This window comes from Panthera onca, chromosome B1, assembly GCF_046562875.1.
Source record: "Panthera onca isolate mPanOnc1 chromosome B1, mPanOnc1 haplotype 2, whole genome shotgun sequence".
Lineage (NCBI taxonomy): Eukaryota > Metazoa > Chordata > Mammalia > Carnivora > Felidae > Panthera > Panthera onca.
The window spans coordinates 133,160,685-133,304,863 of record NC_138342.1 but is presented as its reverse complement, the minus strand read 5'-3'; the positions used below and the strand labels follow the sequence as shown (position 1 = coordinate 133,304,863).

The 144,179-nt window shown below is 37.7% G+C and overlaps 3 protein-coding genes across 3 annotated transcripts; 2 read left to right on the top strand and 1 right to left on the bottom strand.

Moving 5' to 3' along the window:
* Positions 1-47,065: 47,065 nt before the first annotated feature.
* Positions 47,066-65,745, top strand: CTSO (cathepsin O). Its single transcript, XM_078445659.2, has 8 exons — positions 47,066-47,327; positions 49,908-50,016; positions 50,609-50,748; positions 52,962-53,129; positions 54,609-54,730; positions 60,659-60,822; positions 61,639-61,731; positions 63,872-65,745. The coding sequence occupies exons 1-8, from the start codon at positions 47,202-47,204 to the stop codon at positions 63,904-63,906; spliced, it is 957 nt and encodes a 318-aa protein (XP_078301785.1). The 5' UTR covers positions 47,066-47,201; the 3' UTR covers positions 63,907-65,745.
* A 2,878-nt stretch (positions 65,746-68,623) lies between these two features.
* On the bottom strand, positions 68,624-87,537 carry TDO2 (tryptophan 2,3-dioxygenase). Its single transcript, XM_060653912.2, has 12 exons — positions 87,408-87,537; positions 87,084-87,189; positions 85,177-85,267; positions 82,881-82,951; positions 80,955-81,082; positions 79,498-79,684; positions 78,134-78,241; positions 75,087-75,198; positions 73,521-73,578; positions 71,949-72,028; positions 70,765-70,855; positions 68,624-68,794 (listed from the first exon to the last, which is right to left on the bottom strand). The coding sequence occupies exons 1-12, from the start codon at positions 87,440-87,442 to the stop codon at positions 68,641-68,643; spliced, it is 1,221 nt and encodes a 406-aa protein (XP_060509895.1). The 5' UTR covers positions 87,443-87,537; the 3' UTR covers positions 68,624-68,640.
* A 25,198-nt stretch (positions 87,538-112,735) lies between these two features.
* On the top strand, positions 112,736-142,147 carry ASIC5 (acid sensing ion channel subunit family member 5). The gene is given in 13 exon segments (XM_060655803.3): positions 112,736-112,775; positions 115,494-115,559; positions 115,562-115,651; positions 115,654-115,792; positions 121,367-121,541; positions 121,544-121,609; positions 123,053-123,178; positions 125,996-126,145; positions 127,082-127,229; positions 129,725-129,781; positions 132,222-132,390; positions 139,208-139,299; positions 141,911-142,147. Coding segments are annotated over 13 exon segments (1,506 nt in total). The 3' UTR covers positions 142,099-142,147.
* The last annotated feature ends 2,032 nt before the right edge of the window (positions 142,148-144,179 follow it).

Below are 144,179 nucleotides of genomic sequence, written 5' to 3'. Positions count from 1 at the left end.
ATATCCGGCTAAAAATACCGGCAGTATACAGAATTCAAAAGCAGGGTTCTCTTAAAATACATTAAAACAGTGACTTTGTCGGTAGAATATTGTACCAAAGACTTGGCCTCTAGGGTCATCTGAGCTATGTGTGATTCCAGCTTAGCAATTTCACAGATGAATGTCTTTGAATGTGGCCTGAACCTCACTGAACCTCAGTGGACTCATCTGTAAATTGGAGATAATAATATTACCTATTTTAAAGGGTTATTGTGAAGCATGAGATGATGTATGTAAAGCATTTAGCTCATATTAGTTATAGATGCTATTTTAATTGACCATAAATATTGTTAGACTGTATGCCAATAAAATGTGGTTAATACCTTCACCAATTAATTGTGATTACTACTATGTAAAGGGCGCCCAAACCAACGATGGTACTTCCTTGAAAACTTAACAAATGTCCCTTATGCTGTTTGTACAATTAAATTCTCAAAACAAAACACAAATATGACGGTTGACATCAGAGTTTTCCTGAGATGATCAAATACCATCCATGACAACAGAATTGGTGAGGACTATTTTTAAAATGCTTTAACCTGACCTTTTTGGGGGGAAGGGTATATATTTATTTAGGATGTGAGATTATTTATTGGTTGAACATAGTTTAACAGACTAGCAAACTTTTCATTGGAACTAGTTATTTTCATTCTAAAAAATGTGGCAAATACTCATATCCTTTCTCTCCTTCTGCCAAAATCAAACTCATTCTTCAAGGCATAAAAATGCTTTTATTTTTTTTTTTTTCAAAAAAATATTTATGCCAAAGCCCACGCCAAATTATAGTGTTCTTTTTTCTCTGCTACAACAGTGAGTCTCTTGTATCCTTATTTGGCCATTCTTTCATTCTACTCCTACTATAACTGTCTTAATTGTGTAGACGACAGGCTGTGGTCTGAAATAACTTCTGAGTGGATCTCAAACCCATTAGAGATAACAAGGACAGACATGACTTGGGTGGTATCTACTCTTCTAGTCTTCCCCTAAGCTCTTGTCTCCACTGCTCATACCCAGTTCATCACCACCCCCCTGGACTAGAATCTGTCTAGAAGGCTCTATTCCTGGCTCTTTATATATCTGTTCTCATCCTTTGGTTTCAGCTCAGAGGGTGACCCTCAACAGAGGCTTTCTCTGACCACACTTTCAAAGTGTCCACACCACCATCATCTCTCACCTGGACCAGGGCAAGAGCCTTGCCACTGGTATCCCAGTTGCCATTCTTGTCTTGCATCCTCACTATGAAATCAGTCAGAGCGATCATTTGAAAAATAAGTCAAGGAAAGATGGTGGCAGCTTCATAGTTTTTGAAGTTCCATAATTCTCCCACAGAAACAGAAGAGAAAAAAAAAAGGAGGAAGAGAAAATGAATCAAAGGATGAACAAATGGGGCTCCCTGGGTGGCTCAGTCAGTTAAGCTTCTGGCTCTTGCTTTCATCTCAGGTCTTGATCTCACGATTCTCGAAATTCCACCCTGGCCGGGTTCGGAGCTGGCAGCGTGAGGCCTGCTTGGGATTCTCTCTCTCCCTTTCTCTCTGCTCCTCCCCTAGCTTGTGCAGGCATGTGCGCTCTCTCTCTTAAAATAAATAAACAGTTTTTTTAAATGTCTTGGGCCACCTGGATGGCTCCATCGGTTAAGCATCCGACCTCAGCTCAGGTCATAATACTGCGGCTCATGAGTTGGAGGCCCACGTGGGGCTCTGTGCTGACAACTCAGAGCCTGGAGCCTGCTTCGGATTCTGTGCCTCCCTCTCTCTCTGCCCCTCCCCAACTCACTCTTTGTCTCTCTTTCTCTCAAAAATAAATAAAAACATTTAAAAAGCTAAAAAAAAAAATCTCTTTACGAGACATTTAAAAAAAAGCAGTAAGTAATTAGTTTGAAAACAAAGCAAAGAAATAAAATAAATACATATCTCTAAAACTCTGGTTCTTTGACCAAATAGCAAAGAGGAGCAAAATGCGTACAATCAAAAATGAAGAGAAAAATAACTATAGAATTATAGAAACGTATAAAATTATAAGATATTACCTCTTATTAGATTAAATACGTGAAAAGTAAACAATCTTCAGGGCAGAAATGATCTTTCCCAACATTTCTGTAATGCATTTTTCATTAGGTAGAGAAATGACGTAAAAACCTCGGGAGTTTACAATACATTTTTCATCTTCTGAAAAGGAGAAAATTATTTTCTGTGGGAACCTCAGGCATAAAGGGCCCCAAATGCTTTAAGCTCCTTTTGTCACTGCCACACAATAGCTAGCGTGCTCGTATCTTGCAGCGGAAATGCATCCACAAAAGGGAGCACAGATACAGGGAAGGCTGTGCGGGATATAGGGAGAAGATGCTCCCAGATCTCATAATCACAGCATTTTACCAGCAAAAAAGAGCAAAGCAGATTGTTCCTTAGTAATTAAGAAATAGCAACTCAGTATTAAAGAATTGACATTGAGTAAGAGTGTATTATCGCATATCATATTCTGTGATATAGTTACAAAAGTCCTGAAAGAAAGGATAATCTGGTTGAAGTGAAACAAGAGGCATACAGAAGATGGATCCCTTCGAAACAAGGGTTAAGGGTCACTATGGCCCCCTAGAGGAGAGGCTGACGTCAAACTCTCTCTATATCTTAATTAGTTTACTGTATAGGACTATGTATTGGGAAATATGCATAATTTCCATGCCAGAGAGTATATAAGTTAGGTCATTATTAACAAATGCCATGAATCAGCTCTTATAGATGGTTTCTTAAGGAACATCATGTCCCTCTGTGTATGCCATGAGTGATTTTTCTAGATTGAATACTTATCTAAGCCATGAGTCTGAGCCTCCCAGACCTTTATGTGGAACATAACTGACCAAGAACTTCACCTACTGCCCTCTGAAATGTATCACCTTACTTGTTTGCACCTGTGCCCTGCTTCCCACAGCCAGGTCCCTGCCGATGGCTGAGCACAGCGGGGATACCAGGCAAGTCTGTTCCTGAGAGAAATACCTTCTTTGATGCCAACTGCCTTGCTAACTCTTTCTCATACTGCACAGAAACACAGAAAACTTCCACTCAACTTTCCTTCCCTCTCTCCTTCCCCAGGGGTTAGTTTTTCATGGTGGGCTGACCACTCTTTCAACTTTATCTAGTGCTGGATAAATATTAATATTTTTATCTCTCAATTGAATTTAATCCATATTTATAAGTATCTTTATTGACAATAGATTACGAATTTTCTGCACACAATCTAGAGAAAGAATAACTTGAAGGAACACCTCACGCCTTGTGTATGGTATCTTGTTGTTTCCGGAAGAGGAAGTATACAAATAAATGTTGAATGAATGACCCCCTGCATTTGAAGAGCAAACATTTAAGTACACAATTTATAACATCTATATAACATTTTTAAATTGGAAATTGGTTAAAACAGTATGTTAACTTTTGGCAAAACGTATGCATCTGAAGTGGACGTGGGCATGACCTGAGTTATAAATAGGAAGACTTTCTTGTGTCATAAAATATACATAACAGAAAATTTATCATATTAACCAATTTTAAATGTACAATGTGGTGGAACACATCTACACTGTTATGCAACCATCATCACTCCTCATCTCCAGAAGTTTTTCATGATCCCGGCTTAAAACTCTGTACGCATTAAACAATAACTCCCTATACTCCCCTCCCCTCAACACCTGGTAAGCACGATTCTATTTCTGATCTCTATAAATTTAACTAGTCCAGGTACCTATGTAAGTGTAAGCATACAATATTTGTCCTTTTGTGTCTGGTTATTTCACTTAGTATGCTTTTCAGTTTCACCCATGCTATAGTGTGTACCAGAACTTCATTCCTTGTTAAGACTGAATAATATTCCCTTGTATGTTTATACACATTTTGTTTTTCTATTCATCCATCGAAGGAAGGTTTGGGTTATCTCCAATTTTGACCATTATGAATAATGTTGCTATGAACATGGGTATACAAATATCTGCTCCAGTCTCTGTTTTCCATTATTCTGAGTAGGTACCTAGAAGTGGGATTATTGGATCATATGATAATTTTATGTTTAATTTTTGAGGAAATATCATACTTTTTTTTTCAATAACTGTACCATTTTACACTCTCACCAGCAATGCACAGGGTTACAATTTCTCCGTATCCACATCAACACTTTTTTTCTTTATTTTGTTTTAATGTTTTTATTAAGTGAACTCAACCCCCAACATGGGGCTCGAACTCATGACCCCTGAGATCAAGGGTCTCATGCTCTACTGACTGAGCGATCCAGGCACCCCTGTCTGTTTGATTATTTTTTTTTATTATTATTATTTTTTATTTTTTAATATATGAAATTTACTGTCAAATTGGTTTCCATACAACACCCAGTGCTCATCCCAAAAGGTGCCCTCCTCAATACCCATCACCCACCCTGCCCTCCCTCCCACCCCCCATCAACCCTCAGTTTGTTCTCAGTTTTTAACAGTCTCTAATGCTTTGGCTCTCTCCCACTCTAACCTTTTTTTTTTTTTTTTTCCCTTCCCCTCCCCCATGGGTTTCTGTTATGTTTCTCAGGATCCACATAAGAGTGAAACCATATGGTATCTGTCTTTCTCTGTATGGCTTATTTCACTTAGCATCACACTCTCCAGTTCCATCCATGTTGCTACAAAAGGCCATATTTCATTTTTTCTCATTGCCACGTAGTATTCCATTGTGTATATAAACCACAATTTCTTTATCCATTCATCAGTTGATGGACATTTAGGCTCTTTCCATAATTTGGCTATTGTTGAGAGTGCCGCTATAAACATTGGGGTACAGGTGCCCCTATGCATCAGTACTCCTGTATCCCTTGGATAAATTCCTAGCAGTGCTATTGCTGGGTCATAGGGTAGGTCTATTTTTAATTTTCTGAGGAACCTCCACACTGCTTTCCAGAGCGGCTGCACCAATTTGCATTCCCACCAACAGTGCAAGAGGGTTCCTGTTTCTCCACATCCTCTCCAGCATCTATAGTCTCCTGATTTCTTCATTTTGGCCACTCTGACTGGCGTGAGGTGGTATCTGAGTGTGATTTTGATTTGTATTTCCCTGATAAGGAGCGACGTTGAACATCTTTTCATGTGCCTGTTGGCCATCCAGATGTCTTCTTTAGAGAAGTGTCTATTCATGTTTTCTGCCCATTTCTTCACTGGGTTATTTGTTTTTCGGGTGTGGAGTTTGATGAGCTCTTTATAGATTTTGGATACTAGCCCTTTGTCCGATGTGTCATTTGCAAATATCTTTTCCCATTCCGTTGGTTGCCTTTTAGTTTTGTTGGTTGTTTCCTTTGCTGTGCAGAAGCTTTTTATCTTCATAAGGTCCCAGTAATTCACTTTTGCTTTTAATTCGCTTGCCTTTGGGGATGTGCCGAGTAAGAGATTGCTACGGCTGAGGTCAGAGAGGTCTTTTCCTGCTTTCTCCTCTAAGGTTTTGATGGTTTCCTGTCTCACATGCAGGTCCTTTATCCATTTTGAGTTTATTTTTGTGAATGGTGTGAGAAAGTGGTCTAGTTTCAACCTTCTGCATGTTGCTGTCCAGTTCTCCCAGCACCATTTGTTAAAGAGACTGTCTTTTTTCCATTGGATGTTCTTTCCTGCTTTGTCAAAGATGAGTTGGCCATACGTTTGTGGGTCTAGTTCTGGGGTTTCTATTCTATTCCATTGGTCTATGTGTCTGTTTTTATGCCAATACCATGCTGACTTGATGATGACAGCTTTGTAGTAGAGGCTAAAGTCTGGGATTGTGATGCCTCCTGCTTTGGTCTTCTTCTTCAAAATTACTTTGGCTATTCGGGGCCTTTTGTGGTTCCATAGGAATTTTAGGATTGCTTGTTCTAGTTTCGAGAAGAATGCTCGTGCAATTTTGATTGGGATTGCATTGAATGTGTAGATAGCTTTGGGTAGTATTGACATTTTGACAATATTTATTCTTCCAATCCATGAGCACGGAAAGTCTTTCCATTTCTTTATATCTTCTTCAATTACCTGCATAAGCTTTCTATAGTTTTCAGCATACAGATCTTTTACATCTTTGGTTAGATTTATTCCTAGGTATTTTATGCTTCTTGGTGCAATTGTGAATGGGATCAGTTTCTTCATTTGTCTTTCTGTTGCTTCATTGTTAGTGTATAAGAATGCAACTGATTTCTGCACATTGATTTTGTATCCTGCAACTTTGCTGAATTCATGTATCAGTTCTAGCAGACTTTTGGTGGAGTCTATCGGATTTTCCATGTATAATATCATGTCATCTGCAAAAAGCGAAAGCTTGACTTCATCTTTGCCAATTTTGATGCCTTTGATTTCCTTTTGTTGTCTGATTGCTGATGCTAGAACTTCCAGCACTATATTAAACAGCAGCGGTGACAGTGGGCATCCCTGTCGTGTTCCTGATCTCAGGGAAAAAGCTCTCAGTTTTTCCCCGTTGAGGATGATGTTAGCTGTGGGCTTTTCATAAATGGCCTTTATGATCTTTAAGTATGTTCCTTCTATCCCGACTTTCTCAAGGGTTTTTATTAAGAAAGGGTGCTGGATTTTGTCAAAGGCCTTTTCTGCATCGATTGACAGGATCATATGGTTCTTCTCTTTTTTTTTGTTAATGTGATGTATCACGTTGATCGATTTGCGAATGTTGAACCAGCCCTGCATCCCAGGAATGAATCCCACTTGATCATGGTGAATAATTCTTTTTATATGCTGTTGAATTCGATTTGCTAGTATCTTATTAAGAATTTTTGCATCCATATTCATCAGGGATATTGGCCTGTAGTTCTCTTTTTTTACTGGGTCTCTGTCTGGTTTAGGAATCAAAGTAATACTGGCTTCATAGAATGAGTCTGGAAGTTTTCCTTCCCTTTCTATTTCTTGGAATAGCTTGAGAAGGATAGGTATTATCTCTGCTTTAAATGTCTGGTAGAACTTCCCTGGGAAGCCATCTGGTCCTGGACTCTTATTTGTTGGGAGATTTTTGATAACCGATTCAATTTCTTCGCTGGTTATGGGTCTGTTCAAGCTTTCTATTTCCTCCTGATTGAGTTTTGGAAGAGTGTGGGTGTTTAGAAATTTGTCCATTTCTTCCAGGTTGTCCAATTTGCTGGCATATAATTTTTCATAGTATTCCCTGATAATTGTTTGTATCTCTGAGGGATTGGTTGTAATCATTCCATTTTCATTCATGATTTTATCTATTTGGGTCATCTCCCTTTTCTTTTTGAGAAGCCTGGCTAGAGGTTTGTCAATTTTGTTTATTTTTTCAAAAAACCAACTCTTGGTTTCGTTGATCTGCTCTACAGTTTTTTTAGATTCTATATTGTTTATTTCTGCTCTGATCTTTATTATTTCTCTTCTTCTGCTGGGTTTAGGCTGCCTTTGCTGTTCTGCTTCTATTTCCTTTAGGTGTGCTGTTAGATTTTGTATTTGGGATTTTTCTTGTTTCTTGAGATAGGCCTGGATTGCAATGTATTTTCCTCTCAGGACTGCCTTCGCTGCATCCCAGAGCGTTTGTATTGTTGTATTTTCATTTTCGTTTGTTTCCATATATGTTTTAATTTCTTCTCTAATTGCCTGGTTGACCCACTCTGTTTGATTATTTTTAATAGCTATTCTGATGGATGCAAAGTGGTAACTCATTGTGGTTTCATTTGCATTTCCCTAATGACTAGTGTTGCTGTTCATCTTTTAATGTGTTTATTGCCTATTTGTTTATCCTCTTTGGAGAAACATCCGTTCAATCATTTTGCCCATTTTTTCACTGGGTTGTGTTGTTGTTGTCTATTTGTAGGAGGGTGTTATGTATTCTGGATATTAACCTTGTCAGACATATGATTTACAAATATATTCTCCCATTCTGTGGGTTGCCTTTTCACTCTGTTAATTATACCTTTTCACGCACAAAAGCTTTCGATTTTAATGAAGTTCAATTTATCTTGTTTTTCTCTTTTTTTGCCTGTGCTTCTGGTGTCATATGTAAGAAATCATTACCAAATCCAATGGCATAAAGATTTTCCCCTATCTTTTCTACTAAGAGTTTTATACTTTAGCTCTTATGCTTTGGTCTTTGATCCATTTTGAGTTCATTTTTGTGTGTGGCATAAGGGTCCAACTTCATTTTTTTGCATTTAGATCTCCAGTTTTTCCAGTAGTGTGTGTTGAAAAGACTCATTTCCCCACTGAATGGTCTTGAATCATTTGAGCATATATGCAAAGATTTATTTCTGAGCTTTCTCTTCAGTTCTATTAGTCTATCTCTATGCCAGTATTATACTGTTTTAATTACTATAATTTTGTTCTAAGTTTTGAAATCAGGAAATGCATGACTTCCAAATTTGTTCTACTTTATCAAGATTATTTTGGTTATTCAAAGTCCTGGGAGATTCTATATGAATTTTAAGATGGATTTTTCTATTTTAGATCAATGTAGGTAGTATTATCAATTTAAAACCATGAAGACTTCTAATTCATATATATGGACTGTCTTTCCACTTACATATGTTTTCTCTAGTTTCTCTCAGCAATGTTTTGGAGTTTTCAGTGATTAAGTCTTAAGCTTCTTTGATTAAGTTTTTCCTAAGTATTTTATTCTTTCTGATGGTATTGTAAATAGAATTGGTTTTCATAGCATTCTTTTTGAATTATTTATTGTTAGTGTACAGAAATGCAACTGATTTTTGTGTGTTGACTTTGTATCCTGCAACTTTGCTGAGTTCATTTATTAGCTCTAATATTTTCTGTGTGTGTGTGTGATGTTTAGGGTTTTCTAAGACCATGTCACCTGCGAAGAGAGATCATTTTATTTCTTCTTCTTCAATTTGGATGTTTTTTATCCCTTTACCTTGCCTATTTGCCCTGGGTAGGATGCCCAGTTCTATGTTGAATAGAAGTGGGGAGAGTGAGCATCTTTGTCTTGTCCCTGATCTTCAAGGAAAAGCTTTCCCCCCATCTCTCACCATTGAACATGATATTGGTTGTGGGTTTTTCATATGTGGACTTTATTATGCTGGTGTAGTTTTCTTATATTCCTAGTTCGTTGAATGTTCTTATCATGCATTTTGTCAAATGCTCTTTCTGCATCAATTGAGATGGTCATGTGTTTTTCCTCCGTGTTAGTAATGTGGCTTATTACACTGATTGATTTTCACCTGCTGAACGATCTCTAAATTCCAGAAAAATGTTTCTGAGTCATGGTAAATAATCTTTTTCATACGCTGCTTAATTTGTTTTCTGGCATTTTGTTGAAGATTTTTACATCAATATTCATAAGGGATATTGGCCCGCACTTTTCTTTTCTTACAGTGTCTTTTGCTGGCAATGATAATGCTGGCAACACAGAATTGGGTCAGGAAGTTCTCTCTCTCTCTTTCAGTTTTGTGGAGGAATTTGAAAAGAAATAGAATTAATTCTTCTTTAAATGTTTGATAGAATTCCCCACGAAGCCATCTGGTCCAGTAAGACTTCGCAGTCCAAACGAAAACCTGGCAAGCCACTGATACTGTAACCCAACTATGCCGCAAGGGGAAGTAGTGATTTCTTGGTCGGCTTGGATCAAACAAAACATAGATAATTTGCTTACTTTGATGTGATGCTATACGGCAAAGCCTCCACTGTACATAATAAAGTTACGATCAGTTGGTGAATTAAAAAATATTGCCTGGTGAACCAATTCAGTGGCTTATTCTCACCATTAGCTTTGGAAGCCTAATTATGAGCACGCTTAAACTCACTGCACTTATAATGTTTCCCAACCTTTAGGAGTTGACTGAAGTGAAATGGGAGATAAAGCCATCTTTTCTCTAATAAAAGTAAAGTGCATTTTTCCCCACGTGGATCTCTATTTCTAAGCAATGGAATAGAATGATGTGATGCAATTAACTTTCTTTTCTATACAGATCGTGGCCTCAAAGCATTAGTTTCCCTACTTTTCCAGCTTTTAGGTAGCACAGATGAAACGATATTAGTTTATGGTTCTTAATATCTGGTTCAGTACCAGAGAACCTATATTTCCTTAGTGGTTTGGTCATACTTATTTTTATCGGCTATTCTGGGTCTCTATGTGGTCTCATAGAATAGCAAAATGATGTCCTACAGTAAATCCATAAATCTTTTAAGTTCCAGGGACTTAAGGAAAATATAAATTCCAGTATAAATAAAATGAATTTTCTAAATACATAAAAAGTAAGCATTACAAACATGAATGAAAATTAATTTGCTGAAGATGGGCTAATAAAGTTTTGTAAATGTCTATTTTCAATCATATCAATAACATTATTCTAGAAACACTCAAAGCTAATGTCTCTATTGCTTACTAAAGCAACAAAATTAAATATATTTCACTCAATTCTTACAAAATTTAAAGAGTACTGAAATTAAGTGTTAAAGACTCCTTAAAACTAAATAAATAACCAACACATTTGGTCAGCAGCATAGGCAATTAGTACTTAGGATTAGGGAACAGAAGTGACTTAACCAATTTGTTGTGTGTTTTGTATTTGCATTTATAAACTGACAGTTGTCTACCTCTTTCCATGGTGTAGGTAGTCACACTTGTGACAGGTTCATGTGTCCCCATGAGTCTGTTCCACATTTTTCAGCCTGGTTCGTATTCCTGGCCATGGCTACATAAGTGCCACTTGAGCTTCTCGGTCATTGAAGCAAGAACGAAAGCATGGACCCATTTCTGCAAAAAGTCCCTAGAAACACACTCCCAGATGAGATCCTCGGAACTTGAGGCATCCTAGTGTTTCACACAAGTTGTGAAAACCTGTTTCAAATATTTTCACAACCAAGACGTATTTCATGGTTATTTTGTAATTACAAATTTTGTAATAATCACTTGACAAACTGCAAAGTCCGGGTGAACAGTCCCCACAAAACTGTCCCTATGTCATACACCAGCTGTGAGGCTGAGGGTCCCCAGGACCACTCTCATTTCAGAGCACCAGGCTATAAATTTGGGGGGGGGGGAGTCCTCACAACTACCTTCAGGACTGATAATCTGTCAGAACTCACAGAATTCAGGAAAGTTATATATACTTATTATGTACATGCTTACTTTTATATATACTTACTATTACGATTTTATTAGAGCCAAAGGACGCAAACCAGAATCAGCCAAAATAAGAGACAAAGAGTGGAATCTGGGAAGATTCCAAATGTGAAGCTTTCTTGTCCTCAGAGACATGCACAGAGTATTGTCAACCCCGGAAGCTCACCAGAGCTCACTGTTCAGTTTTTATTAGGGTTTCATTATGTAATCATGGCTGATTAGATCATTGACCATGTGGTTGAATTCAATCTCCAGCTCCTGTCTCCCAGAAAGTTGAACTGATGTCACTTGACCCAAAGCCCCAACCCTCTGATCATATGGTTAGTCCATCTTGAATGGCATGCTCCCATCCTGAATCATCTTATTAGCATAAACTATCAGGTGTGGTTTTAGAGGTCTCACGGTAAATCACAAAAACATGCCAACCACTCAGGAAGTTCCAAGACTTTAGAGGCTACTTCTCAGTAACTGGGGACTAAGGGCCCACTTATCTTTGCACTGAAGGCAAACTTTTTAGCACACATTTCCCAATTTATAAAATGAGTTTCTTTTTTTAAATTTCTTTAATGTGTATTTATTTCTGAGGCGGGGGAGGGGCAGAGATAGACACACACACAGAATTCGAAGCAGGCTCCAGGCTCTGAGCTGTCGGCACAGAGTCCAATACGGGGCTTGAACTCACAGACTGCAAGATCATGCCCCAAGCCAAAGTCAGACGCTTAACCGACTGAGCCGCACACGCGGTCTTATAACATGAGTTTAATAATAGTACCTATTTTGGCGGTTTTTTAAAGGATTAGATGAAAATTCCATGCCACTTACTTGTTTCTTGTTTTATTTTTTTAAATGTTTTATTTATTTTTGAGACAGAGAGAGACAGAGCATGAGCAGGGGAGGGGCAGAGAGACAGGGAGACATAGAATCTGAAGCAGGCTCCCGGGCTCCGAGAAATCAGCACAGAGCCTGACGCGGGGCTCGAACCCACGGACCATGAGATCATGACCTGAGCCGAAGTTGGACGCCCAACTGACTGACCACCCAGGCGCCCCCCATGCCACTTACTTGTATAGTTCCTGATAGACTCTTGAAAATGTTTTGTGTTGTGGTTTTTTTTTTTTTTTTTTACTATTGTAATTATGTTTTCTTTTCCTGCCAGTTTTAATTCATTTATTTCTTTGACAACTGCATGTAAGAGCTTTCACAGTTCTGTTCTCAGAATAAAGTGTGGGTAGTGCACAGATTTGCAAAGGGAGCTGTAGAAGCAATCTAGAAGTCGCTTTGAAGACTTGGCAAAGTCTAGCGTTAGCTGTTTTTCCCAAAGACAAATTAAGTGTGAAAATAAAATATGAAATAGTAATTTATAGTACTGAGTGAATTTGTTATTAGCACATCACCATCCCAAATAAAACTTAGAAAAACATGGGGTAATATTTCAAAAAACGATTGCTAGTTTCTCACAGAGAAAAACTGAAATTATTTTCTTTCATTTCTTCAAGCTATGAAAGAAAAATAGATTTTTTCATTTGTTAATTTCATGTCTTACGCTGCACTAAAACACAAAAATTAAGACTAGTATGTCCAGCTATGTTTGATCCCAAAGGCCATTTAGACTATGTGTCTGAGAAAAACAGCTACTTATCTAACGTGTCAACTTATCAAATGGGCAATGCTTTTGGGCAAATAAATGAAGAGTAAAAGAAATATATGAAGGCTATTAATTTCACAGATGAAACTAGTCTAACAAGTTCTCATTAACCTCTATACTGAAATGCTCTGTGAAATCAATTTGTATCCTGCCAGAACTGCATGTTTAATATTCTTTTTATAATTTTAATTTGTTCTCTATCTTCTCTCCACGGACCTTGATATTAAAATTAGAAACTATACATCATCATTATAAGCCTAATCTTTAACTCTATCTGACTGTTGTTTACCTTTGCTAAAGTATAGAGTGACGTAGAGTAGATGAATAGAAAATGTATTTTTTAAATTTCCGTTGGTTTTATATATAACTGGTATATCTGACAATGTTCCCAGTGATTTTAAATGATGACTGTTACATTAATTGTGTCACATAATAAAAAAAATAAGTTAAAATGCTTTTTATTTGTCTTATGACTGCACGTTACTAATGAATGCAAGAAAACCATTAATTTTAGATGCAATCATGTCAACATCAATCCACATAGTAGCCAGAGTCTGACTCAGAAATAATGTGGACACGGGTCTTCATTATGTATTCATAAATGTATGTTCTATTAACTGACAGTTTTCCATCTAGGGGTTAGTCCAATTTTTGTCCTTGGGTTGACACAATGTATACGATGAAACTGAAAAGAAGCCTATTGTTCTTTTTAGTATTTCCAAGACTGGCCTTACAATTTCATTTTAGCAAGTTCTCTGGGTGTGACGAGTGTAATGAGTTATGTGTGGGAGTGAAAATCCACCGTGATCCGTAGATTGGTCAATTTCTCTTGTATCTCTGCCAAGTGTGGTTTCATGTATTTTAAGACTCAGAGACCGTAGAAGTTTTAATTTCTATACTAAACTCTATTAGACTTCAAATAATACAAGGAGCTTGAGCAATTTAACTCTGATTTAGTTATCATGTATTTTAACTTTGCTTTCATTTCTTTTTGACTCTACAAGTCACTGTTTTAAGTACTCAATATTTATTTAAATATGTCCTCCTATTTACTACTTTGCTTGCTCATTATTGCTTCTTGCACATTAGACCTCTCAACTAGGATTAATTTGGGGATAGAAAGAAGCTGGAATATACTTTTTCCTTAAAGACTATTTGCAGCAAATGTCCTAGTTTTTGTTGATGTGCATACGTCATTGTTAGTTTGCTCTTATGTCTAAAGATTGTTGGTATACAATTCTGTATTGTGTTCATCGTTATTATTGTGTCAGAGTTTTGAAGTATTATTCCACTGTCTTCTGGTTTCTGTTGAAAATTAGCTGACAGTCCAACTGATATTCCCTTGATCGTAATCAGTCAATTCCTTTTAAGAATTCTGTGTCTTTGGCGATCTGCACTTTAACTAGAATATATCTTTGTGCATGTAGCTATTAGGATAGGCTGGGCCACAGGTCCTCAACCTACTCAATCTAGTGACATTTGGGGCTGGATAATTCCTGGCTGTGGAAGGCATCTTTTATCTTGTAGGGTGCTTAGTAGAAATCCCTGGCCTCCACCCAATAGATGCCCGTAGCAACATCACCATCTCCCTCCCCAAATTGTGCATATCAAAAATGTAGCCAGATATTGGCAAATATCCCCAGAGGAACAAAATTGTTCCCCAAAGAGAAATGCTCAGCTAGTTGAAATTGCATAAAAACAAAACAAAACAAAACAAAAGAAACAAAAAACTTGGAAATATATCAGTAGATTATAGCAACAAATGTTTATATCTCAGTGAGGGTCCAGGTCCATTGTGGGTTGACTATGGCTTTTCTCCATGTCTTCCTTTGTCTGGGATCCAAGCTGAGACAAGCCTTTATTAGGGCATTTTCAATAATCATGGCAGAAGAGAAGGAATACGTGACAAAACATGCAATCTCTTAAGGCTTCAACTTTATTACTTTTTTATATGAAATTTATTGTCAAATTGGTTTCCATACAACACCCAGTGCTCATCCCAACAGGTGCCCTCCTCAATGCCCATCACCCACTTCCCCTCCCCCTACCCCCATCAAACCCTCAGATTGTTCTCAGTATTTAAGAGTCTCTTATGGTTTGCCTCCTTCCCTTTCTGTAATGTTTTTTTTCCCCCTTCTCCTCCCCCATGGTCTTCTGTTGAGTTTCTCAGGATCCACATAAGAGTGAAAACATATGCTATTTGTCTTTCTCTGCCTGACTTATTTCACTTAGCATAACACTCTCCAGTTCCATCCACGTTGCTACAAATGGCCAGATTTCATTCTTTCTCATTGCCAAGTAGTATTCCATTGTATATATAAACCACATCTTCTTTATCCATTTTTCAGTTCGTGGACATTTAGGCTCTTTCCATAATTTGGCTATTGTTGAAAGTGCTGCTATAAACATTTGGGGTACAAGTGCCCCTATGCAACAGCACTCCTGTATCCCTTGGGTAAATTCCTAGCAGTGCTATTGCTGGGTCATAGGGTAGATCTATTTTTTGATTTTTTGAGGAACCTCCACACTGTTTTCCAGAGCAGCTGCACCAGTTTGCATTCCCACCAGCAGTGCACGAGGGTTCCCATTTCTCCACATCCTCTCCAGCATCTAAAGTCTCCTTATTTGTTCATTTTAGCCCTTCTGACCGGCGTGAGGTGATATCTCAGTGTGGTTTTGATTTGTATTTCCCTGTTGAGGAGCGACGTTGAGCATCATTTCGTGTGCCTGTTGGCCATCTGGATGTCTTCTTTAGGGAAGTGTCTATTCATGTCTTCTGTCCATTTCTTCACTGGATTGTTTGTTTTTCGGGTGTGGAGTTTGGTGAGTTCTTTATAGATTTTGGATACTAGCCCTTTATCCAATATGTCATTTGCAAATGTCTTTTCCCATTCCGTCGGTTGCCTTTTAGTTTTGTTGATTGTTTCCTTTGCAGTGCAGAAACTTTTTATCTTGATGAGGTCCCAACAGTTCATTTTTGCTTTTAATTCCCTTGCTTAAGGCTTCAACTTCAAAGAGACTTAATGTCACTTCTATTTCCATTTCATTAACTACAGCAGGTTATATTGCCAAACTCAATAGAAATTGGATAGAGAAATGGTTTTCCTCCCTAGCAAGGAGCAGAAAACATTTGGGAATAATAATACAGTCTCATACAATGTAGATAAACTTTTATTATTTGATTTCTTGGATCTGCAGATTATAATCTTCTTTCACCTCTAACATACTCTCAGTGTATCTTCAAATGTTTTCTCTTTCTACCATTCTTCTCTGATTCTGGAACTCTACTTAATGGGATGTTAGACTTTCTGAAATCTCTTCGTAACAAACTCTTTTTTCTTTATATATGTTTACTCTTCGTACTGCATTGCAAATAATACCATTAAATGCATCTTATAGTTCATTCGTCTCTTTTCCAGCTGAGTTTAGGGTTCTACTCTCTTACTGACTACTCTTAAATTTTTAATGCGTGTATTTGACTTAATAAAGATGCACATTAATCAATATTTCTGTTTTCTTCCTAAATAACAAAGAATTTAGAATGCTTTAATCTATCCTCCATTGTAAGTTTTGCTTGGTATAAGAGTTCCCTTTTGTATTTAAAGCCTGAAATTTGTTTTTATAGTCATTAAACTGTTATTATATTTTATATATTACCAACTTTTTTTTAATTATAGCTGTTTTCTGGGTCTAGTTTCTTTCTTAACAAATTCCATTCTTTAATGGTTCTTTCAGCAATGTTCTATGAGTAGCAAGTCACCCTCGTATCAAAAATCTTTATTTTATCCTCACTATTAAAGGATACTTTAGGTTGATAGCTATTTTCTCTCAGAGTATCATGATCATAATTTTTTCCTGCACTCAAGTTTGGCTAATGTGATGTTTGCTGTCAAATCATAACCCCTGTGATTTATTGTCTATAATTTGTGATTTATCACTGCTCATTTTAATATTTTTATCTTCATCTTTGTGTTCTTCAGTTTTTGCATAATATATCTCAGTGTCTTCTTATTGATCAGGACTGAAGTTGTTTCTACAATCCGAAGGATTATTTACCAGACTGAAAAAAATCATCTATTTTGCTTCTTTCTTTTCATTTGTCTCTTCTTTAGAACTCCCTTTAGATAAATATTCCCTTTGTCTTAGTCTACCTTTGACAGCTCAACTTCTTTGTATTTTCAATCGGTTTTGGTTTTCTGGTTTTGTTTTTTCCATACTCAACCAACTAGAAGGGAAGATAGATTCTTAAGGAGCACACAGGGCATTTTAAAAGAAGCTATAAACAGGTGCCTGCTTAAATATGTAGAAACTAGGAGAAGTTTTCTGTATCATATAAACTATGAAAAAATCTTTTCAATGATGAAGGGCAAAAACAAAAATTTTTTTCAAATAAAAATGTAAAAGCAAACATTCCCAAATATTACCTGCAAATCACTTTGAGACTGCAGCAGATGAATGTTCTTCTGTTAAAACAAACAAACCAAAAATGTATGGAGTGCCTGGGTGGCTCAGTTGGTTAAGCGTCTGACTTCGGCTCAGGTCATGACTTCATGGTTTGTGGGTTCAAGCCCCGCGTCAGGCTCTGTGCTGTCGGTTCAGAGTCTGGAGCTGCTTCAGATTCTGTGTCTCCCTCTCTCTCTGCCCCTCGCCTGCTTGAGCTCTGTCACTCTCTTGACAAATAAATAAAAACATTTAAAAATTTTTAAAAAACAACCAAAAAAAATGTATTCCGTGTGTTTCTTCTTTAGTTAGTTAAGAAACATTCTTACACTGTAATGGTGAAGCAAAACACAGAGGTTTATAAAAGAAATGACCTAAGACTATAACTAAGCTTGGTGATTTTCCACCTAGTTTTATGACTTCTTACAGTTCTCTCATTATGCGCCCACAATGAAGAAGGAAGCTATAACAAAAACGGTTTTGGAAAGTCCATTTGGTTCATCCCTGTGATAATTCCTGCAACAATCACCATCCTTCCAAACTTGGAGGCACCGGCCAAAATTATCTGCATCCTCCTCTGGTCCTTTCCTTTATAGCTTCGCTGCTCCACTCCTTCTTCCTTTTGACCAAAACTTCTCCTTAGATCAGTCCCAGCTATCCTGCAGGAGGATTGCTTTCCCACCAACCAATAGAAAAATATGAACAAGTGTAAACCTTTGACCTTTAGTTCCGAAAACTAGCAAAAACAAGAACATTGTTCTCTGAGCCAAAAGAACTGAAATCATTAGTGGCTAACGCTATGTGCAAGAGATGGAGACATGATCGAAGGGGGAGGGGGGCACACGTGGAAAATTCAGTTCAGCTCAGCAACGACAAAGGTCAAGGTATTGTATGTGGATAAAAAACGCTGAGAACTGTAAAAGGTGTTCACTTCATGTGAAACGGTCTCCAAGCAAAACTGTCTGAATGCTCACTATAATAAATATGTTACCGAGCTTTTCACATATCTACAACTCATTCATCTTATCCTTCATGTTACCAAAAACTACAGCAAACATTTGTGGCAAGCTGTGGAGGTCAAGATTGCAAATTGTTCCTATGCTAAACACACCTAACTGGGTTTAGAGCAGAAATACCCCTAAGGAAAAAAAAGAGAGAAGGCTATGCTTCTATATAATGGACCATGTAATTAATGTTTCTAGACTCCAGAGAGAAGTAGCCTGAAATAAATTTTTCACCTTCCTATAATATCAAAAACGACCTTTCCAGCTATAAACGATCATTTTTCTCTTCTTTGGTTTGACAGGGGAAAAGCTGACCTTGAAAGCACATAAAGGATGCATTTATTCAGATTTAGATATCAGGATACTCTACTAACATTTAGGTGTTGTATTTTTTTTTCCTAGACTCGGGAAATAGACATGCCCTTGCCTCACAACAAAGAAAGGATCTAAGTAAGCATCATTTAAAATGATGTTGCATGAAAATACTGTCATTCATTACTTAGCCAGGTGAAAGCTGCAAATTCTGCTTCTCACTAAAGTTGCCATAGAAATTATATCTTCATTCTACCTCTGTGTGTCGAGGAGTGCCCTGAGAGCTGGTTTCAGTGGGAGATAAGAATAACCCCAACTCATATGCTCTGAGTACAGATGACACAAAAACAGTCCTCAAGCCTGAGACTTCATCATCCCCATACCTCCCTGATTCAAGGAGAAGCCTGTGGCCCTTCCTCTGTCTCCCCTGCCCACTCGGACAGTCTTGTTGAGAAAGATGGTGGAGTAACCTTTCCTCCTATGGTCTCCCTAATAAATTGGAAAAGGTGTGGGAATGGGAAGAAACAGAAATCACATTCCACAGTCTTAGTCATCATAAACAGGATTGTGTAGGCAGAAGAAAAATAGGATTTCAGCAAATAGTCCTTTACTGGGCAAACACTATCCCAAGATAACCCCTTTCTAAACTGCTCAATTACATAAATCCAGGAATTTAAGAGAAACGAAAACATTAACATTGATTACAGCATCCCTAGAATATGTAACAAATTGTATACTGAAGTCCCCCTGAAGAATGCTATCTCTCTCATTGATACAGACAAGCCTGTAAAATAGCTTTGGCATTTTAATGCTTGTGCATTCTAAAGTTCCAGATGACAGCTGCATAGCCAACATTTGAAAGTGATCAGAAAGCTCATGCTACACAATGGTCACAGCTGGACCCATCGATCAAACTGTTTTGCTCAAATGAGACTCAGTGGTTGTTAGATAATTAAACAGTGCATGTTCTGGACTTCAGAATTTTAGCCATGGGAGCTAGATCTGGAAGAAAGTAAAACTGGAAAGATTTCTCTGTTGCTTTAGCCTAAGCTGAAGATTTTTAAACTCCCGCATGATTCTAGGACATCTGCCAGTGTCTGCATCCAGAACTGTGCCCTAGAGTTGTTATCAGCTATACTGGTCATGAAAGTGGAGAGAGAGCATTTCAATGATTTGGATTGAATTAAAATATTAATAGTCACTTTTGTGAAAACAGAAGGTCGGTATGAGTAAGAATTTCTTCTTTCTTCCTGAGCAAGGTGCACGCTAAAGTAGAGTAGAAAAAGAAGCCCATGGTTCCAGGGATCTCAAGTCCACTACTTCTACACTTAGGGACAATTTGTCCGATAAGATGATTTTCACTGAGAGATAAAGAAGCCCCGATTATAATGGTTCAAATGATGACATTATGTTGTAAAATTTGATATAAAAGCACTTCAATGCTAAGGTAGATCCAAGCTCAGTACAATCAGGGCTTCAGTTCTGTTCCCATGAAGCCACCTTGGCTCTGCATTCCTGCTCCCTTATTTTGTTTCTGGCTAACCCTTAACACTACCTGTGTGCCAGACTTGGTTTAAGTGCCTTAGACATGTTTTTATTCATGTGCTCCTCACAACAGTCCTATGAGGTAGATCTTTTATCATGCAATTTTTTTTTTCAAATGAGAGGATTTTAGATTCATATTAACTCATACATCCTCAAAACGTCCCATGAAATAAGCATTGCCATTACCCATTTTACAGAGAAGGGAAACGAAGCCAACCGACTAGCACAAGTCTACACGGCTAGCCAGTGGCAAATTTGGAAATTGAAGGCAGCATTCAGACTCCAAAGTCCCTATTCTTAACCATTTGGCCATCTATCCTTGTTATCTCAAGATAACAAGGATATCCTTGATATCTCAAGAACAGAAGCTGCAGGAATTCTCTTCACGCATGATTATGTCTAAGGGCAGAGAAAGAGTTTGTTTTACTTTTAAGACCCCCCCCCCCACTTTGCCAGAGCCCCCCACCTCCCGGCAGTCTTTCACTCAGATATCTCTCCAGAATTGTCACTCTATCATCATCAATCATCATCCAATTGCTATCTATCATCAGCAACTGGAACCAGATCCCCATGATGGGCTCACACTGTCATGGGCTCAGTCCCCATGAGTGGCCCCATGGGGGTGGCGTGCAACCAGGCTCACCTGAAAGAAGCCTCCTGGAGAAGGAAAACCAGAACATGAGTGCTCAGCCTCAAGGACACAGGGGACAATGGATGTGGACTCAACAACCTTTCTGCTGCAGTGCCCACCTTAAGGTTAGGTACCAGGAATGTTGAAATATGGGTTGAGTATATCAAAACCCACCGTCCTTAGTCTTAGCCCTGTCTTTGGAATTTCAACTCATAAAGTCATTATGCCAGAGATACACCAGAAAAGAAAAATGCCTGGAGAAAATTCATCCCCCTTGAATACCTCTTACACCAGAAATTTATCCTTGCCTCTGACAAATGGCTGTTGAAAACTTTCTTTGTGCTGTTTTTCTGGCGCTAGAAACACAGTGGTAATCAAACAGATATATTCAGCTTTGTGAATTTTGCATTGTAGTAGAGGAAAGACATGTAGTATGTCAATAAACATTGTAGTTGCAAGGTTAGAAACTAGAGAGTAATCAGAGTGAGGCGGGAGATATTTTAGATAGGACGGTCAAGCAAAGCTTCTCAGAGAAAGGTGACATTTGGATAGTTTTAAATAACGATAAGGAAAGAAATGAAGAGTCTTGACAGTATTTAGCATCCGGGTTCTTTTTTTTTTTTTTTTTTAATGTCTACTTATTTTTGAGGGAGAGAGAGACAGAGCTTGAACAGAGGAGGGACAGAGAGAGAGAGCGAGTGCGAGAGAGAGAGAGAGATAGAGAGAGACAGAGACAGAGACAGAGAATCTGAAGCAGGCTCCAGGCTCTAAGATGTCAGCACAGAGCCCTATGCAGGGCTCAAACTCATGAGCCATGAGATCATGACCTGAGCCAAAGACAGATGCTTAACCAATGAGCCACCCAGGCACCCAAGGTTCTTTAAAAAAAAAAAAAAAAATTCCAATGTATATTTATTTATTTTGAGAGAGAGAGAGACAGCAGAGGAAGGGCAGAGAGAGAGAGAGAGGGAGGGAGAGAGAATCCCAAGCAGGCTCCATGCCGTCAGCAGAGCCCAACACAGGGTTCAATCTCACCGACCATGGGATCATGACCTGAGCCAATATCAAGAGTCGGACGCTTAACCAGCTGAGCCACCCAAGCTCCCCTAGCATCAGGGTTCCGAGGTCTGCCTATTTCACTTCAAATCTTAGCACTGCCACGCCCATGCACATTCCCCACAGTTTTGTGCTTCCAGTTCCTCAACTGTGAAACTGGAATAAGCCATAGGTTTGTTGGGAGGCTTAAATTAGTTAATACATTTCACAGTGCCCATGCTAGAGAGTGCCTGGGGCATTGTGAGTGCTCAGCAAATGTTAGCTGTTGTTATCATCTCAGAAATATTAGCCCAGGTACAAGTAACAGCAGGTTACCCTCAGTAGGAGTGATGCTAATGGGGAGTAGAAAACAAGGTGGAGAGAGTAGGGATGGGGAGCTAAGTGAACATGGGAGATCATGGTAGGAAATGAGGTCTTACAGGGAGCCAGGGACCAGACTGCTCCCATCAGTAACTCCTAACTCTGGATCCACATGGAGATTACCTTTGGATGAAGTAAATCAGAATCTCCAAGAATGAAGCTCAGGTATTAGATGCTGAAGGTCAGCCAGAGAGGGAAATGAACTGATGTGAGTTTTGTATGTTAAAGAAAGAAACTTGAATTTTATTCTAAGAGAAAAGCTAAGTTATTGGAATGTTTGTCGTGCCCTGCCCACTTCCTCCCTCAGTCTTATTTCTGCATATCGGATTCTCAACGGTCTTTTAAGGATGTCACATTCTCTTAGATTAGAAGACTTCTATGACAAGCTCTCCTTCCTCTTGGGCCCTCCAGCGCTTTTCTTTACCTCCTGATAACATAGAATTTCACAGATTATGTTGTGTTCTGTATGTCTTTTATTCCCTACTAGAAGGCAAATTCTTCAGCAGCACAAACCATGTCTCCTAAAACAATTTCTTATACCTTCAGATACAAAGAAGTTTTTTTTAAAGAATGAACTTAAGGGCTTTGCTTAGAAACAACTGCTTAGACTAAAAGCTGAGGTTATAACAAAGCCCCCATTGCTTTAACAAATCAGCTCATTTAACAAGCATCCAAATGTTAGGCACTAAAAAACAGAGATCAAATATGGTTTCATCAGGTTATAGCTATATGTTGAAATTGGGAACACATAGAATGTCATGATGCAATTAGGGACAGAAGGGCAAAGTCAGAATGCAAACTACAAGTTCTAAGTGTAATGTCTTCCAGCAAGTTAAGTGAAGTAACACACACATAAAGCACATAAAGTTTTAGGTTTCATATTATCATGGTACCCAAGAGCGATGAATTCTATTTTGGAGCAATTTCAAAGTATCAAGAAAAATCGTAGAAAAGATCCCTCAATTTAGACTGATTTAAAACAGGACTGTCTGAAGGCCTAAGTGTGCATTATACGTCACAGATAAAATCCTACCTACTTTTATGCACACAATTTATACGTATTTGTTAAATATCACTTGATTTTCAAGTGATGGACACCTGGTTTATCATGAGATTACAAATAGATGACTACTGAAGAGAAAAGTAGACAAAGATACTTTCCGGTGCTCCTAAAGTATTTTGCAATGCAATAAAGAAGAAGAAATTAGGTTGTCTGTCTAACAAATAGAAGTGAACTCCATATGGAGCAAAGGCAGGCACTTTACATGGGAACTTACCTTGAACAGCAGTCTACAAACAAAATAAAAGTTAAAAATGGCCTTGTCAGTTCAGGGCTGGAAGAGCATTTAAATGTCTGGCCAACTCTAGTTCACATTGTGATATATAGTTCTCTTGGGTACCGACTGTCAAACTGAGTTAGTGTCAATGAAAGAAAATGGGAGATGGACTCTCAGATGTTCTCATTCAGCTAAAAAGAAAAATACAGTTCAAAGAGCTTTTACCCACTGAGCTTTTCAAATAACCACTCAGTAGGATGGACATCGTGCTTAGAAAAGAGGACTCATAGGAATACAAAGAGAACTTGATATCTATCATCATTTTTATAAAGTGAATCCAGGTGATTGCTTCTCCAAAGAGCGAATAGATAACCTCAAAAGAGTAAATAGGTGCTAAAGATAATGTAATCACCCAATTCACATGGCCACTCAACTGGTGAGGTGAATTTATTATAGATACTCTTAGGCAGCATTCATCTAACTCACTCTGCATCAACCAATTGATGCTTTCCATTCCCTCTTAATCCATACTGGCCAATGTTGGCTACAGCCTGTGACCTTCTCAACTTCACCTTCTACAGACATCAGGTCAGGAGTTGATAGCAGGCCCTTAGAGTTGATAGCAGGGTCATTCAAGATAATCTAGGTGGGATGTCTGTAATTTTTTTCCTCTGGATACACAGCAAGACCTAGACACATTGTGTGTGGTGAAATGCGCATGTAAAACTTAGACTAAAATGTTCTTAAGTTTAACATTTACACAAACTATGCTTTGCATATATTGTTCATTGATAACACGAAGTCACCTTGCATTTACTCAGTGTAAACACTGATACAGCATCTGGCAGTTAAATGTTTTCAGCTATCCCATTTTGGATGGTCCTCTGACCAACAGCATAATTTCAGAACATCTCCACCTTTGTCAATAAAGCAGGGTTGGTTTGTGAGATCTCCTCTTTTCCTGTATAAAAATAAAGTAGAAAACAAAAAAGTGCAGATGCTTGTCATAAGTAGAGTCTCAAAAACTTAACAAGGATGGATGGGATTATGTTGGCCATCTGCCTCAATGAGCCCACTCATCCGATCCTTACATTAGCCAACCATGAGTACAATTGTGAAAGCAGAACTCAAAATATAGGACATACACAACACTGGAAATACATCTTCAAAGTTCTACCTTGAAACTTCTAGATGTAATCAGAGGTTTTATTTACTTTTTTTCTTTTTCTTGTCTCTTGTGGAGACATTTGCATTAATTAAACCTCTCAATTTATGATATATTATTAGTAGTCTGTATAGTATTTTCTTTTCTTTTATTAATTTTTCCTCCGTCAACTCAGAGAGCCCTCTGTGTGTTGATGAGAGACTAACGCTTTCCCCATTGCCATGAGACTGACTGTTTATTAGCTGGAATGAATACCAGGTTATTTAAATCACTACAGAGATGCGATTGGAAAAAATAAGCTCCAACTGGATATCGATATGAAGACTAAGAGCATATGAGGTCTTAAGGTATGAAATTAGTGAATGCCTATAATGTAATACCTACAACGTCTCTGAATGGTTCCAAGGAGGCAGATACTAAAATATTAAATATTAATATAAACAGCAATGAATAAATATAAATACTACAAAAAAATAAATAATAAACAATAAAAATTAAAAAGAGGCACTTGGTGTCGTTCAGTCCCAGCTTTAATGATAAAACTAACAATTTTAAGTAGACTTGGGCCAAACATGAATGTGCTAGTCAGATTTAATCAAATACGGAGCACAGGGACAAATTAGGCAATTATCTAATGAAGGGAAGCCAAAGGAACAGATGAGTATCAGAAACATTCATCTGTGATTTTAGGATCTTGGAATTCTTAAGATGGGAAAATCTGAGTGAATCACTCAGTCAATGCTTGCCTCCAGAGTTGTTCTAGTAAAATCTCCAGCATCGAAAAATTTTTAAAGGGCCCTCTTCTCTGCCCAACCCTTCATCTTGCCTGTTCCTTCCCCACCATTCACTGTTCAAAATGGAAATTGCAACATGACCTCGGAAATCTGAAGAGGAGCAAACAACAACCAAAAACCCTCATCATTCAAAGTGAAAATGTGTCAAGAGAGAAGGGTTGAGTCAAATCCAGATGGCGATGTGCCATGAAATGCTAACAGAGCTCTTCATTTTCGGCAGAGAGCAAGAGCAGGCAGTGTTTATAATGACGTGTTAACATCTGTCTGTGAATATCATCTCCATGGCACCGAAGTACACAACCCAAACAAAGGAAACTCACAATAAAAGCAAGACTCTACACATTTTTAATAGAGAATTCGTATTCGAGTTGACAAAGAATCATCATACACATTTGACAAAGCCAGTTAAAGTCTACCATACCTCAAAGAATGACTTTTATACTAGATTAGACATGAACAAGAAAGGAGACGCTAAGGAACTTTTAATATGGAGTATGCCTAACAGTCCACCTCAGTTGGTGGCAGTGGAGAACAGCAGAATAAATACCGGCATTAACATCATATTTACCTAAATTTAATCCTAGATCCGCCATTCATTAGCTGTATGTCCCTGGGTGAGTTACTTAACATCTCTCAGCTTTGGTTTCACTATGTAAAGGAGGAAATGGTCCAGTAATTCCTTGTAAGAATAAGCAACATTAATAGATACGGACTCTTTGCAAACTACCTACCTGTTAATGTGTGCTCAATAAATGTTCGTTCTCTTTCTGCTTCTCTTATAAAATAGTCTCCATTAATTTGGTCCAAATTCATAATTGCTCATTCATTGTAAAAGCAGTTTATTTAGCCTATAAACATAAAATAGCTTTATTTTTTTCTAGTCACTAGTTTTGATCATGTCCTTTTGATCTCCTTCCCCAACCTTGGATGGCATCTCAGGCAGATCTTGTAACTTTTTGAGTATTTTTCTTCATCAGAATTTAAGCCATTCAAGTTGAAATTCCAGTCTTACATCTAATTCAATGCTTTCCCAATTGCCATCTCTGGCTATGCTGGAGAAATGGTCTAAGGAAAGAGAAATGATCAAAGATTTTACTATCCCATGCCCTTGTAAACTTGAAGTCCTGGATCATCGTGACCAGTAGAATGGATTGGGGGAACAGGGCAGATGTCACGTTAACAGGGATCAGCTGCAGTCCTTCCATGGCAGATTGTTGTTGCTTCTCTAGCTGATGCTGATTCGTTATTCTGTGAGGCAGACATCCCAGTGTTGGCTCACTGCTTGAGCACATGTGTGAGGTCTTTGGAAGGTTCTCCAGAGCCCCCTTGTCCACAGTTTCCTGAAATGAGAAACTGGTCTGAGTTCAGTCTCTGGTCTCCAGTTCCTCCTCCAGCTCCAGCCCCTAATAGTCCACCCTGAACCCACTCCTACTATGGAATAAACATATTAGAAAGAGCTCAGCTCAACCCCTTCTGGAAATTTCCACTGGACCCATGAAAAACACACGTATCAAAATGGTGGGCTCAGCCTGCTCCATTTCTTTTCCCTCTCTCTGGCCTACCCTTTCTCTCCCAGATCACCTTTTCCCTTGCCCAGGTGGGCATCAGGTAGAGAGACAGATGTGCTGCCTAAGCAGGCATCCAAATGCAGATCAGAATGCCAACTTTCCCTTGTTTTCCACTTTTGCAGGGAATCCCTCTATCTTTTATACCTTCCTCATTAACTCTCTCCGCTATCAGCAAACATGAGAATTGGGACTGGTGTGCTTCTTCCTTAGCTGGGAACAGAGGGGCTCAGTGCTCATCACTAACACTACACTTCCTAGAATGCTAATGTCTTTTTCCTCCCTTCCTCAGGCATTACCTCACAGTCTTGGAAGGCCAGGGGTTCTCACTTTCATGGGACCGATTCTGCAGATTTCTGGTTGCAATGTTAGTAGTTCTCTTTAAAATGTAGGGAATATGCTCTTGTTGGTTTTCAGCCACAGATACAGGCCACCAATTTGAGGGTAAAAAGTTAATAATGTTGGATTGCAATGTCATCTCAAATAAAAAGAATGACAAAGAAAAGTCTGAGAAATAATGGAGTTGAATACATGGCCAGAAACACAAATATTTGGTATATATACATTTTTTTTCTGTCTATAGTATTGTCACAAACTCACTCCAACTTAACTTTATAACTGGTCTAGTCTTCTTCACACACTCCCCCACAAGATAGTAGGTAAAATTCAGCCTATCGGTTCTGTTCTCCAGCTCTCCTTCACGTTCCTCTCTAAGATCGTGTTTGATGTGTGAGTGCAAGGACACTTGGGGGCCTGGGGGAAGCATGGGGAATGGATTCTGAGATATATACAGTATCCCCAAGGTCCATGCCAATCTTTTTTTTCTACAGTGGCAGCCCCATCTTTCTTGGGGTGCCCCTAACACCTGGTTTTATCTCTGGGTGTTCTAATTACCATCTGTGGCTGAATCAGCAGCTAACTGGAGAGCTGTCAGTGCCTAGCTCAGCTGTGGCCAGTTACCTCTCTCTGTGGGCTCAGCTTTTACTTTGTGCAGAACTAGATTCCCTACGTCCTCAACCAGCTCCCCCAGCCCTTACGGCTTTCAAGGCAGGCTCATGTCACCTTGTGGTGGTGCCGTGACAGACCCATTGACCTTGGACTCAGTATCTATCACATGTGGGAACCAGGTAGGATTGGAAATGCCTGTGAGAACTTTCATATCTGGCCATTTCTTTCCATCTTTTTAATGAGGATACTGGCTCCTCTGTCCTCTGTGGAGTGATTTTTTTAAAACTATTGTGCGTTTTTCTCATTGAATCTGTGTAATTGTTAAGTTTCTCTTGGAAATTTTCAATATCCATTGGAGTAAGAGACTGAACTACCAAATACTTAGTTCACTGAGATTTTACAGGGTGGTCATCACTTCCGATGTAGTTTACAGAAGAAAAAAGCCATCATTATTTACTTGGTAATTTCTAGTAAGCATTTTGTTACATTATTCATTGCTTCACCTTAATATAAAAAAAAAAATCTTACTGCAGTAGTGTAATATGATTGTATTTCCCTCATTAAAGATAGAGAAATAATGAAAAAAATTTATCATAACTACAAAATTATAAATGGTAATTGTGTGACCATTTCTTGTGAGGGATCTATAAGTAATAGGTAAATATTATAGAAATCTGATACAGAAAATAAAAATGGCATTTAAGCATAATCCCAATTACTACCAAAAAATAAACATTTCTCCATAATTTACAGAAGTTTTCTTCTTTTGGGGAAAGATACATTAACATCCTTTAAATTTTTCAAATGCGTAGTCTGTAATCTGATAGCCAAAAAAACTATAGTTAACATCTAGAAAATGACATACTTGAACTGAAGGTTATTTTTTTCTTCAAGAGATTCCAAAATATATCATAAAAACTATTTTTTAAAAAAAATTAGTGCCAACTTTCTCCCACCTCTTTAACTGATACTGCCTTCTAAACCCCATAGTTTACAACTCTGAAAAGCCTCAAACCAGTATTTCAAAGTTACAGCTGTCGTAACTTTAATGGAGTAACATTAAAAAATATTGATGTCCCAAACTATCTTTGAAAATATGCTTAATTTAAATGGCTTCTTTTTAAAGTTAATAAAAATTTCCAGGTTTGGTTAGTTTTGCTGCTTTAAAAAAAAATAATAAAACCATGAATTACTGATGTGTGAATGATAGTATGTTAAACCAATCACTGAAAATGTTTCAGAAACTGGATTTTTTGAATTTTCAAAACATTAAAATGAAATCATCTTTAATTTGGATCATGATTTTTTTTTTTAAATTCCTGTACTAGCGAGAGCTTTCCTTCAATGTGTGATGCATAACTACTTGTTTTAACTAGCAATGTTCACTTCTTCCAAAAGGATGATTATCAGCTGGACCAAAGGTGAGATTCATTCTGACAAAGGGATTTTGGCCAGGTCGGTTGTCACCAAGTGAAGTGGAGAACAGAGGCAGATTAGCAACAACTCCTGAGTTCTCACTTTCCACAGAACTTTCTAGTATGTCCTATGGGTCACCTTAAAGAAAGCAACAGTTTCTAGCTTCACAGTGTTTAAATTTAGACTGGAAAATATAAAAAGGAGGAAAGGAAGGAAGGAAGGAAGGAAGGAAGGAAGGATCTATACACATAAATAAATATGCTAATTTATAGACAAACAAATACAACAGACATAGCTTGTGTTTGTAGCACAGACACACACGTTCAGAGATGAGAATACTGCTGTGATTCTTTACTTATTTGCAAGGGACACAGTTTAAGAAAGAAAAGTAGGGTGCAAGATGATGTAAGGCCATTCTGTTACAATACAGAAGAAATAACCATACGCTTTCCACATTGGAGGAATCATCACTTCCATACATTACTGGGTACATGGGATACACGGTTCAGTCAAACTGGTAATACTGTGTTCCACCGAACAGCTCACTGGGAAACTCCAGTTCAAAAACTCATAATGCATAGATACCAAGGTCCTGATGCAAGTTTGCCGTTTTCCTTCCCTAAAATAGAATCTTAACCCAGGATTCCTTTCTGGCATGAAGAAAGAGGTACAACGACTCAGAGGCCAGAGTTGTCCTATTGAAACTGAGTTGCTTTTAGATATCACAATAGATAAACTATTGGAGTCATCCTAAAGAGATCTAGCAGTCTATTTAAAATAGTGATTCTATTGTTTTTGTCAATTATACTGGATATGACTTTTCAATGTCTATAAGCATTTTCAATTAATTATTTTATCTTCTCTCCCACAAATTCGTTATTTTGGTTAGCTATATTTAATCAGTGGATGAATTCGGCTTTTGCTGTAAGCATGCTGTATAACAAACATCTACCAAATTTCCGTGGTTTAAACAATCATTTTTTCCACATCCACCTGTCGGTGGGTGATCCGCAATTTGGCTGATCTCAGCGAGTCTTGCTTCGTCTTCCCTGAGCTCTGCTGGATCACAGGCTTCGGATCGATTTGAGTCTTCCTTTCAAAATCCAGACTGAAGAAGAAATAGTTCTCTGAGATATGTTCCTGTTACGGCAAAGGACAGCTGTTCCAAGAGTATTGGCGGATTCTTGCCAATGATTATCTCTGCCCAATATTTCATTAGCGAAGCTGAAGCAGGTGTCCCTTGGCCAAGCCTGAAGTCAGTGGGGTAAGGAAATATACTCCACCCACAGGTGAGTGATGGCACAGCAGGGGAGAGAGGAAGAAGTATGGACCCACACAACCCACCCCTGTAATGTAAGGAAAGAGGTAAGTAAGGAAACCTGGTATCTAGTGTTAACTTGCAAACACCACTCCAAGAAAATCACAATTGCCAAAGAAGTCAGGGTGCCGTGATTTAAACTGCTTAGTAATGATGACTCAAGTGCATCCCCAGCCTCGAAGCAGTGCAAATACTTATTCAGTCATCTCTTTCAGGCACTGATGTGGAAGCTTCCCTGGCTGAGTTTTATAGCACCCTCTCTTCCCCTTTGTTTGAGTTAATATTTCGGCCATGATTTCCCAAGCAACAGCTTTTCTTCTGGGTTTAGCTCTGGCCTCTGCCTCAGATATTCACTCTTATCGAATCCTTCATTTTTACTCCCTCAGTCTGGGTCAGGTGTTCCCACCACCCAACCTCTCACCAGAAGCATTTGGCACTTAGAACCTGGCAACCGGGACTCCTGACAGGGTCTCTGCCTTGCAACTATCCGACTTCATGTTGAGAATGTTTATGCTCAAAATATGAAAGTTATAAATCGGTGGAAAGACAGTAAGACGTTAGACTACTTAATCAATACCGCTTAAAGAAAAATTGTGATTACATTTTAGACATCCATGCATTCGTATTTACATATTCATGTATTCATACTTATATATTCAGTTTTATTTAACACAAAGTTCAGATATAAGCTGTGGGGCTTCCTAAGTACCAAAGAAGCCGGGAAATGTGGTAGAATAAAACAGTTTTTGCTTTTATCCTTGCCTCTGTCATTAAGACGTATAGTTCCCTTTTACATGATGTATCGCCCTGTTTTTGAGCTTAGTAACCTCATTCAAATAATGACAGCATGAGTCTTAAAACTTTCATATGGGGCTCTGGGTGGCTCAGTCGGTTAAGCGTCCAACTTCAGCTCAGGTCACGATCTCGCGGTCCATGAGTTCGAGCCCCGCGTGGGGCTCTGGGCTGATGGCTCAGAGCCTGGAGCCTGCTTCCGATTCTGTGTCTCCCTCTCTCTCTGCCCCTCCCCCGTTCATGCTCTGTCTCTCTCTGTCTCAAAAATAAATAAACGTTAAAAAAAAATTAAAAAAAAAAACTTTCATATAATCTGACTCAACTTGTACTAAATGTTTGCGACAAGGCATAATATTATCTTTGTCAATTAAAGACACGTGCATCTTTTATCCAAAACTAATCCCAGTGTCGCACACATACAGTCCCTCCAATTTCAAAGTTTAGAGATTCCATATAAACTCAACAAGTACCTTTAAATGATGCAACTTCCTTTTTTTTTTTTTTTTAATGTTTATTGATTTTGAGAGAGATAGAGAGCGCAAGTTGGGGAGGGGCAGAGAGAAGGGGGAGATGGAAGAGCCAAAGCGGGCTCTGTGCTGACAGGAAACAGCCGGAGCGGCGGGACTCAAACTCATGAACCGTAAGATCATGACCTGATCTGAAGTCAGACACTTAACCAACTGAGCCACCCAGGTGCCCCATACAACTTGTGATTTAGAGAGCACTTAACATTTGAAGTTTTACTTTACCATTTATTGAATTATATTTTCCAAAGAGCGTCTGATATAAAAGTCTTATTCTCATGAACTACATTTTCATACTGTGTTTTTTTTTTTTCACTGACGTAGAGTCGGTTATTCCAGAGAATATTTATGGATCATCTAGCATATATTGAGCATTGTACACTCTACCAAAATATGAGAATCAACAGTATAGACAGGCTTCTGTCATCAAGGAGATTTTAGACACGACCTGCCAGGAAGACAGAAAAAAAGAGGAAAACAACTTAAAAAATATATATATATATATATATATTTGGATGTTTCAATGTTTTATGAAGCAAATAAGCAGAGAAATGAAACAGAAAATGACTCCCAGGATGCGTGCCACTTGAATTGTGGGGCTGAAATCTAAAGGAACAAAGAAATAAGCAATGTGAATCTCCAGTCATGTGGACATCTGGGAGGAGAGATGTCTGGGCTTGGAGGAAAATAAGAGAAAGCCTCTCGTGTGCAAACAGAGCCTGTGGTGTCCAAGAGACAGGGGAAAGAAAAAGCAGGACGCTGGTGTCCAGTGAGCAAGGGAGAACATGGCCCCTGGTGGGCTCCGTATGGTGGGCAGGGTCATGTCACTGAGGAAGCTTTGACATAGATGGTAGTAGTTTCCAAGGAATAGCATATGCAAGCCAACAAAGAGAAACACTTTGCTTCTGAAGAAACAGCAAAGACTTGGTGTTTGGGGACCTTATTGATAGTAATCGCTCTCATTCACTATGCAAACTTGACCGAAGGATCGAACCACTCATATGGATCTCATTTTTCTTATCTGTAAAATAGGGGAATCTATAATGTCAAGGTGCCACTATAGACATTCATAAATTAAATCAAACAAAAATCTAATGATCTAACATTGACTGTCAACTAACACTGTTATATTAAGCCTCTTTACTTTATGTTAATCATACTTGGAATCTGTTTGTCCTTCAGCCTGAAACCCTAATATGCATAGTTTTGTGGATGGGCGAGGTAGTATCCTAGCAACCAAAAAATAAGCACTTTCTTTGTGCTAAGCTAATTACTTTAATTTCGCTCACACACAAATGGAAGGGAAAATGCTAGAGCTCTGATAGAAACAAAAGTTCTTTCAGAAGATAACCAATAGAATTTATGTATTCATTCAGTCAGCACATGTTTGTTAAATCGCCCACGAAATGCCAAGCACCTTGAGGATCATTGAGAACTTGAAGTCAGTGCCCCATGTAAAGTAGGGATTTCATATTAATTAGACTATTTATTAAATTAATTATTTTTTCAAATTAGTAAATTAATGTGCAATGATACTCTTACTTTCATTGAAAGTAGATCGAAGACACCCAAATACATTTGCTTATTTATTTATAAAAAGATTTATTATAAGGAATTTACTCATGTGATTAAGGAGATTAGCAAGTCCCAAGATCTGCAGGGTGAGTCAGCAAGCTGGAAACCGGGATAGTACATAGTCCAAAGTCTGAAGGCCCAAGAAGTAGAAAAGCTTGATGGTGAAGTTCCTGTTTGAAGGCTGGCAGGCTCAAGACCCAGGAAGGGCTGATGTTTCAGTTCCAGTCTAAAGCCTAGCTTGAAGGCAATCACGAAGGAGGAATTCTCCATTACTCCAGAGGATTAGCTATTTTATTATATTCCTTTTTGTTCACCTTCAACTGATTGGATGAGGCCCACCCACATTGTGGAATAGAGCCTACTTTACGCAGTCTACTGATTTAAATGTCAATCTCATCCGAAAACACCCTCACGGAAAGACCCAGAGCAATGTTTGATCCAATATCTTAGAATTCTGTGTCCCAGTCAAGTTGACACATAAATTAATCACCACAGTGTCCAATTCTTGAGGTTGATGGAAAAATGAATATGAGTGATAACGATGCGGTAGAAAAGGAAAGAATTGCAAAATTTAAGATATTAGGAAGGTGGAGGGAAAGAGGAAGAGTGTGGTGTACGCAAGCATATTCTATTCACTAGGATTATCCAATGCTTCTTCGTGAAGTTTGGAAAAGCAGTAGGTATGATGACTGAGGATGCAAAGTTAAAGCACCCTTCCCCCACTAAGTACCCCCACCATGGTACTGCTACCGCTGAGTTTTTTTGTTGTTGTTGTTTTGTTTTTGTTTTTGTTTTTATTTCTGGCTGTAAATGTGTAGTATTTGCATGACTATGTGGCTGGGGGTTGGGGTACAGAGAAAAAATAGGTTAAAAAAAATGGGGAAACTGACAAGGCAAAACTGGTATGCCCTCCTCCTTTGCCAGCTCCTGCTTCTTAGAGACAGTGCTGCAGTTTCAAGGTAACTCACAAACACACGGTTGTGAGCAAAATATTAATGACAACCTTGAGAAGTCATACAGTTCAATCCTCTGCCTTCAAGTTCACACTTAAGTCTCCCAGAAAGAGAATTCTATCTTTTTATTTTTCCCTCTCACCAAAACGGAACATTCCTGTGGTCAATTCATTATCAGAACTATTTGATTTCCTTTAAAATATCATCACCCAAGATATTAGGACATAATAAGGAGTCTCTTAGAGTAGTAAGTACACTGATAACGCAGTTATTGTTGCTACTAATAATGCCGTAGACCAGTTCCCTGCTCCACTGTCAATAGACAGCGATTGTGTGACAGGAAATTGACTAACTGGCCTCTTTGGAGCTCAATTCCTTCAATGGTAAAATGAAAGTTTGGGTTAGAGAATCATTAGAGTCTTCTAGTTTTCATTTTGGATCTATGATTTCTAAAGCTCCATTTTTTTCCCCCCTTCTGTACGGGCTACATCCTGTCTTAAAAGGTACCATGCTGCCCTCATGTGGTCAGAAGTGAAATAATACACAGTCACTGAAACGTTTTGTTTTGTTTTGTTCTGTTCTAATCAATGGCAAGGGAAATCCGATACTTGAAGTTAAAATTCATAAATGGTCAGTAACAATCACCTATCCACTAAAAGTGGGTCCACCTATCCATAGGTGGATTGAATCAATCACCTATCCACTAAAAGTGTTAAGGTTTTACCCATTTACAGTGGTGCAACGTTTTCATGTAGATAGGGGGAAAATAACACAAATACTAACATTAGTTAACATTGATGACCACTATCTCAATTTTAGGCGCTATACATATTTTACAGGTCTTATTCCATTTGATTCTTCAAAGGCTCTTTTTTTAATGTGTTGTTTTCCAGATGCGGGAAGTAAAACATAATTGGATCAAGTATCAGGACAACACAATAAATAAATAGGAAGACCAGTATCAATCTAAGTTGTCTGATGCTATAGCCAAGACTTTTTCACTCCTATATTCTCATCCAACCATTTTATTTTTATGAGAGTTCATTTTTAACATTCCTTTGTTTCAGGAGACATTCCTAAGGAATTGGACAAAAAGTCCTTGAAAATGTGATGAGATAATGTATATGAAAACCAATGCCTGATAGGAAAATCAGAGCTCCAAGAATATGAACTTGGTTTCAGGTTTATAGCTGTATTGACTGACTTCATAAGGCAGATCAGCAGTGGCTGTGTTTCACGTTGCAGAAAAGAAAAAGGAACCACTTTTGGTTTTAAAAGCAGATGGTGTTAACTCAAAGGATTGGCATAAGTCCTTAGCAGTGTGATAGTAGGACCCAGGGTACCTGGCTCACCCCTGGCTCTGCAGGCTACCTGTGGTTCTTCTTCTCATTAAACATGGTCTTATCTGCAAATTAAAGGGACTAGGCTCTAGGATTTGCATATGCTCTGCTGGCTTCTAAATTCCATTGTCCTAGTGATTCTAAAAAGTCTTAGGTCACCTTCATCCATAGCCTACTTTGTTTAACAATGTCACAATCACTTCTCAGCTTTCTGGGCTAGGTTTCCGGAAGCCCAGTAGGAAAAGTGTGTGTTTGGTTTGGCTTTATTTAACTTATTCAGCTACTTCTCAAGCACTTCCTTGAGACTTGAGGTTAGTGGTCTTATCTGGGCTTCTAATGACTTCTAGTGCATGCCATCAGCTCCTTTCAATGCATCACCCAGAGATGCTAGTGATTCGGTTTCATGTGACATTCTCTCTCCCCCAAATTCCATGCAGAAATCATGCTCTACTATCATGTTACCTCTATTTTCTAGAACCCTATTTCTTTAAATAGCTCTAAATAAAGACATAGAAAAATCCTCCAAATTTGCTGAGTCAAGGAGAACATCTAAGAGGAGATTACGGCTGTCTTCATAAAACTTAAACAAGTTACAACCATTAAGAATTACCTTATTTCTCTGATAATAATAGCTCGATCTTATACTATATGACTACGGATATAGTGTTGACATCAGTAAAGAAGATCAGTAAGATGCAGAAAAGACAAGAAAAGGCTACAATCTTCATAGATGAAATTATTTTTGTTTAAGTCCTTAACAATGAAGAGAATCAAGTCTACAAATCTACAATTCAGTTCTAAATTTCCAAAAGGACGATATTACAGCCAAATAATTACAGCTACTGTGAATCAACTTCTCTGACCCAAGTGCTCTCTATCTACTACCTCTCATCCTCATAACAAGACCAGAACTAGAAATTATTTTCCATGTATATATAACATAATCAAGCCTCAAGAAGGATAAATAATTTCTTAAGGTCACACAGGCAATACACAAACAAATATAAGAACCTATGTTTGTCCAAATCCAAGACTGTGTTTTATCCACTATATTATGTTACACCCACCTTGGCATTACCTAGGGCCTTCTTCACCCAAGGATTACCCTGAATACTTTGTGATGTGCAAATACGGCATTAAAAATGGTGATGATCAGGAACGAGGCAAAGATGTTCCTTCTCAGCACTGCTTTTCAACATCATACTTGAAGTCCTAGCTAATACAATAAGACAAGAAAAAGAAATAAAACTATACAGATTGGGAGGGAAAAATAAACTTTGTTCAGAGATGACAGATTTGTCAATGTAGAAAATCTAAAGAATCAACCAAAAAAAACCCTGAAACTAATAAGTGATCACAGCAAGGTTGCAAAATATAATGTTAATGTACTAAAGTCAATCTCTTTCCTATATACCAGCAATGACCAAGTGGAATTTGAAATTAAAAACACAATATCATTTATATTAGCACATCCCAAAAATAAAACACTTGGTAATAAATCTAACAATATATATATATAATCTATATGAGGAAAGCTACCAAACTCTGATGAAAGATATCAAAGAACTAAATAAAAGAAAAGATATTCCATGTTCATGGATGGGAAGACTTAACATTGTCAAGATGTTAGTTCTTTATAATTTAATCTGTGAATTCAGTACAATCCCAATCAAAATCCCAGCAAATAATTTTGCAGATATCAACTGTTTCTAAAGTTTATAAGGAGAGGCAAAAAACTCAGAAGAGTCACTTTGATGTTAAAGCAGAATAGCAAAGTAAGAAGACTGACACTAACCACCTTGAAGGCTTCAATAAAAGCTACAGTAATCAATATAGTGTAATATTGGTGAAATAGCTCAACAGAATGGAACAGAAACCCCAGAAATAGACCCACATAAATATAATCCACTGATATTTGACAAAGAAGCAAAGATAATACCATCGGTCTGTGCAACCAATGGTGTTAGAACAATTAAACATCCACACACAGGAAAGTGAATCTAGACATTGATATCCATTTCGCGAAAATTAACTCAAGATACATCATAGTCCTAAACATGAGAAACAAAACTTTAAAACTCCTAGAAGGTAACATTGGAGAAAACCTAGATGACCTTGAGTATGGTGATGACTTTTAAGATACAATGCTGGGGCACCTTGGGGCTCAGTAGGTTAAGTGTCCAACTTTGGCTCAGGCCATGATGTGCACTCAGTCCATGAGTGCAAGCCCCGTGTCTTGCTCTGTGCTTACAGCTCGGAGCCTGGAGCCTGCTTCGGATTCTGTGTGTCCCTCTCTCTCTGCCCCTCCCCCACATAAGCTCTGTCTCTCTCGCTCTCAAAAATTAATAAACATGAAAAAATTTAAAAAAGATAAATAAATACAATGCCAAAGGCACAATCCATTAAAGAAATAAATCATAAAGTAGATTTTATTAAAATTAAAAAGGTCTGCTCTCTGAAAGACAATACCAGGAGAATGAGAAGATAAGACACAAACTAGAAGAAAATATTTGCAAAGGACACATCTGACAAAGGACTGTTATTCCACGTATGCAAACAAACTCTTAAAACACAGCAATAAGAAAATGGGCAACCCCATTAAAAAATGGGCCAAACACCTTACCAGGCACTTCACCAAAGAAAGTGGTATACAGTTATATACAGATGGCAAGTAAGCATGTAAGAAAATGTTCAATATCACATGTCATTAATGAATTGTAGATTAAAACAACAATGAATTACCATTACACATGTATTCAAACGGCTAAAATCCAAAGCACTGACATCATCAAATGTGGTGTGCTGTGACATGATGTCCAAGGATGTGGAGCGAGATGAACTTTCTTTCACTAATGATAGTAATGCAAAATGGTGCAGCCATTTTGAAAGACAGTTTGACAATTTCTTCTAAGACTAAATATACTCTCTCTCTCTCTCTCTCTCTCTCTCTCTATATATATATATATATATAGCAATTGTACTCCTTAATATGTACCCAAGTGGACTTGAAAGCTCACATTCACACAAAACTTACGCACAGATGTTTATAGAAGCTTTATAAATTGACAAAACTTGGGGGCAACCAAAATGTCCTTCAGCAGGTAAGTGAATAAACAAATTGTGGTATGTCCAAACAATGAAATGTTATTTAGCCTAAAAAAAAATGAGTTATTAAACCTTGAAAAGATATGGAAGGGACTTAAATGTGTATCACTAAGAGAAATTTAACCAATTTGGAAAGGCTACATATACTATAAGATTCCAAATATATGACATTCTGGAAAAGGCAGAACTATGGAGACAGTAAAAAGATTGTTAGTTGCAAGGGTCAGGAGATGGAGGGATGAATAGGAGCAAAGAAGATTTTTAGGGCAGTAGAATTATCTTGTGTGATTCAATCATGGCAGGTATGTGTCATTACACATTTGTCAAAACCCACAGAATATTCAACAGCAAGAGTGAACTCCAGTGGGGAATAAGGATATGTCAATGTAGGTCATTGATTGGAATAAATGTACCGCAATGATAGGGGGTGCTGATAGTGGGGGATGTTGCTTCTGTGTGGGGACGGGAAGTATATGGGAACTCTCTGTACTTTTTGCTCAATTTTGTCCCAAACCTAAAACTGCTCTAAAAAACATAGTTTATTAATTTATTTAAAAAATAGCGGTCACTGGGGCGCCTGGGTGGCTCAGTTGGTTAGGGCGACTGACTTCGGCTCAGGTCATGATCTCACAGATCGTGAGTTCGAACCCCGCGTCGGGCTCTGTGCTGACAGCTCAGAGCCTGGAGCCTGCTTCAGATTCTGTGCCTCCCTCTCTATTTACCCCGCCCCTGTTCACACTCTGTGTCTCTGTGTCTCTTAATAATAAATAAACGTTGAAAAAAAATTTTTTTTAATAAATAAATAAATAAAAATAAAAAATAGCGGTCAATTAAAAATGATTGAAGCCATACAATCCTTTGAAGCAACAAAACTAAATCATTCTGCAACTAACAGTGTCTGGAGTTTGGATACAAGTAGCTGTCTTTTTCATATGTGGCCTGAATGACAGAGTTTTCTATAATTATTTACCATAAGGCTAGATTTACAGTCAGGATGAGTCACCCTCATTTACACAATTTTCACCTAAAGACTGGTTTTCTTTATGCTTGTCTCCTTCCTGTGAGTCTTTGTTTTTCCTTACATCTCATCTTTGGATTTTTGCATAGGCAATAGAAGCCAAAAGGTATGTATTTCTCATAGGATCCATCTTGCTTAAGGGAAATTGAGAGCTAATAAACAGAATGTACATTAGTATTAGTGACGTCCTCAGAATAAAGGATACCAGAATTACTTTCTTAGCTCATGATAATGACAAATTTCCGCTACTTAACATTATTACATGAGAACGAAAGGGAGTTTTAGGCTCCTGCAAAATATTATCATGCAAAATGTATTTTTTTTACTTGTGAATTCCAGATTTTTCCGAAATACTTAACGGCTATGGAACAGTCAGCCTATGCAGAGGGAGGTGACCCTATTTTGCTGTGGGTGGTGAATCACGGTTCTAAGATAACCCATTAGCTCTGTCTCCACCCATTAGCTCTGTCTCCACAGTGCCTGTATCGCAGCAGAGGCAAGCATTCCTCTGTTCACATTTATTCAAATGTCAGCAGAATAGAAATGAATTGAGGTTTCTATAGAAACTGCTTGTGGTTTCAGGTGTTTCTCGGGGCATTTTGTTCTATTAACTGTTTGGAGAAAGAAGGTATGCATTATGGCTTCTCATTAATGGCGTTCCCACATTCTCCTTTGTTTTACCACATTTTTGGCAGCCCCTGTGGCAGCCTTTCCCCTCCAGCTGAGAAACTAGAATGAGCTACTTCTAAAGCCTGACAAATCCTGCCCGTTAGCGGTGGCTGTTCAGACAGCATTTCTTCTTTTTTGGCCAGAGAGGAAATGTGAAAGTCTCGTATCTGGAAATTTATGCAACACATTTTCTTACTCAGGAGTTACATAGATGACTGTATGAACCCAATCAACAGCTACAACAATAAAAGAGGCAGGTGTGTGTACGTGAGATTTCGTGGCATGAGTAAAATTTTCGCTGTAAAATCCAAGACTGAAGACAAGCAAATATTTCAATCCAATACTGGCTAATTAGCTGCCTGGAGGAATGATATCCCTTTCCATAGCATAGGGAGAAAAGTTAAAAAGAAAAAAAAAAAAAACAACCATTCAATTCAGAAGCAGTCCAATAACTCAACTGCATTATGGGATGTCATGTTTTTTTATAATTTATATTAGAACATAAGAAAGTGCTCAGAGGGCACTACAAAAGGTATAATTAATAAAGAAAAGCCAACACAAAATAAAAAGAAGAAGAAGAAACAACCATAAAATACGCCTTGGAGTAACTCGGAGCAGCCTGGTGTAGCCAAAATCCACTGCAGGAGCTCTGAAATCTGACAGCTCAATTTACATCTTACTGTGGCCACTCACCACTTAGGATCTTGACTACATTGTTTAATTGCTCTACAAGTCAGTTTCCTCATTTGTGAAGTGAGGATATGAATTCCTACCTTGCACGGCTAATGTAAGTATTAGAGGTAAGGACAAACTTCCTTATCAGTGTATTCATTACCCGAAACCCTGCAGCTATGAGGTCTGCAGGGATGCAAAATTCCTCATATCGCGAAAACATCCACTAAAGAGCTAATCTGTTACAAAACTAATATCCATTCAAATATGTTCCCCAAAGTAATACTAGTATCTTTCTCAGCTTATGTTTCAAATTATTTGATAATCTTTAGCTGATCGTTTGAAGTTATAATATTTCACGCGATTATAGTGATAACAAATTAATAATGCGTATCTGATAAGGTGCAGGATGTCGGGAAGTACATAAATATGATGATGAACAGGAGAGGCTGCATAGCATAGACTAGTGCCTGATGACAGACTCAATTGCTAGATGCAGTTACTAGATGCATAACCTTGAGCAAGTACCTTAACCTTTCTGTGCCTCGGTTTCCCCATCTATAAAATAGAAATGATAATACTATCTACTGCAGATATACGTCATGAGGAACAAATAAAGGTAAAGTGCTTAGCACATGCTTGGTAAATCATAATAAACCCCTAAGTGTTTATTCAGTCAAAATAAAAGCCAACAAAATAACTCCCAAACAAAGCCATGTAAAAATGAAGTGGAATGATTAAAAACTGGAGAAAACCCAGAAGGTTCTTGACAGGTTAGAAGCAACAATAAATCATGGTTTGAACAGCATAGAAGTTGAGAAGCATTTGTAAAAATGGATAGACTCCCAGATTGTTTTCACAGACAAAGATGACCATGTTTGACACTGGGCTGCTAAAATGAAAGATGAGGTCATGGTAGCTGGTCTTCAAGAGAGCACCAACTGAGGAGGGAGCATAAGGCAAGCTGACAGGCCACATACCCACCCAACTCTCCCCACCCCCAGGTGGGATATGTGTGATATTCTTCGGGCACTGCTGGCTGCCCAAGAACAAAGGAAAGGGGAAAAACAAAAGGTTAACTGATAGAGATCCTAGTCCTGCAGGACCTAAGTCTCCATCACCCCTCCATAGTGATGTGGGAAACAAAGGCAGAAGGAAATGGCAGAGAGAACTAACTTTCCTTATAATCTGCAGCCCATTGACAAATACTTGAGGCTGGCAGAGTAAAACATTTCTCCAGAACTCCATACTGTCTTAATGCTCATGGTTTCCTGGAAGGAAAACAACCTTAACTGGACAACAGCTAGGCCTCCAGTCTCCTTGAGTCTTCTTTAGCATGTGAAAATCTCACTGGAAACTTCCCCTGGACTTTACCTCCTCCCAACTCCATTGTATAAAACCAGTCTCTCATGTTCCTGGGGCAGCTCTTCCTGCCCAAGGGTCCTGTCCCCGTGCTTTGATAAAATCACCCTTTTGCACCAAAGATGTCTTCAAGAATTCTTTCTTGGTCGTTGGCTCTGGACCCCATGGACCCCACTATCACCACAAAAACCTCATCACCGATGAGCCCCACCTCCCGGTATCCACACCCGGTGTAACCCCCCACTCCCACAATGCAGCAGGCTTTGTCTGTGTAACCAGGAACAGAGGGAAGGCATGCCCCTCCCAAGATTGTTATAGAACACCCTGCTGCTTCCATCGTAGTCATTCCCTTGCCAGTTCTCTAGCTCTCTAACCACTCAGCTGGAGGAAGACAGTCGTCATGCTACAAGCAGCCCTCTGAAGAGCCCAGGTGGTAAGGATCTGAGGACTTTGCCCAAAAGCCTGAGAAGAACTAAGAACTCCTGCCAACAGCCATGCGAGCTTGCAATCAAATCCTCCTTCAGACGACTACGGCCGTTCTGACTGCTTGTCCATATCCTTCTGAGCCAGAAGATGTATCCAAGTTGTTTCCAGATTCCAGCCCCACAGATACCATGGGGGATAATAAATATTCGTGTTAGGTTTGGGGGCTCTTGTTATGCAGCAATAGAGAACTAAACACAGGTCAAGGAAGCTCCGCATGCCATTTTGCAAATTCAATAAAAAGGTTGACACCTCTCCTACAGATGCAATTTATAGTGTTTAGAACAAACATTAGCAGATACTTGGGACCTTCACTTTTAAGATAAAAGATAAGCCCCCCCCCCACTTTTTTTTTTTTTTATTATGTGATAGGTCATTTTGATTCCCCTTTTAACTAGCCTACAATCACCTGTACAGTCTTCTGTAGATATCTTCCAAATCTCTGAATGTCTCAGTTCACCGTTTTCTATCTTTGGTCAACGTCTCCTCCTCAGTGAGGCCGGTCCCAAACATCTTACTTAAAATTACAACCCCACTTTGTCCCATTCCTGACTTTCCTTATCCCACATTATTTTTCCTTAATTCTTCTACTAATGTTACTGTGTATCTCTCCCCACCGGGCACCAGCTCTACGGGGCAGAGATTTTTGTCTTTTTAGTCATGTACGGTTCTGACGTATCCTCATTTCCTAGAACAACGCCTGGCACTTAAAAGGTGCTCAATAAATGTGGGTGTGAGCTTTGGAAGCTAATTTCATTCAAACAGCTCTTTTATTGTACCGACTGGCCTGTGTTAAGAATCACTGCTATACTTAAATTTTCTGACTCAGTAGGTTTAACAACCTATGTTATGTTTATTAACATAAACAGTAGCAATGATCTAAAAGCAAACCTCCATTTAAAAATAAAAATTGTTAGCTTGAGTGACTCACAAGAAAGGACAGAAGAACCAGTGGCTGAGATGGGCATTGATCTGTGGACTTACTACCTAAATTAAATCCTTAGCATTACACATTCTAAGGGAAATACGTGTCATCATATGTGCCTATAAAATGATTTCATGTCTTTCCTCTTCACACTCAAAACAGATGTACATTATTTTTTATTACCAATTTTGCAGCAAAGAATAGTATTATTCACTTTACCTAGACAAAAACTAAATACATAAATCAGATGGTGGTTCTAAAAAGTCTAAGAGGGCTATGACATCAATTCTGAAGACTTCTGGAAGCCTTGCCTAGAAAAGAGTCTCATATAAAGGCCCATCAGAGCTGCTTTTATGGATGTGTGGCCTGTGCAGTCACACAGGACCTCATACTTAGAAGGGCCCATTACTCGGCTTAGTGCTCTGCTGATGCTGTCTTGGAATGCTTAATAATTTATGAATAAGGGCCTTTCATTTTCGTTTTTCCCTGGACACTGCAAATTGCATATGGCTGGTCCTGAGGCCCAGAGAAGAGAGTATTACTCAGTTATCACTCACTGCCCACGGATGTAAACAGAGGTGGAGTGACAAGAAGAGCATAAAGTTCCGAGCGAGACATGCCCAACCTCCGCACCGCACCCCCCCCCCCCCCCCCCCCCGTGAGAACTGGAGAAATAGCAGTAGCGGTTTAGTGCTTGCTAGTGCGGCCTGTGCCATCAGCACCACCAGCAGCGGCAGGCCCTAGGAGCTTGTTAGAAAAGCACTCCAAGGGGTGCCTGGGTGGCGCAGTCGGTTAAGTGTCTGACTTCAGCCAGGTCACGATCTCACGGTCCGTGAGTTCGAGCCCCGCGTCAGGCTCTGGGCTGATGGCTCGGAGCCTGGAGCCTGTTTCTGATTCTGTGTCTCCCTCTCTCTCTGCCCCTCCCCCGTTCATGCTCTGTCTCTCTGTCCCAAAAATAAATTAAAAAACGTTGAAAAAAAAAGAAAAAAAAAAAAAAGAAAAGCACTCCAAACCTACTGGCCCAGAATTTATATTTCTTGTGCACTTTAAACTTGAGAAACAGAGCTGGGCTGTTCCAAGAGTAATCCAGGACACCTGCCGACAACGGACCTTTGAAAGGGATCCTTTGGGGCGCCTGGGTGGCTCAGTGGGTTAAGGGGCTGACTCTTGGTTTGGGCTCAGGTCTCACAGGCTTATGAGACTGGGCACGACACTGGCAGTGTGGAGCTTGCTTGGCATTCTCCCGCTCTCCTTCTCTTTCTCTCCCTCTCTCTCTGCCCCTCCACCACTTGGCTCTCTCTCTCATAATAAGTAAATAAACTAAAAGAAAGAAAAAGAGAAAGAAAGAAAGAAAAAGAAAGAAAGAAAGAAAGAAAGAGAGAGAGAAGGAGAGAAAGAAAGAGGAAGAGGAAGGAAGGAAGGAAGGAAGGAAGGAAGGAAGGGTCCTTCAAGGGGATCCTGCAAGGGTCCTTCCACCAGAAAAATCCTTTTCGCCTTCTACCAAAAAATTCCTTTCCTGAGATGCTGCCAGATTGGGATGCTAACTGATTTGTACATTACTTGTGTTCCTTCTGAAGTCCATTCTCCAGGATTGGGTTAATATGAAATGATGTTGATGAGGGAGCATGGGGCAGGCTGAGGGCAAAATACAAACTAGCATACTAACACCCTCCCCCCCCCCCCCACCTCGCCCCCAACATGGGATATGTGTGATACTCTTCAGGCACTCCTGGCTGGCCAAGGACAAAGAAGAGGATAGCAAACAAATGGCTGATAGAGATCACAGTCATACAGGACAGGAGTCTCCATCAGTTTACAATGGTCTTGGTAAATTAAAAGATAAAGGCACTCTTATCAATACCTTAATCTCCAAAAACCTATAGACTCCATTTCCTGGAGCCCCAAACATCACCCCTCAATAATGATATGGGGAACAAAGGCAAGAAGGAAAAGGCAGGTAAAATTAAATTTCCTCATAACCTGCAGCCCATTGACAAACACTTGAGGCAAATACAGAGTGTGGATGACATTTCTCTAGGAACCCCCCACCGTCCTAGTGGTAATGCCTTACTGGAGGGAAAACAACCTTAGCTTGACAATAGCAAGGCCTCAGGTATCTTAGGAGTCCTCTTCAGCATATCAAAGTCCCTCTGGAGGTATCCCTTTTGACTTTATCTCCCCAACTTCATTGTGTAAAACCAGTCACTTTTCACAACCCCAGCCCAGCTCTTTCTGCCCTCGGGTCCTGTCCCGTGCTTTAATATAATCACCTTTTTGCACCATACACATCTTCAAGAATTCTTTCTTGGCTGTGGGCTCTGGACCACCACACGATCACCCCAAAACCTCAATGTGGCTTGAAAAAAATAAGAAGAAAGCATGAAGAATGGGCTTTTGGGAACTAAGCTGAGAAGGTGGAAAACAATTACAATAATAGAAGTGGGGGTGGGGGGAAGCTACCTTACCATAGAATAAATAGTTAAGACCAAACAATTAAAATACGCAAGGCATCTTACAAAATGTTTTAGGGGGATTACTATATTTAAATTTCACCACAAACTGCAGAAAGGCTACTACCTCTACCTTTCTTTGCAAATGGAGAAACAGGCTTGAGAGTTTTGAAATGGCCACAATCTCCAGATAAAGAAATTGTGCATTTTCACAACTGTAAATTTTTGTTAACGTATTCACAAACATCTGCTACACGAATGAGTGCCTTTGTGTAGATTCGCTAACATTTTAGAATTAGGTCCTGAACGTTAGAGACCGTCGTAGAAGGAATCACAGGAATCAAACCAAGTTAACTTCAAATACTGCCTGAATCAGTCTGAGATAAAAGGAAGAAAAATAAAGAACTTCACTCCGGAAGCGAAGGTGACACAGCCGTCCACATTGTCGCATACGGCACATGGACACTCAGGCTTTGCTGTCACAGCTGGGAGACGACACCAGAAAGCACGTGGCCAAGTGCCTAACGCTTCCGCAAAAAAACGCAGCGAGCACCGCAACGGTTTCCGGCTATCCGGATTCCCACCTACAGAGCAATGGGGACGAAAGCGGCGTCGGCGTCTCCAGCCCCCGGCGCCCCGCTCCGCCGCTCCCGCCCTGCAAACCCGGGAGGGGGAGGAGCCGAGGAATCGAAAGAGAAAGCAGGCGGCGGGAGCTGGCGGCCGCCGGCCTCCGGGAGCGGGGCGCGGGGATGGAGCTGCGGGCGCTCTGGCTGCTTTGCTGCTGCTTCTGCTGCTGCGGCCGCGCTGCGGACCCCCGCGCCACCTTCACGGCGACGGAGCCGCGGAGCCGCGAGCGACAGGCAGCCGCCTTCCGGGTACCGAGCGCGCGCCGCCCTGTGTCTGTTTCCCGGTCGCCCCTTCAGGTCCCGGGTCGGGGCTGGGGCAGGGGACCAGTGAGAGCCGCCACTCCTGGTGGTCACCCGGCCCGCAGCTCAGTGATGGGTTTGGGGTTTCTGACAAGTTCGCAAGTCAACCTCTCCCTCCGTTCCCCATGTGCCAGCTCCCCCTTGCCTGGGCTGACCAAAAGATTTGAGTTTCCGGGGAAGATTCGTCGCGGTAGATTTATATGATACGCCCAAAGTAATCAATGGATGTGTTCAAAGTATTCTCGATTGGAAGAAGCACCCCTTTTAGCAGTCCCCTGGGCTGCTCTCACTGCCTTCCAGAGCCGTTCCTTTACAGTGAAAAGAACCAGATAAAGGCGGAAGAAACCCGTCAGTTTTCCTTCCGCAGGGGGGCGCTGGTGACCTCCTGTAACACAATGTTCTAAACAAAGAACGTGCATTTAGAGAGGTCACAGAATCCTTCCCATTTATGATTTGCGTGAACCGGGCCTCCTTCAATTGGTGTAGCGACCTTAAAAATTCTTCTTCACTTGGTGGAAATAGATTTTGGAAAGGAGGAAGCATTTAATTTCCTTTTCACATTATTTCCAGAAGTCTTCATAATAATGCTTAGATTTTTACCCCAGCATTAAAACTCTAGAATGGACCAAATTAGCTGAATATAAATAGGTTTTTGCTGAGATCAAGAGATACCGATTTAGAACTTGCCTCAGTGTGTTCTCTATATCTTACACCATTTAACAATTTTTTTAATCATGAAAGATGTCATTTCATTGTAAAAGAAAATTGATTTGTTCTAAATAAAAGTAAGTACGAATTTAGTAATACTGCTTTTTGGAATTATATTTGTTTTTTGTTTTTGTTTTTGTTTTTGTTTTGTTTTGTTTTTCCTGATATACTGTTGGGATTTCTCCTGGAATTCTATAGCTGTACTCTTTTCTGCTCCTCCTCTCTCCCCTAGAAAATTCCATTGTTTAGGAAGTCCTAACCTTGCCCGATTCTGTCCATTCTTGTGTTTTGCCCAAACGAAGATGTGTTTTATTGCTCTTGAGTTACATTCTAGCTTTTAAAACCAGAAGCACACATTGTTTGAGAACAAACTTCCTGTCCTATATTCTACCCCTGTCCTGAACTTGGTTGTGTACTGTGGTGACCCACACCCTTTAGGGAGAATGTAGTTCATCTCATCTATACTGATAATGGCATTCCTTGGCTGAATAAATAAACGCACTGCCTTACTCCTCAAGAAAATCATTTTGGAGGATTGTAGGCACAAGGAGGCCAGAGTAATAAATATATTTTTTAACTTATATAATTTATAAGGATATGTATTTACTTATATAGTTATTCATGTTGGTCCTGTCAAGAGGCCATACGCAGGAGACAATTGTCTACAAAATGCAACTCTTCTCAGGGGCACCTGGGAGGTTCAGTCCATTGGGCGTCCTACTCTCCATTTCAGCTCAGGTCATGATCTCAAGATCCTGATGCATGGGGCTCCATGCTGGGCATTAATTATTTCATTAATAATCCTTCCAGGACAGCTCAGCAACGAAAAAATAAGATTACGATTAGTTTCAGTAATAATTTGCTTAAAAATAAACAGCCTAAAGCTATTAAGAGCATGAATGCAAAATGTCTTTTGTGTATTTATTCAACAACAAATAGTAATTAAACATCTATTGTGTGCCAGCCAAGTGCTCAGTGCAGGAAATGCGGTGATGAGTAAGACAGGCAATTCTTGCCCTCATTTTGCTTATAGATTTAAGACACAGGCACACAATAAACACATAAATCCGTAAACAAATACATAAGAGCTAGAGTTGGAAACTTATCAAATGGTAGTCCCCTGAAGTTTTATTGCTCCTGCATGGTTGGTTAGCGTTAGGAAATGGAAGCATTTTCTCATAGGTTAAGATAAGTTACAACATTCAGAGCCCAGGAATCTGTAAATAATGGCTACATTTTCCCTCCAGATCGACAAGCCAATGTATCTTCCTGGGACATTTCCAGGATTGCCTCTTTTTCGTAAAGACTTGTTACCCTCAATGAGATAGAGATCTCTATACAGCTCAAAAAGAATCAGATTTATTTATTATTTACTTATCTCTTTTGCCATGCTTTGTTACTTAGTGCTGGGAAATACAAAGATAAAGACACACTTTCCAAATTCAAAATTTTTTAATCTAATGAGTTTTAGTTGGTGATAATTTTCACTAGCATCTAGTGTTTATTTGCAATTCATTTTATTTTTTCCAGTGTGTTAAACAAACATATTTAGTGCTTTTAACATGCTTAGGGAAGAGGAATTATAAATGGATAAGAGATACCTTTCCCGGCCTCAAAAATGTACCTGAAATCAGACGGTAGTTTTCATACAAATGTCTATAAATCTGATCTGGGACTCTTAGGCAGTCTTTCATTGTGATCTTTAGGAAAGAAATCAAGCTTTGACTTTTAATACCTGAAAAATATGCCCAATTTAGTTACACATAAATTGCTCTGCAAAGTTAACATAGGTCATATAAATTAACTTTTCTCTTCTTTTAGGAAAGTCTTCATAGACATCGATACTTGAATTCTGTATTCCCTGGTGAAAACTCCAGTGCCGTCTATGGAATAAATCAATTTTCTCATTTGTTTCCTGAAGAGTTTAAAGGTATGGTGTGATTGTGCCATTGGTTGTTTGGTTTCTGGATTTTTATTTGTTCCCGTAATTTTTGATGAATTGTGTAATTGTGAATCTGGTAACATGAGTCATAGTTAACATTTATTACATACTGAACGTCAAGCATGTGCCAGGTGCTGACAGAAAAATTAATTCATGGTCCTTTTCTTGTAATTATTGCTTAAGATCTAAGTGTTATAATTGTAGACGTTTCCATGTGGCTGTAAGGGCCAATGTTCCATCCTTTGTGCAGTTTTTTAGTGCTATTTCTATTCAAGACATCCACAGTTCCATGGGTTAGGATAAAACCAGTGATGTCAAGAAGACTCATTTTTATTATTGACCAAGTTCTAAAAGACAAGTCATTTTATGTGGCAACTCCTAGTACTATTGTAGGAATTCCTATCTTGGTAGCTTTCAGTGAGTGCATTTCGTGTTATGAGAAAGCATAAAGGAACATCTCAAATGGCAGGTTCTACCAGAAAGCTACTGTTTCTGTTTGAAAAGTTCCTGCAAAAAGAATCCCAGGGGGCCTCCCTATAATATAATGTTGGCTGCCTTTTCCTTCCATGTTTCAATTCAGCTATTTACTTAAGAAGCAAACCTTCCAGATTGCCCAGATACCGAGCAGAAGTCCAAACATCCATACCCAATGTGTCTTTACCATTAAGATTCGACTGGCGGGACAAGCGTGTTGTAACACCAGTGAGAAACCAGCAGACCGTGAGTTTCAGGAGTTGTTGTTGTTGTTGTTGCTGCTGCTGCTTTTCTCTTTTTAAATACTTTTAGTGTGGGAAGTCACCTTTGAGGTCCAGTTCAGTCAAACTTGTGATAGAAGCCATCATTTCTCTGGGTAAAATCACAGAGATGATCTCCAATCATCCAGAAATGACAACTAAGGGAGAATCTCTGGTGAAATGAGAGACAGATGCCAAAGCCTGACTGTTATTTTGAAGATAAGCCTGTCCCTCTGAAACCCCACCATTGGCATAGGCAATGTCAGCTCACCAGGGAAAGTCGATCCCCTAACCACAGGGATACAGTCTCAGTTTATCTGCAGTGGAAACCTCACCAGGTCTTTTAGCTTCCTGGTGTGTAGTGTCTTAGACAGAGGAGTCACTATCTAGTTAGGATGATCCTTTTTTATTTCTCAGGTTATACATCCGTTGATATAAACTCTAACACCAGATCATTTATTTGCTTTATTATTGAATCCAGAGTGAAGTATTAATTAGTCAGAAACTGAATCCTTCCAGGAAGTGTCTGTATTGTATTAAAGGAATACAATTGAATTAATCTTTTTTTTTTTAAACTTAAACAGATGAGGGGAGTGCTTTCTTTCTTTTTTTTTTAATGTTTACTTATTTTTGAGAGAGAAGAATGGGGGAGGTGCAGAGAGGAAGGCACAGTATTCAAAGCAGGCTCCAGGCTCTGAGCTGTCAGCACAGAGCCCGATGTGGGGCTTGAACCCACAAAGTGTGGGATCATAACCTGGGACAAAGTTGGCCGCCCACCCGACTGAGCCACCTAGGCACCCCAGAATTAGTAATATTTAATCAAAGTAATGTACTATACGGGTGTCTGAGTGGCTCCGTCGATTAAGCATCCAGCTCAGGTCATGATCTCATGGTTTGTGGGTCTGAGCCCTACGTCGGGCTCTGTGTTGACAGCTCAGAGTCTGGAGCCTGCTTTGGATTCTGTGTCTCCCATTCTCTCTGACCCTCCCCACTCGTGCTTTGTCTCTCTCCCTCTCTCTCTCTCCCTTTCTCCCTCTCTCTCTCCCTCTCTCTCAAAAATAAACATTAAAATATTTTTTTCTAATTTAAAAAAAAAACAAAGAAATATACTGGAGAGATATTTTTGAACAGAAACTGTCCCCCTGGGGCAGCTATGGAAAGGTAAACTAAAGCTAGCTATTGGTATGGTGCCCTGCAATCTGTATTTGCTTTTCTCAAGGTGTGGAAACCCACAAGTAGAGTTTGTTACTGCATATTTTCCTATGCCATAGGCGCTGGAGATATAGATATAGTAAGACACCTAAAGCAATAAAGTTGCTCGACAAAGATGACCAATTGTTCTTCTTCCTTCCTTTGCCCAACCGGGCAGCCCATGTCCTATGATTAAGTCAGCAGTGCCCAATTGCAAATCTTACTCTTACCTGTGCCTTTTCTATGGGTCCTTCTTCCTTGTGCATGATCCTTGATTTCATTTCCTCCATCTTTTCCCTTTTTTTCAGGACCAACACTTTTATTCTTTTGTTCCAGTTTGTTCAATAAGATCCAGTTAATAGATCCAGAATTCAGGAAGAGTGTCAGGCAATATTTGAGTAAGGAATGACCAGTATGGGTTTTTATCATTATGACATTTTACGGGCATACGTGATATGCCCATGCTGGCTCCTTGACAGCCTAAAAAAGTAAATCATTCAGTTCCCGTGTCCATCAAGTCATGAGTACAAGGTATATGACATATATCCTCACCCCATGTCACCTCATGGAGATGGTGGATGTCATAGCAGCAGAGTGTCCGGGGAGAAACAAGAAGGAAGTTGGTACACTTCCTAAAAACAGAAGTCCCGTTCAGTGCACTGGTTAGTCTTTTAAAAGACCATCAGTTCGTCTAAGTGTTTTCTCAGTCTCTAAAATTTGCTTTTTTCTTGCATTGTCTACTGTGCAATGGCAATACTACCAATTTATCTTTTCTTATGATTACATTTTGATGCTTGAAAGAGAATTTTGGTTTTCCTTTCTTTTGGCAGTTGGAAAATCTACAGGATGGGCAGTATTTTGCAGCCCCCCCCCCCCCCCCCCCCCCCCCCCGCCGCAGGGTCTGCTCATGTTAATTGACTTGATAACTTGTGATATGTAGAGATGTTGGCAAACTTGGTTTGGACATCATTTGAGGATAAACACTATGCTATCTCTCTTTTTAAACAGTGTGGAGGTTGCTGGGCCTTCAGTGTGGTGGGTGCCGTGGAATCTGCCTATGCGATAAAAGGGAAGCCTTTGGAAGACCTAAGTGTTCAGCAGGTCATTGATTGTTCATATAATAATTACGGCTGCAATGGAGGGTCTACTCTCAATGCTTTGAACTGGCTGAATAAGGTGATTTCTCGGCCTTTCGAACTCTTCGTTTCCGCTTTTGTTTACTTAACATGCATTTATTTATTTATTTTTTATTTATTTATTTATTTTTTATTTATTTTTGGGACAGAGAGAGACAGAGCATGAACGGGGGAGGGGCAGAGAGAGAGGGAGACACAGAATCGGAAACAGGCTCCAGGCTCCGAGCCATCAGCCCAGAGCCTGACGCGGGGCTCCAACTCACGGACCGCGAGATCGTGACCTGGCTGAAGTCGGACGCTTAACCGACTGCGCCACCCAGGCGCCCCCTTAACATGCATTTAGAATTGAAACAGTTTACTCTCATATACCAAAGAATGTTTTTAAGTTCAGAAATTTAAACGACCAAAGCTTGAATTAATCGGAAGATTTCAAAACGAATTGCTTTCAGGCAAGTCGGCTGTTGAGAAATCAAAGCGTGAAAAATCTTACCTGAGATCTGTTTTCAGAAAAACATGTATGTTTATTTCTTAGCACTTCTTAATAGGTCAGTGCTCTTTTACATAGATACATTCGCATCTTGTCCCAGAAGGATGAGAACATGCGATTATTGATTTCCATAGAATTTTTGAATACTGAGATTATAAGGGATGTTAGAAATCAGCAAATGTAGTAACTCTTTACGTGGATGAAGAAATGAGCCCTGAGAGGTGAGATCACGTTGCCAAATTAGCAGCTGAGCCAGGACTGTGTCTTAAGTCTTCTGTTCCCACTGAAGGGCTTTGTCCCATATACCACAGTGTCTCTCGGTGTTCTTAGGACACTCTCTGACATTGTCCTATATCCAGTATGAACTGCATGAAGCCAGACGATGAGGCTGTTGCTATGTTTTGTAAAAGCGGTCAAGCTGGAAATTCCCAAATTTGAATATCCTTTCCTTGTTCATTTTCTGTATTTTGAGTCACTGCATACCAGAAGCTGCTCGGTACACATCAGGGGCAAGCAAGAATGGTGTGGTCCCTGGCTTCTGTAACGCAGAATCGGGAAAGTAAGATTGCGTCTCGACAACTAAAAAATAAATGACATGTGCCAGTCGAATGGCACAAAGATGTGGATAGAAAGAATGCTTGACCTGACCATTGCCTGTGCATTAAACACTGTGCTGAGTGAGTCTCAGAGACTTGCTGACAGAACGTATGGCTTTGGAAGGAAAATGGCTCACCTTATTTTAACCTCAGGAGAAAAAGATAAGACTTTATTATCCAGTGGAAGAAGGTTCTAAGGAAGGAAGATATAGGGAGACAATAGTAAGAGAGAAAGATAATTGAGTTTAATTACTTAGTATGTCCCTACCAAACACCTAAAGATTTAATCTAAGGTCTTAATAACGTAAGGAATATCCGCGTGATGAGGGTGTGGCCAAGTTGAATCTTATTTTGACATATCGCAGTAAGTTCTATTTGATTTCTAAAACAACTGCATTTTAAATTAAGAACATTCTGGATGTTTATTTTCTCTTAGACGCATGTAAAACTGGTGAGAGATTCAGAGTACCCATTCAAAGCGCAAAATGGCCTGTGCCGTTACTTTTCTGATTCACATTTTGGATTTTCAATCAAAGGTTATTCTGCATATGACTTCAGGTAATTGTCTTATCCTATTGTGTCTTTCCCTCTATTTCTTAATTTCTGATCCATTGGCTATTCAGAATTAATAACTTGATTGAAGGCATAAATGCCTACTTATTTTAAGAGCTGCTTTTTACTAGAGAGACCAACGGAGTGCTATGGTTGTTACAACAACCAATGGATGTTGTTTCTTATGCATGATCAGCTTATTTTTCCATTTGTCATTAGAATAGAATTAACACATTTAAATCCAGCTTAAGGTGTAATTTATTCTGACCACCTTCCTCTTAACAAATTGAGTTGTCATAATTGCCATTAGTATATTTCAACCTTACTGTTGAATCAATCCAAAATTGCTTTGTGTTACTCTCCAGCTAATATCGAGCAATCTACATAACCAAGAAGCATTTTTTGAACGCCCTTGGATTTTTTAAAGCATTAACTTTAAGAAAAGCATAAACTGAAACTTAGAAGCAAGTAAGAGTATATTACTGGAGGTAGATTATGCGGCACACACTATAGGCACGAGGGAAGCACAGGGGTGGATAAAGATAGGCCGAGGAAGGGCCTTGGAAGTGTTGGAAGTTGAAGGGCAAGATGACTTTGGGTAGGTTCAGGGGGAAACAGTCGTTAAAAAGGGCTTTAAAAATGCATGAAAACCTGAAAGCCAGCTAGAAAACCATTGTGACCATTCGATACAGTGCAAGATAGGTGCTCAGGGATAATAGGACAAAGGAAGACACAAACAACTCCTTTTTGCATTTAAAAAAATGTAGAGGAAACTTCACACAGTCTTTTGAAACAGAGAAAGCAGAAAGTAAATTATATTCAGCTGAGGTGACAGACTACCCTAAAACATACTGATACTGAATATAAAAGAGTCTCTTGATCCAGATGGTGCCAACCCATGAGATCTGAAGGAAATCAAGGGTGAAATTAGATCATTGAAGAAAATGGAACCCCTCTGAATAAGCACGAGTGTACCAGAGGGCTGGCACATTGCCAGCACAGCTCCTGTCCACAGCAAGGACTCTCGGGGTGACCGTAGGAACCAAACACCAGAGAACTGCGATCCCACAGACGGAGGCTCCTCAGAATCAATCACTAAATGTGCAGAGTCATTGAGTGCATCATTCCACATCTTTTTGAAGGAAATGCACTTTCAGAAATGAGAAAGTGTGCTTCTATCAGCTACCAGTTCCTTGGGAGTAAAAGGAAGGCGTGTGCACGAGAAAGAACTCGATTTTCAAAATGTCACTTAAGAATTTCAGGGAATGCCCCATCATGAGTAGCAAAGTGAAAAAAAAAAAAAAAATTAGGAAGAAACCAGAGAAGAATAGGCATTAGCTTGAATTAGAGAGTGAGAGAGAGAATGTAAGTCACTGGCATTGGACCTGAAGTATGATCCATGTAATTCTTTGGCTAAGAAGAACAGAGGTCCCACTAAAAAAAAAAATCTCTATGTTTACACTGAATATAAACATTCTGATAATACAGCGCTAAGCTAATTGTGTTAGACTCCCCCAAGAAGATCTCTCTTTGATTTACTCATTCCTTCTCAAATACTTACTGAACTTTGTTTCAGGTTCTGGGGGCTCAGCAGTGAACAAAAACAGACAAAAAAACTGATTATATTTTAGTGATAGAGACAGGCAATAAGGAAAACAAAAATATGTACAGCATGTTAGGTGTAATCATTTCTAAAAAGAACTAAGTAAAATGGTGGGAGGAAGAGGAAACATCAGGTTGAAGGAAGGGGAGTATACAGGCCAGGACGGAGCTTTTTGAAAAGATGTCATTTGAGCAAAGACCTGGAGAAGCATGGGAATATAGCCATGTAGACATCTAGGTAAATACTGTTCCCAGCAGGAGCTGTAAGGGCGAAGGCCCTGAGACAGAAACATGTTTGGCATATTTAAAGAACAATGATGCCCACTGGGACTGTAATGGAGAGAAGATGGACAAGACTACTAGGAGATAAGGTAATCAAGAAAGAAAGAAAGAAAGAAAGAAAGAAAGAAAGGGAAAGAGAGAGAAAGAAAGAAAGAAAGAAGGAGGGAGGGAGGAAGAAAGAAAGAAAGAAGAGAAAGAAAGAAAGAAAGAAAGAAAGAAAGAAAGAAAAAGAAAGAGAAAGAAAAGGTTACCTGGTCATAATCTCGGAGCAGTGTTAGAAGAATGGTCTTAGATATGAGACATAATAGGTTAATACCCCTCATAGAAAGTAAAGCCCCCCAGAGAATATTGAGGGATTTTATGTAAAGAATGAGAGAGGAGAGAGTCAAGGAGGAGAACAGGCTTTTTGGCCTGAACAGCTGAAAGGATGGAATTAACTGTCACTGGAGATATGAAAGTCTAAGACAGGAGCGGATTCAGCAAGCAACATCATGTCCCAGCAGTAATCCCGAGAAACTCTGGAAGGGAAATGGAGAAATGAGACAGAACAGGGGAGGGAGGGTTTTCGTATTAAGCAAAATAGAACTGAGGGTACAGGTCCTACCGGGGAGCTATTGGGGCCAAGGTAAACTATGCATTTCAATGTTATCCCATCCAAATTGATGATCTGCATTCCATGTCAGTTGAGGGTGCTGCCAGGGTAGAGGTGGGGGGTGAGCTGGATTTCCTGGCTCTTTAAGAGAAGAGCCTCAGGCAAAAAACTACAGCGGACCCCATGTTTGAAGCCTGGCTGATTGTGCCCCTGTTACCGCCTCCAACACCAGCACCACCACCGCGGTGGCAAGGGCCAAAGGACTTGGGAAGATTTTCCACAGCAACGCTGTAACCAGGCACTCGACTAGGCCCCTAACACTTAAATACCGTCACTTCCATTGAGGTTTCTGAGACTCAGGGAGGGTCACAGAGCTCGTGAACTAACTATAGGGCCACATTAGAATTCATATTTGTCGAGCTCTGAAACTCATACTTTTTCCCTCCCTCTATTTCTCAGGTCATGAGCTCTTTAATTTTTCAGTAGTTTCAGACAGTGTGAGCCCACACACAGCTATCGGCCAAAAACTCCAAAAAATCTCATGCAGAGCCTGAAAAGATCTAAAACTAAGCCAACCAGCAACCAACCAAACAAGCAAAACCTCACTGAATCCTAAGAACATAGTCTAGTCGCAAAGGAAAATTACCATTTATATCCAGGCTTCTTCATGCATTTTTGTTTATCAGGCCCCAGGAAAGACCTTTCAGAACTCAAAATAAATATGAGAGTGACTATGTCAAGAAAAAGAGAAGGAACCCCGTATTAACAATGGACTGAAAAACTAGGGCACAGTATTAACACACTGAATTCTAGGAATGAGAAAATGGAAATCTACATACTCATGTAGAGTCTAGAACAGAAAAGACCTACCTTAGTCACTAAATCTTGACGACAGTAAACTTGAGAATTCTTTTAAAGATTGTAGGATTTGTATCTTACTGATCCATAAAGTGAATAGTAAGCATATGGGAAAAGATTTGATAACGTGTCCATTATCAGCAGCGTATATTTTGATAGTACACTTGACCCTCAAACAACACAGGCTTGAACTGCATGTTCCACTAATACGTGGGTTTTTTTCCAGTAAATACAATATGGTACTGTACTTTCTTTTCCTTATGATTTTACGAAAACTTTTTTCCCTAACTTTATTGCAGGAATACAGTAATTGAGTACATAAAATGTACAAAAAATGGGTTAATCCACTGCTTATGTTATCAGCAAGTCTTCCAGTCAAGAGTAGACTATTAAGGTTTTGGGGAGTCAAAAGCTATATGTGGACTTTCAACTATGTGGAGGTTCGGCACCCCTATCCCTGGGTTCACGGTCAATTGTAATTCTATATTGGGCTAATAATGGAAAAAAGATGCTGTTTGGAGTATATTTTGACTTGATAAAAGCCAATGTCTTTCTGAAACACAGATGGTAACAATGCTAGTCGGTTCTGGGGCTAAATGGAACTTTTGCCTGCTGGTCTTGACTGGCATGTCTTCCTATTTCATATTTTCCAACATCTTTGATATCTTTTCTTTAGTGCTGCCTCCAAGCAGAGACTATTACTCAATTGGTTTTTGATCATACAATGTTAATTACCCTTTGCATTCTAAAAACTATTTATTCTTCTTGATGTTTCTCTTTCCATCATGCTGTCCTTGAAACTGGATCTTTGATGTCATATATTTACGGTATAGCTTTTGTTTTCTTCAAAAGGTAGAGACAGCTGTATCCCTGTTTTACAGAGATAATCCTATTTGTCATATTTGGATAGCAAAATAGTCAAAATTTTTACTATAAAATATTCAGAAATTTGAGTACAATAGAATACACATTATACACTACAATCTGTGCTGAGCAAAATCGGTTTATTAGATAACCTAGAAATAAGAAAAGGAAGCAAGACTTATTTTAAATGTAGAGTATAATTTATGTGTAGGCACGCTAGAAAATTTATACCTACAATGTTATCCTTATACTGATTTGCGACATAGATGACTTCAGTCACCTGCTGGAGTCACTGGACTCCAGTGTGACTGAAATGACTCCCGTCTGTAGCTGGAATTTGAACCTAGCTATGTGGAACTTCACGGACTATACCCTACCTGTCCCAAGGTAATATTAATGAATACAAGTTATTATTACGGTAGCAAAAATTAGGATTGACTGCTTATAGATCTCCAAGAAAAAGATCTTCGTGTTAACAGGTAATATGGATAAATGTTTAGAATGAATGTGTAGTTTCTGTCTCAATAAATGCTCTTATGCACTCAATTTTTTCCCCACCTGTGGACAAAATATCCCCTTGATAGAAACTGATCTCCGGCTGCATATGACGATGGATTATTTACTCTTTCAAGCTACAAATCCAACCATAGCTTGCTGTAGCAATACACTCCCAAATGCTATCGAAATGGCTTGAAATACGAGTGACTTGGTTTCAGTGTCCACACACAAAGCTGACCTTTAAAAGTGTAAATAATGGTTTAATCACACACTTCCAAGATTGATGACGGCTGAGTGTTGTGTAACATTAGGCTTTATCAGTACACGTCCATGTGTGAGAGCAATAACTATGTCTTTTGCAGTCTTTGCAATCTAGTCCTAGTTCTCCTGACACCTTGGCATCTCTTCTGTTGCATAATGACAGTCGCCACTTTGAGATAATCCTCCCCTATGATTTCTGCATTTGGCATTCCGTTAACAGAAGTTGGTCAGTTTCTTGATTGTCACATGGTGTGGCAGAGATACGTCTCCGTGCATTCAGTCTTCTCACTTTCCTTGTTAGAAGAATCCCCTTAGAACTAGATGCTCTAGCTAGCTACAAAACTCCACTTCCCATCTTCCCTGAAGCTAAACTTGGTTAACCCGTAACTGAGTACTAGCCAATACATATACATATAGGCATATGCACAATGTGCACGTTACTTTTTGGAAGTCTTCTTGACAGGAATGTAGCACTTCTTTCTCCTTTTTGCTGTTTAAAAGATATGTTAAATGGCTAGAGCTCCAGCAGCCACCTTGGACCACGAATTGACCTTGGCAATGGGAACCTCACATGGCAGAACGAGAATCTAGAAAGATGCTGACTTCCAATATCTTGGAGCCTCGTAGCAGTCCTGGGCTGTCGATCTCCCAGACTTCTTCTAGTTTCCGTTCTTTACATCTTCTGTAATTGCAACCAAATCTACTCCTGACCATGTACAGATTAAATAGATTATAAAATATCTTTACCTCAAAAACTAACCTCCTTAGGGCGCCTGGGTGGCTCAGTCGGTTAAGTGTCCGACTCTTGATTTTGGCTCAGGTCATGATCTCACGGTTTGTGGATTCAAACCCCGCATGGGGCTCTGGGCTGATGGTATGGAGCCTGCTTGAGATTCTCAGTCTCCCTCTCTTTCTGCTCCTCCCCTGCTTGTGTTCTCTCTCTCACCTCCTTGACTGTATATTTCCTCTTTTGGTAGTGACCAAGAAGATGAAATGGCAAAAGCACTTGTCACCTTTGGCCCATTGGTCGTGGTAGTAGATGCAGTGAGCTGGCAAGACTATTTAGGAGGCATAATACAGCACCATTGCTCTAGTGGAGAAGCAAATCATGCAGTTCTCATAACCGGGTTTGATAAAATAGGTAAGAGCTGAACAGACTTGATTGGTTACTTTCCAGCCTGAACTCTGATTAACAAATGATCGCCATTATTTTTAAAATGCTGAAATTTCGGGGCGCCTGGATGGCTCAGTTGGTTAAGCATCCGACTTCAGCTCAAGTCATGATCTCATGGTTTGTGGGTTTGAGCCCCACATCGGGCTCTGTGCTTACAGCTCGGAGCCTGGAACCTGCTTTGGATTCTGTGTCTCCCTCTCTCTCTGCCCACCCCTATCTCTCTCTCTCTCTCAAAAATAAATAAAAACATTTAAAAATCAATCAGTCATTCAGTCAATCAAGCTGAAATTTGGTCGTTCTATTTCTAAGTCCTCCTAAGACCTTTACAGCTTTTCAGTAGACTTCCAGGTACAAATGCCTTGTCATGCCCCCCCCCCCGATCAATTAATACCTTGTTAAAACGATGATAATTCTTGATTTAAATAATGTGCATTCTCCACCTGGAATGTTTACAATACTTGTTGGGAAAAAAGACCTGCTTATTATTTTATCATACATATCTAACAGTTCTTCTCCCCCCCCGCCCCCCTTTTCCTAATTCCCTGGAATTGCGTGTATGTTTTCATTTCATGCTATCCAAATTCAAACATGTATTTTTCCATTATTAGAGTGTGACACTAACTACAGCTCCGATTTACTTGGCTAGTATATATTAGCATAACATTACATTTTTAATCTTTTGCTCAGAGCTACTATACTTATCCAGAACTAGCCTTTAAATAAACATGCATTCACAAAAAAATCCGAGTTTTTCAGAACTTGTTGCCATTTTATATCTTGTAGGAAATCCTCCATATTGGATTGTGCGGAACTCATGGGGAAGTTCATGGGGAGTAGATGGCTATGCCCATGTTAAAATGGGAGGCAATATTTGTGGTGAGTCATGAATTGATGTTTAAAACTTCAGGCTAAATGCACAGGAAGATACTTTGACTATATTAAAATTATATATCTGTCCAGTCTATACTATACTTTTGCAGTAATAATTTTCATTCTTTAGCCAACTGTTACAAATAAAATAGTATTGGGGCACCTGGGTGGCTCAGTCAGTTAAGCATCTGACTCAATTTCAGCTCAGGTCATGATCTCGTGGTCATGAGATCGAGCCCCATGTGGGGCTCCTTGCTGGGCCTGGAGCTTGTTTAAGATTCTCTCTCTCTCTCTCTCTCTCTCTCTCCCTCCCTCCCTCCCTCCCTCTGCCCCTCCTTATGCCGCTCCCCTGTTCATGCGTATGCACACCCATGTGCTTGCTCTCTCTCAAAAATAAATTAATCAATTAACCTAATTAAATAGTGTTCTTAAAAGAGACACTATTGCATATGTTCATATTTTGAAAAGGAGGAGAGACTTCCCTGAAAACAAATATAATGAGCAAAATATGATAAAATGGTGTAATAATTTACTGAAGTTAACTTCAAACACCATATAAATAATCAACTTGAGTCCAAAATTCTCCAAAAACATCACCTAGTTCTAATTTATTTTATATAACTGTATGAATTTTTCTCAACTTGTGCATTATCATATTCGCTCAAGGATTATCAAGAATCACTTTTTCTTTGTATCAAAATGTATGAAAATATGAGCATTAGGATGGTCTCTGATTTAATATGTCCCTTGTCACACCTATAGATTCAAGCAAAACAAGAACTGGGATTGAGAGGCTAAAGCAAATACCAAATATACTTATCTTACTGAATAACATTTTTTTTTTTTTGGTAATTAACTACAAGCAAAATTAAAACAGCTAGTTTAGTATTTTATGCTGTATTCTAAAAACCTATATTTAAACCTGTATTCTAAGGTTTTTGATCTAGAAAATCAGCATAGTTATGAATTAAGTTTGAGCCAAACTATATTACATATGAAAGTGATCATTTAATTTCTCATTACAATGATTCCTAGCATGCATACAGGTTTTTAAAAGTTGTAGAACCCTCCAGATAGACTGAGAAAAGAGAGTACAGAAAAGTTTGACAGTTTATATTTTGATTCAATCTAGTGACTACTGACCAATAGTTGCATAAAGTGGGATCCATGAGAGTTAATCAATGATTTGTTCTATCACCCCAATAAAATATTTATCTTCAGTTATTTATGAAGGAGAGTGATCCTCACAGAAATCTTCCAGCCAGAGCACTAGCAACCCAATCAGGCCTCCACTTTTTAGCATCATCGGGGGCTTTCACATTTTTGGAACTTGCAGGTAAATTACTGCTGCCATTCATTGAACTTCTGCTGCTAAACATAAATGATCTCTGTCAAAGTGGTGGTGCTTGCATCTAGGCTGCTTCAGAGCTCTGGCAGGAGAGTTGCAAGAACATGATTCAACATTGGTTCATAATTGCCTCATTATGACTCTGTATCCCTCCCCCCACACACACCTCTTCTTCATCCCCAATATACTGAGGGTGAGTTGAAATAATTTCTCCTGTCTACCTGTTTTCCAATTTGATTTTCCAAAGCTTGCCTGGTTAGTAATTATGCAGGGATCCAAATCCTTCCTGAAAATGAGTATTTCTGAAAGTTCCATACCTGGTGATGATCACATTTCTCTTATGAATGATGTTATAACACAGACAGCATCCCACGGCCCCAAGAGATTTTAAATACATAGCTAATTACACTGAAATCCAGTCTTCAAATGGACTGTTTATTGCTTTCGCCATGATATTGAGATGTATGGTCTTGTGTGCCAAGAAAGCACAGCACATTGGTGATTTATTTAAATTTTTTGCAAGTTCCAAGTTTGAATTTTCAAATTGTATTTAAAACAGTCCTATAAATAATTGTATTGCCTCTAAGCAATATATATGAGTGCAATAAAGATTTCAGATATATTCATCTATTCAGGTAATAAGTCTTTTGGGGTTTTTTTGTAGTTTCTTGAAACAAAAATATTAGTCATGCCTTCTAATATCTTCTTTTGAAGTTGCCATATTTATCCTAACAGCTATAATCATTCCATTATTTTTTGGAGGAAATAGACTAGCACTGATGATTTCTTTTTTTCTAGGTATTGCAGATTCTGTTTCTGCTGTATTTGTGTGATTTGTTGGGCAGATCAAGGGACAACTACGAAAATGAAGGTTCATAATGGAATGGAGCATAGAGTTCATTCTCAGTGTTATTTGCCTGTAGGCCATCAGCTCAGTGGCCTGGAAGTAATCTGTGGAAGAGTTGCCTAGTTTAGGATGAAGGTCAAGTTAAGAATTTCTTCAATTTGAAGACACTTACCTGGTTTGATTATTGTTTTTGTTTGCTTGTTTTAATGATATACTTCTAGTAAGATTAAAGAACGGATAGGAATTGCTTTTCCTTTGTAGAATATAATCACTAGCCTTAGCTTACACTTATATAGAAGAAAGCCAGCCTAAAACGGGGTGTGCTTCTCACAATTCACAGCCCACCGAGATGGAATTTCTTAAGGATTTTGAAATGCCAATTGCTTTACCTCCACAAAAGAGGCATACCCCTTGAACTGTAGAAAGGTCATGTAGAAAGAAGCAAAAGGAGAAAGGCACTTTTTCAGAGAAATAGATTGAAATTGAAGGACCGATATGGCAGCTATATGGTAGGAAAAACTCAAGTAGCATTGTCTGAGAGACTATTGTTAGGAAACTTTGTCAATAGGATTCCAATGGGTCTTTTTTCTTAGTTTGTTCTCCCTGTGTTGAGGAGCAATGCATTTTCCCACTCTCTTTCTCTTACTCTTTACTGTGCCACTCCTAAATTTTCCTAGTGTCTTGACTTCCCTGACTAAAGAAGCCTCCTATTTTTACTATTTTATACCCATTTATTTGGCTCCATTTGTTTCTAAGCCTTTATCAAACCAGGATCTCACCTTTCGGTTCCTCCCACCATTCCTAGGCACCACCCCTTTCAAAACCTAATCCCATCAGTCTGAGGTATCAGCCAAACTGAATTTCCCAGGCTCTCTGGTTTCCCATTCTTCTGCGTATTTTTTCCAGATTCCCATTAGAACCACATTTTTGTGCATCTCTGCCTTCTTCCTGGTTCCTGGTTCTTGATGCTGGTGTTCTCTCTTACAAAAGTCATTATGTGTGGGTGTGTGGGAGTGTAAGAGCCTCAGGGCATAAGAGCTGATCTACTCATTGAACAGAAGCACAATACATAGTATTAAATGGATTAATATAAGAAAATCATATCCAATATTGCATATGCAAACTTTTCTTTTCTGAAATTTACGGTTGCTTTCTAAGGTGGAATATCTTAACAAAAACAGAATTTTAGACGTAACAGCAACCTCTAAAAAAATTGAGGGGGTGCCTGGGTGGCTCAGTCGGTTAAGCATCCGATTGATTTCAGCTAAGATCGCGATCTTGCCGTTCGTGAGTTTGAGCCCCACATCTGGGCCTGTGCTGACTATGAGGAGCCTGCTTGGGGTCCTTCCTCTCTTCCCCTCTGTCTCTGTGCCTGCCCTGCTCACACGTGCTCTCTCTCTCTCTCTCTCTCTCTCTCAAAATAAATAAGCATTAAAAAAAAATGAGGACGCCTCATTTTCCTCTTACTTTTGATCTTTATTTATCCATCCCCTTTCTTAGAAAAAGAAAAAAGCAAAACAAAACACTGTATTTCTTTGTTTTACACCAAACCAAAGCAATCTCAAAATAATATGTGTTGACCCAGGTATAGAAACGTTCCAGGAGGAAAAATATTGATATTCTGATTAACATTTTCATTAGCCAAGTAGGTCAGAAAGGAACCATGTCCTGGTTTGTCTAGCTTGTATTTATTTACTGACTTCTGTATAAGTGCTTTTCTGATCATCTTTTTCAAATACTAAATGATTTTTAATTATAAAATGAATAATACCTCTCAGCTGTTCTGGATTTTGATGGCATTTATAATAAAACAACCTATATTTGACTTTGGGTGAAAAAGACTCTTTTGATAAGCGTAAGGCCTACATTTTGTGAACACAGTGTTGATGTGCTTTACATTCACATGTTTTCTCGGCTCCAAACCTGTATATTCAATTTTTTGGTTTTCTCCATAGATACCTTAACCTCAATGTGTCCAAAATTATTCCCCTTTCCCTCCTTCAAAGTACAAACAAAACAAAACACAACGAAATGAAACAAAAATATGTCTGCACCTCCTAGAGTCTCTATTTGGTTAACATCATCAACATTATGTAATCACCCAAACACAGTGAGGGAAATTTTAGATATTTAATCAGGTCAGCTACACCTTAGTAACCCATCACTTAACCACCTACCTCCTCTCCATTTCTACCATCCTTTCCTAGATGCATGTTCTTTAGAAATGTCTTATCTCCACTAGTCAGTAGTCTACTTACCAGACCCCATGTCCCTTAATACACGGGTTCTCAAAGTATAGTCCCCAGACCAGAAGCCACTTGAGGACTTACGAAACACTTTGTTTTAATTAGTGCTCCAGGTGATTCTGACAGATGTTATTATCATCGATTTACCGTATGTTCCCTGGATTTGCATTTCTGTGAGACATTATTATCATGTTATTCCCCTGCTTTAAACAGTTGGGGAGCTCTGTAATGCCTAAAAGATAACATGCCAACTCTTGGGGCACCTGGGTGGCTCAGTCAGTTAAGCATCCGACTTTGGCTCAGGTCATGATCTTGAGGTCCGTGAGTTCGAGCCCTGCGTCAGGTTCTGTGCTGACAGCTCAGAGCCTGGAGCCTGTTTCGGATTCTGTGTCTCCCTCTCTCTCTGACCCTCCCCCGTTCATGTTCTGTCTCTCTCTGTCTCAAAATAAACGTTAAAAAAAAAAAAAAAAAAGATAACATGCCAACTCTTTTAAATACTTTTCACAAAGAAGCCTTTCTTTTCTACCTTCTTCACCTCAGTCTCTGCTGTTCTACATGGGCCTGTGCCATGCTCCAGCCCTAACTAGCTACTTGAAGTTCACCCAGTGAGACTAAAAGAAAAGCAATGAAATTTTCACATAATAATTGGGAGTCACAATGAAAATCATCAATATGTTCCTGGGTGTGATTTCACAAAGGGAAATACTAAAGATCTCAAAGTGAATACCAAATTATGCAACTTTATACAAACTCTGCATCCCCTTTAAAAATTTTAATTTGAAGTGGATCCTTATTAACACTAGAAACAAGTTTGAATGGGAGCCCAGGTAGAAACTGGCATTATAAATTGTTTTGACTTTACATTAAGAATTACTAATATATCCTTTGGAAAAAAAAAAAAAAAAAAAACTCTTACAACTCTATAGTTTAATCCCACCAAGAAGTAAAAATAAAAAGAGCTAAGTCAAATCATTTAGTCTGTTAAAAGAATAAACCTTTACAAATAGCATTCATTCTAAGATTCCAAGGCATCTTGGTGACAGAGCGTCTGTTAATGTATTTTTTTTTCATTACTGCATGAGAAAAGCAAAAGTTGAGGTAAGTATTTCTATCCCTATCATATGGATAGTCAACTGGGGCTTAAACTGGAATTTGTGCCAGAGCAGATAGCTAATAAATGGCAGTGCCGGAATTTGCTCCCAAGCTCCCAAGCCATTGCTTTCAGCCACCATTTTACTTGTCTCTATAATTTTCAGCTTAGCCACAATCAGGTACTATGTACATGTGCACATGTACACACACATACATACACACATACACGCACACACACAAACATGCTAGGGCCTTGTAAGTAAAAGCAATTCTATGTAATTGTCCAGAGACAAACTAGACGTGATCCTTATAAGAAAAAAACTTGTAACTGAGACCAAAGTATAGTTCAATTTCATCAAGAATTTGCGGCTTGCTTATAGATAACCACCCTAGGTCAAGGCTGATAGGCATTTAAATTCCTTTGATAATATTTTGCACTCCCTTCATAAAAGAAATTTAAGTATTGCCAATATCCAGGCCAATATAGAAAAAGAATAAAGCTCCTGTCTGATCTAAACTCTTGGTCTAATACTTACTAGAAATGAACTGAATCACTGTTTAGTCTATTTTCTCCTCCCTTCTTCTGGAAAGTTCAGGGAACTATCACTCATGTCCACTTCAATCCTGTGTTGACTATACCTCCCAGACCACGAGCACTGGAACTGGGGAAAGCACCTTTGCCTTTCTGGTCTAGAGGTGCTGGAAGCAGGAACCTTGCCCGAGGAAGGAGCTGGCCTACAACAGGGAAGAATAAAGCCAACACCTACAGAAAAGAAGAGATGAGACACACAGGATCCTCAGAAGTTCCAGGAATATGGTACTCCAGGAACTGGATGCATCCCCAGGCTCCTCTCAATCCTTTGAGCTAGTGGAGTAATTGCCAAGTCCCCTCTGGGCAAGCTTCAGTTTTCTGTCATTGGTCATCGAGAGTCCTAATAAATACGAGCAATGTTTCCAAAACAATATATGGCAAAATATCTCTTAAACTTTTTGATTGTACAACTCTTTGTGTAGAATGACACATTTTATTGCACAAAGTATTTGAAATTGCTGAAGTTTCAAGCTTATTAAAGTACGAAATGAGATAATGATTATTATGTTAAATGGTTTACCTTAAGGTGTAATTATTAGGGGACATTGAGGTTTTAATAGGAAAACCTTCTACGTACAATGTTACAATTCAGCTGAATTAATTTCTTAATTCATTATTACAAAAATGAGTTAATAAAATTATTTACAGAATTGAATCAGAGCACCACAATGCTTACCTATATATATATACATATATTACATTAGGAGTCTTGATGTATCATGACAACTCATAGAAAATTTTAAAAAACACAGACTGAGAAATCGATGTCTTCATAGATTTGGAGATGAGTTTAATCTGATTCATCACTGCTGAAGTAAGAGCTGTCACAATATTCAGCCGTGTAAAGGAATTTATGAATAATTGGGTTCATCTTCGGTATCCAGTGTCGGGGAACCAGATATGTTGAAAGATTAAATAAATCTACAAATACCTTGTACCTGTCACTGGAAAAACACAAATATACAGATGTAGATTCATTGACATGAAATATTTAAAGTTTTTCAACAAAAAAATTTCATGATTTTTGCCATAATTAGTATTTAATATTATGTTTATATATTATAAATTACATTTTATGTATTATATATAACATATACATATATATAATTAAGGAGTATAATCATTAAGATGGCCTTATGTTCATTCCATATCCAAAGTTCATGCCATAAAACAGTATTACATGTTTCGTTGATCCTGACCAAGTTGATTCAGATTAAAACCTAGTCTTATGATTGTCATGCTACCTTCATAAAGATAAGGGTGTGTTCTTGTGTCTGACTTTTAAAGGAGGGTATGCAAAATTTTAAAAAATGAAAACATACAAAATTCTTAGTTGTTCATCAGAAAATATTTTCCACCTGCCAAATAGCTGTCAAGTAACTGACATGAATGGATTAATAAATTGAAGTACCATCTTAGATTCATAATAAATGTCTATAAATGTGGTTTTAACATTTATAATAGCTCTTGTGTGTGTCAAACGTTTTAACTGTTGCAGCTTTTTTTTTTTTAATACTGACATTTTTTTTTAATTTTTTTTTTTAATTTTTGTTTTTTTTAACGTTTATTTATTTTTGAGACAGAGAGAGACAGAGCATGAACGGGGGAGGGGCAGAGAGAGAGGGAGACACAGAATCGGAAGCAGGCTCCAGGCTCTGAGCCATCAGCCCAGACCCCGACCCGGGGCTTGAACTCACAGAGCGCGAGATCGTGACCTTAGCTAAAGTCGGACACTCAACCGACTGAGCCACTCAGGCGCCCCTAACTGTTGCAGTTTTATAGCAGAAGAGCATTTGCCTTTGAGGTCAAATTAGAGTTCAAGTTCTGCTCTGTCACTTGCAACTCGTGTGATCTTGGACAAGTTGTCTAAACCTCAGCGTCTTGGTCCCTAACTCTGTAAAATAAAAACTACAATCCCTTCCTCTGACTGGGCTTTTGTAAAGACATAATGAGATCATGACACGCTAGAAATGCTAGTTGTGTTAATTATTCCCACCACCCACTGATGTGGGGGTTCATGTCCTACAGGCAATCATGTTCTGTTTCATGCTTAGAGAATGTATCCCCAGGGAAAGAGAAGGTATTGTAAGGACTGTGAAAATTCAAACCTATGAATCTTATAAATCTTTTAGTCTAGAGTTTATTCCTAGGGAAAGTGAAAATTTATAAAAATGATGAAAAATTGAACATGCATGTTTTATAACTTGTCAATCTGAAATTGGGATAGGGATGAATAGGGATGAAAGCCATGTACAATATAAAGAATTTTGGGGACTAAATGTGAATATCTATTTATTCTGGAGCTGATTCTCCTTTCCCAAAGAGCTTTGCAAGTTTCCCTGTTTTCATATATGTCTATCTCTATATCCATCTATAATATTGTGAACATTAAGTGAGTTAAGAACACAGATGTCCTAGAAATCTCTCTAGCATGTTTTAAGTGCTAAATAAATATTGACCCTTTTCTTGTAAATACTCTCTGGGCACTCTCTGGAGTAGATGGAAATAGTTTTTAGAAAATAGTCATACCAGGGAACAAACTATTTTTTCACTGTGTCATTCACCTGGGCACGAGGACATTAGTGGAATGAATGATAAGTGTTTGAGTCTAGTCCAAACTTGGGCCAGAATGAGTTGAAAACATTCCTATGTGGATGAACTCCCTCATATCTTCACAGGTCATGCAGCCACTGGTACCTTGCCCCATCTCATCTCAGGATGAACTTCCAGGACTAAGGATTTTTACAATGACCTCTCTAATAGGAATACCTTAATCTAGCCAGCATGAATGTGTTGTCAGCGGTTCAGATGGGAGCAAGTATAAATCACATTTCCTAGGTAATGCACATGTATGCGAAGAAACAAAAAATCAGTGACTTCCACCAAGAAAAGCAGGTGAATTTCCCCATCTTACCTGACTGTTGAGCGCAGATACTGATAACCAGAGGACCCACCAGTGCCAGCTTTGCTGCCCAGCATTCTGTGCACCATGCACACGTGGTTATCTAGGCAAACACACAAATTAACTCCATGGATATTTTTCTGCCTTTAGTTCCACAATGGTCTAAAAACAAGGGGCTGGTAATGATTACTGCTTCTGAGAAAAGGTTCACACCTTATCATCACTTAGCCATATGGAAGGTTTACGTGTGAGAGCCAGATGAAACCTGTAGGTTGCCTGGCACCCCACTTGGTTCAGGTTACATGCATATGACTCCATCCATCATTATGTTTAGCCTGCGAACACAATAGGGAAGCTTAGGGCCGCATTATGACTTTCAGGAGCTCTTGCCACTTTTGTCTTCACGCATGGGTCCCTTCTTCCATGAAACACACACACGCACACACACACATACACACACATATATATGTGTGTGTGTGTATATATATATATATGTATATATATGTATACATATATATGTATATGTGTGTATATATGTATATATGTGTATATATATGTATATATGTGTATGTATACATATATGTATATGTATACATATATGTATATGTATACATATATGTATATATGTATGTGTACATATATATGTATATATGTATATGCATATATGTATATATATGTGCATAAATACGTACATATGTACATATATACGTATATATACACACATGCACATATGCCTATATATATGAACATATACATATGTATATATGTGCATGTGTATAAAATTATATTTTAAAATTGTGTTGGCTTAAAGCTGAATAAGTTGTGGTTATATATTAAGACACTTCTTTTAACCTATAGTTAACTTTTTCTTCTGATTATTAAATAATACATTTTCATGGGCCCCTAAAGGTACTCTGGGCCCTAGGTGTTGTGCCTGCTCTGTGTACCAGGTAAATGGCCCTGGAAGAGAGTAATTGGGCTGATTTGAAAAAGAAAGAAAGAAAGAAAGAAAGAAAGAAAGAAAGAACGAACTCGGGCTGATTAAAAAAACAAACAAACAAACCTCATTCCCACACAAAGGAGGAAAGAAAAGATAGTGGGAACAGGAGCAGACAGAGAAAAGGAGTAAAGAAACAGGATGGGGAAAAGGATTATCGAGGCTGGGTGATAGTGTTGGGAGGTGTGGGCAGACTTACATCTCCATTTGGTCATGAGTGCGTCTATGTCCATGAGAGAAGTCAGCAACTGAAAAGGGACCTGGAATCTAGGCTCTTCCCTAAAGGAGAAATAATAAGTCTATTGAAGCAAATCCAGGGTGTTCAGAGGGGCAGGAGTTTTCTAATCTGTTGGCCCCAGAAACAAATGTGAACTTTGCCTCTTAAGAGCTGTAGCAGCTCTGGATTACTGTCTCAGTCTTAGTTTCTTCATCTCAAAAATGAAGATACTACTGCTCATCTTACAGCATTTGTGTAAAGAGTCTAGAATATTCCATATAATGTACATGAAGTAACCAGTCAGAGTCACAGCTAACATTGATTCTTATTAAACGGTAAATATACACTATCTCAGATTCACCAGCTAATACCACTCAAAAACTTCTTCTGGGCAAAGATATCAAAACACAAAAACAAAAACTGCCCTTTATTTCCTCTAATATATATGTTTTGTCCTTTCTTCTAATCATTCAACAAATCTCAGTACATTTTCTGCTTCCAAGGCGTGAACTTGAATGGCACAGATTTAGTAGGAATTTAGGAAAAGAGTCAAAAGATTTTATTGATATTTCTGAAGAAATGAATTTAAGAAGATTAAAAAAATCAAATAAATACAAGTAAGAGGCCCAGTAAACAGAGATTTTACTTTTGTTGCTGTTTTTAATGTTTGCTAGTGTGTTCTCCATTGTTCTGACACATTTAAGTTATGACACATGAAGATGAGGCCTTTATACACATGTTATGGGAGTAGGTGGACATTTAAGGGAAACCTCAAACACTTCAGACAGTGAAGACAATTTTACTTGAAATTGCAGGATAAAGAGAACAATTTATAAAGGTGTTTTCACTTTACCCACTTGTTTTTTTAATTTCATAAGATAGGAATAACTCCACAACCTTGTGTAATGATGGGACACATTTTATGACCGAGTTTCTGAGGTAGATTACACTTTGGCTTTTTAGGACACTTAACGTCATATGATGTATTGTGGAATTTAATTACAAAGATGTTTAATTAACTAGTGTGTGTATATATGTATATTTCTGCCCACTATAGGGATAAAATTATACTCATACTATCTAAAAGAAAAAACTAGTGAAGTTTCACAATTATTTTCTAAGTTTTACCCCAAACTAAATGACTTTTTAAAACTATGATTGCAATTTATAAGCTCTATGCTTTAATGTTTATTTATTTTTGAGAGAGGGAAAGAGACAGAGTGTGAGTGGGAGAGGGACAGAGAGAGGGAGACACAGAATCTGAAGCAGGCTTAAGACTTGAACTTACGAACCACAAGATCATGACCTGAGCCGAAGTCAGATGCTTAACCAACTGAGCCACCCAGGCACCTAAGCTTTATACTTTTTTTTTTTATGCTCTAAATATTTATTAACAACATTTACAATAAAAAACATACAGAACATGTGAAGAAAATAGAAATAAATGGCATAGCTACATATTGAATTGACTGCTGAAAAAATAAGCTTTATACTTTTTGTGTTATCTGTATCCACTCCTCAATTTCTGCTTCTACTCTTCTAATTTGCTTTTACCTGTAAAAATATATCATCAAGGCCCCCTGAAGTGCTCTGTATGACAGTCTTCTTTCACCTGTAAGATACATAGCAAGTTTTAATTTAATGAGAAATTTAGGTCAGTCATATTAATTTTGGTCATCACCTTAAATAATTAAGTTTTAAATGTAAAGTTTTATTTAAATTTTTTATTCCTTAGATTTTAAAAAGCAAACATATATATATACATACTTTAAATACATATGTTATACATATTATACATATATACACTTTAAATATATATGTAATATATATGCACTTTAAATTTTCAAAACCTTTAAATATCATATTAGGAAAACTTGATACAGAAAACACTTAACTTCCATGATAAAATAAATCTATTTTTCAAGTCAAATCGTAAAATGACTTACTTTTAAAAAAGTTAAATAAGATTCATTCTGAGGTTCATTTGAAAGTAATTTTCTGATTCACTTAAAATCACTTAGATTACTTAAAATCACTCAGCTTCAAGGAGTACAACCATTATATAAAATCTCATAGGGGTGCCTGGGTGGCTCAGTTGGTTAAGCATCTGACTTCAGCTCAGTCATGATCTCGCTGCTGGTGAGTTTCAGTCCCACATCTGGCTCTGCGCTGACAGCTCAGAGCCTGAAGCCTGCTTCGGATTCTGTGCCTCCCTCTCTCTCTCTCTGCCCCTCCCTCGTTCCCACTCTGTCTTTCTCTCTCTCTCTCTCTCTGTCAAAAGTAAAGTAAAACATAAAACAAAATCTTATATGTGTGCTCTAATAAAAGGCTTTGCTCTATCGGCAGAAAAACAAAATTTTGCTATTCTTTACAGAGGTTTTATAGAAAACTGGGCCTAACAACATTGAAGTTTGCAGAATTTCATACTAATTTCATATACTCGTATGCCTTATACTAATGTTATAAAAATTAATATTTACTTCTATTCTGCCTATATATATATATATATATATATATATATATATATATAAAACACTTCACTTATATAAGTTTATAACTTGTAAGGCTTATAAGTACTTTATAATAAAAGGTCCAAATACAAATGAACACAAAAATTCTAAACATATAAAAGAGTTATATAATGAAAGTATTGATTATACTGGTCAATTGGTTTCAGAAAATAATAGCCCAATGTTAATTATGCCAGAGGGGCTAAATATGTGCTTTCCCTGGTCTGCTTGGGAAACTTCTTTCCTCTGGCAAGCCACCCCAGCCCTCACAATAGTTATTCTTTTGGTCTCCTGCTGCTACTGTACTGTTTACAATTACACCGATTGTCTTCATTTCCATCCCTATTAGGCTGTGAACTAATTGCAAACTCATATGCAATTTCTCTTGGTATCCAGCGTCGGCTGATGCATATTACGAAAGCTTCTGACTAAAGTCTTTAAGATGAACTGAGCATGTGAACTTATTCATAAGGTTGTAACAGATAAAATGAACCCAGTTCTTGTTTCTGTAAGTGGAATAAAAATTTTCATTTTATTTCCCCCACATGAGGTTTGATATTTTGAGCTCACAGTCATACATTCCGGGAAAAGGATCCTTAGAATAAAATACCTTTACTGAGGAGATGTTCATGACGTTTCTCATCAAATAAGGAGAGTAACACCTCTTTTTGTTTCTGAAATTCAGCCATTTGTTCCTCCTTTTCCTCCGATTCTTCCTTAGCCTTTAGGAGAAATATTGCATTAATATTCCCAAGAGAGATCATAGATTCTTATTTTGGAAAATATCTTTTGTGAGAAATAGACTCACCAGGAGCAGAAAGGGTATACTTGGAAAACTTATCCTAACATCTAATATCACAACAAATTATGACATGGGTCTTCTTGACACTCACTGGTTCTATCCTTTTATTTAAGTTTACGTGATTTGTTAACCTCATGAGAGATTTTCATCAATATCATGAGAAATGGACTCAGATTGGGCAAAACCGGAAGTAACTACGAGTAGTCGGTAATGATCTAATTTTAGACAACAGTTTTTTATCACAGGAAAGGAAATAAAGGAAAAGTTAAGAATTTCCAGTCAGAAAAACTATTAGCTCTATTAATATTCTATACTCAGTATTTTATAAATATAATTTCTTAGATACTTTTCACCCTCAGATATTTGTTCATTTGATATCTATTGATTCATTTCAGGAAATTCTTACTCTTCTGCCTCCAACAAATGCTTTACTTACAACTCAATTAACTGAGCGGACACAAAAATTAGTTAACTCAATTATTTTCCATTTGTCTGAATGATGGCTCATGTGGTAAGAACTTGTAGGCACATGATTGTCAGTTAATTATTCATTTATTTAGTAAATGTCATGCTAAGGTGATAGAGATAAGGTGAGAAAAAATTGAGTTCCTTGGGCGCTTGGGTGGCTCAGTTGGTTAAGTGTCTGACTCTTGGTTTTAGTTCAGGTCGTGATATTACAATAGTGCATTTGAGCCCTGCATTGGGCTCTGTGCTGACAGTGAGGAGTCTGCTTGGGATTGTCTTTCTCTCCCTCTCTCTCTTTGCCCCTCACCTTCTCTCTCTTCTCTCTCTCTCTCTCTCTCTCAAAATAAATAAATACACTTAAAAAATTGAGTTCCCTGATCTCATGCGCATATTATCTGATGGGAATAAGACACACAAATAGTCACCTGGGCATTACATTGCAAACATTGATAGTAGCATACAGGAGAAGCATAAGGCCATGATTAATTATAGTAATGAGGAGGTCAGGGGAGATCTTTCTGAAGGAGTTTTCCTTGAGCCACAACCTGCAGAATGGGAAGGAGTCACCTGCGGACGAATATTCCAAGCCCAGAGAAAAACATATAAAAAGACTGTGAAATGGTGGTAAATTCAAAGAACTAAATTCAACTTAAGGAAATTCAGTATGGTTGGACAACATGAGATCAGAAAACACCTTGAAGACTATGTTAAAGACGTTTATCTTCATTTTAAAAACAATAGGGAGACATAGGTTTCATGCAAAAGCAAAATGTGATCAGTTCTGCCCTTTGAAAAGATTGTTTCAACTGCAGTATGGAGAATAGATTGGGATGGAGTCATACTGGGGAGAAGTGTAGAATAGTTGAGAGAATATTGTAAGACCAGGTGAAAAGTAATAGCAGTTTGCACTTGATTGGTGGTGGTACATTCAATGGAGATATCTGAGAGCTATTTAGAAGGTAAAATTGGTAGGATGTGGTGATAACTTGAAGAAGTGATTGAGCAAGAGGGAGGTACCAAAGATCAATTGTACATTTCAGACTGGACAAACAAGATGGTTTATAAGAGAACAACTTCTTCAACTTGTAGAAGACTAAGTTGACATGAGAGAGGAAGGAAGAGAAAATTGTTTTTAAGTTTGGTTTTATCATTATGTTTTTGAGAGGACTAGGAGGAAATTATAAAGTAAGGTGTCAAATATGTAATTTGAAATGAAAGGAGATATCAATGCTGGAGATAAATGTTTGGGAGTTATTGGCATAGTAGTAACTATTGAAACAGGGGGTATAAATGAGTTCATCTAGGGAAAGAGTAGAGGGAATACAGGGGTCTAAGCCAATGCATTGTGAAATCCCACCACCCACAGGTCTGAGAAAGAAAAATGAGCCAATAAAGGAAACAAATCAAGACAATAGGGCCATAGAATTAAAGGAAGACTGAATGTTATGTACCAAATCCAAGGGGGAAAAAATATTCAAGTAAGAATAAGTAGTCATTATTATTGAATGCCACTAGGAGATCAAGTAAAGTAAAAATGGCCATTGAATTTACATACCTAGAGGCCATCTGTGAATGATGGGACAAGAAGATAGACTGGTCTGGGTTGAGGATTAGACGAAAGAAAAAGAAATAATTATGCTAACTACTGTTCTAAATACCTTACCAATATTAATCTAATAAATGCTCATAATAACTCTACAAAGTAGATACTCTTATTTTCTGTTTTACTAGGTAGATACTCTTATTTTCTGTTTTACCATTAGTGAAAGTGATGCAAAGGGAGGTTAAGTAACAGAAGAAGTTCAATGTTACAGTTATTAAGAGGTGAAGGTGGGACTTGAACCCATACAATGAGATTTCAACGTCCCTGCTGTAAGCGCTACCTGATATAGCTTCTCCAGATACAGCCTCTCCAGACATAGAATTGAAATAATTCTTTCAAGAAATTTAGTAATGAAGAGAGGACGGTGGCAGAGGGGCTGTAGCTTGAGGGAAATGAGGAATCAACAGTATCTTTCTCAAGTGAAAGAAATTTGTAACTGACAGCAGTTAAGAAGGACCCAGGATATTTTTGGTTGACCGGTCTTTTGTGAGCCTACTTCTGTCTAGAATTGGTCATGATATGAAATTTTTGATAGAAATAAAAAAGGTCTATTAATCTTATATATTTATCAAACACAAAATCTTGCCCAGAATGAACTTATTACTTTAATTTCTATTGTACATAAATAAAATAAAATTAACCATGTAATATATTTTGTGTAGATGCATTTGTGAAAGAAAAAGAATATAAGAAAAATGAACGTTTAAAAGTAAATTAGGGATTTGTTAAATAAAATTTTCAATACTTCATCTGTAGTAAATATATTTACTTATGGCATCATAAATACCTGAATTCTTGTGAATTCTTCTTCCAGGCCCTTGAGAATGTTGTTTTCAAGCTTTCCCCAGAAGTTAAATCCATGTGGCTCTAAACCTGGTGTTCTTTCCAGCCACGCCTGAAGTATTATTTTTTTTTAAGTAAATATATTATAAAATTTCAAATATATAAAATACATTGTACTTAACAATTATGAACTTGAAATAGGAAATATGTCATAAGTTTTTTTGTATATAAATATTTCTCTTTCCCTTAAATTTATTCATTTAATGAATAGCAATTTATTACATTTCATTTCTTAATCTTTAAAGCAATCATATTAATAATATTTACTCTGTATTTATTAAGAAATGTGTTATTACAGAAATTCCAATTTTGTTCTATAAGTCTATGAACATATCTAAATGTTGTTTTAATGAAGTCTTCTGGTTTATTCTCAAAATACCTTATGTCTTAGGATATGAAGGAATTATGACATGCATATCATATGATCTCTTCTAAATGTAGGAGCATGGTATCTAGGCAACTTTGAAATCTGAAATCAACTAAACACTCAGTTATTTTAAGAGTCCACAAACCTTTTTTTTTTTTTTTTTTTTTACATATACAAGACTTTTTAATGTAGAAATGAAACAAAATTTGTGCACCTATGGATTCTCATCTGACCTATTTTTGGTTTTGAAATTAACTTTGTGACTCTTTCCCTCCGTATCTTTATGAGCTGTTATTTGGAGTTATATATACTATATTAACCTAAGTCCACATTTACAATACCCAGGGGATCAGTGTGCAAAGTATAAGTCACTAAAAGAAATTTTTAATTTGCAAAGGAAAAACCCTTGTGAAGGAAATCAAGACCATATAATCTTTATTTAATAATTTACTTGTGAAAAAACAGTAATCCCTCAAGACCTTTTATAGACCCATGGGGAATTAAGATATGAAAGGAACAAATTCTGAAGATTATACTCTTAGTAATTTAGTTTAATTGAGAAAAACACACAACTTGTGGAACTTTTCAATAATGGAATATTTTAGAGAATAAAGCTCACTGAATAATTAACTACACTCGGTGTTAAAATCAGCTAGTTAAATGTTGTTTAGCAGGGTTGTTTAAAGGAATTGTTTTATAAGATAAGAAGGTGATTAAATATTAACATAGAGTTGTTATATAAATATTTCTGAAATTCTCAAGGGAGTTCTTAATAGTTTAAATATTTCAATTACTTGAGTTGAAGCATTCCTTTAAAGTCTTTCTGTTCTTATTTACCATGAATGTGACAAAACCTTTGAGTTTTAAAACTTCGATGTAGCAGAAGCGCAATTAACAAGATGTGGGGAGTGAGACTTTAGAGACAGTATTTGAGCATGTACCTCCACTAGTTGAAGTAGTGTTTTTTCCTGCTCGGATTTAAGTAGCAGTTCATTATCTTCTCCTCTGAAGTTATCACGATAATGTCTTCTGTTGTAAGGGACCCTCAAACTCTGAAGAACACCTATCTTGTTTTCTAACAGTCGGAATTGCAAACTCTGGAAGCCTGAGGCTGGAGATAAGTACTCTCTTTGAGAATAAAAGGAGGAAGGGAAGAGAAAAGAAAGATGACAGGAGTTGACATTATAAATCACTGTAATGCTTTCTTCTGTTGTGAGAGATCATTAGTTTTACTCTCTTGGACATCACCGAGAACACATAACTGCCTAGAGTTGGACCTGGGGTTTGATCTTCCCAAAGAAAGAAAACTGAGCTACCTAAACATCACTGTTGCTGTCAGTTAATCAATTTAAAGATGGCATGTTTATATCGTTTGGGAAATGGCATATATGTGTGTGTGTTTTATATATATATATATAAAACACACACACGTATAGATACATATATGTTTATGTGTTTGTGTACCAATTTGTTTCCTAAGGTAAAGACAGGTGTACATTGAACAATATTTTTATTCTATAGCGCTGAAAGATTCTTTATAAATATAATCCCTCTTAAAATTTATATTCTTGGATGTTATTATTGATCTCACTACCTAGTATTAAGTATACCAACGAGATCCTACCAGTAAAACAAATGAGATATTGCCTCACACAAAACAGGCAATCAAAAAATGTTCTTACTCCCACCCCACAACCACCCAAACTCTTCCATCCTTCTAAGCTTCCTTCATCTAATTGGTTGTAAGACTTCAAATTTTTAAATCCACCACAAGGGATTTTTAAACCCCTGACTGTCACACATGTTGGAGACAGCCTATTACATCATTAAATTCACCTGGTACTCTTAAAGAAAATCTCTTCTCAAATTTTGGCATGAAAAAAGCCTTTTAAAAAGTATAAATATGGCTTTGGCTGCCTGGAAATGCAGAGCTAACATTTATAGTTCAATTCATAACTTAAACTGACAGTTTTGCTGACAGGCATCCCATCAACTCTTCTCTTTTATTTTTAGTTTTTAATTTCTTTTTAATTTAGTTGTATGTATTGTATCAGCCACGTTAGCTATTTTGATAAGTTGTCTAAAATTCATTGCAGTGGCTTCTTGGCCTTTTGGCTAAGATCAAGTGTAACGTTCTTTTGAGATAAAAACAGGGCACAAAAAATGAATTGAAATTAAGCGATCATAATATTGTGCCCATATGTAAAAGTGAGTGATGAATTATTTTTAATAACTTCTCAAATGCTTTGAGATTAAGATCCCCGCATGTTTATAGTGACGCAGGGTCAGGAGGACGGGCTCCTTACTCACACAGCACATGGCACACATGTTCTCTTCTTACCCCACTGGAATGGAAAGGTAAACCGCGCTGCATTATTACAAAGCCACATGTACACACCTGAAATCATTGAAGTCCAAGGCTGTCATCGTTTCCAGAACAGAAAATTGCTGCACCAGTAGCTTAAGGATCACTGCCACTCGGTGCATTCGAGTAACAACCTTAAGCATGTTCCTTTCATCCCTAACCTGAGAGTTAAGAAATGAAACATCGAGTAATCGGTTCTGATTTCTAGAAGATACAAGATAGACTACAAACCACAGTGCATTCCTATTAACTTTCTCTCTATTTTAAAGAGGAACACTGGAATTAACATTTGCCATCCATATATATTGAATATGAATAGCAACTATAAGTTGTGTGCAAAGATTGTGTGCAAAATTGGAATCGGTAGTCTTTTTTTTTTTCAACGTTTATTTATTTTTGAGACACAGAGAGAGATAGACTGTGAGTGGGGGAGATGAAAAGAGAGATGGAGACACAGATTCCTAAGCAGACTCCAGGCTCTGAGCTGTCAGCACAGAGCCCAACGTGGGGCTTGAACCCACAAACCATGAGATTGTGACCTGAGCCGAAGTCAGACGCTCAACCGACTGAGCCACCCAGGCACTCCCATTAGTCTTTCTTTAAAATAGAAAATTAGGGGCGCCTGGGTGGCTCAGTCGGTTAAGCGTCCGACTTCGGCTCAGGTCACGATCTCGCGGTCCGCGGGTTCGAGCCCCGCGTCGGGCTCTGGGCTGATGGCTCAGAGCCTGGAGCCTGCTTCCGATTCTGTGTTTCCCTCTCTCTCTGCCCCTCCCCCGTTCATGCTGTGTCTCTCTGTCTGAAAAATAAATAAACGTTAAAAAAAAAATTTTTTTTAATAAAATAGAAAATTATACGGAAGCAAGTGAGAAGTCAATTTTGGAACCCAATGTCCAATGATTTCAAGGTAAATTTCTCTCTTAGTTTGTTTCTAGAAATACAGGTCAAAGAAACATGGACACTTCTGTGTTAGGGTTAAGCAACACCTTGACAAATCTGCTCTTTACTGAGGGCCCAGAAGTTGTCATTAACATAAATGGGAATTGTATACATATGTGTAAGAAGAGTACTGTCTATGCAGAGTTCTCTAGGAGCGGGGGCTCAAAGGCAAGGACCTCAGGCTGTGTGCTGCTTGGGGAAGGTGTGTGGGAGCAAGAGGCAGGCTGGGAGGTGGAGAAGTGCCCTTCAGCTCTGCTCTGCTCTCCTCCCACTCTTGAGCCTCTCCAGGCTTTCCCTCTGTATTCCCTTCTTCCTCTTCTCTTTTCTCTTTTTCTTTCTTCTACTACTCTCTTCGTGCCTCTTCCTTTCTTACTGTTTCACTTCCTCATCATTGTTCCTATCTTCCTACAGCAAATATTCATTACAAATACAATCCTGAGGGGCACCTGGGTGGCTCAGTCGGTTAAGCGTCTGACTTTGGCTCAGGTCATGATCTCACAGTTTGTGAGTTCAGGCCCCACATCGCTGTCTGTGCTGACAGCTCAGAGAGCCTAGAGCCTACTTTGGATTCTGTGTCTCCCTCTCTCTCTGCCCTCCTTCCCTTGCTCATGCTTTCTCTCTCTCTCTCCCTCTGTCTCTCTCTCTCTCTCAAATATAAACATTAAAAAAAGAAAAGAAAAGAAATACAATCCTGATACCTTTTAACTAAAGGATCTATATTAGCTATATTGGCAATCTGCCATCATACATAACAACTTTCTTCAAGGGGGAAAAAAAATCAAGTTCTAAACAAGGGGCCTGAAACTGAAATTTGAAAGGACCCTTAGAGCCATGTGTAGCTGGAAGGCAGCAATGGCATGGGGAAAGTATCACTACATTCGTGTCCACTCAGAAAAGTTTTTTAAATGTTTCTGCTAAGTAATAATTCCCTCGTTAGTATTCAGTTTTTCTAATTAACAGTAGTTTTCTACATTCTCCAAAAATATATATATATAAATCTAATATTGTGATATAATAACTCACATGGCCGTTCTGAAAGATCTCTCGGACAGAATCTAATTCCCAGAGGATTTGCTTAAACCAGAGTTCATAAGCTGCAACAAGAAAAATCATTGTCAATTGAAAAGTTATGGGACACTTCTTGACCAGAATCGCATGAAAGATATGGCTAACACATTGAAAAAGAAATAAAATGTTGGGGCGCCTGGGTGGCTCAGTCGGTTAAGCGGCCGACTTCGGCTCAGGTCATGATCTCGCGGTCCGTGAGTTCAAGCCCCGCGTCGGGCTCTGTGCTGACAGCTCAGAGCCTGGAGCCTGTTTCAGATTCTGTGTCTCCCTCTCTCTGACCCTTCCCCGTTCATGCTCTGTCTCTCTCTGTCTCAAAAATAAATAAACGTTAAAAAAAAAAAATTAAAAAAAAAATAAAATTAAATGTCATTTAAAAATAATAAATGCCAATACAGACTTATTTTATGCTAAAAATGCGTATCAGTCATAATGTTATCATAGCCTTCTTTTTTCGATGTTTTAATATGCCAGTCACTTTATCTGCAAGCTTCATATTCATTATTATTATTTTGATTTCTCTCAACAAATATGTTGTCTAGGTCTTTTAATATATAACACACAATTTAATTCTAACTTCCTGTTCAGATGCTGAAGGTGTGTGGAAAAGCAGTGATACTCAGCTCCATCTATAAACTGAGACATTAATGGCCACTAACCTAATGAATATGACAAAATTTTGGTTTATAGAGGCTTAGAATATTATGGGAGCACAAGCTCATGAATGGTCTAAAACTTCATTATACTCCTCTGCTCCCCTCAGTACCTAGGACAGGGTTTGGCATAAGATAAACCATGGCTAATTATTTTCATAATAAATGAATTAAATAGCCAGTGTAGTTGTTACATGAGTATAGAATATAAATAATCCTAGAGATTCCTAGTGCATTCTATTCGGTGCTATTGTTTGGGTAAAGGGTACGTTTCTGTACTAATTACAGGAATCAAATTATAATTTTAAATTATATTTAAGGTGACCTTCAGGGATTTAATTTTCATATTTGGACAAAGAACAAATCAAATGTTTATTAATCGGTTTCTGTATCTTTTTTTCAAGTTTTATTTTGTGTGGCTTGTTCTGTGACCCACTGACCACATGTTGTAGCTGAAGGATGGAAGGAAAGTCTCCCTATCAAATAATGATACTTCCATTTTTGGATGCTTATTATGTGCCATACCTTGGGCTAAGGGCTCAAGGCACATTAACTCATTTCGTCTTCACAAGAACTCTATGAACAAGAAGACAAAGTCATTCTCTCCATTTTATAGACAGAGAAGTAGAATCATTGGTCAAGACACCTGACCAAAGTCACACAATTTATAATGGTAGAGGTGGGATTCTAAACAATTTTCTGTCCCCAAATTTGTGCTACCCTGCCACAATTCCTCTTCTACTAATTTTGTCTTGGCCTAAGTCACCAATAAAAATGTAAACGTGAAAACAGGAGAAGTAACAACATATCAAGCCACTTATTTTCCATCTTTATTTTTTCATTCTGAGGACTTGCTCATTTTAACCAGCCAGTTAAACAACCATTTGAGGAAAAGATACAAAGAACTGGTAGGAAAAAGAAGCATGGTTAGAAATGGGGCACCGGCTACCATGAGTCGTTGGTCATGGTCAGACATTCGACAATATTATGACACCAACAATCTTAGAGTAAATTTTAATATTCTGGGGTCATGGACCTCTTTAAGATACATATTCATGAAATTTTGAACACAATTTTAAGAGTTCAGGGACTTTCTAAACTCCCAAAGTCATGGATTCCTATGTTAAAAGCCACTGCCCAGAGGTAAGAAGTCTGGAGAGAATAAACATACATTTTAGGCATATTTAACATTTACATTTAGTACCAGATTTATATACGATTATGTAAAGTCACAATACATTTCCGTGATCTATTTCTTGAAAATAGTTTTTTTAAAGTTCCAAGTTGAAAAATAGTAACTTGTTAGCTTGCAATTTTTTTGTGAATTACAAGAGACAGAAAGTTTCCTTGGATTTAGGAAAAAGAGAAAGTCTTCCCTGATCCAAATAACAGTAAAAAAAAAAAACATAAAGAAGACGGTTATAAACCCTAGAAGGATGCCTTATGAGAATTTACCTGGCAGTAAAATATTCTCAAGGATTTCTAACAGAAGTGATTTTTTAGTCTTTAGCCATCTTATAGTTAAAAGAATTGTAGGTTTCCTCATTATTGTTGGGAAATGCCTGTGGAATAGTTACTGTCCAACCTTTTGTTCAACTTACCTTGATGAGTTATGATAAAAAGATGTTCATCATGGATTTTATTTCCTTTTATTTCACTTTGAAGTTCTTGTGCGTTCAAAACCTTTTCCAACTTTAAACAAAAAATAGAAAGACCAATTTTGTATAAACTTCCATAAGATGGATAAATCATGGGGATCTAATATATAGCATGGGGATTATAGTTAATAAACTGTTGCTAAGAGAGTAGGTCCTAAATGTCCTCACCACAAAGAGAAATGGTAATTATGTGACGCCATGCAGATGTTAGCTAGTGCTATGATGGTAATCATTTTGCAATATATGTGTGTCAAATTAACATGTTATATAATTCAAATTTACACAATGTTATACATCAGTTATATTTCAATAAGGCTAAAAAAGATTTTAAAAAAGAAGGATTAATTTTGAAATTGTAAAACTTGGTTTTTTTTATTAATTTTAATAAGTAGAATACAAGGGGCTCCTGGGTGGCTCAGTCAGTTGAGCATCCAACTTTGGCTCAGGTCATGATCTCGTGGGTTCATGAGTTCAAGCCCCACATTGTGCTTGCTGCACTGAAACTACTGTCAGGGTGAGTCCTTCAAATCCTCTGTCCCCTTCCTTCTGCCCCTCCCCCACTTGCGTTCTCTCTTTCTCTTTCACTCTCTCTCATTCAAAATTAAGTAAACATTAAAAAAAAAAGTAGGGGCGCCTGGGTGGCTCAGTCAGTTAAGTGTCCGACTTCGGCTCAGGTCATGATCTCGCGGTCCGGGAGTTCAAGCCCCGCGTCGGGCTCTGTGCTGACAGCTCAGAGCCTGGAGCCTGTTTCAGATTCTGTGTCTCCCTCTTTCTCTGACCCTCCTCTGTTCATGCTCTCTCTCTCTCTGTCTCAAAAATAAATAAACGTTAAAAAAATTTTTTTTAAAAAAAGTAGAATACGATACTGAAAAAAAATTCCCCAGTTCCCAAATTCTCAGGAAGCAATCTATTTTTTCAACAGTGCATGAGTCTTATAAAGAATGAGTTAAATTTATGATTTTTATTCTCTACAGAAGAAACTATATTTGGTAGGATTCTATCATAAAAAATACCATTACACTCACTGAGAAATCATATCCCTCTGCCTCTTGAAATGAGTATGATAAAAATTTGGTCACTTGCTGAGCTCACTGTTCGTCTTCCACTCTTTTGTTCCCTAAAGAGCCTATTCTAAGAAGATCTTAACATTCTTTATCAGCTCATCCTCAGCAACCCATCAATGAAAGCATCACAGGGTCTAAATATTTCACTTCTTAAAAAATATGGAGGGAAAAGTGGGTGATGGGCATTGAGGAGGGCACTTGTTGGGATGAGCACTGGGTATTGTATGGAAACCAATCTGTCAATAAAGTCTATTAAAAAAATATATATATATATATAAGACAAACACGCTGTAAATTGACCCCAGACTTATTGCCAAAGACCTCATTTGTAATATCCCTCTTTCATTTACTAACGATTTCAAGAAAACATGTACCTTCAACATTTCTACTTTATGATAAAGGATTTAATAAATAAATTTTTCTGGATACATTCGCAATTACCTAGGCTGGGATTTAGTGACTATGTCTTATTTACACAAGTTGTGAAATGCCTGCCAGTTATCTACACTTTATCTTATCATTTACACTCTTCTGCTCAAGATAATGTCCTCTGCTTCTATTGTATCTCTGCCAGAGAGGTGAATTTTCACATATGAGTCTCTTGAATTACTCTTTAAAAAGCTGAAAAGGCGTACATTCCATGAAAAGGGATATCATTAGGTCCAGAAAACTTTTTGGTGACTGAGAGAAAAAAAACACAAAAAATCCCAAAACATGAAAATGTCACTTTGTGGAATTTAGCACCCAACAATGGAGGCTGAACACTGTAAGGGCTCTCCCACTTACATGCAGGTAGCTTCCGTAGATAAGTCCTCCTTTGCTGGCTCTATTCACACCGGTTTGTGATTTGTCGTCTTCACTGCCTTCTATGGACAATTTTTTAAAAGCACATCTACAGATTAAATAAGTGAGGAGAAAACAGGAGATCTTGAGACAGCGTAATAACTAACAATATGAGTAGTCAAAATTCTCCTACTGTTTTTAAAGTTGATTTTCTAACAAGAGAATATGGGCGACAATTTTCAATGCATTTGAAATTCAGAAATTGAAGCGTTCTTACTTGGCATTTCTAAGTGCCTAACCATACTTAAAATAGAGGTAAATACTCACCCAAAGTTGTTTCCTAAAAATGGGCACCCACTCATGGTGAAAATGTACCGTCTGAGAAGCTCCAAGGTTTGATTCTGAACAGGTGATATCACTGACCTTCCCAGATGTTCCACAGAGGCCTTTTATATATCCTCCTCGCCCTGCATCAGCCAATCAGTTTTCTCTCTGTGCTCTTAGGTAGGCTCTAGTTTCAACTGGTACAGAAGCTGAACTCTGTAAACTTTAGTGTGGGTCTGTGTTGGGGGCCAGTTTGTTTGCTAAAAAAAGTGAATATTCTGCCAAACCAGGTCATTTGACTAGCTAAGTTCTGCTTTTATATCCAAAATAACAAACATTAAATAAAGCAATGGAGGCTATTTTTTTAAAAGACATTTAATTACTCTATTCCAATAAAACATTTGGCATTACATTTTAGGATATATAATATAATGAGCTTGTAAAAAACAAGTTATTTATTCTCCCAGTCTCATATTTCTATATTCTTACGAGTGCTAAGCCAAAAGCTGAACTTGGGTGTCTCTGGGAGACGAAATTCATTATATGACAAAGGCAGGGTACATGCTCAAACCTCATTTCTGTCTCGTGTTCCCTGGGCTTCTGGCCTGAATCTCATCTGAAAGTTACCAGCAGTTGGGTCGTTTGTTGTACTGTATTGGAACTTAAACGGACATTGTTAATTTACTGCTTACCTGTAGCATAGCATTTGTAGGACACTGGGAGTCATCCACACTAGGGTACTTTATAGACCATGTAAAAACAGTAATAAAGTGCCCACAATTTGAGACAATGTCGGTGATAAAATGTTTTTCCCAGAAAACATTATTTATTTGTCCAAGTTCTAAACTATGGCTTTAAAAACTATTGAGCCAGGGTAGAAACTCCATCACCCTATTCTTGCTACACCACTGCTACATGTTAAGAACTACATATACAGCCAGCATTTCCCATGTATTTAACCCTCAGAATGGTCATCTGATGTCAAATTCACCAAAATAATTAGACGGCAGATATGTCATTTTTAGTCTTGGCTCTGCCACTGATGAATTGTGTGCCATGGGAAAAAGTGATTTAACTTCCATACATGATCAGCTACCAAATGGAAGTGGTTCAATACTCATCAGAATTCTGAAGGTCCCAATCCACCCTGAAATCTTGATTTTTATGACTATAATAAATTATAATGTTTAATGCAGCCTTACAGAAAGAGAAACAGCATGAACATGCCACGCCATAAAGAGAACTGGGAAATCGGTGAAACCATACCCTAAACCCCTCCTATTCCCTTTGGGTTTTTACAGGTGACTCTGGCATTGCTCACACAGTGGGGAGGGGTTGTCTGCGAAAGAGGCAGAGCGCCCTTTCTTAGTGCCCTGCCCATGGTGTCTGGAAGCAGAAAATATTTAATAACTTCCCTTTCAACACATGGTTGTACAACTTGGTATGTGTTTACAAAGAATATAGGTAAATTATTTATTCTACTCTCTGTAAGTCTTTTGGATTGAGAAGCGTTCTTCCCTTAAAGGTGAACATACTAGTGAAAGAAATAAGGAGATGTTCTTTTCACTACAAATTAGAAAAAAGTAGGTATTTTTGAAGCAACACTGTTTTCTTTTTTCTTTTTTCTTTTTTAAATAGGATTCCACTTGGGTTTTCTAAGTAGTGTCAATTCAGTGGTTAACCTTAGCAACCCAGGCACCAATTACTCAAGGATTTGAATTTAGTGCATCAGGGAAATTATAAATTAATCTAAGAAAAGCTTGTTTCCTTCAGCCAGGAAAGTAACCGACAATGCCTCAAATACATATATTCCCTTTAATTTTTGCAATCAAAACTGTTATAAAATATATGACTGGTTGTATACATAGATATATAGATAGATAGATAGATAGATAGATAGATGGATAGATAGATAGATAGATAGATAGATATAAAATGTTGCCACTTGGAAACCAATTTCTCAATGTGATGTTTACCTCAGATTGAGAAATCTTTCTTCATGATCAGATGTAAAACCTCTATGACCAATATAGTCTTTGCTGCCCCAAGATATTTTATGTACAGATATTTTACACAGATCTCCCAGAAATACACTTCAACTCAAAGAATCAAATTTGGCGATGACATCCTCAGGCACTATAGCAGGTAACTACAGAACCTACTGGTACAAGGCAAGGATTTGTAATAACTTCTAATCTCATTATACACCCATATGCATATAATTCTGTTGTACACATTAATTACAGAAGGGATACGTTAAAGGTAATATTGACTGATAAGCACGCTTAGAAGACATGAGTCATGACCAATTCTGGGCCTAAAACAGACTCTAGAAACCATCTAACCTGTTTTAGGAGTAAAAATACCTAAAACTTGAGAGATAAGATGACTTTTTTCCTTACATATGTCATAAAAAATATTAAAAACAATTAAGACTACTAAAACCAAAACCCACATCTCTCGTTCTTCCCTTGTGATTTTAAAGGATAGGATATAGAGAAGTGAGCTTGTGAGATGAAACAGAGGCAAGAATTAGCAGGATCTGGTGTTGGGCAAAATTTAGAAAGTGAATAGGAATTTTCTTATTTCTTCAGTCATCACCGTACAGGTTTCCAAATAAAAGGCTATATGAACTTGTTAACCCATTATAGAATGTTCCATTTTATTCTTTCCCATAATCCTCATAGCTTAGAACTAGCCCTGCCCTGTACCCAACTGTTCACATTTTTCTTTGTCAACAGTTAAAGATTGTGGTAGACATAGAAACACTAAACCAAGAAGGGAGTTCTTATGGATAAATGCTCCAGCATCTCATTTTGCAGAAGATAATTCTGAAGGCACTCTGCACCCTTCTCCAACTATCCTGGAGGAATCCCAGTAACTTAGGGCATTGACCTCACAAATGAATCCTTTGGCTTTTCTTCTTTCCCTTCCTGTCTCACACTCCTGCTCTGTCATTATTATTCATGGGACTGTCTCCCAAATAAGTTCCTTCTGCTCAAGTCCCCGTCTCAGGCTCTGCTTTGGAGAAAGCCTAATTAATATATATAGATCCCCTAACTCATCATGAGATCTAATACATTTAAGAACTGAACAGTTACTTTTTGGTTTTTCAAAATATTTTTCCTTGCTAAGCAAAGAAGGTTCTGTGAACATAGCAGCCATTCAAGAAGTCTTTCATTTGGTCAGACAGAATGAATTACCTTTAGTCAATTGTTGTTGATGTTGCTTTGTTGTTGTTGTTAATGCTTTGATTGATTCTCATAGTTGACAGTCTGAGGAAAATTAAAACTCCTTAGCCAGCATTTAAACTTAGTTATACAATAGAAGCTTTTCAAAGTCAATCTCATAAAACTCAGGAACAGCCATCCATAACTAATATTTGCTTATTATGACAGACCCAAGGAAAGGCAGACGAGAAACTACTAGGACACCTATTTCAAGGGAAGGGGTACTTGTGATGTTAATTAAGGATCAATTAAGAGATTATGTCTTCCCCTGTGTGGATTTAGGATGACTAGTTTAAAAGGAGAAAAAAATATATATTGGGAGATATATTTATGTAAGGTGACTCTAAGCCATTTTGTAGGTAAGAAAACTGTTGAGTCTCACACAGCAAAAAAGGATCAGAAAGGAGCCAGGCACCAGGTGACATTTTTGTTTTCCTGGTCTATGGAATGTGATCTTTGTGGAGAAATGCTTACAGACAAACTCATATTGTACTTCCATATTTTCCTTATTTTTTGAAAACCATGAATATTAGAAAAATAATTCCATTGATATTTCAAATGTAAGATGTAGCATTTTCAAACACAAGGTTTTAAAAACTGCTTTTGTCCACTATTGATGATATAATTTGTGGTAAAACTCCAATTGACATTTTAACATTTATTTCGTCCCCCAGGTCAAATTTGATATATTGCCGTTTGAAATTTGCCAAAAAGTCATGCTTTTTATTATAAAATTTTATAGAATATTTTTAGATTAGTGTACTATTTATAAATGAGAATTCATTTTAAAATTATCTGAATAGGATGAATTGTACAGAAGCACTATGCTATAATCTCCATAAATAAGTTTTGAAAGTATTAAGAACACATGTTAGGGGCTCCTGGGTGGCTCAGTTGGTTCAGCATCCAACTTAGGCTCAGGTCATGATCTGGCAGTCTGTGAGTTAGAGCCCCACATCGGGCTCTGTGCTGACAGCTCAGAGCCTGGAGCCTGTTTCAGATTCTGTGTCTCCCTCTCTCTCTGACCCTCCCCCCGTTCATGCTCTGTCTCTCTCTGTCTCAAAAATAAAAGTTAAAGATTTTTTTTAAAAAAAGAACACATTGTATAACTAACCAAATAAAATCAATGAAATGATGAAAAATCTTCATATAGCCCAATATACAGTTTGGATCATCTGAAATTTTTATTTTGGTAAGTCCAAACGGCTAAAAACCAGCAATTTCATATGGTTCATCTTATTATTACTAAAGTAATACTTAAAACCATCTTTAAAAATACTATTAAAGGGGGTTTTGAGTCAGGAAAATTTGCAAAATGCTCAAATAGACAAGTCTGTTCTTTGAAAAGGAAGAGGGAAGAAAATTCTGATGCTACTAGAATAAACATATATTAAAGACATTTTTTTCTACATTTATTTATTTTTGAGAGACAGAGTGAGACAGAGTGTATGCAGGGGAGGGGCAGAGAGAGAAGGAGACACAGAATCCAAAACAGGCTCCAGGCTTTGGGCTGTCAGCACAGAGCCTGACACGCAAAGGGCTTGAACTCATGAACTGTGAGATCATGACCTAAACTGAAGTTGGTCGCTTATCCAACTGAACCACCCAGGAGCCCCTGGAATAAACTTATATCTTTAAACATTCAACAGAATTGACATAATGCCCTAATTTATTAGGAGAGAACTGAAGACTTCACACTCTTAGATTATGTAATTTTCAGATTTCATTCCCTCTCACTTTCCACCCAAACATCTTATAATAAATCCAAAGCATAGACACTAAGTTCTGAGAATCTTCTAACTTCTCATTGCTTAGAATAATCTCCCTGTCCCTCCACCTACTGAACTCTTACTCATTCTTTAAAACACATTTCAGGGGTGTCTGGGTGGCCCAGTCGGTTAAGCATCTGACTTCAGCTCAGGTCATGATCTCACAGTCCGCAAGTTCGAGCCCCACATCAGGCTGTGTGCTGACAGCTCAGAGCCTGGAGCCTGCCTTGGATTCTGTGTCTCCCTCTCACTCTGACCCTCCCCCATTCATTCTCTGTCTCTCTCTGTCTCAAAAATAGATAAATGTTAAAAAAAAATTTTTGAATAAAATAAAATAAAAAAACACATTTCAAATAGCACTTCCCTCTATGATACCCTAGGTAACAGTAATTACTTCCTTTCCAGTGGTTCAACAACAAATTTTCATATTTAAATTCTTAGCATTTATCACATGTAATTATTACCCCTGGGTTTTCTCCCTGACTTGCTCACTAGGCTTTATTGCCTCTAGACAAGGAGTACTGTGTGTTTCTCCCCCTTGAATCTTTTGTATGAAGCCGGGTAAGCAGAGACACAACAACTTCTTGACGAAAGTGAATGTCATCTTTTCATCACCCTTCTTTCAGCAGAGTCAAAGATGAATTTAAAAGTTCAGGTATCAAACAGAAGAGTGGCTTATTGACAATATTGAGAAACATGAGAAGGAAAAAACCTGGATAACCGATGAAGGCAGTCAATGAGCTTTGTTTTAAAATTCTGAAGCTTCAGGGTGCCTGGGTGTCTCAGTCGGTTAAGTGTCTGACACTTGATTTCAACTTAGGTGATGATCTCACGATTCACGGGTTCAAGCCCCACGTTGGGCTCTGCACTGACTGTGGGGAGCCTGCTTGGGATTCTCTCTCTCTCCCTTTCTCTCTCTGCCTTTCCCACATTCTCTTTCTCTCTCTCTCATTCTCTCTCTCAAAAATAAATAAACTTTAAAAAAATCTTTAAACATTTTTTTTAAAAATAATAAAATAAAATTGTGAAACTGTAGGTACTGTGTGTTGCGTATTTCTACTTAATCTTTGCATACAGGCAGGTCAGTAAGTCAACAGTTTGCTAAGCACCTTCTCAGTAAAAGTTGTTCAGGTGCAGCTAACTATCTTCTGTACCTTTTGAATTCTCATGAGGTCGAGATTAGATCGATCATTCCCCAATAATTGGCCAATTTTGTGAAATTCTTTGCACAAATGGATGGAGAAAATTCAATAAAGGATAAGAGAAAAGAACTATGTTTTTGTAACCTCTATATGCCAGGCCTTATGCTAGAGTTGTTCTATAGGTTCATGGATTTAGTCATCTAAGAACTGTGACCACAGATGCTGGTAACTGACAGAGCCAGAATACAAATGGAGGTCGCTCTCTCTGAAGTCTTTTCTCTTTCTCCCACAGAAGCTGCCTTGTAACTCCCAACTGTTAGACTTTAATAACACATTGTGACAATAAGAGAAAATACATATTGGCCCTTGCCCCCGGTCCCCGGCGCAGAGTTTTGAAACCCTTGTAATTTCCTAAGTGATAAGAGAACTAGGAACATTTCTGGTTCTTATATTTGGTCTTTGACCCTGGTTCCTGATACCACTCTTAAAAACTTTGTAATTTCCTGTGTGAGAAGGAAGTCTTTCGTTCTATTGAGGCCACTCTGGGTAAGGTTTTGGATGGTTCCCGGATGAGCGATGGTCACCAGAAAGAGCAAGTTATGATTAGAAGCTTGGAATTTTCAGTCCTGCCCCCCATTCTTCTGAGAAGGGAGAAAGTCTGAAAATGGAGTTAATGATTGATCATGTCTATGTGAGAGTCTCCATAAAAATCCTAGTAGTATGAGGTTAAGAGAGGTTCCGAGTTGGTGAACTGGTGGAAATGTGGGGAGAGTAGCACACTCAGAGAGGGCACAGAAGCTCGGCACCCTTCCCCAAATATCTTACCCCATGTATCTTTTCATCTGGCTTCTCATCTATACCTTTATCATGTTCTTTAATAAAAGGCCAACCTTAGTAAACGTTTCCCTGACTTCTTTGAGCCACTGTATAGTAAATTAACTGAAGGCAAGGAGAGGGTCACAGGGACCTCCTATTTGTAGCCAAATTGGACAAAAGTTGTGGGGAACCTGGGGACCTCCTACTTGTGATTGACATCTGAAGTGGAGTGAAGGCAGTCTTGTGAGACTGAGCCCCTAACCTGTTGGATCTGACACTATCTCCAGGTAGATAGTGTTGAATTGAGTCAACCTGTAGGAGACCCAGCTGGTGTCCAGCTTTCTTTTTCCTTCCTTGGAAGTGCATTTTCTTCTTGTCCCTCCCATGTTTTTTAGCTGGGAGCTCATGGTGGCCTCTGCACCCTGTTACTCTAGGGCAGAGACCCTGCCTGTGAGGGCCACTTATCTTTTCTGTAGCCAATGCCTGGTGAAAACATGAGTAACCACAGTCTGCTCACCAGCCTCCAATCTGTTTGATCTGTGGTGTAATTTTCTGTCCACCCTTTGTCCTGTTCTCACCTGATGTCCAGGTGGGATTTTAAAGTCTTCAGTGGTTGCAATAACTAGGGGCAGAGAGAGAGAGAGAGAGAGAGAGAGAGAGAGAGAGAGAGAGATTGCTTGAAGGGGGAAAACCCCCATGCACTTGGTGACCAAAAGTAATCTGAGTTTTTCCTTTCTATATACTTTTACTGATTCTCTTCTTAATCAAAGATTAAGTTCCATGTTCTGCATTACTGTAAATCTAAGAATACCTTTAATTATCTTATGCAATAAAGAAGTCATTTTTTTCACAGTAATGATTTATTTATTTGACTTTGATTTAAACTTTTATTTAATGATGTGATAAAATGACAATATCCAGAATCTGATCTTTATGACAGATTTACTAGTTGCTCCAGGAAGTAAGGCATTGGTGAAAGAATAAGTCTAGTTCCAAATTTGCCTCAAGGCTTGGGTCTATTTAAATGGCCAAATTGAAAGAAATATATCCAAAGTTAATAAGATAAACTATCAATAGGATACCCAAAGACTCATATCTCTGATGTAGAAACAAGTGCTTAGTATTTTTTACATTCTATTTCATAATGTCCTAGGTATGATAAATATAACCTAAGGTTTAGAAGTTAAAAGTTACCTATTCTCATCATCTGTCCAATAACAGAGATTCCTTTGAAATAGTGTACCGAAATACAAACAATCTTGAGTGATGATTTAAATTACATTTATTATAAGGTTATTTAAGTTTGTACTAAAAGTATCATTCAGTCAGAATATTGAGTCTGATGACTATGATAGGCAGTGTTTTAAGCCTTAGGATTAAAATGATGAACAGGACGAAAAATATCCATTCTTTCATGAAGCTAATACCTATAATGAGAGGAAAATGACAATAAAAATTAAGACAAAGTAAGAAATAGAATGATAATTTTAGATCACGATAAGGGTTATGCATAAAATAAAATAGAGTCATGAGACAGAGAATAATGGAGTGGGAAGGTCTGATTGATAAGGAAAGGCCCCTATGAAAGGGTGACACTAACTAGGTCCAAATGGCAAAAAAGAGTAGGCCAGACTCAGATCTAGGTGAACATAATATCAGCTATAAGGATGTTTACATCTTGCATAGAATTTAAACGTCAGGGAAAATTTATAAAAGCATACAAATAAAACTGTATATCCAATAAATTCAAATTCATAAATCCAACTTAATGTTCTGTTACAACTGTGTGACCAGCCAGAGTGTGACTGCACTTGTTTCAATGCAGGTCTTTCTGAGTTTTGCTTGCCTCTAATGACAGGGACATGTGACGCTCAATTCTGCCAGCACTTTTGTCTATTCATACAATTGTGACACATCTGTTCCAACAGAACACGGCGATCATATCCGGGTTTTGCTTAGTATTAAATGTCATCTATCTTTTAAGCTTGCCTGTATTCTACTCTCATTTGCCTGAGAGAGTTACAAATGTACTGGGTAATGGGTGATGACTTGAATACAAACATGAATGCATAGCTTCTTTTCTTGTGGGTGAAATATAACTAGAGTTTTCTCTTGACTACATAGAAAGCATTCTCAAGGCTAAGAGAGGCAACACAGACTTCTCATTAGCCCTGACCTTTTGTAGTTGAACATTCTTGCCACGAGTGTGACAAAATGTCAGCTAAAATTCTGAAACTAAATAATGCAAAAATATTCTGTTTAGTGGAAATGAATAACTTATTTTCAATATATAGTTGCTCAGCATTTTGGTATGCTATTTTCGAATTTAAAAGATAAAAGATAATGACGATGCCATTTGTTGACGTTTTTTCAAATTATCTGTTCCAGTACAGATATTGGAGGAGAATTATTGTGTGAATCTGTTTTTAAAAGTAATTCTGATTAAATCAAAGTGTGTTCTTTACAAACAAACAAAAACAACAAATGAGAACAGATCCATAAGACATATTTATTTAAATGGCAAAAAAAATTAGCCTACTCTAGCTACCCACATATCTTAGACCAGCCCTGTTTCCATCCCACATCTGACAGAAGTTAACCCCATGTCATTCTACCTTTTTCTACAGCAGGAACAGGAGTTCTATTGTGCCTTCCAGCCCAAAGCAATTGGCTTGAAGTCTTTAACCTAGGCTATCTATTTCTAACCAACTGAGAAAAGGAAAGCCCAGAGAATTTCAAAATATTAACTAACTGCAACAACTAGTAAAGACAGAATTGAGACAAAGCCATCTGTCCTGGCTCCAAGGATGCAATGATCATTCTCCTATATTACATTGCTTCTCTAAAAGGAGACTGAGTTGATGAAACAAAACATATGCAAGTAGTTTGTAAAATATAGTTATATATTTGTTTATACTCCCCTTGTTCCAAAAGGAAAAAAAAGACTAAGGAAATTTACAATATATATTCAATGAACATGAAAAAAATGCACCTACAACTAGGCACATAAAGAGAAATGGTCTAGAGGAAAATGAATGTAAGAAAATAGGATTCAGCCAGAAATGAGATTATTATAATGCAAGCTGGAAGAATCCAGGCAGTTTTTAAAGATGGGCCAAAATTTGGCTGTTCCAGTAGCCAATATGAAGAAGGAGATTACATAAGTACTTGAGTCACAGTCTTATTAAAATAAAGATAAATCAGTAATTGAGGAAATCTACAAACAGTTCTGATAATGAGACAAAGACAAGTTTCCTTTATTCTATTATAAGGAGATTACCTAGAATATGGATGAAGGTGATGGTGGATGGCACTAATCTCAATCAATAAATATTCTATTGAGGATTATGATGTGCCTAAATTGCAAATGAAGGTTTGTTTATTTGCACACTTCAGTTGTAACTCATCACTTTGGTGGGGGATGGCCTGGAACAAAACTTCTCATTGATTTCATAGGAATAATGGAAATAAAGATTTCTATCATCAAATGCTACCTGTACACAAGCAGGAGTAGGCCCTGCAAATCCTCTTAAAACCTTTAAAATTCCCACAATAAATTTCATATAATAAAAAAAGGAAAAAATAAATAAATAAAATTCCCAAAGTGCATGGTAAATCACAAATTTAGGTGATTCTTCTTTTAAAATCCACAGAAATTTATCACAGAACTAGTATTATATAGAATAAAATTTGGAAAATCCTGTACTGAAAATCCTAAATGTAGTGTCCCTCTCATCAAAATCTTGACATTTCAGCTGGTGATTTGACGTTGTTTTGTGTCCAACGTGGTAAAAATAAATGAAAGACAAGGAGAAGCACTGTGATTATATAACCAGTGATTGGTGACCGAGTGTGCTAATTTTCATCCAGGAGGCCGGGGTGAGAAGTGGAGCTGGAGTTTTCCCTGGAGAAGTAAGAGTCTCTCATGTTAGTGGAAGAGGGAAACCGAGTTCTTTGTGTGCAGTCTCCCCTGCTGCAGTATGTAATAAACACAACCTTACAAAATGTTTTCATGGGGTGCAAAATTAAATGAATAATCTCCCGATGCTTTCCTTAATTCTTGGAAGATTTGTTTGAAATCCTTCCTTTATCAGACTATCTCAGAACACCATCTACCCACAGTGAGATCAAATTCCTCTGATTTCAGAAAGTCTATTATTTATGAAAACACATCTGACACATGTTTGCTTTGTCTCTGCCTTTAAAGAACAGGTTTAAGGGCGCCTGTGTAGCTCAGTCGATTAAGCACCTGACTCTTACTTTCAGCTCAGGTCATGATCTCACCGTTCGTGAGTTCGAACCCAAGTCTGGCTCTGTGCTGACAGCCTGCTTGAGATCCTCTCTCTCTCCCTCTCTGACACTCCCCAGCTCATGTGCGCACATGTGTGCTCTCTCTCTCTCTCTGTCTCTCAAAATAAAGAACTTAAAAATAAAGAAAGAAAGAATAGGCTTTATATCCTCCAGAGAATACAATAACTTTTCTTACTCATGGTAGACACTACAAAGTTATATGAATTTGATTTAATGATATTACATGATTGATTTGATTATACAGAAGGGTTTTTTTAATGATACTACAAGACAAATAAAAGACTATAGACTGCAAATGCCTTTGAGGACTGAAATAAGTGTGATATTTTTTCTATGTAAAAATTAGGAATGTATGCTTGAAATTAAAATTATTGTCAATCTTTCAACCAAAAAAACTTGTCCAAGTCATTCCTAACTGACAATATGGGCTAATCCAGAACAATGACTGCTAACATGTGTTGAGTTTACCCTGTAGCAGACATGTTATCTCATGTAATTCTTGTGACAACTTTGTGAGATGATACTATACTGATTATACAGATGCAGAAAAGTTACCTTGGAGAATTCGAGTGACCTCTCATGGCTGCACAGACAACAAATAGAGTTCACATTACAAATCTCAAATCCTATGTCAAATACTATCTTAGTCCACTTGGGCTTCTGTAACAAAAATATCATAAACTGGGTAGCTTGTAAGTAATAAATATTTATTTCTCATAATTCTGAAGGCTAAGAATTCTAGGGTCATTGAGTTGGCAGATCCAGTGTCTGGAGAGAGCTTGTTTCCTCACTGGTCCTTACACGACTGAAAGGACTAGGGAGCTTTGTCGGATCTCCTTAATAAAGCACTAATCCCATTCTACCCATTCTGGAAGGCTCCTCTAACCTCATCGCCTCCCAAAGGCCCAATTCCTACCAGCATCACTTTGAGGGTTAGGATTTCAACATATGATTTTGGGGCAGACACAGTCAGTCCACTGCTCTTTCTATTTTTATGCTGCCTTCCGATAATCAAGTAATTCTGTCACCTAAATGAGTTTATTATCTTGATATTTGTCCAAACTGGTTGACAAAGTATAAACAACCTGATGAACCAAAAAAATAGCAAATAGGATAATCACAACATGTAAGAGGAAGGAATTCTATAAAAACAAAAATAATGGTAACTTTAAACTTTTTTTTTTTTTTTTTTAAGTCATCATTCTGACTTGAGTGGATTGTGGCTTATTTTCAGCAAAACTTTTTGGTCACCTCAGTCTAAAAAGACAATTGTAAAGAAGCCACGGGCTCTGAAAACCATAGCTGCTGCCACCAACCAAGGGACAGATGTTATTTAACAGAAGATAAAGAACCAGTGCTCCGTCATTGATTGTTCAATCCATTTCACACATCAATGGCAATTTCTCAGCAGTTCTGCAAATACACTTATGTCAATAGATGTCATTCCAGCTTTCTTTTAGCTGTCTGACTTGGTGTCTTTTCTGAGAAACATGTGTGTCCTGCTGAAGGTTGGGATTTGCTTCGTATACAGAGGACACATGAATTGTCATAGTAAGGGAGGACAAAGTTTTCCTCAACCCTCTTAGGGTCCCTGGCTGTGTCTGAAAATTAAACTGACAAAGGCAGATTAACGAGAACAAAAGATACACATCTTATTGAATTTGTTCAAGTACATGTACATTCATAAGAGAATGAAGACCCAAAGTGATCAGAACAGGAAGCTTTTCTACCTTTTGGACAATAAGTAAATAAATAAATATATAACAGGACCAAGGGGTTTGGACAAAAGGGTATGGTGAAGAAGTAACTAGAAAGATAAAGGTTAGGTTAATAAGGTTTGTTTGCAAATTACTCTGGGCTGATAAAAGTCCATTTCCAGTAAAACGAGAATTCATTTCCTGCCTTTAAGCAGAAAGGGGGGGGGAGTCTTTTCTGCATGTACTGCCTCTTAATTGTCTTCAGCTTAAAATCACTTTCAAGTCAAAGAAGTATATTTTGGGGTGACATATTCTGGTTTCCTTCATTATTGACTCTTGATCACTTGGTTGTTCTTTGTATTTTTATCTAACGAGGTATTTAACATACACTCACATCCACACCCCAATCTTATTCACTTAGCTATTCTTTTCAAAACCCTTTTTTTTTTTTTCAGGAAAGAGGTTACATCAAATTAAAGGACCTCACGGAGAGAATAGGTCTTTGATTATTTTGATTCAAACAAAAATATACATGTTGTAACAACATGTTAATATAAAAAGGGACCAAGTCAAAAATGAAAGTTCCTAGAGGTCCACCTCCCGGAAATAACCAATCATTAACTTGAGTTTTATACTCCCTGAATTCTCCCCTGTCCAGAAAAAATCATTGTTTTTAATATTATAAATTTAGGCAAAGCTTTCTTACCTCTGCTGAAAAATGTAAGTATGTATACAAAAATGCCCATTACACAATTCCTCAAAGCTAGCAAAGACACATTCATATCCTAAGAGCTGTAAGCAAACCAGTTGTTTCTTGCTTAACCTATTATTTTCACTCACCTGAAAACCTCCTATAAAGATACTGACTCCCAAAGATCTCATTCTCATGGCTCTAAATACAATCCATTTGCCATATGCTTTTTCTTCTCCCTCCAGCCCTTGTACCATGGGAAGGGACAGAAATCCTACTTACTTGTTTTCAGACTATTCTTTCCCTAAAAACTCCATTACTCTTCACTGTTGCTACTACCTGCTGACTCTTGCACCATCCTCCTTGTTTCTCATTGACTTTTCCTACCTGGTTATTGTCTGTCATTCTCCTCAAAAGTTCCCCTTTGTTAGCTTTTTGAAATTTTCAATATATGTATAGATGATCCTGCCAACAGCTTCGCCATTTACTTCCCTGAACTCTCCTCCTCCCCTGAGGACCTTGAACTCCACTGTCTCTTGGCCAGTCACTCCGCAGTGATCACCCAGACCCACACCACCAGTGCAGGAGCCATTAGCCACATGTGGCTACTGAACCCTTAAAATGTGGTTGGTCCAAATATATATGTGAGTGTAATGTATACATCAGATTTCAAAGACCAAACACTAAGAATGGAAAATGCCTCCTTAGTAATTTTTATGTTGGTTACAGGTCAAAATAATACTTTAATTTATTGTTAAATAAGATATATTACTAAAATTAATTTTACCTGTTTCTACATCCACAAGAAAATGTTGTACTTGTCCAGTACAAGTGCCACACTATTGAATTCACGTAATCATAACCATGACCCTCAAGTGGGCTTTTTACATTGCCAGGAAGTGATTTGATACATCCCCAGACCATTCATCCTATTAATTTTCACACCTTCTACACTCTCCTCTACCCCTATCTCTACTCTCAGTTGATGATTCTGATTTCATTTTCATTGAAACAGTGGAAACAATCAGAAGAGAATTTCCATTTTGACTCTTCCATCGCTTCCTACCATCAACCCCTACATACTCTGTGCTCCTGCCCTTTACCATAAATGAACTATCCACACCAAACTTTTCACTTGTGTATTACATCAGGGCACCTCAAGAGCTTTGCTCCATCAATTATGGATTCTTTCTTCTACATGGTTGCACTTTGACTCTTAAGTGTATCATATCTATAAGAATGTAAACATGCTGTTGTTTTTGAAACTCATGAAAACTTTTGTTGACCACATTTTGCGTGTCAGAACTGTTTTTAATTTTTCCATTTAGTACTAACAATCCTCAAGAGAGTTGTTCATATGCACTGTCTCAAACTTTTCTTCTTGGATTCTCTTTTTGGCCACTGGAATATTCATACTACCCCTTCTCTAACTCTGTCACAGTGTTTAGCTCAATGTCAAATTTCAGGTCTCATCTTGCTTGAATCATTAGCAGAATTTAACACCGTTGACTACTCTTCCCCTGTGAGTCACCTTTTTCATTTGGAGACAAGTATATCTCACTCTCTTGGTTTTTCTCCTGCCTTCCTCTCATTGGTCACTCCATATGGTCTTCCCTTTTCCCATAGTTTTTAAAATTAGAGATTAGGGGTCAGTCCTTGACCATCTCCTCTTCTCTAGCTACACTCCCTGGCTTGATGACTCATTCTAATGGCCTTAAATACAATCCAGTTGCCACTCATTCCTAAATGTCTGTCTCCAGCCCAGACCTCCTTTCTGAACTCCAGACTCAACCCTCTCCAAATGCTTGCCCAACATCTCTACCTGAATGGCTAATAGGCATTGCAATCTCAACAGGTCTAGAACTGAGCTAACCTTGCCACTTCTGCAAAATCTACAAAGAGCCTTTATTATCTCATGTGATAGCAATTTCATTCTGATTGCTCAGGTCACAACTCCTGGAGTCATCCTTCACTCCTATCTCTTTCTCACAGTCCACGTGTAATCCACAAGAAAATCCTTTTGGCTCTACCTTTAAAAATGTAAGAATCCAACAGCTTCCTACAACCTTCTCCACTACCCACTCACTCACCCCACCCACCCCCCACACATATGCTATTCCCAGTACCTTAAGCAAGAATAAACATAAATAGGATCACGTCATTCTTTAAACAAATTCACAGAAATTTTCCATTTTATTAAAATAAAAGATAAAACTCTTACAGTGGTCTACAAGCCTAGTATTATATGCCTTCCCATTATCCTTCTGATCCTCTCCCCTCTCTTTTTCTTACTACAGTCCACTTATATTGGCTTCTTTGCTCTTCCTCAAAAACAAATAGCTTCCACACAGGACCTTGGTTCTAGCTATGCAGAGTACCTGGAATGTTCTCCTCTTGCGTTCTCCTTTACTGCTTTCAATGTTCTCCTTTACTGCTTCCAAAACTGTTCAAATATTACCTTCCCAAATATGTCTACACTGCCTACCCCACTTATTACAATAATTGACACCATTTCCTCAAAACTGAGAAATCTTGATCTCTTCTGCCATGTTGTCTTTCTCTTTCTTTCTTTCCTTTTCTTTCTTCTTCTTCTTCTTCTTCTTCTTCTTCTTCTTCTTCTTCTTCTCCTTCTCCTTCTCCTTCTCCTTCTCCTTCTTCTTCTTCTTCTTCCCATAACACATTTCATCTTCCAACTCATTAGGTAACTTACTTAGTGATTAGGTTTATTGTCATCTCTTCTAAACTAGAAGCTCCAAAAAAATAGGGACATATGTTTTGCTCATTGATGCATCCTATGCAACTGCAAGCAGTATCTGGACCACATTAGGTATTTTATCTTTGTTGAATGAGGATAATTAACCCTGAGAATTTAATGCTAACTCAAGTACTGTATAAAAATACTTTTCATTATTCTTGATTTACTGAAAATGTTACAAAGAATTTGGTCTTATGATGCAACATAAATGTTCATGAATTTTCTTGCCATTGTAATAATGTTTGTTTAAAAAATCCTCTACATCTAAGGGGCACCTGGGTGGCTCAGTTAGTTAAGCGTCTGACTTCGGCTCAGGTCATGATCTCGCGGTCTGTGAGTTCAAGCCCCACGTCAGGCTCTGTGCTGACTGCTCAGAGCCTGGAGCCTGTTTCAGATTCTGTGTCTCCCTCTCTCTCTGCCCCTCCCCCACTTGCACTCTGTCTCTGTCTCAAAAATAAATAAACGTTAAAAAATTTTTTTAATTAAAAAAAAATCCTCGGGGCGCCTGGGTGGCGCAGTCGGTTAAGCGTCCGACTTCAGCCAGGTCACGATCTCGCGGTCCGTGAGTTCGAGCCCCGCGTCAGGCTCTGGGCTGATGGCTCAGAGCCTGGAGCCTGTTTCCGATTCTGTGTCTCCCTCTCTCTCTGCCCCTCCCCCGTTCATGCTCTGTCTCTCTCTGTCCCAAAAATAAATAAAAAACGTTGAAAAAAAAAATTAAAAAAAAAAAATCCTCTACATCTATCTGACATTGATCTGGGTTGTCACATTTGTTTTGCCACAGAGCTGCGCATGAGTTTCATCTCACATACAGTCTCAGCAGTCACCTTTTAAAAACACAGTTGAACGAGACTCTTTCATCAGGCTTAAAAGTCTTTTTATTTTTATTTTTTTCAGTTTTAAAATTCTTATATTTGCCAAGGAACCTCACAACTTTTTATAAATCTAAAAATTCATCTGATTTCTCTTCAACATGTGTACTAGGACAACTGTAACAAATCACCACAACAAATGTGGTTGCTAAAAACAACAGAAATTTATTATCTCACAGATCTTTAGAAGTTTAAAATCAAGATGCTGTAAGGACCATACTCCCAATGAAGGCTCCAGGGGGACAACCCTTCCTCAACTTCTCCAGCTTCTGGTGGCTTCTGGAGTCCCTTGGCTTGTGGCTACATCATTCTAATCTCTCCCTCTGTTTTCACATGGCCTTTCTCTGCGAATGTCTCTGTGTCCACATCTTCTCTTTTCTCCACACAGATGGCAAATTGATGCTGGTAAACCATAAATCCAGAATTATTTCATCATCTGAGATCCTTAAACAAATCACATCTGAAAAGAATCTATTTCCAAATTAATTTACCCTGAGGTTCTAGGTGGACATGAATTTGGAGAGAAACTATACCACTGTAGTATAAAATTCACATGGTGAAAATTTTTAAATCATTTATACTATATTATTCCTCATGCCTCTTGAATGTTCAACTTTTGAATTTTGTTATTTTTGAGTTGTGTTTTTGTTTTGCTTTGCTTTGACTTCTTTTTTGGTAAGATACACTAAGCACACAACTTATAACCTTCCTTTAGAATAGTCCTCAAAAATATGAAAATAATGACAAATGAATATTTTTGTTCTGGCAAATACATTTCTCTCAAATGTTCTATTGCACAAAGGTAAGAGGTTAGAGTGAAGAAAACAAAGAAACATCAAATTGCAGCTAGTATGTTTGTATAATTAGACCCTGTCCGGGTAACCTTGACCCACAGTGTCATGTTCTATATGGACACATGATTTTGCAACTTTCTGGGCCTACAAGTTAAGCATTAGTGGAGTCCTTCCCCCTATCTCGACCAATAACAGGAACGTTTTTCAATCCTGTGAGCAAAACCACAGGGTTGAGGTGTATAAACAGAGCTGTTTTACTGATGGCCTGGCAGCAGCTGAGTAACAAACAAAAACCTCCCACACACTGAGCCAATAGCACACCATGGCAAGAAATGGAGTAAAAAAACTCATTAGCAGATTCTCAAAAACCTTTCATTTTCAGAAAGTTGAACACACCAGCTAGGGATGGGCTTTTTTTTTTTAAGTTTATTTATTTATTTTGAGAGAGAGGGAGTATGTGTGAAAGGGAGTGGGGCAGAAAGAGAGGGAGAGAGAAAATCCCAAGCAATTTCCGCACTGTCAGCTCAGAGCCCAATGTGAGGTTCAAACTCACGAAACTGGGATCATGACTTGAGCCAAAACTAAGACTCGGACACTTAACTTACTGAGCCATACAGTTGCCCCAGGATGGGCTTTTTAAACAAATAATTAGACTATATTCATGATACATTTATTATGATTGTTAATGACGATGTCACAGATACGTAACATTTTCTTGTGTATGTTCCTATGTAAATTATAAAGCAGTCACTTCCTACATTCATCTAGGGATGAACATCCCATTAAATAAATACATGAAAGCATGAATCAGAAGAATTGTTTGGATACCAAGATCAACATCTTATTAGATACACTCAGATAACAAGACATAGAATAAAGAAATACACAGCATGCTATTCACTTTTGTTTTGATCCAAGAAGTTTGGTTTCTAGTATGTTTGCTAGAAAAACATAAAATAAATATAGTATAAAAAATTATTGAGTTATTTAAAAGAAAAATCCTTCACCTTCTTCATGGAGACAAGTATATCAAGACAAGTATATAATCTCTTGGTTTCTTTTATATAAGATGTAGATATATGTCTATGTGTTGCCTTACCATTTTTCACAACTATCCAAATAACTGAGAACTGACACTACCATGAACCCCACCTCTTCTCCTACAGTTAATTGTTTTGGTGCTTTAAATTGATTAATCTGAGTCTAATGCATAATAAGTCTGTCTTTTCAAAATTAGCAGTATTTTTCTTCTAACACATATTTGAATTACAATCTTTTAATGGATAATTATGGAAAATGAGACAGCAGTAAGCACAGAAAACTGACTTCAGTCCTTGCAGAAAAGGTGCTACTTTGAAGAATCCCTTAAATGAGTAACCATAGGACTATGTTTTAATGTATAGAACAATAATCCATTAGTTTAAAAACAAAATCAGAGAAACCAGAAATTAATGCTCTTGTTTCTGGAAGAATGCCAACAACAACAACAACAACAACAACAAAGCAGAAATGATGACAGAAGGAGAATATCATCATTTGGAAACATCAGAGCAATAATGAATTCAGACAAGATTCATTGATCTATGCTAAAATCCTCGCATGAAAAGTTGGGAACAAGATATTTTAATCTCAAAGAATCGCTCCCAGTGTTAATTATTACTTATTAAAGGGAACAAGTACATTTACAAAGGACACGTCTGACAGGCAGCACTTTAACCAAGAGATCAAATGTGCAGTCACCAATAACAAGAGAGACTGAGATGTATAGACCTCTGGACGCAATGCCTTGTGAAGAACATACGTAACTTTGTGGTACTCCAGTGACCTTAAATATTTGACTGAAGCCTAATCATCAAGAAGAAACTATATAATCAAGAATTCAGAGGCATTCTGCAAAACATATGATGTGTATCAATTATTCAAAAATAGAAATGTAATAAGAAGACAAAAATAAATTGATGGCTAGGAAACTGTTCTGGATTAAAGGCAACTAAATAGACATGACAACTGAACACAATCCATGATATGATGGTGGATTGGGGAAATAAAACATTATAAATAAAATACCTTTCTGTTTGGGGAGGAAGTTGAAAATTCTGAGTGTGGAATGCCTAATAAGTAATGGTGCTGTATCGGAGTAAATCTTCCTGAGTAAGATTTTTATATTGTATTTTTGCAGGAGGATGTCCTTTTTTTTTTTTTTAATAAAGAAGAGGATGATGTATTGCATTTAGAAGCAAAGATAAAGCAAATGTGGGGTGCCTGGGTGGCTCAGTCGGTTGAGCGTCCGACTTCAGCTCAAGTCATGATCTTGCCCTCTGTGAGTTCAAGCCCCGTGTTGGGCTCTGTACTGACAGCTCAGAGCCTGGAGCCAGCTTCAGATTCTGTGTCTCCCTCTCTCTCTGCTCCTCCCTACTCATGCTCTGTCTCTCTCTGTCTCTCAAAAATAAATAAATGTTAATTAAAAAAAAAAAAGATGAAACAAATGTGGGAAAAAGTTAATAATTAGTGAATTATAGTAAAGCGTAGTTAGGTATTCATTGCACAATTTTTTCCACTTTACTATAAGTTTGTACTTTTAATTTTTTTAGTTTTTTTTTAAGTTTATTTATTTATTTTGAGAGACACAAAGACAGTGTGAGTGGGTGAGGGGCAGAGAGAGAAGAAGAGAGAATCCCAATCAGGCTCCACACTGTCAGCACAGAGACTGATGCAGGACTTGAACTCATGAACTGTGAGATCATGACCTGAAACCAAGAGTCAGATGCTTAACTGACTGAGCCACCCAGGCATCGCTGTAAGTTTGTACTTTTAAAAATAAGAGGTTAGAGGGGCACCGGGTGGCTCAGTTGATTAAGCGTTTGACTTTAGCTCAGGTCATGATCTCACAGTTCTTGAGTTCAAGCCCCACGTCGGGCTCTGTGCTGACAGTTCAGAGCCTGGCACCTGCTTCAGATCCTGTGTCTCCCTCTCTCTCTGCCCCTCCTCCACTCATGTTCTGTCTCTCTCTCTCCGCTCTCTCTCTCTCTCAAAAATAAAATAAACATTAAAAAATAATAATAAGAGGTTGGAAAAATTACAATAATTTTCTTATATTAGTGTGTGTCATGAGAAAAGTACAAGGCTAGGACAAACTTTTTATTCATTCACAAATATTTACTACCTGCCTCCCACCTGCCAGACATTTTTCTAGAGTTGGATGGATCAGCAAACAAAACAGGCAAAGAGCCCTGATTTCGTGGAACGTCTGAGCTTTTACCTCATGTCTGAGCTTCCTCCTTTTTTCCATAGATGAGGATGGAGGATGACAATTGGGCCGGACTCAGCGAGGTCTATCATAAGGTCCCGTTCTACACTAAATGCTATCATTTAGATGAACGAATTTGTGTTGAATAGATATGATCACAGTGGCTAATTTCTTCCATTTAGTGTTTTTTTAAGCTTCTTTATTTATTTTGAAAGCAAGAGAGACAGAATCCTAAGCAGACTCTATGCTGTCAGTGCAAAGTGTGACGCTGGCTTTGAACTCACAAAGTGTGAGATCATGACCTGAGCTGAGATCAAGAGTCAGATGCTTAACCAACTGAGCCACGCAGGCTCCCACTTAGTGTTTTAAAAAAAGATTATATTGCAATGAATGCAAAACCACTAACCAACAATGCTTACGTACAGGATATAACAGAAAATACCAGTATCAGTCCTGCTTTTTGTATTATTACAAACCAAAGCAAGACACTATCAAAGTATTTATTGAAAACATGCTAAGTTGTTAAATTCTCTTTGGTTTTTCTTTCCAAAATTATTAAGGAAAAAATCTATTTCCAGTAAAAGAAAACATATTCTTTACCTTGTCTTCCTTTGCAGATCCTATACTGCTTTTCCAAATCTGTCTAAATTAAAAAAAAAAAATGCATCACCATTAATGGTTATGCATTGTCCTAAACAAAATGTAAAACACAGAGTGTTAATTGAAAGCTAAATTTAAAAGTAGTAGCCAAAGATGACTTGTTAAAATAACTTTAGATATCTGCCAATTCAATAGGATCGACATTTTTATGAAAAACACATAAGATTTTCTGAAAAATAGAATAAATAGGAAATACTTGTCTATTTAATTGAATATACTTCTCTGGCCAGAATATACTTCTGTCTATTTAATTGAATATACTTCTCTGGACACTGCATATTCTCTGTATATTTAATTGAATATACTTCTCTGGACACTGCATAAAATTCTTAATGTTGTTTATGTCCTGAATTCAAATTTGAGGTCAGATGAAAGGTTTTGTTTCTTTCCTATTCATTCTCTTTTATTTTATCTTTTGAGTTTATCAATAATAATGAGTAGCTTTCTGCTGTTGGTGCTACTTGTACAATGACAGTTCAGAATGCTCTAGATCCTCACTGCATTTGTTTTGCCATGTAATTACACACTTTTGTGTGTGTGCATGTTGTAGGGTGGTGTTGGACGGAGTCTGAAAAATCTTATCTTTTAGCAAATGCACTTGCTATGCAAAACAAGTACAAGAAGCCTGGAAAGTAGGAGAAAGGAAAGTGGAAATTTCTGTATTGATGTTTAAGGAGATCCCTCAAAGAGTTAAGGAAATTCAGATCAGGAAGAAGATATAAGGGATAACTGTGGAAAGGACACTGGGCTTTGATTTCAATCAAACAGGGAAGAACAAGGCAAATGAAAGGGAGATTTTCTCGCCAGACAGAAAGGATGGAATTTAAGTTTACTAAAAGTTGCTAATCGAGTGGGGGAGATGGTTAAGTATTTTTCACCTGAAGAGAGAAGGAGAGAAGAAATCAGCATTGAGAAGTTTGTCTTCAAGAGGGAGAGGGGCACCTGGGTGGCTATGTTGGTTAAGCATCTGACTTCTGCTTAGGTCATGACCTCACTGCTAGTGAGTTCGAGCCCCGCGTCGGGCTCTGTGCTGACAGCTCAGAGCTTGGAGCCTGCTTCGGATTCTGTGACTCCCTCTCTCTCTCTGCCCCTCTCCTGCTCATGCTCTGTCTCTCTCTGTCTCTCAAAAAACAAATAAACGTTAAAAAAAATTTAAAACAAGAGGGAGAGAGATGAGGAGGTATTACATCAGCACAAGCAGGAACAGATACTTTCATCATATTTAAATGTCCCAGAAGAGAGGGACAAGTTTGAGCAAATAAAAATAAGAAGATGATTTTCTTTCTTTTCTTGTTTATTAAGTATAAGACAGGCAAGAAATGGAGAGATCTTGCCTGCTCTCCTTCCTTTCTGTTTCATTCTTTCTCCCTGTCTCTCTCCCTCTCTAACACCCGAAGGCAATGTGGGGAAATAACTAAAAGTGTGGGCTCAGAGCACCTGAGTGGCTCAGTTGGTTAAGCATCCAACTTTGGCTCAGGTCATGATCTCACAGTTCATGGGTTTGAGCCTGTGACTTCCTCTTTCTCTGTCCCTCCTCCACTCTCTCCCTCTCTCTCTCTCACTCTCTCAAAAATAAACATTAAAAACAATTATTTAAAGTGTGGGCTCCAAGAAAGAGGAAGTGACATGGAAGTGAAGATATTAAGAAACGTTAGGAAAATTGCTAGTTATTTTTGAGCCTTGGTTAAATTATAAGGCAGATAAAATACAGCTTTGGAAGACGGTCTTTCTCTTGATTTTGCTTCCCTCACCACCTGTTCCCCTCCTCTCACCACACACACTCATAGGAACCCCTCTCCCCACCCACCTTCTTTGTTATTGTTGCCTGCCTGACCTGTTCTTTCTGGATTAGCCCCACTTCTTACCAGTCTGTTCTCAACTTGAATCAAGTAATGACTCTGCCTTTAGAAGTTCAAACAGTGGGGCGCCTCAGTGGCTTGTTAAGCATCGGACTATAGCACAGGTCATGATCTCACAGTTTGTGAGCTGGAGCCCCGAGGGGCTCTGTGCTGACAGCTCAGAGCCTGGAACCTGCTTCGGATTCTCTGTTTCCCTCTCTCTCTGCCCCTCCCCTTCTCTCTCTCTCTCTCTCTCTCTCTCTCTCTCAAAAATAAATAAACATTTAAAAAAAAGAAGTTCAAACAATGGATAACTAATAATTACCTTATTTATAGAATATAAATAATAGGATTATATAGGATAGAAAATACAGGATATAAATAATTAGGCCTATTTAACACTGTAATCTATGACCTTGCTAACCAAAGGGCTCCAACAGCTGCTGTGGAGAGATGGTAAGAAGAAAGGGAGGAAGGCCAGGAAGGCAAGGTGAATAGGTAAGTAGCTGTTATTCCTCTCAGGAATACCTAAATTTTAAAAACTGAAGTTGTCATTTAACCCCAAAGAAGAGATCTTTCATGGAGAAGTTTATCCACCATGAGATTGACCCTCTTCCTGAAATCTTTGATTGTTGGGGAAGTATCCAGGATTTTCATTTACATCCCTTGAAACTTCTTACTTTACCTCCATATAACACTAGTTTCAGGTTACAGTACTGAGTTTCCAAGAAACTGTATGTAAAATATATCTAACCATGTTAATGGTCAGTGTTATAAAATTCTAAAAGGCTCAGAGTAGTGATACATGCAGTTCCTCAGTTGTGTCAATAGGTGGTGCCATTTATACACAACAATGTATTTTCTCACTTCTTATTTAATATAATTTCTCAAAAAATGTTAATATGGACAAATAACTGGCCTGTGTGCTCTATTGAATTTGTATGCTTTCAGCAATCATTACTTCTTGAGGAGAAATTTTCTAATGTTTTATTTTGTTACTTTCATTGATTACTATTTCTGTTTAAAACAGCTTACCTCTGTTACTAAGAAAGTCACTTCAGCCAGGAAAAGGCCTCTCTACCCCCCAAATTTCATTTCAACCACGTTTTGATTCAAAGTGGTAGAAAGAGAGAGGTGGAAACGAAAGCTAAAGAGATTTTCTTCCAGGTACACCGCCTAAGTGTCAACGAGGCTGGTCAGGGGTGATTCTAAAACCAAAGATATCTGTAGGGATTGTCTCTTTCATTCAGAGAAAAAGATTTCCCAGTTATGTATTTTGTTTCCCTCTCTGATGGCCTCTCGTCAGTCCATAAATACTCATAGCTGGTTCTGCCAGCATTTTGGGTTTGCAGATTATGTGTTTTATGAGGCAAAACACAGCAACACAAACATTTATACTGCCCCCACGTTTTACAACCTCAATTGGTGCATTTTATATAAAGGCCACAAAATGAACACGGTTATGAATGAAAATTGGATATACCTCAAGGACGCCACAGGCTGAAATTGAGAATGAAGCAGATTGAGAAACCAAAAGCCTATGCTGAGAAAGGTAAGGAGTGAACTCCTCCAGTTACCATTTTCATTCCCACAGGCTAGAAATTAGCCAGGGGAAAGGGAGATTATGTTTCCCATTTGGGAAATTTGATTTCCGATATGACTTGGATATAAGTAATGGAGTTTCTGTTATGTAGGAATGAAGTAATTTCTATGAAGGAGTCAAACAAAAATAGTTGTGAAATATCACTGTATGCTAGGATCTATTTTTTGGTTTTATCTTGTTTGGGTTTTTGTTGTTGTTGTTGTTTCTATGTATCATGCGCCTCTAAGTGTTTTGTTTTGTTTTGTTTTGCTTTTAAATACAGTAAAACTTGTTTGATGTTCCTTAAAATGCTTCTCTAAAGATCAGTATTCAATGCAAGGGCCACTTGCCCTAGTTCTGTAGGGTTTACTTCAGTCAGGAAAGTAAGACGTTTGCTTTGTCTTTCAGGCTGGTGTGTCATTTAGTAAACCAATTTTAACCTACCTCATAGGAATATTTCACCTTGTTTCTTCACTATTCATGAGCAATAATAATTATTTCCAAAACGCTTTTAAAGTCTTCGCAAATGACTAAGAATATTCCAGTAAAACCGCAGTAATTGTCAAGGAATGGATCTGTATTAAACAAGTTGACAGATACACCTGAAAACTTTGCTTTTTCAGGGTATGCTGGCAACTGGCAATACTTTGGTTGGCCAGTTACTAATTACTAGATCACTCTTCCCCTTCTAACAGCTTTGGGCCCTGGAGTAGGAAGGGTGCCAGATGCCCAGAGACTGAGTTGTCCTTCAGTAAGAGTTCATTCTTTATGTTTGTAAACTGATGGCTAAGTAATACACACAAAAGAGCATTGTTAATTTATTTTGATAGGAAATAAAAATAACAAGAGCTTTTTTTTTTTTTTAGAGACAGATGCAGAGAGAGAGATCACAAGTGGGGAGAGGTGCAGATAGAGAAAGAGAAAGAATTTTTTTTGTTTAATGTTTATTTGTGAGAGAGACAGAGACAGAGACAGAGACAGAGACAGAGACAGAGAACGAGTGGGGGAGGAGCAGAGAGAGAGGGAAACACAGAATCCGAAGCAGGCTCCAGGCTCTGAGCTGTCAGCACACAGCCCGAGGTGGGGCTCGAACCCACGAACTGTGAGATCATGACCTGAGCCGAAGTTGGACGCTGAACCAACTGAGCCACCCAGGGGCCCCACAATAGTTTTTCTTATATTTCTAATTTTTCCCTGGGACTGGGCCAATTACTTTATGTATACATTGCCTAACTCAATATTAAAAGCAACTATACGTGAGACAATTGTAAAATTTTTGTCTAAAGTTAGGCTACTCAGATTAATACATAATTTCCTGCTTAGTGTCTAGTCTGTAAAATAATCATAATATAATTTGTAATTGTGTCCTAAGACTTTACAAATGAAATGGAGTCCCTTAGAAAATGTTTATAAGTGCCTTTTATATATCATGATGTAAGCTCAGCTAATTGATTGGGACCTATGATGTATTAAGTAATGATTTAATGATAAGCCACACTTGAAACCTTTTAGAAACAAATGCTGACCAGTTGAAACAAACGATACTTCTTGAATTGAAGCAAAAAATATAAGTCAATTCACTTAATTATAAGCATTTGTGAGGCCATTAAGAACTCATTTCTTAAATGAGAATTTTAGACAATGTTTAAAAATCCCCGAATATTTCACCATTTGCCACATCACTACTAAATTAGCAGAATAATAAAAATAGGTAATACTAATTGAGTACTTTTCATGCATGGTTCAGGTGATGTGCCAATTTATCCCCAGGTATTGTCTTATTTAATACAACAAACTCATGAGGCAAATACTGTTCTCCCATCTGATGGAAGAGGAACTGCTTACTAGAAAGATTAAGAAACTCGGCACAGTTTCTGAACAGTAGCACAGGTTATAAGAGGCCAGGCCTGACCAGGCGAATGCTATTTCCATGTCAAAGGCCATCTCATCCTCTGAGCTGTATTTCAGACTTCCTTCAGCGAAGAAATTCTGAATGTCTTCTACAGAAAAATAAAAACAAATTTTTTTTGTTTCCAACATAAGATTCAGAATATGTTATATATTGCCAGGAAAAATTTAGGGCCACATTCACCAGCCCTTATCAATCAATATAAATAAACACGAGTTGATTTATTACTGACAGTATTGAAAAAACTCACTTTCTGAAGAGGTTGAAAATAGATTGCTTAACTGATAACACGATTTTAAACATTCTGATTAGATTAACCAACTGAAGTAAAATAGTTGTTTTCCGACGCCTGTGACGCTGCAGAGGTTACGTTCAGCCACACACGCGTTACTGTAGGACTATGATTAATTGAAGATCAATTAAAAGTCAAAGATTAAAGATTGCTTTTTAACCCCACTTATAACTCTCAGAAGAATCAGCCTGATTTTGCTCAAGACATCTAAGAGACTTTGTGTTTCATGGGGGGGGGGGGGGATGTATTTCAAAACTGAGACCTAATTCTTTTAAAGATTATGAGTTGTAAGCATCCCATTCAATTTGACCCATGGAATCAACACGTCTACTTAGTTTCTAAAGAAACCATGTAACTCAAGATGGATTTTGAAAAAGGTGAAAAGGGTAACCTGTTCAAACTTTCTTTGGGTTGTGTTTCTCACAGATTGCATTAAGGTTTTCTAACTCATTACTTGTGTTTGTTTCATTATTTTGTTCAACTTAAGGACTCTTGGAAAAGATAAAGCTTTGCCTCTCAAAGAAACCACTGCCATCTGCCAATGACCGGAAGAAGTCGACCATGACTTTGCCATCTCCACTTCTTTCCACGGAGTACACAACCTTGTTCGCAGCCAGAGCAAAATTTGCAAGCTGCTCTGGTTGGTGGTGGCTCAGTGTCACTCGTGGTGTGGCAGGTCTGTAGTCGCTTGGTCAGCTACTTCACATGGTCCACCACGATGTCCACCGAGGTTCAGTATGTGGAAAAGATCGAGTTCCCGGCTGTGACGTTTTGCCATTTAAACAGGTAACAATTACTCTTTTAGTAGTGATAGGTCTCTATCACCTTGCTAGGGTAACCTTGCTTGTATAAGATAAGTTAGGTTTTACTATGTGATATTTAATGTATATAAAACCTTTGAAGTTCTTAAATTATACCTAAAAACCCAAATTTAGGAAGGCAAAGGAGCTTATTTGATTTCTTCTTTAATTTTTCTTTCTTTCCTTTCTTCTTTCTTTCCACAATTATTTACTAGGCATCACACCAAATCCTGTGGTTAGATAAAAGTCTGGATCCTTGCACTTAAAAAGTTTGTTGATTAGGAAGAAAGAGAGAAACATAAACAGTCACCATGCAGTGTGTATGATAATTGTGCAGTACCATAAAGGTATGTGCAGGGGCTCTGAAAGCACAGGGGACAGGGGACAGTCTCGGTCTGGAGTGTCATGGAAGTCTGAGTATCAAGGATGCCCAGGCAGTTCCTAGATGGAGGTGAAGAAGAACCTGAAGAGGGAGCCACTGTGCGAAAGTAGTATGGAGACAGGAAATGTTCTGATGTGTACATAACGAGACCTTCAAGGTAACCAAGGCAGGGCCAGCGTCATGGATGCGTGACCTGTGCCATCACACGGGGCCCCGAAGCTCAGAAGAGCTTTACGCTTGGCTTAATACTCTGCTGTTCTTGAGTCCTTAGCTACAACTCCCTCCAGAAAACTGCAATTCAATGACTGTATCAGGTCTCCTGTAGGAGGGTGGCTGTGCCCCATGACGCCTTCCAGAAAAGCCCTGTAATTGCCAATGGATGGCCTGGAAGAGCACATGCTGGATTTACCCTAGAGACGGGGAGGGCGATTTCCTTAAGATCCCCCACTGATCCACTACTTGATCATGGACAAATCACTTAATCTTAGCTTCAACTTCTGTATGTGTAAAATGATATGGCTTTGTCTACCCATTTCCTGTTGCATCAGATGAAGTGACACATACACCATTTTGTCTCATTCCTGGGGTTTTCCTTGGACAGGTGTTCATTATATATTAGATATTATAGCACACTTGTGTGACTGTTAGATATGTGTCAAGGTGTGCATCAAGGTCCCAAAGAGTAAAAGCAAATCAACCCCATCCCCCAGAGATTTTTAATACTATTGCCTTGTACTATGTTAAATGGTCTGTGTTCTAATATAAGCAAAGGCTGATTGAAGATATCTGTTCTTAAAATAAAATGTATATACTATTTTGACAATGGCAGCGTGAGGAATTTCACAGATCCTCTCTTCAGAGAAATAACCATAACTGGTAAAAAATTATTTTTTTTAAAAAAGTAACCATTGAGAGGTAAATCTCCAAAATATAATGAATGGACTGGCTATCACTCATTAATTCCTCCCCCCCAAAAAACCCCACAAAACTCAATAACCCAGTTAAAAAATGTACTAAGGATTTGAGTAGACATTTCTTCAAGGAAGACATACGAATGGAGAATAGTTATATGGAAAAAAAATGGTCAACATCATTAACCATCAGAGAAATGCAAATAAACACAATTAGATACACCTCACACCTGTCAGGATGTCTATTATCAAAAAACAAAAACAAACAAAAAAACAAAGACAGCTAGTGTTGGTGAGGATCTGAATAGATTGGAATCTTTGTACACTGTTGGTGGGAATGCATAAGGGAACATTGGCTAGGAAAACAGTGTAGAGGCTTCTCAAAAAATTAAAAATAGATTTACCATATGACCTGGCAGTTTCTCTTCTAAGTATGTATCCAAAAGAATTTAAAACAGATCTCAAAGAGATACTGACACTCCCATACTGATTGCAACAGTATTCATAATACCTAAGATCTGAAACAATCTAAATGCCCATTGATAGAAAAATGGATAAAGAAAATGTGATATGTGCATACACTGAAATATTATCCAGCCTTAAAAAAGAAGGAGATTCTGCAATATGAAACCTTGTAATATAAACCTTGAGGACACTATGCTAAACGAAATAAGCCGGTCGCAGAAAGGCAAGTACTACATGAATCCACTTATACGATGTCTCTCAAATAGTCCAATTCATTGAATCAAAGAGTGGAATGGTGGTTGCTAAGGACTGAGGGGACAGGAAGTGGAATTGGGGAGTTAGCAATCAATATGCACAAAGCTTCAGGGGCCCCTGGGTGGCTCAGTAGGTTAAGCGTCCGGCTTCAGCTCAGGTCATGATCTCACAGTCCGTGAGTTGGAGTCCTGCAGTGGGCTCTGTGCTGACAGCTCGGAGCCTGGACCCTGCTTCAGATTCTGTGTCTCCCTCTCTCTCTGCCCCTCCCATGCTCATGCTCTGTCTCTCTCTGTATCAAATATAAATAAAAACATTAAAAAATATATGCATAAAGTTTCAGTTATACAAGATAAATAAGTTTTAGAGATCTGCTGTGCCACATTGTACCTATAATCAACAATACAATATTGTATACTTGAATTTGTTAAGAGAATAGATCTCATATTAAGGGTTCCTACCACATAAAATTTTTCAAAAATTAGTAGCAAAAAAGAGAAAATCATTATATCTATTACAATAATTAGGATATAATATGGAGTGCCTGGGTGGCTCAGTTGGTTAAGTGACCGACTTTGGCTCAGGTCATGATCTTGCGGTTTGTGAGTTTGAGCCTCGCGTCGGGCTCTGTGTTGACAGCTCGGAGCCTGGAGCCTGCTTCGGATTCTGTGCCTCCCTCTCTTTCTGCCCCTCCCTCACTCCTGCTTTCTCTCTGCCTCTCAAAAATAAATAAATGCTTAAAAAACAAAGACATGTTAAGGGATTTTAAATAAAAGATGAAAACATGACTCTTATACAAATATAAAATGAACACGTGTCAAAGATTTTATTTTAGTGAGAGATCTGATAAGATATTAAAATTGGCTCCTAGGAGATCCAACCAGCAGACATTCTTCCCCCTTTTTCCTCTCCATAAAACGATCTGGAAAAGACTCATTTCTTGTTAATGCATGGTGGACTTAAATCTGTTTTGGTGGGATTCAGTGAAGGGCTGAGTCAGGCATCAACTTGGACATCAGATGAAGCATATACATTTGGGTTACATAACGTGGGGATGTGTAGTGAGAGGGCATTAATCCACACAAGAAGGACAGATTCGTTGACTGGCTATCACTCATTAACTTGTTTAAACAAAGCAGTGTATTTTTATTATGTTTTCTTTTGCTAGCCTCTTACCAGTATATGTTAAATAAAAGAGTAAGTACACTCAAACTAAGCAAGGTTTCTGAAAGATTAGACACAGGAAGGTTTTAAAATTTGAATTAAAGTTGAAAATAAACTCAGCAAGGCCCTTCGGTTTTATGCTGAACAATATGCCTCACAGTTTTTTTTTACTTCCTTTGTTCCAAATATTGGTAGGCTTTATTCATTAAGTTTAGTTCATCTGCTTAAATCACCCTCATGGTCTCAACTATTATTATGTAATACAAAACATTTTAAAAGATTATTTTAAAACGCCTTCCCTTGTACTCCTTTTATCTATTGTATTCATACCTCCTACACATGTGGTAATTCCTTCATTTCTGTGCACAATCCTTTTGAAAAGAATCCGGTGAACATTATATGAAGTAGTAATGATTCTTGACCCAAAATTGCAGGGCTTTGGAGCTGATCCCTGGTATGCTGTCATCATTCAGAGAGACAGAAGGCTGAAGGAAGTGGAAGGTCCATCCCTCAGTTAGGGCTAACACCATGACTCTCCCCCAAATCCTCTGCAAATGTAGATGGCTAACTCCTCAAAGATCACTACAAATACTTTTGACCAAGAAAAGCAAGGTTGTTGGCTCTAATACACTTAGTAGAATACCACCATGAGTTAGCTGTGTTTTTAAGAGAAGAGGAAGTCATAGGAGGCTATGTATAGGATTCTAGAACCTGGGCTGGTGGATTTAAGACAGGCCCTGCAAGGGTCAAAGCTGGGTAAGTAAGACACTATCTTAGGACCTGGCCATTAAAGCAGTTTCTCATCTCTGAAAGGATGTATATTGGCTTGGGTTTGTTTTCTATTTTCTATGTTTGGTTTTGTGTGTGTTCTACCCTGACCGAGAAAGGGTTTCATGTGGCTTATATGAGAAAGCAAAAGGATATAAAATATAATTGAAAGTGAAGATAAAATATAATATAAAATCTGGGACATAAAGGAAGTCCAAGAGTGTGGTTACATACACACAAACTATGCACCACATAGCTCTGTGTACTTACTTACCAAGGGTGGATACACATTTTATTCTATGCTTTCTCGCAGTAAATTTGAATGGAGCATGTTTGTTCAGTTTCAAGATTTATAATATCCAAAGTATGAAATACCAATCACATTTTGAAAAGAATATAGAGTATACATTTAAACAACCATACATAAGGCAAGGTCGAAGTTGCTCAGCAGAATAAGGGAGTTACAAAATCCTTATTGTAGTTAGGGCAAATAGATAGCTTCTGCTTTAGTTGCCAGGAAAGTACTTTGACCATAAATGAGGCATTCATTTATTTAATGCATATTTACCTACCTCTCACTGTATTCTAGGCACTCTTCTACATTTTTTAGGAAAAATAACTTAATCATCAAAATAGCATTTTGAGAGAGGTTTTTTTTTTTTTTTTTTTTTAACATACACCAATTTTACAAGTGAAGAAACTGAGTCACAGTGAGAGGAAGAAATTGGCTAAGTCATCCCATTAAGTGGCTGTAACAATCAGGGCTCAATCAGAGAAAAAGAAGCCCTGTGAGTGACACAGAATAAGGGATTTATTCTGGGGATTAAGTCCACTACATGGACTTAATTTTAATTTACATGGACCAATTTTAATCCAGCTGGGCTTGAAGTCAGCAACATCAGCAGTCAGAAAGGAAAATAGATCTGAAGTGAAGGAAACAAACACAGACTAGAAATGCGTGTCTCTCTTTTTCACAAGCCCTGATCTTGGTAGTGTAGGAGACCTACAGGATAAGCTGGCACCTTCTCCAGGTTGTACTCTTTCTTGACCCAAGATCTGAAGAAGCTTAAGGAGGCCAGGGAGCTCCTGGCTGCTGTCCCACACCAACAAGTTGAGTCAGGAGATCTACAACAATGTGTGTACCAGACCAAAGCTCCGACCCTACGATGACCTCAGATTGTAACCAGATAAATCCAAGGAAGAAGATGTTGGAAAATAGTTCCAACATAAGCACATGGGCATGGCACAAAGCCACAACAATGACAGAGCTGGGATTTGAACTCAGGAAATCTAGCCCCTAAGTCTATATTCTTAGTGACCTTGCGTTCCTATTCTCTTCATGTTGCGTCTCGAAGATCCGTTAGGACGTATCCAGATCAATGTCTGAGAAGTATTCTAGGTAAATGAAACTGTATGTGCAAATACAAGGTAAATTGCAGGATGTGACAAAGACTTCTTAGGGATTCAATTTTGCTTGAATGTGTTATGAATGAAGGAGAGCGTAGCAGATATGCCTGAGAAGTTGATAGGGGCCAGATGTTTGGCCCCTAGATAATGTGTCTACTAGATAATAGAAAGTTTTTGCTCTTCTAAATATTGCCTTTATTTCTACTAATAGGTTCCAAACAGATGCTGCAGCCAAATTTAGTATTATTTTTCTCTTACGGAATATTGTATCCAACATCCTCTATCTTCAGGAAATCAGGTCCAATTATACTGGCTTTAAAGATGCTATTGATTTTTTTGCAAGTTATCAAAACTTCAGCATTACGGAGTTTGTAAAAAAAAAAAAAATGGTCTTTATCTCAACAATAGCACTTTGTTGGAATGTGACTTTTTTGGAAAGCCATGTGGCCCACAGGTAATGGTTTGATATTTCTTCCAATATCATCAATATAATAAACTATAGCACAGTACTGCTTCACACTGGGATAAAGTTTACTTTCATGGGGAATCAATTGAAACTTGCTCAAAGATTGTGTTTAGTTAGTTGAGCATTATGACATCAGGGGTGTGGAATACACACGAGACATATTTCTTTTCTTAAGTAGTTTAGATAAGAAAAGGTAGAAAACAGAAATCTTCGATTACCTTTATTGAAGGATAATCTTTCCAAAACAAAAACAATTGTCACCCCAGGGGATATTTTAATTTTTCCCATTCTTCAGTAACTTATTCCAAGGTAGCATTTTTATTATCATTAAGGAGCCAACATTTAGTTTTTTTGGCTTGGGGGCTATAGAAAATGAGTAGGCACCAGCATTTGACTGTGAAAATTATGTATATTTCTCTGATCACTCATAACATCCTGTTTTTATCCTTTATAGGATTAATCTACACTTAAGATAAAGTTTCAGATATACCTGAAAACTATTAGCAAAGGCAATTTGACATCCTGTTTCTTGTATCAGCAATTCTGTAGCATGTGTTGTCAGGTGATTCCAAGTTAATTTCATAAATTCATGATTTTGGGACACAATTCTGTATCCTTTTGGTAACCTTCTTTAGCACACAGAAAACAGGAAAAAAAAATGCCTGACAGACATCTGACAGAGATAAAGCCCTGCTGTACTCTTAATTTAGAGAAGAAGTTCTTCTCTGTTGCTTGTTATTTACCAACCAACATATTTAAACTTGTCACCAAGAAATTTTATAGTAAACATGTATTAGGTCCTCTCTCTCTGTCTCATGACTCACGTTGGCTTTTTCCCGTGTGAGTTCTCCCTCCCAGAGCCATGATGACTCCTGGCAACTCTAGCCTCTCATTATCATAGATTAATACTCCAGTATCCTCTTAATAATTCCATGGAAGACTGATTAGTTCTTCTTGCTTATTTACATATTAAAATGTCCCACCTAGATAATCACATACAAAAAAATAAAAACTATTATTGAGCACAAACCAGAGTCACCACATTATCTATTCTTTCTGATCTTTATGCATTCTCATTTAGACATCTGATTTAAAAAAAAAAAAAAAAAGTTTGAGCAATTTAAACTTCAAAAGTGACCAAACTACCCAGCTGATTGTATTTTCTTTGGTTCATTTTCTTTTTTTTTTTTTTTTAATTTTTTTTTAACGTTTATTTATTTTTGAGACAGAGAGACAGAGCATGAACAGGGGAGGGGCAGAAAGAGAGGGAGACACAGACTCTGAAACGGGCCCCAAGCTCTGAGCTGTCAGCACAGAGCCTGACGCGGGGCTCGAACTAACGGATCATGATATCATGACCTGAGCCGAAGTCGGACACTTAACCTACTGAGCCACCCAGGCGCCCCTATTTGGTTCATTTTCATATTGGAGGACTTTGCACATGTCTTCACTGAATATGGAAATTGTTTTACTTTTAATTATGGTGAAAATATCCGAGCAAGGAACAAAGTGAGTGTCTCTGGAAGAGGATTAAGCTTGCTCTTCAATTTCAATCAGGTACTGAATTTTCCTAAACCTAGCCAGGGCTCAAGACAAAAAAGAATGATCAAAAGACTTGATCAAAACATTTTGCCCCATCATATTGTGCCCATGAATTGTATATTATTTCCATTTTTGATTATGTAGACTGGAGTCCCATGTATGCAAATATTGATCTCTAATATTAAAAAGTCATAATTTAGAGGCTAACCTGGACATTTTTAGCTATACTACTGACTGTCAGTTTTGTGACTCCAGAAACGTTTATGCCACAAAATAAGGAAACCAGAGGTTTCTAAATCACAATGTGTGTAGTTAATTTAAGATGACTTTATGTATTTTAAGAATATTTTTAGAAAGATTTTTATGTAAAGAAGGCAATATGTTTTGGAAAGAAGCCATGCACACGTATTTAACAAACCATGGAACCTATAGTCTGAAGGATAATTTTAAAAATACTTGCTATGGAAAGAATTTTGCATAAGTTGATTTTGCCTAAGCCTAGCTTCTGTAAATTGGTAATTGATCTAAGAAGTCTAAGTATTTAAGCTTGAGAGGCAGATGTCCAGACACCTAAGAAATTCAACAGACGTCAGCTTCAAGCGTACCTGGTGTAGCTCCCACCCAAGGTTAATTCTTAAGTTTTATCTTACACAGCTGTTTCTAGTATTACACATTTAGAGATAATCTACTTCATTATAGTGGTTTTATAAATGAGGATTCTGAAATGCTGATAAATTAAGTATCTGAAATCACACAATTAATGGCAAAGTTGAGAAATACATCTAGTTTCCCCAAATCCCATTGAATTATCCTATTTTCCAATCCAAGTGAATGGGGCCATTGGCTACTTTCAAAGAATTTTTCTTAAGGTATATTTCATAACTTCCTCTTGTATCTCATTCAAGATCCTTTTTGCTCAACACAGTACTGCGCAGTATAATGCATGTATATATATTTGATCATATACTTATACTGTATTTGCTTGTACATATATTTGATTAATATTTCCAGGTGATTTCAGGGGAGTGTGGGTGGTTCCGTCTGTTGGGCAGCTGACTACCGCTCAGGTCATGATCTCGCGGTCTGTGAGTTTGAGCCCCGTGTTGGGCTCTGTGCTGACAGCTCAGAGCCTGGAACCTGCTTCTGAATATGTGTCTCCCTCTCTCTCTGCCCCTTTCCTGCTTGCTCTCTGTCTCTCTCTTTCAAAAATAATAAACAATAAAAAAATTAAAAAAAATACTTCTAGGTGATTTCAATACTGGCTATATGGTCAGTTCCAATATTACATTGTGGATTATACAAGCTAGAATTTCCCAAATATTTTTTTTTTTAATTTTTTAACGTTTATTTATTTTTGAGACAGAGAGAGACAGAATATGAATGGGGGAGGGACAGAGAGAGAGGGAGACACAGAATGGGAAGCAGGCTCCAGGTTCTGAGCCATCAGCCCAGAGCCCGACGTGGGGCTCGAACTCACGGACCGCGAGATCGTGACCTGAGCCGAAGTCGGACGCTTAACCGACTGAGCCACCCAGGCGCCCAGAATTTCCCAAATATTTTTAGGATGCAATTGAAGTCTGCAGATGCAATGCAATATTCCATAAGTGAATGGCTCTTAAATACTTGTCCAGACTAGCCAACCGAGTATTTCTTAGAGTCCTAACAGACCCAGGAGAAATAGGGTCCTGAGTTACAAATGGAATATTAAGCACACTCATTAAATGTAATTACATATACAATCGACCTATTCACAGGAAAAACCATCGTATCCCCAAGCCCATTCTTTCTCCTTATAACCTGAAATTACAACTACAGACAGTCTCTGACTTCACAATGTCTCCACTTGCAATTTTTCAGCTTTACAATGGTGCAAAGTGATACACATTCAGTCAAAGTCACACTTCGAAGTTTGAATTTGGACCTGTTCTTGGGCGAATGATATGTGGTGTGACAGTGTCTCATGATGCTGGGTGGCAGTAGCTCCCAGACAGCTACGCAATCACCAGCATAAATAACTGATATGCTTACAACCATTCTGCACCCATATAACCATTCTGTTTCTCATGTTTAGTTCCATATTCTGTCAACTACATGAGATACTCAACATTTTATTATTAAAAAGAGCTTTGAGTTAATTATTTTGCCCAGCTGTGGACTAAAGTGAGTGCTCTAAGCATGTTTAAGGTAGGCGAGGCTAAACTATGATGCTCAGTAAGTTAGGAGTATTAAATGCATTTTTGATTTATGGTATTTTCACCTTACAATGGCTTTATCAGGATGTAATCTCATTGTACGTCAAGGAAGATCTTTAATAACAAAATCACAAGAAGTTTCTTCGTTTTTTTTCATCTGGCATAGGATTTATAGAAGAGCATGATGTTAAAGAAATAGTAAGTCTTCACTCTTAGGAGGAAATGAATTTCAATTTTAAAGAAGGCCAGAGATTTTAATTGCAAAGAGACGAAAGGAGCCAAATGATTTTCTAAAACCAATGAAGCGAAGAGAACAGCCAAGGAAGAAGCAACTAAAAGGCAACAAGGTGAAGAGAGGGCCTCCAGGAAATCAGATGATTAACAGTCATGATATGTACTGTGGCATTCATCTAAGGTAAAAAGTAATCTATGGAAACTCTTGACACCTTGACATGTGATTCAACCATGAAAAGTATCTTAGAGGTGTTTAATTTTCAGTTTTTATATAAAAATTGAACAGTGATATGAAATGGTTGATTTTAAGTAAGTCAAATGCTATCATGAGATAGTATAACTAATTCTTAAGCTTTTGTAGAATTGATATCAATTTGTAACTTGGGGAAATTGTTGTTTGTTTCAGGTGGAATTCACTTATGAACAAACCCTTGGTTTTGTTTATGCTGGAATCATCTTTGTTATCCATTCACCACAGAAGGTGCCCCAGATTGATGGTTTAGGCTTGTCATCACCTGTGGGAATGCATGCACAGGTAACAATCCGCCAAGTCAAGGTAAATAATATTCACAAGGTGTAGAGTCTGAGGGAATCAGGTAAGGTAATAAATGTATATACACATAAATAATACTTCCACTAGAAACCTTTTTCTGCCATGCTCTCAGAAGACCTCTGGAAATTCCAGAGTTTCATTTCAGATTCTTTCCCATTACTAGGAGGTAACTATTTAGCAAAAACAATGAATTCACATGTACAACATAAGTGAAAGCTGGGAAACCTGGTAAAATCAACGTAATTTTAAATTCCATTAGAGATGGAAAGAATCAGTAAATATGAAGACACTCCTAAGTTGCTGAACTGTGCGTTTTCTCAATGAGATGCTCTGGAAAGAAGAAAAATAAGTGGGAAGAGGAGGAATTTTGGAGTCAGACATGTCTGGCTGATTTCCATTGGCCAGCCTCTTGCTCTGCAATTTCCTTAATTAACTTCCTGAAATTCCATCTCCTTTCTCTGATAAAGATAATATTGTGTTTTCATGGTTATTATGAGGTTTACGTGAAATGACATAAAGAAAGCACTTACCCACTGCCTGGCATAAAATAAGTACTCAATAAAGGATTATTTGTGTGTGTATGATTTTGGTTCCTATTTTGTGGGTGGACTGATTAATATGCTAACATATTATTTCCATAAATGATACTATTTTTCTTATATGAGTTAATTTTTAGAGCAGTCTGTCTGATTTTATTAATTCACTACAGGTACAGAGCATTTGGGATATGTGTGAAAGGACCCCTGTTATATCTACCTTCAGGGATTTTCACGTTAATAGAGCAGGCAAAATAGGCAAATGTAGTCAATTAAAAAAAAAAAAGAATCAAAGAGATCTGAGAAAAAAAGTAAAAATGTATATTAGCTTCTCTTCTTGGAATGGAGATGTATGGATTGACTCAGATAAACTTCCTGAGCTAGGTATTTATTTTATCTCAAGACAGTCCATCAAGAATACTCCTGGGGAGAATGCAACCCTAACATCAAGCTGCAGAATTTTAGTACCTACAGCACTTCTGGTTGCTTGAAGGAATGCATGGCTCAGCACATACAAGGGCAATGCGGATGTTTACCTTTTCTGCTTCCTGGTAAATAAAGAATGACAAATTTCCCTTATTTAATTTTTCCTACTTAATTTGAGTCACAGGAAATGAACGTATCAGAAAATTGTTTTCCATTCTTATGAAATTCTATGCCAGAAAAGTCATCCATTTAACAAATACAACCTCCACTGACAGATTTTAAATCCCGGAGTCATAGTGGAGATTTCTGGAAAAGAAAAGAAAATTGAACGAGGCCCCAATTCTTCTTTTGAGCATGTAAGTCTGGGTGCTCTTAAATATCTAAAACCGATCATCACAGTTTTCTCAGTTTGAAAGCAAAATTAGATCATCTATATAAATCTTAACCCCAAATATTTCATCATTGGGGAATTCTTTTCTTTCTGGTTAGAAAAACAACCGAGGCTCCCTTTGCATAGAATTTGGAACATTTCCAAAGTCATGGATATTGGAAGCAAGCCCCGAAGGATGCAGTAGGGCAGGGTGGATAAGAGCTAGACTCTGACCCAGGCTGTTCATTTCAGCTACACAATTTTTCCTCTATGTGACCTTCAACTAAACCTCTCTGTACCTCCTATAAGCTGGGAAGAATAATAATAGTATCCTAGCTCATGGGATTGTCATAAGGATGAAAGGAGCATGTAAGTAGCTTGAAACCCACCTGACACAGAATACACTCTATATAAACACTGGTTATTTTTATTCAGATTTGCCTCATCCCCCTTCTCCGGCAAATTTATAAAGAAGTGTAGAGTGCATTAAAGGCAATACCAGTTTGGCCCTTTAAATTTGCTGCTATGGCCCATCTCCCGCGCGCGCACACACACACACACACACACACACACACACACACTGGATATACTACTAACTCTGCTCTTATTAACAATGGTTTCTACTTGGCAAACTTCTTAGGAATTTTGAGAATCATCACTTCCTTCTTTCGAGCATTCTGATCATTGGCCTCTGGCCCCTCAAAAACTGCCATTCTGTAAAACTGCTAATGCTGGATCTGATCCATCATTCCTAATTATCTTTCCAAAGTTTCTGGGGAAAAAAAAAATCTGAACTGATGGATGAACCATAATGTTTATAATTTTAAAATGTATTACTTCTTACAAGTTAGAAACTGGATTATAAATATGTAATTTTGTAAGTTAATTACAAATATGTAATTAGGAGCTAGACAAAGTGAAATATAAAATACGAAGCATGGCATTTGTGCAAACTTTTGCATATCCCACGTGCTTCCAAAATGGTATCTTATTTGGTTTGATCCTCACATATCCATCTACGTGAGAACATAGACGAGGACATTAAAAATATAGAGACGTTAAATGAAGCAGCGAAAGTACCTCTACTAACAACTTGCAGAGCCAATCCCCAAAATCAGTTTTTCAGATATGGATTGTTTCCAAAACGTCATTGCTCTTTGCAATGAGAAAAACAGCATTTGAAGAAGCCCCGCATACTTTGGGAAAGACAGGCTTCTTTATCAATTTAATGCTGAAAGTAGATTTATTTTTTGTATTTCTTTCATTTCCTTTACAGAGAGCACTTCCTCATAGTTAGCCAAATGTATCTGCAAATTATAAGTGGACAATCCCTTTTGGTTATTTTCAAGATCCTTGACTAAACATTGAGGCTAACCCCAGAGACCGCATGGGGTTACGGCAGTAGACAATTAGCGATGTTAAGGTGCAATGACTAAAGTTTTAGAATCAGCCTGGAATTAATCCCAGCTCTGCTACATATTGATTTTACAATTTCTTGCAAGGTCCACAGCCAATGATTAACAATATTAGTCCTTACCTGCCCCATACTACCGCTAGAAAGGCAACATACCAGGTGTGTCAGTGTGTATATGTATGTTTAAAGCACATGTAAGTATTGTAATTACAGGTAAGTTTAAAGCATATGTAAATATGGAAGTGTTCAGTCACTAAATTGTACACCGGAAACTAATATTACATTGCAGGTTAACTAACTGGAACTTAGATAAAAACTTTTTTTTTTTTAGAGAAAGTATACTGTATGCTATGCATCTTCCAATACCATAAAAAAAAAATCAAACAATCAATCAATGCATAGAAGGAACAGGACAGAAGGTGAGCAAAATGAGCCAAGCCCAGCTCCCCTGCAACTGCTTGGACAAACCACTTTCTGAACCTTAGTTTCTTATTTATAACAATGATGATTCCCACATCACAGGATTAGTGTAGGGACAAATGAGATGATAAGTGTGAGAACAATTTTAAACTTCAAAGCTACGTTTTAAGACATTATCTCCACTTAAATGAGTTTGCCTGATATAGATGGATGAAGAGAAACATGGAAATTAACAAAAACATTACTATTTTTCCTTTCAATGTATATTTACCTTAAGTATTAGCATGTTTTTATAGTTTGTTGTTGTTCTTGCTGTTTTGCAAACCACAAGATGGATGGATAAAATATATTTTTGTCATTATGTCACTTATTTCATGAAATGTAAAGTCTTTATGTTTAGATTTATTATTTTTAATGAAATGGGATAGAGTGTGACCTACAAAAGTTTTACAACTGTGTTTCACCTACACTTGGTAAGTGGTTTAATTTATTTCTTTATTCTCACGATTTATATGACAATTGCTCAGAGTGATACAACACGTTAAACCATAGTATCGCTAGTCCTGAGATGAAACAGAATAGAGACTGTAAAGAGGAACTTTTTCAATGTTTTTAGAATTAGGAACAGTAGCTTATATAGACATAGACAATAAAACAAAACAAAACCCTCTGAATTCAAGATGCACCTGAATTAAAGATATTCATTGACCTGGGCACCTGGGTGGCTCAGTGGGTTAAGTGTCAGACTTAAGCTCAGGTCATGATCTCACGGTGTGTGGGTTCAATCCCCATGTCAGGCTCTGTGCTGACAGCTCAGGGCCTGGAGCCTGCTTCAGATTCTCTGTCTCCCTCTCTCTGCCCTCCCTCCACTTGCATGCTCTCTCTCTCTCTTTCTCAAAAATAAATAGACATTAAAAAATTCTTATGAAAAACAGACATTCAGTGACAAAGTCACAGCAGAAAGCTTTGATTCTTATTTGTTTTCTTTAAAAAAAAGTGTATTTTTTTTTAAAGTGTATTTATTTTGAGAGACAGAGGGAGTATGAGCAGGGGAGAGGTAAGGAGAGAGATAGAGAATCCCAAGCAGGCTCTGTGCTGTCAGTGCAGAGCCCAACGTGGGGCTCTATCTCATGAATTGTGAGATCCTGACCTGAATTGAGATCAAGAGACAGATGCTTGACTGACGGAGCCACCCAGGCACCGCGTGATTTTTATTTCCAAATTTTGTGTTTTTTCAATTTTATAGTTTTGTATAATCAAAATAGCCTTGCTTTTTTTTTTTTTTCTTATTATATAAATAAAGCATGCTTGTTGTAACTAGTTCCAACATTACAGAACAGAGAAAAATCTTGCGGAGATCAGTACAAGTGGCATCACTCTGAGAATTATTACCATTATTTAGGTGACCATTCTCTCATTTATTCATTTCGTTATACACCGCATTATATGTAAATGCTTATATAAATTTTTATGCAAATGAGACCAATACCATACACGCCACCTTTACTGGGTACAACTTCTTTTTAAGCAATATTTTTTTACTTTCATATTATTTATCTTAACTCCGAACCAATGTTAATACTCTAGTATATTCTACTTTTATTTTTTTCCACATAAATAGGTTCATATTTATGTGGTAAATCATTGTTTTTTAAAATTAAAATAGAATAATATTCTATAAAACTTGCTGTTCTATCCCATTGTGGAAATATCTCCAGGACACCAGGAATAGAATGAGAAGTTTCTTTTCCATTGTTGTAAAATAGTTCATGGAATGGATATGGGTAGAAGGAACCTGATGTATTTTTTAATATCTTTCAAGCTGAATATGCAGAAGTCAGATTATTGACCAGTGGAGTTAAGAGTTACGTTGTCAAATTTCTTATGATTTCCTGTCCCTGATGGAGGCTGGAGAGAAAGTTTGGGGAAATAAATCATGCATGCAGTCCTTCAGGGAGTGTGGAGTGATAATGGGTTACACAGAAAAATGTGTGCTTATGACAGCATGTGTGTGTGAGTGGATGTGTTTGTGTGAGTTGAAGGAAAGGATGGTGTTTATTACCAGAATAAAGAACTAGAGAAAGCAAGCAAAAGTCATGCCCTGAAGAAGTATCATACTTAGATTCCGGAGAAGAAACCCAAAGTTTGCCATTAATCAGGGAGTCTTGGTAAACAAAGCATTCACAAGAACAAAGAGTTTCGGTAGCAAAACTACAGGGAAGAACAAGAAAGGAATATTTACCCAGAGTGAGGAGCAGAGAGATTGGGTACCAGGATGTGGTCCAAAGGAAAGCTGGAGACAAATACCACCTCCTGCAGGGGATTTTTCAAGGATACATTTGCATCGATAGCTTGATTGCTCTACAGAAGTCAAGACAAGACAGAGGACAGAGAACCTCGGTGGTTGAGTAAGAAGTCACTAGGTCCACAGCTACAAGATAATCTGAACACCCAGCCATGTATTTTACGCTGTTAGAACTTGAGATAAACCGCAGGATAAGTTTACTTTAAACCTGAGTCATTGGCTTTCAGGATTATATTTCAAAGTTCCTCTCAAAGTGATATAAGGTCACACAAACAACTTTCCATCTTTCTCCTGTCCAAATGCATACTATTTTATGGAGATAAACCCAAAGAATTTCTAGAAAAAACTTCTCATTTCTCACAAAGGTCAGAAGCCAGTGACTCAATGAATTTAAAAGATAATAATTCCTATGTTTCATATTCTGTCTCCTTCGCTGTATTTATGTTAAAATATAAAATATAAACACCATTTGTTAAGACAGTGATGATAGAAATTGTTAACCACGTTTTTAGCATTGAAAATCAAATGATAAAATTTTAAAAAGCTCTTTCCTCCCGACTGTGAAATGATCCCCTTTTCTCAATATCCTGTCCTGATTTTCATTTCAGACTACAATAAAGTTAAGGAATCATGTACAATGGGAAAACATAATTCTAGCTGCCCTGTTCCTTGTGAAGAAACAGAATACCCTGCTACTATTTCTTATTCTACTTTTCCAAGTCAAAAACCTTTGAAATATCTTTCCAAGAAGTTAAATCAAAGTCAGGAATATATCAGGTAATCTTTTTTAGTCTTGTAAATTTCTTGAAATCAGCACGAATATTTTGTTTACTCAAAACTCTTAAAGGCCGAGAAAACAAAATTCTGATCAATCAAAGGAGGCAAAGACTTATGTCACTCAATTAACAATGAAAACCTAGAATTTTAAAAGTCATGCCCTTGAATCCTTTAATTGTGTGAAAACTAAAATGAGGCCTGCTTGAGTAATTTGCTCATGATCTCACCCTTGTTGGCCCAACTGGAGAAAATAATAGTACTGACTAATATTAGTTGATGCTTTAAAGTATGAAAACCTCCAGGACACCTGGGTGGCTCGGTCAGTTGGGTGTCTGACTTCGACTCAGGTCATGATCTCACGATTTGTGAGTTCAAGCCCTGCATCAGGCTCTGTGCTGACAGCTCAGAGCCTGGATCCTGCTTTAGATTCTGTGTCTCCTGCTCTTTCTGCCCCTTCCCTGCCCACTCTCTGTCTCTCTCTGTCTCAAAAATAAATAAACGTTAAAAAAATTAAAGTGTGAAAACTCCTTACCTGCATATCACATAGTTTATTTTAATAACTGTAAGGTTGATGGAACACAAATTATTGTTCTCATTTTACAGGTAAGGAAACTGAAGCACACTGTATCTCATGTTAAATGTCCTATAAAGGTAGTCAGTGGCACAGAAAGAACTTATGCCCAAGACTTATGACCACAGATTCCTTGTATTTTTCCATAAAGATATATACTTCCAAGTTTCATTAACTGAGGATTAAATTATGTCTCTTTCTGCTACACCATTAGAAATTGCAAGTCAAACTTCATGGAGAACTCTTTTAAAATCAGGGAGCAGCCTTAACATTTCTCTTTGTTTTGTGTTTATATTTTTAAGTTGAGCACCTGAAACAGCAACATAGTACATTGGTGTTTGCAATTTCATTTAATATAATTAAAATATATTAACTAATTAAAAGCTGATTTACTTTTGCACAGCCGGGTATCTAACGGTAAAAGCGTGTTTTGAATCCAGTGTTATCTTGGTATTTATTTTAATGAAATAAATAAAATACTCTCCCCATGTAAATACCCAAACAATAAAGTGATCTTTAAAAATCAGAAAGCGGGGCAACTGGCTGGCTGGGTCGATTAAGGGTCTGACTTCGGCTCAAGTCATGATCTCACAGTTTGTGGGCTTGAGCCCCACATCAGGCTCTATGGTGACAGCTCAGAGCCTGGAGCCTGCTTCGGATTCTGTGTCTCTCTCCCTCTCTGCCCCTCCCCCGCTCACGCTCACTCTCTCTCTCTCTCTATCTCTCTATCTCTCAGAAATTAAATAGAAACATTTAAAACATTTTTAAATCAGAAAGAGAAAGTACTTTCATCAAGACAGGGTTCATGAGGTATGATTTCAAATACTTAGCAGATAAGAAGAAGAAAAGGCTAGAAAATTTGCAATGATCTCTGTTAATGGTTTTGTATCCAGTACAGATGTCTCTTTGTATTCCATTTTAATATGTGAAAGTGATTTATATATGGTATTATTTCTGTTATACTAAAATATGACCAAGAAGAGTACTTTGTGTGACTTTTGGCTGCTAGAGATCTCCCGAGTTTCATCATTATTTAATATGCAAAGAATGTAGGCATGATTTTGGAGACATATCGGTGAATCAGAAAAGAACCCATGTATAACGAAGATGATCCTAGAGAACATTGAGAGGTTTTTTTCCCTAAAACTTAGATTATTATAAATTTCTTTCCAATTAATCTTATCACACAATGGATATGTGAGGACCTCACATGGCTGTGAAGAGTTGAGGCCATTACTGCGAGGAATAGGGCGAGTCGCTGAACTGAGGCAGCGGAATGCAGGGTGTCCAAATCATAGATGGAGCTGGTGGTTAAAAACCACACATATAATTAGGAAACTGGCTTGGGCACAGGTACCAGAAATCAAAGAGTAATAAATCAGAAAACACAAATGCCAGGAGAGCAGATGTGAAATCTTAGCCACGGTAAGATTTGAAACAAAGCAACTTCCAACATACATGAAGACTTGTCTGTGTTTCTTCCGTACACACAAGCCAACCTCAGACTATGACCAATCCAGGGCCTCATGTGGCAGCTGCCAAACCCCATTAGAAAGATGATAGGAAGCTTAGCTTGACTAAGGTAGGCAGTTTGCAAGTGAATATAAAGATAAATTTTGGCTGAATCCAGGCCAATTCCATTAGCAAAACAAATGAACTTTGTGAATTGTTCTGTTTTAATTTGACAATTTTTCAAGTAAAAATTGTATCAAATTGTTTGTTTTATGCAAAACTAATTCATTCCCCTTAATACAGCACTCGTACTCAAGCAACCGGAAGTCCTTATTTAGTGTTTTGTAAACGCAATATACTCTCGATTTTTATGTTGATCTCCTTACTGTTATTAAAATCCAAATATGTTATAATTGTGCCTCCCCTGACACAAACAAATATTCTTGGACTTAAATCCCAAACAATTTCATTATCTTCATGAAGCATAGATTCAATGAGAGCCAAATTACTAGGCAAGCAAGGCACATGCCTGCGAGAAGTAGAATAAATGTCACACTATTTTGTAAGGGATGAATTTATCTTCTCTCAAAAACACAGATGGATAATGATTGGAAACAGTTATGAGGTTTGTGCTTAGGAAATTAAACAATATTATCAGTGTACATGCAAATTAAGAGCACAATGGAGAGCAAAAAGATTGCAGTATTGCTAAAATTACTGGACTTCCAAGACTTTATTATTTTCTTCACTTTCGCAGCTGTTTTATTGTTTGTAAATATGGCAGTACCTCCTGATTATCAACTTAAATAAAATACATTCTCCTGTCACCCTGGGTTAAACCAGTGGAAATTAAGTAAACATATTAATGATATATTTTGAAGTAAGTGTACTTAGGAATATTGATTTCTAACTGTGAACAATTAGGAGAGTGATTTACAGCCATGTTCCTTAGATATATGAGAAAACACCACGTAATTCCAAGAAACATTGCTAATAGGATTCATTCTTATTGTTGCCATCTGAAAAATCGTCAGGTGGTTGGTTTCCACCTCAGCTTATAAACAGACAGGTTAATATCTACCCTTTCCTTCATTGGTTTCATCTTCAATTTGTTCCCTATTTCTTCATTTTACAAATATGTACTGAGCACCTACTCTGTGTCAGGATATGAGGTGTTCTAGGCATTAAGTTTACCTCACTGAACAAAAGACAAAAACCCTGACTTGTTGCACTTATTCCCACTGGGGTGAAGATGAACAATAAATATATATAGTCATATCAGATGGTGCTAAGTGCTGTGGAGAGAAAGGAAGCAGAAAAAGGGCCCGAGGAAGCCAGAGTCAGGAAGAGTTGTTCTTAGGGTTGAGGATTGAAATAAAGTAAGATCTTCCTGAGAAGGTGGCAGTTGAGCAAAGATCTAAAGCAGTGGTTCTCGAACTTTTTGATCTCAAGGTCCCTTTGCATTCTTAGAAGTTACTGAAGAGTCCAATGAGCTTTTATTTGTGTGAGTTGTATAAATATTTGTCATATTGAAAATTTAAACTATAAAAATGTTATTTATTAATTCATTTGAAACAGTAATAATAAATTACTCTATGGCAACATTAGCTAAAAGATTTTTATAAACAATAACTATTTTCAGAAATATATAATTTAGGAAGAAGAGTAGTATTGTTTTAGAATATTGTAAATTTCTTCAGTCTCTAGCTTAATAGAAGCCAGCTAGATTTTCATTTTTGCATTTAATCTGTTGGTTTATGTTACTTTGATTGATGACTGTGAAGAAAACCTTAGGTCAAACAGATATGTAGTTGGGAAAGACAGGCATATTTTAATAGCTTTTGGGGATATGTGACACTTTTCTTTGATAACACATCAGAGCTCAACAAGTGAAGTTTCTTACATGTTCATTATAATATGCATCTTGTGGTTGCCCCATGGGGAGTGGAATTAACTCTCTACTCAAAATCTGATTTGGATGTTGGGACCCATGATGTCACACTCGCCTCAAGGGAGTATGAAAAAATTCATAGTCATATAATGAGACTTTCTGGGAAGTCCCTGGGGTCTCCCAAGCAGATCCTCTGTTGGCTTGAGAGAACAAGGAGAGGCAGCCACCTTTGCCTTGCAATGTGGTTATGAATTCAGACTTGGCTTAGAAATCCCAAGGATTTGAACTTTCCCAGTTACCAAAGGAGAAAGTGCATGGGCTTTCCTATCAGTTTATCTCTTATGGGATTGGAAGAGGCAAGGATGGCACTGGAAAGCTGCCATTTGAAAGTCGTGATATATCAAAACATCTCAATGAAGTTTTTGTACTTAAATATATTAATATCTCTTGGTCTTGTACTTTCAATGGATCTTTCATCCACGAATGATTTTGAACGTTATTTCTTGGTCATTAGAAAACTTCTAGGGGCACCTGGGTGGCTCAGTTAGTGAAGCATCAGAGTCTTGATTTCAGCTCAGGTCATGATCTCACAGTTCGTGGGATCGAGCCCCTCATTGGGCACCATGCTGACAGCACAGGGCCTACTTGGGATGCTGTCTCTTCCTCTTTCTCTGTCCCTTTCCTGCTCATGCTCTCTCTCTCTCTCTCTCTCTCTCAAAATAAATAAGCATTAAAAAAAAAAGAAAAAATTCTCTGAGTTGTGCAGATCTTCCAAATATTGATCCATTTTATTATATAATATATATTTCATTTTAATATCATTATTTATCAAAAAGTCTTTAAAAATTGGGGAGTTGTCAAGCTCATCATAGCAGACACAAATTCTCCAAAATTCTGTCACATTAAAACCTAAGCTCAAAATTTATATTATTATTTTCTATTAATTTTTTTTAATGTTTATTTACCTTTGAGAGAGAAGGTGCATGGGGGAGGGGCCAAGAGGGAGGGAGTCACAGAATCTGAAGCAAGCTCCAAGCTGTCAGCGCAGGGCCTGACATGGGGCTCAAACCCACAAGCTGTGAAACATGACCTGAGCCGAAGTTGGATGCTTAACTGAGCCACCCAGGTGCCCCTCGAAATTTATTATTAACTACAAATCTTATCAGCTATTGAAGCAACAAGTCATTGTGTTCATTTCTGTGACAATGTCCACCAAATATCATAGTCTGAATAACCATAGTTTGCCAGTTTGCTAGCTTCCTTGAAATAACAATCACCGTCAAAATATCACATGATATGTTCGTTTATTATGAAAATAATTTTGACTTCATGAACCCCCCAAAAAGATATCGGGGACCCCTAAGTGTCTGTGACCACACTTTGAAAACTACTGATCTAAAGGAGATATAAGAATTAGCCTCAGTGGTAAATGGTGGAAGAACATTCCAGCAGGAGGGAAAATCAAATGCAGAGGAAGATTCTAAGCCAACAGCATGCCTCATGTACGGATAGAGCACAATGAAGGTTGGTATGGCAGGAAGCAGTATAAGCAATGACCCATGATGGTAGGGCATGAGTTGAGAAAGTTCAAAGTGGGTGGGTGACAGAGGTAGGGCCATGGAGGAGTTTTACTTAGAGTATACTGGGGAATATCTAGGGAGTTTTGAGCAAAAGAGTGATATGATTTGTTAGTTGCAGAAGTATTATTTTGATTATTGTGTGAAGAAATAGGATATGTAGATATTGCAGTGAAATACATTAAAGTTGGAAGTGGAAAGACCATTCAGAAAGCTATTGGAAAAATCCAGGTGAGATGGATTCTGTACATATTTTGAAGATAAAGCAAATATTTACCGATGGATTTGGCTGTGTATTGTTAATATCTTATAAATGGAGGAAATGTGAAGAGTTTGACTTGGAATATGTTCAATTTGAAATACCTATTGAACATTCAAAGAAAAATACCATGAGACAACTGGATATGTTATTCAAGTTCAAAGTAAGATCTGAGCTGGGGTGGGGACAGAGTGTGAGGGCATCCAAGGCTATCTGAAGAGATATTTTAAAATAATTTTTATTCACTTTGGTCTCAAGTAAAGATTTCTAGAAGACACTAGGAAAACAGTCTGCCCTAATATATTAATGATATAAATGACTGCCATTTATTGAACACCCAGTATATACCAGATTCTATGCCAATTCTTTACATACATTATTTAATTTCTCCTCACATAGCTTTAAAATCCCAACTCTAGGGGTGCCTGGTGGCTCAGTCGATTCAGTGTCTGACTTTGGCTGAGGTCATGATCTCTCAGTCCGTGAGTTCAAGCCCCATGCCAGGCTCTGTGCTGACGGCTCAGAGCCTGCAGCTGGCTTTGGATTGTGTGTCTCCCTTTCTTCTGCTCCTCCCCCACTCACTCACTCTCTCTCTCTCTCTCTCAAAAATAAAAATAAACTTAAAAAAAAAAATCAAATCAAATCCAATCCAATCCTGACTCTAAAATCCCCACTACAGATGAGGAAACCAAGGTTCCAGAAACCCACATGGTTTCTCCAGGATCACACAAGTAACAAAAGACAAGATTTGAATCCAGATCAGACACATACTTAAATGTTTGTAAATATTCCAATCTACTCAATAGATATTGACATTTAATGTCTTTTTCCAATTTTCTCAGGAATAAGCCATAGAAAAATTATTGGATCTGGGGAAAAATTCTTCTCCTTAAATACCAACATGGCAAGAGTACCTTCCAAATGTAACAAGCTATTGTGATTACAGTGCTGTGTTTAATTCAACATTAAGTGACAACTGAATTAAAAATGAATATTAATTTCATCAAATAAGCATTAAAAGTAATGCTGACAATCTTGAGCCAGATTAACTCTGTTTTTATCCCCAGGGAGAATCTTGTGAACATTGAAATAAACTACAGTGACTTATACTATAAGATAACTCAGCAGCAAAAGGCAGTGAGTGTGTCTGAGTTACTTGGTAAGTGTTAATTTACTTGTTCTTCAATTTTTAAGACATTTTCTCTCAGGTTCTTTTTTTTTTTTTTTTTTTTCCTTTTGTACTTAAGGTTTTAGCTTCTCAATGGAGAAGTGATAGTGCTTGTCTTCGTCTGTCATTTAAATTTTTTTTTTTTAATGTTTATTTATTTTTGAGACAGGGAGAGATAGCGTGAACAGGGGAGGGGCAGAGAGAGAGGGAGACACAGAATCTGAAACAGGCTCCAGGGTCTGAGCTGTCAGCACAAAGCCCGACGCAGGGCTTGAACTCACGGACCGTGAGATCATGACCTGAGCCGAAGCCGGATGCCTAACCGACTGAGCCACCCAGGCGCCCCTTTCGTCTGTCATTTAAATCTGACACTTTCTCTCTCCCTAGACACACCTCCAGTAAACCTCACACTGGGTTTCACCAAGAAAGGCTGACATTCATATTCGAACTCAGCATCTTGCTTTCCTTTCAGACACCGGGCACTCCTCCCCGCCAAGCAACTGATTTATAGAGTGTTCCAGCAATCCTGCTTCTGAGTAGATAAGCATCTCAGACATCCACACAGAACTCCACTCAGATTGGAGCGAAGAGACTGAGCGAGTAGAATTTAATCTTTTTGTACTTCTAATTTATTATTTATTTATTTATTTATTATAGAATTTATTGTCAAGTTAGCTAACATACAGTGTACGTGGTGCGCTCTTGGCTTCGGGAGTAGATTCCTGTGATTCACCACTCACTCAAAAAAACCCAGTGCTCATCCCAACAAGTGCCTTCCTCAGTGCCCACCACCGATTGTCCTGCCCATCCCTCTGCCACCCCACTCTCTACCACCCTTAGTTTGTTCTCTGTATTTAAAGTCTCTTATGGCTGGCTTCCCTCTCTGTTTGTAAGTATATATTTTTTTCTTTCCCTTCCCCCATGATCTTCTGTGACATTTCTCAACTTTCACCTATGAGTGAAAACGTATGATATCTGTCTTTTGCTGACTGACTTATATCACTTAGTGTAATACCCTCCAGTTCCGTCCACCTTGTTGCAAATAGCAAGATTTCATTCTTTTTCATTACCAAGTAGTATTCCATTGTATATATAAACCACATCTTCTTTATCCATTCATGAGGTGATGGACATTTGAGCTCCTTCCATAATTTGGCTATTGTTGATAGTGCTGCTATAAACATTGGGGTACATGTGCTCCCATGAATCAGCACTCAAGTAAAATTCAATCTTTAAGTTACAAGCATTGTCTGTTCATGTCCTTAACAAATTTAATTGCTGATTTTGTAGATCTTATTGCATATTTACAGGAAGTTATGTAGGAGACAGTAAAAAGTATCAATCAGGCAAAATAACAGCAATCACACATGAGCAGCTAAGACCCTAAATGGGGAGGAAATATACAAATTTCTCAAAGGTCTAGAGGCAACTTATATTTCACTACCAAACTGTAAAAAAAAATAGCATGATTCTAAGAATGGTCCAAGGCAATGAGAAAAAGATTAATAATGTAATCTATTTAAGAAGTCAGTGCTACAGGGGCACCTGAGTGGCTCAGTCAGTTAAGAGACTGACTTCAGCTCAGGTCATGATCTCGCAGTTCATGGGTTTGAGCCCCGCATAAGACTCTGTGCTGACAGCTCAGAGCCTGGAACCTGAGATTCTGTGTCTCCTTCTCCCTCTACTCCTCCCTCACTCATTATTATTATTAAAATAATAAACATAAACATAAAAAAATTTTAATAAACATTTTAAAAAATAATTTAAAAAAAAGAAGTCAGTGCTACAGTAGTCAAATTCAGAGACAAAAAGTTGGATGGTGGTTGCCAGGGGCTGGGGGGAATGGGAGACTGGAGAGATTTTTTAATGGGTACAGGGTTTAAGTTGGGGGGATAAAAAAGTTCTGGAGACGGACGTTGGTGATGGCTGCACTACAGTGGGAATGTACGTAGTGCCACAGAACTACATGCTTAAAATCTATTAATATGGCAAATTTTGTGTTACATTTTACTACAACTAAGCACAATCAATAAAGACAAATATAGATTTTAAAAATTTCTTAAAGAGAAGGCAATACTGTGTTAACATATTTTAGTTAGATGAAATATTACAAGTGCTTAAAAAGAAATAGTTTGGACGCTAGAATTCACAAATTGCTTCACAAATTGTTTCTGGAAAACATCATCATTCAATTAGTCACCTGAATGTTACATTTCCGTTCATTTACCACATGGAAATGAATTTGTAATTGTCTAGGATGTTTTATTGATTTGTCTCAATTTATTATCTTCCAAAATCTTTGAGTTGTATTTTTGGAAACAGATTTTACAATTGCTTTCTCTCTCTCAAGTCATCAGTTGGTTAATTCTTTCTCTGTAACTCTCTCCTTTTTGAGATGATTTACATAAATATTATTTTAAGATATCATTAATTTCTATTACTTCATACCAATCTTAACATAATACAACTAATTCATTTTCATATAATATCAACTATGGTTAATCTATTAGCTTCAAATAATTTAAACTCTAGTAATGTTTGATGTGCCTTTTATAAAAGACACATTATTTATTCGATTTCATTATTGGCTGTATTACATCAGATGTTGGTGGTCAACTGGACCTATTTTGTGGGGCCAGCATGATTACAATTATAGAAATTATTGAATATATATTCACCAATTTCTACTGGATATGCATTTTGTTCTTGCTGAAGATACCTCAAATGACCCAGGGGTCTCCTCCACCTCAGCATCATCTGAAGAAGAGAAATCACATAGAAGAATGCTAATGTTCACATAGGACAAAAGCTTTTGCTTTTCTCTTCATAATACCTTCAAATTTCTTCATGACTAATTCACTGTTATGTAATTTTATCTTATATTTTGGAAATTCAGTAAAAGCCACTGTAGGTATCTATCTCTTTATACATCTTTATCTCTGTCTATACTTATGTGTATATATATATTATATATATTAATATATCTATTAATATCTATTAATATATTAATAGATATTATATATATTAATATATTAATAGATATTAATATATATTAATATATTAATAGATATTATATATATTATATATACACACACACACATACACACACACACACATGCATACACATACAGGGAAAGAGAGAGAGAAAAAAAAGAGAGAGAGAGAGCAGGGAGGTACTATTTTTTTTTCAACATTGATTTCCCAGCACCTGCAACAGTAGAGATGGTGTAGTAGGCATTTCATAATTTTTTTTTAATGAATGAATGTATAATGTAAAAGGACATTCTTTATGTCCTTTATCTTCTTATGTCCTATCTAAAAATGCAAACTGGACCTGGTAAATGAACTGTATGTGAGGAGAAAAGATACTTTTTTATTCTGGAAAGAATATGTGCAGACTGTGCTTTACAAAATTTCTGAGAATATTTATTTTCACTAAAATTCAACATAATTTTATTTTACTTTGTCTGTAAAGTTATACTGTATAACTGTATAACTTTTCTAGGGGCAGGAATCTCTATGTTTTTCCTATACAGGTGGATATTTAAATCTATTTAAAAATAAAGTTAAATTTATTTAATTTTATTGGTATATTGGTATATTGGGAGTACGTAGTGTTTTGTCAGTTTCTCCACATATCTCCATGTGCTTATTTAATCAATCAACCTGCTTTCAGCCTCTCAGAATATTCAATCAATGGTGAATTATTCAGAAGTCTTGTCAAAAACATTTAAGAAATAATCATCAGGTCATAGAATTCTAACCCCAAATTCATTCTAGTGTTTCCAGGTCTCATTTCCTTTCCAGCCACATGAGAATAACATCTGAAAAGTTTTAAGGTGTTGTTTTCAAGTTTATTTATAAGCAAGTGCTTAGTGCTGTGGAGATCAGGCCAGTGCAATTAGACAGGACTCAGTCGAATGAGGAATATGTTTATCTCATGACCTGGCCATCCCTATCATGACAAATACTTCAGAGAAATTCTCTCCCAGAGATGTGACAGGCTAGAAGCTGCTTCATCCTTATAGCTATCATTGGGGAGACCTACGGCAATGGCGTGGGTACATGCCATGCAAGACTAAGCAGCAGAGGGACGCTATGGATTAAATGTGATCCCCCCCAAATGCTGATATATTGATAAATCTTAAAAAATAAAGTGTTAAGTAAAGAAAAGTTTAAAATATAAAACACTCCTGGAGTACCTGGGTGGCTCAGTTGGTTATACATCTGACTTGATTTTGGATCTGGTTGTGATCTCAAGGTTTGTGAGATCCAACCCTACGTCGGGCTCCACACTGACAGCATGGCGCCTACCTGGGATTCTCTCTCTCCCTCCCTCTCTGCCTTCCCCCAGTGTCTCTCTCTTTCTCTCAAAATAAATAAACTTAACGTATATATACATATAACATGTATATTATAATATGTAAAACATATATATGTATAAGACTCCAAACTCTATAATGCAATAGTTTATGTAAATTGAATATGCATGCACACAGAGCAAGTATGTTATGTCTTCAAGAGAATACATATTTAAAAAGTAAACAAAAATATCACATTAAATATTTACATAAAAACACATCAGAAAGATTGCCTGTAGTGGAAAGGAGAATGAGAAGTGAAGAAATAAGAAATAAAGAATAAGAAATAAGAATAAGAAATAAAGAAATAAGAAATAAAATAAAAAATAAATAAGGTAAATAAACCAATAAACAGAAAATATAAGACTGATGATACTGCAGAGTGAAAAGTAACTCATTTCTCTGCCCTGTGGACCAAAATCTAGCATAAAATATTTGGCTGCAAAGCCATGAGTTTTTTTTGTTTATTTTTGTTTTTGTTTTTGTTTTTGTTTTTGTGACCATTGTGAA

Bases quoted from the DNA above. Each gene is read 5' to 3' on its own strand.
- TDO2 (XM_060653912.2), bottom strand. From the start codon at position 87,442: ATGAGTGGGTGCCCATTTTTAGGAAACAACTTTGG. The intron at 82,952-85,176 runs GTAAGTTGAACA...TTCTTGTTGCAG, and splicing joins TTTTATCATAACTCATCAAG to CTTATGAACTCTGGTTTAAG. The intron at 75,199-78,133 runs GTATTTATGATG...TTTCTCCTAAAG, and splicing joins AAGAATTCACAAGAATTCAG to GCTAAGGAAGAATCGGAGGA.
- CTSO (XM_078445659.2), top strand. From the start codon at position 47,202: ATGGAGCTGCGGGCGCTCTGGCTGCTTTGCTGCTGCTTCTGCTGCTGC. The intron at 60,823-61,638 runs GTAAGAGCTGAA...TATATCTTGTAG, and splicing joins AACCGGGTTTGATAAAATAG to GAAATCCTCCATATTGGATT. The intron at 61,732-63,871 runs GTGAGTCATGAA...CTTTTTTTCTAG, and splicing joins AATGGGAGGCAATATTTGTG to GTATTGCAGATTCTGTTTCT.